The sequence below is a fragment of the Chelonia mydas genome, chromosome 21 (assembly GCF_015237465.2).
Source record: "Chelonia mydas isolate rCheMyd1 chromosome 21, rCheMyd1.pri.v2, whole genome shotgun sequence".
In the NCBI taxonomy this organism is placed as follows: Eukaryota; Metazoa; Chordata; order Testudines; family Cheloniidae; genus Chelonia; species Chelonia mydas.
Window position 1 is genome coordinate 14,412,864 of NC_051261.2, and position 105,663 is coordinate 14,518,526.

The 105,663-nt window shown below is 45.6% G+C and overlaps 3 protein-coding genes across 9 annotated transcripts; 1 reads left to right on the forward strand and 2 right to left on the reverse strand.

Moving 5' to 3' along the window:
* Window positions 1-610: 610 nt before the first annotated feature.
* LRIF1 (ligand dependent nuclear receptor interacting factor 1) lies at window positions 611-25,128 on the reverse strand. Of its 3 annotated transcripts, XM_043533617.1 has the most exons (5): window positions 24,896-25,128; window positions 24,704-24,860; window positions 12,688-14,179; window positions 7,477-7,755; window positions 611-1,570 (listed from the first exon to the last, which is right to left on the reverse strand). In XM_043533617.1, the coding sequence occupies exons 2-5, from the start codon at window positions 24,766-24,768 to the stop codon at window positions 1,103-1,105; spliced, it is 2,304 nt and encodes a 767-aa protein (XP_043389552.1). In that variant the 5' UTR covers window positions 24,769-24,860; window positions 24,896-25,128; the 3' UTR covers window positions 611-1,102. The 3 variants fall into 3 exon arrangements, with proteins under 3 accessions (XP_043389552.1, XP_037740890.1, XP_027688628.2); XM_037884962.2 differs by having other exon boundaries at window positions 24,704-25,128; XM_027832827.3 differs by lacking the exons at window positions 24,704-24,860; window positions 24,896-25,128 and adding an exon at window positions 24,361-24,576.
* A 14,725-nt stretch (window positions 25,129-39,853) lies between these two features.
* On the reverse strand, window positions 39,854-77,536 carry LOC102945380 (cryptochrome-1). 4 transcript variants are annotated; one of them, XM_043533665.1, is made up of 12 exons: window positions 77,384-77,536; window positions 74,662-74,816; window positions 70,304-70,736; window positions 68,698-68,814; window positions 62,463-62,613; window positions 59,116-59,256; window positions 57,859-58,029; window positions 55,760-55,900; window positions 54,792-54,943; window positions 53,815-53,912; window positions 48,822-48,932; window positions 39,854-42,888 (listed from the first exon to the last, which is right to left on the reverse strand). In XM_043533665.1, exons 3-12 carry the CDS (start codon window positions 70,723-70,725, stop codon window positions 42,791-42,793), a joined length of 1,602 nt encoding a protein of 533 aa, XP_043389600.1. In that variant the 5' UTR covers window positions 70,726-70,736; window positions 74,662-74,816; window positions 77,384-77,536; the 3' UTR covers window positions 39,854-42,790. The 4 variants fall into 4 exon arrangements, with proteins under 4 accessions (XP_043389600.1, XP_043389598.1, XP_043389599.1 ...); XM_043533663.1 differs by lacking the exons at window positions 74,662-74,816; window positions 77,384-77,536 and adding an exon at window positions 76,103-76,183; XM_043533664.1 differs by lacking the exon at window positions 77,384-77,536 and having other exon boundaries at window positions 74,662-74,913.
* A 6,947-nt stretch (window positions 77,537-84,483) lies between these two features.
* On the forward strand, window positions 84,484-104,908 carry UBE2T (ubiquitin conjugating enzyme E2 T). Of its 2 annotated transcripts, none has more exons than XM_037885214.2 (7): window positions 84,484-84,641; window positions 94,362-94,474; window positions 95,905-95,974; window positions 96,676-96,781; window positions 98,622-98,720; window positions 98,885-98,968; window positions 104,548-104,908. In XM_037885214.2, the coding sequence occupies exons 2-7, from the start codon at window positions 94,366-94,368 to the stop codon at window positions 104,674-104,676; spliced, it is 597 nt and encodes a 198-aa protein (XP_037741142.1). In that variant the 5' UTR covers window positions 84,484-84,641; window positions 94,362-94,365; the 3' UTR covers window positions 104,677-104,908. The 2 variants fall into 2 exon arrangements, with proteins under 2 accessions (XP_037741142.1, XP_037741143.1); XM_037885215.2 differs by lacking the exon at window positions 84,484-84,641 and adding an exon at window positions 85,653-85,675.
* Window positions 104,909-105,663: the final 755 nt, after the last annotated feature.

Consider the following 105,663-nt stretch of genomic DNA (forward strand, 5'->3'; position numbering starts at 1 on the left):
CCCGGCAAGGCCGATTTCAGTGCTAATCCCTTTGTCGGGGGTGGAGTAAGGACATCGATTTTAAGAGCCCTTTACATCGAAAAAAAGGGCTTCATCATGTGGACGGGTGCAGGGTTAAATCCATTTAACACTGCTAAATTCGACCTCAACTCCTAGTGTAGACCAGGGCTGTGACTGAGGTTAACCTGAGTCACATTTTCTCCCCTCCTTCCACATGCCCCAATGGAGAGGGGATTGGACGGCAGCAGGAAATTACAACAGTCCTGGTGCTAAATGATTTCCTGAATAATGGGCCAGATTGAAAACTGCAGGCAGTAAGAAAGCAAAGTGTATGCTCTCTCTCAATGTAATCTTGTAAAAGACACTCCGATACCAAGCTGACAAATGCCCTATATTTCTTATAACAATAACACTAAAAGATCTGCATATGCATTAGTCCCAACAGTAGCCAATGGCATAGTTTGCTATGCCATCTATATCTTGCTCTTTCTTCAGACATGTACAATGGTCTCCATAAATAAAATCACCCCCTTTTTTGTTGTACAATTTTTATTGTATAAAATCTAATGCCCAGATCAAATCATCTTTATTTAAACACTGACCACTAAAGTATTGAAACAATGTAATGTTATAGTTTATTTCCTGTAATTCACAAGTCAGCATGCACTAAAAATAATAATAAAAAAAAAATCTACAGTTGAGGTTTGCAATTCACATTTCATTTCCAAAAAACAGGTCTTGAAATTCCAAAGCACGAGAATTTTCTAGCACTAGTACAGAAAGCTCCCACTCTAAAGGCTAGAGAATACACCGCACTGAAAATTAAAGTAGCATATCTTCTGCACACTAAATTCTTTGACACACATGGGCTCCCCAAAAGTAGAATTCTGGACAACCCAGTTCTCACGTTCCTTACTCCTGGAATCTACTCTCCTCTATATACATGCATTTTAGCTCCCATTAATGTCCTGTGAATACCAGAAAATTAGATTATATGTTCATTTTAAACGTTCAGCGGCATTGAACCAAATTAATCTCTTGTTTGAGTCACCAATGTCAAGGGAGTCAGAATGAATACGGTCCAGATTACTAGTTAGATTTTTCAGGTCTGCTGCATCTTTTTACGAATTTCTTCCAGTGCTGCTTCTCGTTCTCTTAATAGCCGTTTCAGTCGTTTTATTTTTTCATCCCTGATTGTTTCATCCAAGTCCGGTGGAGTCAAAGGGAAAGCATCTTCTCGAAAGGAACTTTCACTAGTCGAAACATCATCTTCAGAAGAAACTAAAGCTGAACAGCATGTGTCTTGAACTTGGTTATCTTGAACACATGGGTCTTGCTCAGAGTTCCTCCCTAGAGAAGATCCGATAGAGCCTGTGGAATTTTTCTGCTGTGATAAGACTGGTGTGGATGAAATACGCTTGTTAAGTATTACAGAACCGGTGCTGTTGTTTTCCACGCTTGGATTTATGGCTGATTTGACCGTCATTTTCCTTCTCTTTCCATTTTCTGGCACTGGTGAGAGTTTTGATTTTCTTTTTTTAGTCAAATCCTGTTCCAGGTCCAAAATTATCTGTATATCAAAAAAAAAAAAAGTGTTTACATTAAATTGTATATCATTTCAATGTTTTATCATCAAGGTAAATTAAGCATATACTAACAACTGTTTGTTGTAGTTATCTAAGGTTACTGTGCTGAAATAATTTTAAAAACTATTTGATGCAATATGCTCCAAAGTTAAGATTACCCTTTAGCAAATAAATATTAAAAAGCATGTAAATCGGCAGTGACAAGGTCGGAGCAAATGGCTACAGGAGAGTGATAGAAGGCAGCTATATTAGCCCCAGATTAAGCAGGTCCCTTTTCCCTGGGTAAGGTAACAGGGGCAGTTCCAGAACAATCAGGAACTTGCTGGAAGCAATTAAGGCAAGCAGGCTAATTAGGACACCTAGAGCCAATTAATCAATTAAGACAGGCAGGCTAATCAGGGCACCTAGTTTAAAAAGGACCTCACTTCAGTCAGGGAGGGGTGCGCAAGGAGCTGAGAGTGAGAGGGCGTGCTGCTGGAGGACTGAGGAGTACAAATGTTATCTGGCATCAGGAGGAAGGTCCTGTGGTGAGGATAAAGAAGGTGTTGGAGGAGTCCATGGGGGAAGTAGCCCAGGGAGTTGTAGCTGTCATAGAGGTGTTACACGAAACACTGTAGACAGCTGTGATCCAGAGGGCCCTGGGCTGGGACCCGGAGTAGAGGGCGGGCCTGGGTTCCTCCCATAACCCCCACCCCCCACTGGATACAAGAGGAGTTGACCTGGACTGTGGTTCCCATCTGAGGGGAAAGTCTCTGGCCTGTCCCCCGACCCACTAGGTGGATCAGCAGAGACTACGGGGATTGTTCTCCTTCTTTTTCCCCAAGCTGGCCAGTGATGAGGTTAGCTGAGTGAACAGCGGGTTTGAGCCACAAGCAAAAGTGACCAAACTGAGGGCTGCCGTGAATCTCTGAGGCAAGCAAATCTGCCAACAAGCGCAGGACCCACCAAAGCAGAGGAAGAACTTTGTCACACTGCAATTAATTAAACGTTACCCCTGTGTATCATTCACTGCTCATCATCCAATATTCATACCTGAATGGGGCAGGGGTCCTGTGAAATTACTGGTTTGTAATCACGTCGTTGAAGACTGTATTATAAGGAAGACCCACAAGGGGACAGAGTTCAGGTTTCATGGGTAAACTCAGCTTTGGTGTTTCCCGGATTTCAAGTGCTTTACTGTGATACCTTAACACATTTTTAATGGGATTTCCTATATTTTTTGAAGAAAGAAAACCCTCCCCAAGTTTCTACTTCCACTGGAGTCAATGGCAAAACTTCCATGGTCCACAATTAAGGACCTCAATGCACATAGAATCATAGAATATCAGGGTTGGAAGGGACCTCAGGAGGTCATCTAGTCCAACCCCCTGCTCAAAGCAGGACCAAGCCCCAACTAAATCATCCCAGCCAGGGCTTTGTCAAGCCTGACCTTAAAAATACTTAAGGAAGGAGATTCCACCACCTCCCTAGGTAATGCATTCCAGTGTTTCACCACCCTCCTAGTGAAAAAGTTTTTCCTAATATCCAACTTAAACCTCCCCCACTGCAACTTGAGACCATTACTCCTCGTTCTGTCATGTGCTACCACTGAGAACAGTCTAGAGCCATCCTCTTTGGAACCCCCTTTCAGGTAGTTGAAAGCAGCTATCAAATCCCCCCTCATTCTTCTCTTCCCGCAGACTAAACAATTCCAGTTCCCTCAGCCTCTCCTCATAAGTCATGTGTTCCAGTCCCCTAATCATTTTTGTTGCCCTCCACGGGATGCTTTCCACATCTTAAGTTATCAATGGAGCTTCATCAAATGAGTGTGAATAGGCCCACTTATGGACATTTTAACATTTGGGATAAAGCTTTCAGTATCAATGAAAGAGGAAACCAGAGTAGTTCTCCCAAATCCAGGGAGAATATATTTTTGGATCATCCTATTGACCTATTTCCCTGTTAAACCATGATGTAAACATACCGACCAAGGTTTCAGCAACTAGATTAAATACATTATAACATGATATATATTACACACACACACACACACACACGACAGGCTTTCTCCAAGACAGGACATCTAACAACGTTGGATGTGTGCTGGGAGCTACCCACTCTGCCTAATCAAAGGAGAATTCTTGGCTATCACAGAGTTGCCAGACTTGCTCTGAGACTTTTAAAGATGTTTATGAAAAAAAACTGGGGACGTTGCTTGGACCTCTCTCTTCCCCCTCCCCTCCTCTCCTCTATGGCCACCAAGCAGGCTCAACCAATGCACTCTTGTGTTCCCCACTCCCAAACAAAAAGAAGGGGAGGATCGACCCTAGGAAAGCTGCCCTCCTATCCTGCCTAGGGTCCTTAATTATCTTGGCCAGTCCTGGGCCTAGACCTCCCTGGGCAATGGAGAAGAATGCCCCCTGTGGCTGCAGCACTAATTGCTGTGTTCAAACCTGAGTGGTAGTGAGTGAGTCTCTCTCTCTCTCTTTCACACACACACTTTATATATGTAAAATGTGCAGGCTTGCAAAATCAATAGATTGAAGCCTGAATTAGTAATTTAATAATTGCATTAAAATCCAGATAGTTACTGAAAATCAGGGAGAGCTGGCGTCTGATATTATTATTATATCATGAGAAAGCTTTTGATTGCGTAGAGTGGAAATATTTGGTGTCAGACTTTGAACAATATGGAGTTGGATACTGCCTTCTTAAATGCATAAAAGGACTCTTACTTCTATGCATCTTTATGATAATTCTACAAAACAATAAAAATTACTGTACTACTGCAATTATTTCTCAGAAGAAATAAGAGTGCCAGAACAACAGGGAAAAGCCAACAAAGCACTAGTCTTCAAAAGGCAAAGTAGTAGCAACTACTACTCCTTAGATCTAATTCCTATTCTTAATAAAATAATGGAACAAATACTGAAGGGAAGGGTAGTATTAATGAAAGATGACAGAAGCAAGAGCAACAAGCAGAATGGGTTTATAAAGAACAGATCTTTCCAGACAAATTTCATTGCTTTTTGTTCTTGTTTTTTAACTAGATGTACAAAATAAGTGAATGAAGGGACAAAGTAGATACATCACATCTGGATTTCAGTCAAACAGTTTCTGAAGAATTTAAGCTTTCATTTAAAATTAAGGTTTCAGAGTAACAGCCGTGTTAGTCTGTATTCGTAAAAAGAAAAGGAGTACTTGTGGCACCTTAGAGACTAACCAGTTTATTTGAGCATGAGCTTTCGTGAGTAGCTCACGAAAGCTCATGCTCAAATAAACTGGTTAGTCTCTAAGGTGCCACAAGTACTCCTTTTCTTTTTATTTAAAATTAAGTTTCTAGCTCTTGTGGTTGTGAAGATATTGTCCTGCACTTGAGGAACACAGCTTGATCTTCCCTAATCTGCAGATTGTGTGATGCTTTAGCAAAAAGGGCTAACATTTTAATTGGGGTACAGGCAGAGGAACATCAAGAAGGAGGAGGGAGATGTATATGGCATTGGTAAGGCAACTACTGGAATAGTGTGTCTAGTTCAGGGACTCACGCTTTAAAAAAAAGAAGTTGAAAACTGGAGAGGATTTACAGAAGAGCAGCAGAATAATGTGAGATGTGGAAAATAAGCCTTACAATGAGACTAAAATAAGCTCAACTATTTTTCTTATTGATGGAAAGTTTAAGAAGCAACTTGATCATGGTCTATAGTTACCCACGCAGGGAGAAAATATTTGATGTCAGAGGGCTCTTTAATCTAGCAATGGCTTAAAATGATCCAGTTGATGGACGCTGAAGTCAGCGAAGTTCAGACTGGAAACAAGATGCAAATTTTGAACAGTGAGTAACTGAACATTGAACAGGTTACCAACGAATATGGTAAATTCTCCATCACTTGACATGTTTACATCAAGACCAGAGATAAAATAGTCAAAAGCGCCTACAAGACTTAGAAGCCTAAATCCTGTTTATTTCAAGTGAAACTTAGGCTCCTTAGGAGCCTGATGTACAAAGAAAATGAAGTGCCTAGAGATACAGAAGGTGTCTAATGGGATTTGTAAAAGAGTCTATGGTTAGGTGTCTGACTCCTATCAAAATTAACCCTTGTCAGCTTATTGGCTGAGTTGTCAGAGGACACGTGACGTCTTGACTAACCTCAGTTCCACTCTGCCCAGTGGTAGAGCCTCTCAAGAGTCTGTGGCTCTTTATGCTCCTTTGTTTCAGAGCTGTAATACCACTCACGTGGCTTCAGACATGGTTTTTGTTTGAATGAGCCAACAACACAGGCCTGCTTTCCTTATAGCTTTGGCAATAAACAACAATCATCCTGGTAAAGGCACATGTATTTGGATGTCAGACCAAAAGGCAAGGATTTGCACTGGAGTGTAGTGAGCTTTCCTGGGAACAAACTCCCGATGCATGTGGGCAATGGACACATTGGGCAACCCTGAGATCAGCTAAGGCAAAGAAATCCTCTTCGTCCCTAGCTGCCAGAATAGAGTGGAGAGAGATACTCCATCTTGAACTTCTGGAAGTGGCTGAATTTTCACAAAATGTATCCAAGAGGGATCTGACTGCTCTGGATTTTGGGGAGGAAGGGAGACCATAATTTAAACTGAGTTGACTCTTTATAGCAACTGGCCTGATGGGAACAGAAAAAAGGCTCCAACACTGATTAGATGATGCAACCTGTTGATGATATGATTTCTTCGATGAGGGATCATGAATGTGAGAAAACAGTTGTCAGAGTAAAAAGGGTGGGAAGGAGGAGGGCTGGAATTCTGGGATATTTCCGTCTCCACAACACAAGAAACACTTGTCTAACAGGATTGTGGGCTAACCCTCAAGGAGAGAGACAATTCTCTCACTTTGCCCAACACCACTGACGCCTACCTCCTAAGGAGAGAAGACTCTTGATTCCAGCTGGATATTCCCTATCTCTGAAAGAAGCAGACTTCACTACTGGTCTGCAAGACACAATATGCTGGTATCTGGGTTTATTGTACTTAATGCGAGACTTCTGGATGTAAACATGTTGTTCTATTCTTTAAAAACAAGGATAATGAATGCATATGTCAAGAATCTGAAAGAATGATTTCTTCTCGAAGACCTAATTCAGGGTCAAGTCCATGAGGTCAAAGAACTTAAAAATATAACACTAGGTTCTTTGAAGGTCAGGGCCAGGATACTCAGTCTTGAAGAGAAGACTCTTCCTCAGAGGGATTACACAATCTGACAGCTGTTTGGCACGGCCTGTCAGTGCTGTAGGCCACTGTTGAAGGTCATCCTGTCCCATGCCACTAACTGCTGATTGCTAGGACAAAAACTTAGGTGGACCAACTTGAGGAGACAAGCAAATGTCTTGTCTGATTTAAGACTTCTGTTAGGTACTGAATGGCTGCTCTGGATCATAGGAGACACAGACCTCAGTAAGCACTCAAGTGGATGCTATGATGGTGGCTATTTGAGGGAGAGTTTTACAAGCAAATAATTTCCTCCCACCTCCAGATTTTCATAGATTTAAGTTAAAAAACGCCGTAAAATTTGTCAAGACAACAGCTCTGCCTGAAGTTCTAGCTGCTTCTCTGACGATGTTAGTAGCAAAAGAGGATCTGCAAGAACCACTGATGGAGGCTGTGAGAGGTGGTTTGAAGGAATCTGGGAGAAAAGAAGTGTTTTCAGCAAACTGAGTGCCATCTGCGTGCCAGATGAGTGGCAACCAACACTGCCTGTACTTGTGGCAGCTACAGTCTGGAACTAGTGCTGAACCGCTAAGTATGCTATTTCGTCTCCTCTTTCCCTCACATTAATTTCACTTGTGTTAAATTGTAATTTAATTAGCAGTGAAATTCTACTTCTTAAAGTGTAAGCATAGGCTTTTGTAGGGATACACATCAAAATACGTAAACACTGAGATACCTTTTCCTCTTCACCATGGTCCTGCTTCTTGGTTGTTATCACCGTTTCTTGTGGTGATGCACTCCAAGAATCATTATTCTTTTTAAAGTTATTACTGGAGCGCACACTTGCTTCTGATCCTGCAGGAGGAATTCCACAGGGAATTCTATTAAGGTATACTCTCTCCTCTTTAAAAAGACCGAATTTCTTTCTTAATTCAAGGTATTGTTTCCCATGGGGTTCTCTTTTGTGTTTGATTTCAGTGGCCTTTTCTGATGAGCACACCTTCTCATTTCGAATCTGAAATAATAAGAATACAGTATATAAACAGAGATACAGCCACTCATCAACACACCTGTGATCATTAAAAAATTGACATTCTGGTAAAAAAGTGTTCATTAAACTTTAGATATTGGCTTACTTGGAAAAATTATAATATTATAATATGATCATTTGTCTTTTCATTGCCATGTTCATTTATTTATTTATTTTAAAACAGCATATAAATTAAAGTTATCAAATCCTGCTACTATACTAACAAAATGCTATGAGAGGCAAGGTAGCCACTTAACCTAAGATCCCAGAATTACCAAGAAACAGATGACTAAATAGGAAATATTCACCACAACGACACTCTCCTGGATCACAGTGTGTTTGCAGGTGCCTATATTTCAAAGATGACTGATAATTCTAGACGTTTGGTATTAACAGTCCTCTGTACATAATTTTGTTGTAACCTGATGCCACTCTTAACCATCAGGCCCTGTCACACAACAAACACCTGTTTGAGCATGCACATGTGGGAGGAGAGAAGAAGCAACACATCGGAAACTATCTGGTCTCCACAAAGGCCTCAGGAACTGAGAAAGGTCTGACATAAGGGTACCATAAAGCAGATGACAGAAATAAATTCAGTCCCATTTTGGGTGCAGAGGTACATAATGAACTAAAAAACCCAAAACCAAACCCATAATTTGTAGCAGTGATTTAAAATACATATAAAATGACCATAAGTGTGCCTGGCTCATGTGAATGTTTAGGTTGGCAGAAGGGAGGCACATGCCAAGATGGGACTAGAGACAAAGAAATGAAATAATATTTTAAAATAATAAATTTCTCATCCAGAGGTTCTCAGCCTTTCTTAGTCTGCAAACACAAAATGGCCAAATAAACTGATTTGCCACTCACTGTATCCTACAATCCTTTGTGGGTACAGAAGATTGTGGGATTTGGGTCATGGTATTATTTTTTGGCTATTATGTGGGTTAGGGGTATAAAAAAGTATCTAGTGTAGGCTGGGAAGCGTTGTTGCCAGTAAAATTGCTACTCTGTCTCCCTCAAAGTTTCTCTCTGCCTCACCCCACCCCATAACCTAAAGGGAGTGGCTCTCTCTCCCTCAGAGCACTACATTTACATACCTGGATTGGGAAGGGGCTGGTGAGTGTCATCTCTCCCTCCCCAGCTTGGCATAGCCTGTGGGGGACCAAGCACCTCCTCTTTCCCCACAATGCATTTGGCAAGAAGGAAACAACTCTTGCCTCTAGTTCTCCCTGCCAGCTGAGCCTGGAACTGCTCCGTGCCGCTAAGCAGAGCTCTTATCTCCACTCAACAGCTAGTCAAGAGCCCTGCATGGCAGGAAAATGCTGAGGGCTGCAACACTCCCAGGCCTGGGAATAGCCTCATGTTCCCTCCTTTGCTTCTCCTGAAACTCCCTGTGAGTCACAATCCACAAGCTAGAAAACCCTGCAATAAATAGTTAAGAACAAAAAACAGGGCTGTACTACCCACTTGCCTGTCCCAAAGGGAACAGGTATGACTGGCGTCATATTGCATTGTTCTCTCCTCGTCCTCTGTTGCTGTTCTTTTGAATGAGGCACTTAGTGGGACGGTGATGACATAAATAACTTTGCCAATTATCATACAGCAAATATGACTTTAGTTTAGTATGGTAGCACGTCCCAGGATGACATGGTAATTGCTACTCTGCATCGTCCTGTTATCTTCTCTTCTGTCCTTGCTTCAAAACCCTTTCCTTCGCTCCCCATACCTAATACATTCTCCTGTCAACAGCTTGTTGCTATGTAGGAAGACTTTGACTTCCTCTACCAGAACATAGAGAGATAAGTATAATTTCACCACAGGTCTAGAGAATCAAAGGGTCCGCTACATTTTCATTTTCTACCCTCATGGATTGATTCCAGGAAAAACACTACCAACTCTCACCATGTGCATCTGCAGAACATACTCCTCCTGGAGAAGCTTAAAAAGGTGAAGTTTGCTACTGCACGCAGGGGCATGGGGGGCAGGGGGGTTTGCCCAGGAGCAGACGCTGCATCCTGGGTGCAATGAAAACGTGTACAAACCTCGCCCCAGCAACCCAAGCTACCCACATAGAGAGGGGTTGACCTCAGCGAGACATGGGGCCAACCTCAGATGAGGTATCACCTGAATAACCACCTGGTGAGGCAAAAAACTAAGCTGAAGCCCTTGACCTCAGACACAGGTCCCACTTATAGTTTAAACCCACTCCCCACGAGGAAGGAACCGCAGGGAAGAGCTCGATAACCTGCTGCTCCCAGGGACAACAGGGGAATATGAAGAAAGAACGCCCTTGGATGCAAAGAGACTACATAGAGGGATGGGCAGCAGAAGAGGGGGCCTGTAGGAGGATTCCCCCCAGTTAATGGTAGCAGGATGAGTCCAAGGGAAGGCGGTTGTGACAGTCTGTACCCTCAGGTTCACCCCTTTTACAAGACTATGAGAAATTTTGTACAAAGCATATTGTGTAAGGTATCATTTGAAAGCTCATGATTTGCTGATCATTATTGTCCTGGTAAATTATGTGTGGCAATGCTGTATGTAAAGATACAAGATTCCACCATATGATTTTGCCCAGGCCTTGTTCCAGCATGCTCTGGAGGGCAGTCACAAACAAGTTCCTGGCCACACAGACTTTCTGTCTCCTGAACATTAGTGGGAAAGGATTCTTGCGCAAGAGAAAGGGCTACAAGAGGACAGTGCCCCAAATTTTCTCTCCCTTGCTTGCTGCCCACACCATCATCAACCCCTGAAGAACAACGGAAGCAGCACTGGACTGGGAGAAGAAGGGAAGGGGAGATCCTGACTTAAAGAAGTTCAGCCAGTCCTTACAGGAAGCCGACCTGACAGCTAACCTGTCTAAGTGTAAGTTGGCTGTGACAGAAGTAACTTACTTTAGGGTATCAGATAAGAGGAGGCATTGTGAAACCTCTATTAGACAAAGTCCATGAATAAACTCATGCCCCACGCTCCAGACAAGGAGAGAGATATGGCGCTTTCTGGGCCTGATGGGATACTATCACTGGTTCATCCTCAACTCTGCATCAATCACAGCTCCCCTGACCGATCTGCTAAAAGGCAAAGACACTGACTGGTGTGATGAAACCTTGAATACGCTGAAGATGTGACCAAGCCAGGCGCTGGTCCTTGCCAACCCAGACTTCACCCGGGAGTTCATTTTCTATACAGATGCTTCCGATGTTTGTCTGGGAATGGCACTCTCCCAGAAACATACCCAATCTCATATTTAGGCAGGAAGTTGTTTCCCAGGGAGAGACTGAATTATTGAGAAGGAAGCTGTGGCTATCACATGGACTGCGTACTTCCTCAGGTATTACCTGCTGGGTAGTCCCTTTTCTCTAGTCACAGACCATGTGCCCTTGCAGTGGTTACCCTCCATGAAGGACTCAACCTCCCAGATTATGCATTGGTATCTGACACTCCAGCCCTATAGCTTCAGGGTGCAGCACCAAACAAGGAAAGAGCATGCAAATACTATTTCCACCCCCGCCCCCCATCCCATCCCCCCTCCCAGGGAGATGGGACTGTGGAAACACTTGAGCAAGAAACTTTTCTGGACTTGCAGAGGAGAGGTATGTGATGGGTTACGCCCCCATCCCACTGATGGAAAGGCAGAGCACCCCTGCACTCAGGCAGTGCCAATAAGGTGCACTTACAGAACATGCTCCATCAGGAAAAGGGGAGCTTAAAAAAGTGATGCTCACTACTGCGAGGGGGAGGAGGGAGTTTGCCCTGGAGGAAAGGCTGCTGGGGACTGGCAGTGAGCTCCAGTAGCAAGGGGAGCCCAGGCCTGGGTAGTGGCTGCCCTTTCCTTTACCCCACAACCCTCTTCTTTGGGGGAAGACTGACCCTGCAAGCCTCATATGGACAAGAGGCCCTTGAAGGCTGCTCCCAGCCAATAACTGGTGGCAAGACCTGGGGAAAGCCAGCATGGACTAGAGATATTTGGACTCAAAAGAGATCCTGGGAGTGAACTGAACTCCTGCCAGAAGGGGTGAGATTGCCCAGAGGGTTGGACTCCCGTAGGGAACCCAGGGGCAAGATACTACGGCAGAGCTCCGGCTGAGGGCAGCCAACTACACCCTATGAAAAAGGATATCAGACTATTTTTTGGTTTTATTTTTTGTGTGCATATTTTTTATATTAAAGTCCTCACTTCTACTTACGCACTGTGACTTTTTAACTTAACTTTTTACTAAGCTCTTACGGAACGAAACTATGAAAGTCAATCATTGGCCTTTCTACTTGTGTCTTCCTCCCCTCCAGTTGGATATCATCAGAGATAAGTCTATGGTTGCCTGGCATCCACTTTTGCACCTGCTAGCCCAGTCCCCTTGGACTTCCAAGGCTTCAGTTGGTTTGCACAAATACCTTTATCTCACACTGCAGTGACTCTGCTGGTTCAGTCTTTGTCTCTTGCAAAGTGAGCACAAAGCAGTTTCAAATAAGCATTCCCCTCTTTGCCAAATACCCAGAAGAGGCTGGGACTTGGCTGGTAGGAAAACAGACTGATGGGACCGGACTCACTCTTCCTTCCGGAAGGAGAGCTCCTCCTCAGTTCCACCGGAAAGGGAGCATAGCTTGGAATGAGGGGTATGGTTCAGTAGTTTTTAGTTAGTTTGTACCAGATTAAAAATGGCAATCATTGGCTAACAGAGACTGTAAGCTTCCCTTTCTTTCCTTTTCTCACGTTTGTTCATTTGCATAATGCACTCTTACTGATTAAAACCTTATTACTTTTCTTTTTGGTAAATTAAGAAACATTTGGGGGGCAGCATGCTTGTTTAGAGAAAAAATGTGATTTGAATGACACTGGCTTCAGTCACATTGAATCAGGATGTAGAAGTAATTTGGTATAGATAAACGTGGGCACATTTTGCTGTAGACAGTTACCTTTTGTTCTTCTTCACTGAAAGCATAATGTTGTTTTGATTGAGGTGTAACAGCAGTTGCTGCTTTGGGAGAGTGACTCTTCTCTTTGCTGTTAGAATGCATGTTTTCATCCATCACCATTTTTTTAACTGGGTTCACTTCATTTGAAATCGCCCCTGTTGCGAACAAAGGCCTGCACTGGTTTGTAGTAATAATATGCTGATTCACACTTGGTGTTGCAAGTAGAGTGGGTGCAGGTTTTAAGTTCTTTCTTAAATCAGGCTGTGGAACAAGCTCTGTATTTACACTTGGCTTTGGACCCTTTTTGGTAAGTGTCATACCTTTATTTTTTGACAACACTAGATTTACCACCTTATTGGTGATCAGCTGAGATGTGTCCTTTTTAAAAGAAGCATCAGTAGCTGGAGAGGCTTGTTGGTCAATTTGGGCTGACAGAACATCAGACCCTCTTTTAGTCAGTAAATACACTTTCCCATTGTACATCACCAGAGCATTATCTTTAATGGGAGTGATTGTCTGGCTTCCACTAGCACTGTTAGAACAGATTGGTAAAATATTTGCAGAATTTTTTTCTACGTTCTTCATATCTGCCAAGGTTTTCAAGATCTTTGAAGCCATGTTATTTGATGACTTCACAGGAACAAGGTAAGGTATTGATGCCTGGGAATTTTCTTGCACGACCCATTTCATCGGAGTCTGCTGGCGCTGTTGGCCATCAGAAGTTCCCACCGGTGGAACAGAACTCTTTACCGTTGTTTGGGTAGTTGTCATTATTGCTGGTTCTGAAACCTCTGTGACAGGTTTTGGGCAAATGGTTTGCAAGCGCTTGGGAACGACTGTTTTCACTGTATTTACTGGTGACACATAAATAACAGTTGGTGTTTTTGTGGCTTCGGCTGCTCCAGAGGCATTTGTAGCTGCAGCTGCAAGTATTTTCTGCTGTACTGTAGGTGGTAAAGAAGAAGCTGGGACAGATTTCACTTCTGCATGAGCTGGTATCTGTAGGTGATGCCCAGAAGGCAGCACAGGAGACTTCACAGTCACTGGAAGACTTTTTGTGTTGACTAACACATATGCTGTATTACTCTGGTTAGATGAAGTTGACACAGCAACATTTTGCAAAGACAATCTATCAACTGAAACAGAATTACTCTGAACATTAGAAACTGGTTTTGTAGTCAAGCTCTCTTTTTCAGGGATCACGCTAACATTTTCCTGTTTATCCAATGTCCTTGTAAGAATGATCTTTCCAGGATTAGTGGACTTAAAAACAGGTATCTTGACAGATGAAGATGTGGTGCTATTGGCAATCTGTGTCTTAAAAGTAAAATGAACTGGACTTGATACATTCCCTTTAGCAGTATCAGGCACAACTGATGACTGAACTAGTGGCATAAAATTTCCAGACGATTTAGAGATTGGAAGCAACTTCAGAAGGTTTTTTCCATCCGGCCCAGTCGTCTGAACTACTTGGTACATACAGCCTGCAATGCTTAAAAAACAAAAGAAGAGGAAGAAGAAAAGAGTAGTGTAAATGATCAGAACATAGATATTTTGATTAATATGCACCAACGATTGTACACATACCATAGTCTTATCTTGGAAGCTGGATAACTACAGAAAATAATAGATAGTCTTCAGTAATTTCAATGGTAAAACTTATGCTTCTCTAGTGATACACATCACTGCGTCAGCTGTTACAGAACATTGTCACTTAGTTTGTACTCACACCTAATACTAGAGAAGAATGTCATTCCCTGCTACTCAGCTAAAAATCAAAAACCCCAAAATATCTTCCTCCTCTGCCTATAAGACCCCTCGTTCTGAGGTATAACCTTTCGCTATTCCTGGGAGAAGACATCTCATGACCACTCTACTGCTCTTATATTTACCACTTCCCCTCCACATCCCCATCCACCAAAAAACTGGAGCACTGTGGGGGAAAGAGCATGACGCTGAATGTAAAAAGAGAAGATGAGATATCCACTCCTCTTTCTATGCTTCATACCTCCAGGACTCTGGAGAGAAGAGAAGCAAGAAGCAGGCTGTTAACATTCACGCAGGGAGGAGAGGTAACTGCTGGGTCCCTGCCTGCACATGCGTCCCTAAGTGGGGAAAGCTACAAAGAAAGACAGACTTGTCTATTTGATAACTTATTCTCTCATTTAGCCAGATCCACCAGTTCTCACTAGAGGGTATTTACTGCTCCTGCAGCCACGGGGCTCAGTTTCCCCGGAACACCTGCCTGACTGTAATAACCATCACACATACACAGGGGTCTACCAAATTCACAGCCATGAAAATTGTGTTACAGACCGTGAAGTCTGGTCTCCCCCATGAAATCTGGTCTCTGGCTGCTCAGCTGTAAAGGCAGAGCAGAGAGTGGCAGCTGCTGGAGGGTCACCCAGCTCTGAGGGCAGCACCAATGCCAGCGGCAGTGCAGAAATAAGGGTGGCATGGCATGGTATTGCCATCTGTATTTCTCTGCTGCTGCTGCTGCTGGCAGCAGCACTGCCTTCGGAGCTAGGCACCCAGCCAGCAGCCACTGCTCTCCAGCCACCCATCTCTTACTTCTGGGGGAATTCTGCGCCAAAATATTAAAAATTCTGCACCAAAAAATTAAAAATGCACACAATATTTGAAAATTCTGAAAAAATCTACATATTTTGTTTGTCGAAATTACACAATATAATCATGCCATAAATTATTTTGGTAATTTATTTCAAAATATCTGTCAGCAAGTATGTCTGTAACAATACAGACCCCTCCCCCCAAAAAAAAGATTCTGGTATTTTTTTTTAAACCAATAGATTCCTTACTAGACATATTAATACAGAACTTTGTGTAATTAATTTAAATTACAATAGAGAACTGTATTTCCTGCACCTGTCAGAAGCAGTGCAAAGGCTTGGTGAAGTCAGGGATAATGGAGGAGATGAGGGAGAGGGAAGGAGCCTAGGAGTGAACCTGGAGGATGTTGGGTGTGGATAGGAGGTTTTTCTTTTGGGAGAGGGGATTGTTAGGCTGTTGGGAAGCCTCCCCCATGCAGACCGTGGCTGACCCCAAGCCTCTCCCATTCAGTCAGGCATGTCTGCCCCTGTCCCCGCACCCCTCATCCCAATGGGTCTCTGCAGCCCCTCCTCTCCCATCCCCAGGCTCAGCAATGTCACCCCACTAGCTCCTGAGCCCATGCTCCAGTCTGTCCCCTCCACTAGCCATTCTGAACCCGTCTGTGACCCCAACAGCCCTATGTGCCCCACTTTGACCTAACCTGGTTCTGCAGGCAGGGTGCTGTGATAAACTTCTACTCCTAGGGGAATTCTGCAGCACTGGGCATGGATTTTTGTATTTTTCAGCATAAAAACATTTTGCCTAAGAAGTGCTGCAGTTCCACCTTTTGCCCACAAGAGGCCACTGTGGCACCACACCAGCCAGCTGTGTTCACGCTGGCTGTTCTAGCGCCACAGCAGCCCCTAATGAGCAAAGGGCAGAACTGCAGCACTTCTAAGGCAAAATGTTTTTTATGCGGGAAAATACAAAATTATGCGAGACATGAATTCTGCATGTCCGCAGATGCTCAGAATTTCCCCAGGAGTAACCTCTCAAGGAAGCACAGAAATAAAGGTGGAATACTACAACTCCCCCTACAAGAGGCTTGCAACCCCGTTTTGGGTTGCGACCCCCAGTATGAGAAACGCTGCAGACAAATCACTACAAAAACATAGTCTGCTCCATTTGGGCTGAGACATACTGACTCCTGGTCTCAACCCCTCAGATAGCACGAAAAGGCTGGGGGAACTTACAGATTAGTTTATGTAAATGTCGAGGAGGCCTTAAGTTATTTAAAAGCTTGACCTCCTTGTGTGTGAACAAGACCTGAGGAAACATCATGGCAGACTAAATGCTTGATGGAGTTAGAATCAGAGCCATTTTACGAATTTGGAGTGAGGATCCAGAAGCACCTTCACCTTACGGAACATGGTGTAGGGAGGGTCAGTCCTCAAGTCCGAATCTCAACTAACTCTCTGGGTTTATGTTATAGCTACGATTAATTCCACCTTCAGGGAGATGACACAGAAAATAACCTGATAAAGGTGCAAACAGAGGCCCCATGATCATTGTGAGAACAATATTTAAATCCAATGGTACAAGGGGCTCATAAACCAGAGGGAACACATGGAGCAACTGTTCTGTAACTTGGTTACTGAAGAGTGAATGTAGACTGTCAGCACACTGGAGGGCTGAAAGCCAAGATGGCAGCCATATGGAACCTGATTGATCTCAATGAGTTTTGACTGTTTCAATCATAGTTGATAGTCCAAGTCCACAACATGAGAGAATCAATGAACTGAGAAGTAGGTTTTATGGTTCTGATATCAGTTCTGGAAGTTTTGAGAACCAAAACTGCGAAGAAATCCAGGCTGGGGTTATCAACAGCATCTTGGTTCTGTTCCATTTGACTTTCTGCTTCAATAGCATCATGGGACATGCATAGAAGAACTACTGACCCCACTGAAGATGAAGGGCCTCCATCAGCAATGCTGAGTCCAGCTTGCTCTTAAGAACATCTGGAAGTATGTAGTATTCTGTCTCTGGTGAGTGAGCAATCTAGCCGGGCCTTCCAGCCCTTGTGGAAAAGGATGAGTCTTTGAGGGATCATTCATGCTTCCAACTGTAGTATCTGCTCAAGAAGTCTGCCAATATATCGTCCTTTCAGAGTGAATATAGAGCCACTGGGGTGATCCAATACTGGATGCTCCACTCTCAGAGTAGGACAATTTCCTGCCACAGCTAAAGAGGTCAGGCTCCCCACTGGTGGTTGGTGCAATACATCATCACCATGGTATTGTCTGGATGGTTTTACCCTGTAGAGCTTTCCTCGCTCTGAAATCTAGAAAGTTAAGCTCTCTGCTCCAGCACTTTGATATGAAACCTCATTTCCAAGCATATTTTATGTTCACTTTGCCAGAGTCTAAATGTTGCACTCCAGTACAGCAGGTAGAAATCTCTGCAGCACCTTCATTTAAATAAATAAATAAATAAATACATATTTAACATTTCCCCCATGTTTTCATTTTCAATATTCCACAAACTTTTGTATTGACAACCCATATTTGCAGTGTGGAAGTTGTGAGCGGAAAATGGAGGTTTTATGAGCTGAGTAGGACACAGATGGGAGTTTTGGCACCAGAAGATATGGGTAAGTACTTCAGCTAACTGTTTTTGCTTAAATGATCCCAGTGAAACAATTAATGTGGACACTTAAATAGCTGTCATGTTTCAGAATAAAACATCCTATTGAGATGAATGGGGTCACTTTACACCTCCCAAAGCTATTGTTCATGCAGACTCAGGAAGACAGCACCTGACTTGTGGGTCACACGCAGGCCTGTAACACATGGTTCATATTTTGAAGGTTTCTTTCATAACCACATGGTCTAGAAATTTTCTTCTTTTAGACGTAAAAGCTTAGATTCTGCAGCCAGGAGCAGAATTTGCAGAAAATTCCCTAGCCATGGAACTGCTAAATATCTGGGGCTCTGCACATCTCCTGTGGAGTCCACAGGCACCCCAACCCACTCCCAAAGTGACTATTAATGAAACTAGGAAAGGAATAAGAATGAACTCCATGATAGGCATGCTCCTCCTTCCTCCACCCCAGAAAGGAGTTACGGCTTTGTTTTTTTGTTTTTAATCACTCAAATGATCACGAACAAAGGAAGAAACAGATGATAGAGGCATTAAAGATAGCGAGTATGCTCTGGACTCTGCATATCTGCTGGACAGAAAGAAGTGAACAGGTGTTTGCGCCATACCCCTAATTATACCTGTGGAACTCTGTGTAAGAGGAAGGCAAAAGGTAAGCTTCACCAACAGATACTGTTTTCTAGACAATTCCAAGCTTGTGCTGTAGAGGTACACTTGTCTTATGGACAATTCGCTAAGGAGGACTAACAAGTTGTAGCATTACAAGACACTGAAAGCTGAACAATGGGGAAGGAAGGGAATTTTTAGTCAGACAGTTTAAAAGTTCTGTTTTGTTTACATCTGTTTAATTCAAACATACACTAAACAATTAGGAGAAAAGCAGTCTCTGTTAAGATGTGACACTTCTCTTGCTTCATTTAATGGTTGAGAAAGCTCATCATATACGCTGGAGATCACTGATGAGTCTTTTAGCAAAACTAGGAAAGACCCGGACTGACATTTCAAATGTTTTTTAAAAAATAATAATAATAATTTGAATTTTTTAAAGTCTCAACCTTTCTTTACACATCATAAAGTGGGTGGAGCAGAGAGAGTTAAAAGCCATTTTTCTCCACATTGCAGATCTCTTTTCTTTTACAGAATATGATTATGAATTATTTTGTATATTTAAATGGAACGATGAGTCACCAGTCAGTCCACTCACATGTGAGTAAATGGGATCTATTTTTTAAAATGAAGCTTAACTCCTTTAGTAAAGAATTATGGGTAAATTCCTCCTATCATTCAAGCAGAGCTTAACAGCTCTGGCACTGATAAAGGAACAGGGAAGAGGACCCACCTCCAGTTACTAATTTTAGTTTTACGCTCCTTGGTGACATTGTTGATAAAGAAATCCTTAAAATGAGTTTAACAGTTTCAGATTTTTGTGTTTTTCTACATTTCACTCCCCTCGCTTTTTAAAAATATAAAATAAAATGAAATTTTAATAGAAACTTTCCCTAGTTCTTCAATAAGCCATCCCAATCTCTCACTGCCATTTTACTGTAATTATAGGGTGTCTATTTTCCCCCTCGGGTCATGACTCTTGACAAAGCACTAAATCTTGAATATAAGCCAAACTCTCGAATAGAACTTGAAGGTGATGAACTTCCAGGAAGAGAAGCAGTGATAAGATGGTTGAAATCTCCTCTAGAATGATCCGTCCAATTTCTTCAGTATGAAACTTAGGAAGAGAGCCCAGGTGTAAGTGTCCTACCTTTTTTCAGCACGTGACAGATAAAGGAAACTGACATAGGGATGCTACCTTTGCTGAACTTAAGAGCCAGGCTTTTTTTTGTCCAGGTGTGACAATACGCATGACAATTTTTTTAAACTTCCTGTTCAGAAATTGGAGTGGTGGGAAGGCAGCAGAAAATGCTTGAACAGGGTCAAAAGTGAACTGCAAAAGCAGAAAAAAATCTGAGTTTGGGCCATTTTTTAATGCTTTTTGTTGTTTTTGATATAGAAAGGCAGTCTGAGGATCTCCATATCAAAATAAATAAATATTTTTTTTAAAAAATCCTGATTCTTTCTTACCTTAGAATAATCAGGAATGTCAAATCTGGTGTGCCCAAGAAGTCACATATTGTGAACTTTCTCAGCTATTAACTGAAGGGGAAGGGTGTTGAATCCTTAAGAACCTGTTCTCCCAAATGTTTATCCAAGCATGTATGTTAACAGGTGTTAGTTCAATAGTTATTTCCCTCTCCTATCCCCGTTTGAACAAAAGTAATATTCCCCTCTGTCAGGGTTAACTAGCATGGCATCTCCACTATAGTTTTACCAGCTCTCTATGCTATTACAAAAGGCAAGTCCTGAATTTCTAATGTGAAAGACATAAAGAAGAAAAAAAAAGTACATGCATCTCTCTCTGAAGAGGAAAAATTTCAAAACAAGCAAAAGCCAATACCGTTTCAGTCCTGCAGGATACCTTAAAGAAGCAAGAGGACACCGTCAGTTTTCCTCCTTATCTTTTAGCTACCTTTTACTGTGCCTTTAACCACAGTCATCAAATTGTTCATTTTGTGAACCTCAGTGTGAATAAATCCACTAGTGGACGGATGACTCTCTACAAATTTGTGACGACACCATGATTCAGGCCCCATTCTCTTAACAGGTTAACTCTGAAACCTAAAGATGACAATCTAATGCATATTGTAAATTGGAAGTGTGTGGACAGAGTAAAATAAATTGAATATAAAAAACAAACTCCACAAGGAAATTAATTGCATATTTTTGACAATTAAACCTAGAAAAACCTAAAAAAAAAACAACAGAAACTGCAGTGGAGGCTACAGGAGCTAGGGGTCTTTCTCCAGAATTTAGGTCCGGCTTGTTCTTGAAAACCTCCAGCTTTCTCTAGAGTACACAGGGCTTTGGCTTTACCAGATGGTTCTGGGAGAAGCATAACAAATCCTTTTCTTTTTCAGGATTGTGAGGACGAGAATGTCTTCTAACTTTGGGTACTCAAGGCTTGTAGAATTGGTGGCTTTTCAAGGAGTTGCAGACTGCCAGAACAAGAATAATTATGTTAACTTCTGAACCAGAGCTGCGCCAATCACAGGAATTTCCAGTGATCTTCTTAATCAAACATTAGATGTTAGAGATACACAGAAATTTAGTTTGATGACAGAACGAGGAGTAATGGTCTCAAGTTGCAGTGGGGGAGGTTTAGGTTGGATATTAGGAAAAACTTTTTCACTAGGAGGGTGGTGAAACATTGGAATGCGTTACCTAGGGAGGTGGTGGAATCTCCTTCCTTAGAAGTTTTTAAGGTCAGGCTTGACAAAGCCCTGGCTGGGATGATTTAGATGGGGATTGGTCCTGCTTTGAGCAGGGGGTTGGATTAGATGACCTCCTGAGGTCCCTTCCAACCCTGATATTCTATGAAATAAAAAAGCCTATGAAGCCATTGCTGCAATTCCATGTCCACTTTAAATCTTGATACTACACAGCAATCTAATTTCTAAATCTCAGAGGATGTGAAGAACTTCAGATTTCACAGTCATGATTAAGAACAAGTAGAGTCCAGGTATCATTCAGACTGTAGGGCGTTTTCAACAGACTCAAGATTCAATAAGTAAGCTCTGTTTTCACAGCTAGTTGCTTTTCTGGATATTTGGAGGTCTAGGACTAGACAAAGAATGTTTTTTGTGAATAGTTACAACTCTAAAGTGTATTCCAGCTTACCATTTTCCAAACTCATCTGTTTGATAGACTTCTCCTGTTCCATAAGAGTTCCATGGGAAACAACCTGTCCTGATTCACAGTCAGAACCTGATTCTGAGCAAGAGAGCTCCTCCTCACTGTTTTCACCAAGGGAAGGTCATGCCTGACTAATCTAATCGCCTTTTATGATGAGATTACTGGTTCTGTGGATGAAGGGAAAGCAGTGGATGTATTGTTTCTTGACTTTAGCAAAGCTTTTGACACGGTCTCCCACAGCATTCTTGTCAGCAAGTTAAGGAAGTATGGGCTGGATGAATGCACTATAAGGTGGGTAGAAAGCTGGCTAGATTGTCGGGCTCAACGGGTAGTGATCAATGGCTCCATGTCTAGTTGGCAGCCGGTGTCAAGTGGAGTGCCCCAGGGGTCGGTCCTGGGGCCGGTTTTGTTCAATATCTTCATAAATGATCTGGAGGATGGTGTGGATTGCACTCTCAGCAAATTTGCGGATGATACTAAACTGGGAGGAGTGGTAGATACGCTGGAGGGGAGGGATAGGATACAGAAGGACCTAGACAAATTGGAGGATTGGGCCAAAAGAAATCTGATGAGGTTCAATAAGGATAAGTGCAGGGTCCTGCACTTAGGACGGAAGAACCCAATGCACCGCTACAGACTAGGGACCGAATGGCTAGGCAGCAGTTCTGCGGAAAAGGACCTAGGGGTGACAGTGGACGAGAAGCTGGATATGAGTCAGCAGTGTGCCCTTGTTGCCAAGAAGGCCAATGGCATTTTGGGATGTATAAGTAGGGGCATAGCGAGCAGATCGAGGGACGTGATCGTTCCCCTCTATTCGACACTGGTGAGGCCTCATCTGGAGTACTGTGTCCAGTTTTGGGCCCCACACTACAAGAAGGATGTGGATAAATTGGAAAGAGTCCAGCGAAGGGCAACAAAAATGATTAGGGGTCTAGAGCACATGACTTATGAGGAGAGGCTGAGGGAGCTGGGATTGTTTAGTCTGCAGAAGAGAAGAATGAGGGGGGATTTGATAGCTGCTTTCAACTACCTGAAAGGGGGTTCCAAAGAGGATGGCTCTAGACTGTTCTCAATGGTAGCAGATGACAGAACGAGGAGTAATGGTCTCAAGTTGCAATGGGGGAGGTTTAGATTGGATATTAGGAAAAACTTTTTCACTAAGAGGGTGGTGAAACACTGGAATGCGTTACCTAGGGAGGTGGTAGAATCTCCTTCCTTAGAGGTTTTTAAGGTCAGGCTTGACAAAGCCCTGGCTGGGATGATTTAACTGGGACTTGGTCCTGCTTTGAGCAGGGGGTTGGACTAGATGACCTTCTGGGGTCCCTTCCAACCCTGATATTCTATGATTCTATGATTCTATGATTTGATGCAAGAACAGGACCTAATGTGTTTTCTCCATTTTTTTAAATGTATTTTAGACATCATGGAGTTTCCTCAGTTACCTCTTGGGAGAGAGAAAGAAACACAACAATGTTGAAGGCTAGAACTGCAATTAGCGGGAAGTAGGTAAACTTTCCTTACTGGAGAGATCAGTGCATCCCAGATCTTTCTGTAACCTGTAGGATAGGGATTCTGTGACTCAGAAGCTACATGTCACTCAGTCACAACAGCATTGCAGCTCTCCTCTCATAGAACTGAATCGTTAGGCACTCCTCTAACGAGGAGCTACCTAGAAGACAAACTAAGCACAATGGTCCTGGCTTAGTTATTGACAGTGATAAGCTATTTCTAATGACTGTTTAGATTACAATTATTATATTGCACTGATTAGATTTGGCTTGCTCCCTTTAAAAGGTTCTTAACCCATACCTGCAAAGATACTGACTGACAAAAAAGGCTCAAGTGGGAACCAGTAACTGCCCTTCTCTATATTAGTATCCAGTATGGAGTACAAGACCACTCCATCTCAGAGGTGTAAAAAGGGGAAGTCTTGCTCTGAATCATGCTCCTGGGAAAAACCATCTTTGGCCAACTGAGAGAGATTTATTGCACCTATAGATCCACTACCCGTACCCTTCCCTGGGAATAGCCCTGCAGCCAGTCCTGTCTGCATAAGAAGAGACCCTTCTATACCTTTTATTGGGAGAAACCTGAAAGTGGCACAGACCTATTCTGTGTGATGTTCATGGGAGAAGGAGTGAAAGCAGTGCTTGCCCTCCTCCTCATGGACGGCTGCCCCCTTAAGACTTTGGGACAGCCTTTATCCAGTTTGACACTATTGGCTTAGATCCCACTCAGTCTTTCAGGAAAATCGTTGCCTATATACAGAGCTGGTCTTCTGAGACTGATGCACCATGCCCACGATGTCTTTAAGGGACTGACCTAGAGCAGGGAACCATAAACTGGCTCCCAAAATTAAAGAAGTTTTCCTTTGATAAAGCAACTCTGGCCACTAGAAAAAGTTGCCAAATCAAAAGCAAAATACAGGTTTACAAGGGAATAATGTGCTCTCTTCAACCATGGAGGCAGGACCAGGTCTTGTCCATATGTGTGTAACACAAGTGGGCGCACACGCTCTCTGCTGTTCCTAGGTAGCGGAACGGACAGAAAACATACCACGCGCCAATCCAGCATTGGGGCAGAGCAGGGAAAGTCGGCTACACCCCCTCTGCCCCATCCTTCCCGACCCGAATCCGATTCCCATTCCCTTTCAGGATCCAGCGCAAATGTCTCCCCCTGTCCTCGAAACCCTCCATGAGCCTAACGATGCCTGCTACTTACCCGGCTTCACACTGTGCTTGGAGGGTGCCTGGGAGCCCCGAAGCCGGGTTCGCCCCAGTGACAGACCACAGCCCCCCAGGGCCTCGGGGTCCCGCTCCCCCTGCGGGGCGGCCCCAGCTCGGCGGCAGGCCAGACCAGCTCGCTGGTGCCCTCCCCTGCCGTGGCTGCCGCCTCCAGGCCCGGGGCTCCCGCCGACGGGGGGCAGGCTCCGAGGCCCCTCCCCAGCCCGGGAAGCGGCCCGGCCCGGGGGCAGCGGCGGGGCCGCCCCGCCGAGAGGATCCAGCCCGCGGGCCCTTCCCCGGGCACAGCCCCGGCCGGGACCCCCTCGGGGGCGGATACTCACCACTGCGCGGCGCTGCCGGGCCCTTCCTCGGGGCTCTGCGGCGCCCCCAGCGGCGGCCCGGACATGGCGCGCGGGGCGGGCCCGGGAGGCGCCCGGCCGCCCGCGTCGCAGGGGGGCGCTGTCCAGGGCACTCCCCGGGCGCGGCGGCTGCTCCGGAGCGGCCCCGGCCCCGGCGCCAGGCGGGTCCGGCGACTCCCCCTGCCGGGCGCGGGCGGCTCCCTCCAGCGGGGCCCGGCGCTGCCCGCGGCCCACGTCACTGCCCCGCTCGGCGGGACGGACCCCGAAGGAGCCCGTTGAAACGCACTTCCGGCGGCCGGAGCCTCCCGCCGATCCTACTGGTCGCCGCGCAGCGGGGCCCCGGGCGTGCCAGCCAGTAGGAAGCAGCCTCCCTCCAATCTCCAGCCACTTCCGGAGGGAAAAAAGAGGAAGAAGCGGAATTTGCCGCTCGCCGCCTTTCTGCGCAGGCGCGATTCAAGATCACTTCCGGGTGCTTGGGGAAACACTTCCGGGACGTAGGAACTACTTCCTGTTACGGAAATGAGAATTAAACAGGTTTATGAACACTGTCCAACATGTGCAGATCAGATCGTGGCTCCCCAACTGCCCCCTGACTCCCCATCACCCCACCTGACCCCCCTTGTACCCACTAGCCCCCATTGGCACTCCTCATCCCATCCTCCTCAAGTAACCCCCAAAGCAGCTGCACTAACCTCCCTGTGGATCCCCCATCTCCCCAGCTGACCCCTTCATTCTCCAACCTCACACTGGCCCCTTCTTTCTCCAGTCAACCCAACAGACCCCCAGTTACTTCTCACTGACTCTCCACCAGGGTTGCCAACCCTTCCGGTTTCGCCGGGAGTCTCCCGGAATCGGGCTCTATCTCCGGGAGGCTACTGAAGCCAAACTGGGAGATTTTAGGCCGTTGAAAGCCTGGCGCCACAGCGGGGCTAAGGCAGGCTCCCTGCCTGCCCTGGCCCTGCACCTCTCCCAGAAGCGGCTGGCACGTCCCTGCAGCCACTGGGGGGAGGGGCAGGGGAATCTCCGTCTCAAGCACAGACTTCTCAACTCCCATTGGCCAGGAACCGTGGCCAATGGGAGCTGTGGGGTCGGTGCCTGCAGGCAGGGGCAGAGCACGGCATCCCCTATTCCCCCATCCCCGGGGCCCCAGAGACATGCCAGCTGCTTCCGGGAGTGGTGCAGGGCCAGGGCAGGCAGGGCACCCTCCTTAGCCCTGCTGCGCCACCGACCGGGAGCCACCAGAGATAAGCGCCGCCCGGATGGAGCCCACCCCCCACTCCCTTCCACACTCCAACCCCCTGTCCCAGCCCTGAGCCCCCTCCCGCACCCAAACTCCCTCCCAGAGCCTGCACCCCCTCCTACACCCCAACCCCCAGCCTCAGCCCTGAGCGCCCTCCCAGAGCCAGCACTCCAAACCCACTCTCGAACACAAACTCCTTCTCAGAGCCCGCACCCCCTCTTGCACCCAAACTCCCTCCCAGAGCTTGCACCCCACACTCCCTCCTATGCCCCAAACCCCAGCCTCAGGTTCAGCCTGGAGCCCCCTGCCACATTCCAAACCCCTTGGCCCTAGCCCAGAGCCAGCACCCCCGCCTCTGCCCCAGCCTGGTGAAAGTGAGTGAGGGTGGGGGAGAGCAAGTGATGGAGGGAGGGGGGCAGAGCTTTGGGGAAGGGGTGGGGCTGGGGTGTTTGGGTTTGTATGATTAGACAGTTGACAACCCTATCATTACCCCAAGTACTGACCCTCAGTTACCCCTCACTAACTTCCACATTGACATCCCATTCCACATTCACCTCCAACTGACCCCCAGTTAACCGTCACTAACCCCACATTAGGCCCTTCATTCTACAGTCACCTCAGCTGACCCCCCCAGTTACCCTTCGCTGACCTCTCCATTGACCCCCCACTCCCCATCCACGTTGACCCCCAGTTGATCCCCAGTTACGTCTTAACTTCTCCACTGACCCCTCTACTCTTCATCATCCCCAACTGACCCCCCAATTACCTCTTCCTGTCCTCTTTCTAGCCCCCCACACCAATCACCCCAGCTGACCCCCAGTCACACCCAACTGACCCCCCAATTACCCCTCATGGACTCCCCACTTCCCAATAATCCCTAACTGACCACCTAATTCAGGATTATGAATAAAGACAAAAGATTGCTATGGTATATTTTGGGACGCAAGGAAACAGATGGAGTCCTTCACCTGGGAGGCAAACGACAGCATTCTTGTCTCATGAAAAGAGGGTCACAGCCAACCTGGCTGTAAAGTGATGCAAGAATTTCTGGTGAGCAATACTTGGTTAGACTTAAGAGTATCTTGTTAATTAAGTCTTAGGCTTTAACATGAATGTTATGATTTTATTTTATATGTAATCATTTGTTTCCAATACTTCTACTTGCTACTGCTTGAATCTCTATGCTTTGTTAAATAAACTTATACTGATTTCACTATAAACATACCTCAGTGCTGTGTGGTAAGCACAGCAGTGATCTGAGGTGGAACTGGTAAGCTGGGATGTACTGTTTCTTTGGAAGCAGCAAATCTGTGACTACCAAAGAGAAGCTCAAAGGACTCAAGGGTTGGGGTGCACCAATCTGTAACCTGTAGGCTGATGTCAGGGCCTGTGAGGCCTAAAAGGGAGTACTTAGATGCCATGGCTGGTGGGGTTGGGAAGCTGATCCACAGCAGACACAGATGAGGCTTTCTCATGCTAAGGTAGCGAGGTGCCTCACAACCCAGGGAAGCATCACCCCTTCACCCCTCACTGGGCCCCACATTCCCCAGTCAACCCTCACTGACCCTCCCCACTAGCCCCTTCACCTCCCACTGTCCCTGCTACTTCACAGTTATCCCCACAATTGCCACCCAATGATTTCCTTCACTGATCCTTCCACACCCACGCTGTAAAATGTAATTGTAAATGGTGAATCATCATTGGGTGGATATATTTCTAGTGTGATTCCACAGCGATCAGTTCTTGGCCCTACACTTTTGTCAATGACTTTGAAGAAAATATAAAATCATCACTGATAAAGTTTGCACAGGACAAAGTTTGGGAGAGGTAAATAATGATACAGAGTGATTTGGATCACTTGGTAACCTGGGTACAAGCAAATATCCTGTGTCTCAATATGTAAAGTTATACACCTAGGAACAAAGAATGTAGGCCATACTTACAGGGTGTGGAACTCTATCCTGGGAAGCAGTGACTCAGAAAAAGACTTGAGCATCATGACAGATAATTGGTTACACATGAGCTTCCAAAAGCTGTGGCCAAAAGGGCTAATGCAATCCTTGGATGTATAAACAGGAATCTTGAGTAGGGGTAGAAAGGTTATATTATCACCTTGCACCCCCACAGGCTCATTTGCTGGGTCAAGGCTTAGCAGAATAAACTATTTCAGAATAGTTCCTCACGGGAGCACTCTGATTCCGGAATAGCGATAGCACTTTAAATCCACACCCACCATATTCCAGAATAACTTCCTTATGTAGACAAGCCCTGACAATCTGGCCCTTAGTGAGTACAATTTTGTTTTCAGGTTTGAGGCCACTTAAGGCTCGATTTTGCATTACATATGCCTGACCAATGGCAAAATGCTTTAGCAAACATTATCCCAGATCAGAGGGGTAGCCGTGTTAGTTTGGATCTGTAAAAGAGGCAAAGAGTCTTGCCGCTTTTACATTATCCCAGATGTATTTGTTTATAAAAGCTTTTGCAGAAGAGCTAGTTTTGTGGCAAGGTGATGAATAAACTTGGAGCAGTATCATGCAACCTCAGAAGGTGCATGACTGCTGCTTATCATCTAGGACAATTGCATCAAGAGTGGCTTTCAGTGAAATAGGTTGTGTTGTAATGTCCCCTAAGCAGTTGACAGGTTATTCCGTATACAAATATGGCATCCCTTGAAAATGTTGCGTTATTCTTTGTAACACAGAAGTTAAGCACATCTAGGGTGACCAGATGTCCCATTTTATAGGGACAGTCCCGTTTTTGGGGGCTTTTTCTTATATAGGCGCCTATAACCCCCCACCCCCGTCCCGTTTTTTCACAGTTGCTATCTGGTCACCCTAAGCACATCCAAAGAGTACATGCACATATCTGAATAATCCTTCAATCACTACAAATTCTAAGTGATTTCAACATTCTTCTACCGAAGGTATCTGCTGACATGCAGTCCAATGTAGTAAATACTAGAATTAGACAGAACATTTAAAATGAAATAAAAAATGCTGATAACAATAAAAATAATATAAAAAAGAAAAAAAATGGAAAACATTTTCATGACATTTCTCCTTGACTATTAACCAGCTCTTGTAAACACAGGATGGGTAAAATTGGAAAGGAATGATGGTCCAGTGGCTAGGTTACTATTTAGTACTTTGGAGACTTAGGTTCCTGTCTCTGCTCCACTACTGATTCCCTATAAGACCTTGGGCAAGTCACTTAAGCCCAGAAATTCAAAGATATTTAGATGCTTAATGCCCATTGATTTCAATGGGAGTTAGGCTCCTAAATTTTGGGTTCTGGGCCTGGCTCCCACATCTATAAAATTGCCCTGCCTCACAGGGGTGTGTGAAGATAAATACATGAATGATTTTGAGATGCTCAGATACTATGGTGATGGTGGCCAGATAATTACCTTGGTCCATAACAAAAAAAAATTTCATTTATTTTGGTCACTAGCCATTTCATAGAATATCAGGGTTGGAAGGGACCTCAGGAGGTCATCTAGTCCGACCCCCTGCTCAAAGCAGGACCAATCCCCAACTAAATCATCCCAGCCAGGACTTTGTCAAGCCTGACCTTAAAAACCTCAAAGGAAGGAGATTCCACCACCTCCCTAGGTAATGCATTCCAGTGCTTCACCACCCTCCTAATGAAAAAGTTTTTCCAAATATCCAACCTAAACCTCACACACTGCAACTTGAGACTATTATTTGTATTTGTCCTCATGAACTTTGAACTTTTATGAATGGATTTACCGTCTCTAATGAACCAATTGATCCAGTTATGGCACGGATTCTGTATTTCCATATGTTAGGACTCTCTTAGTGGAACTTTTTTAGTTTGTGTTAGAAGGAGGTTGTAGTTAAAAAAAAAAATAAAAAAAACCAGTATCTCAAATCTCCTTGCATAATCCAGAAAACTCACAAAAACTTCTTGGAACGCATTCACCATAGGTGCTCAGATAGCATAGTGATGAGATAAACATAGATAGATTTAAAGGCTCTGTCTACATTGGCGTACATACTGGGGTACTTACCCATGTTTATGTGCCCACATGTACCCCATTCTCATGCTGAGTGTTCACATATGCTGTGCTTGACATGGGTACAAGCTGTACACCCACATATACCCATATACACACTTCCACTTTTGGGTATGTATGTTTGGCGTTAGCATTTCAGGAGTGGTACTCCAGCATTCTGTGAATTACAGGAGACACTCTAGGCACCTCCTTGCAGTGTGTTATTGGTACTGTCCGCTACTTTCACACATTTGTCAGTGGGTGTTTCTGCTGACCCCTATCTCCTGCTAAACTTGGTGGAAGACATAGCAAGTGACTGAATATGTGTTTCTGCTCCTGATCTTTCTTGCAGGACAAATGTGCATGCACTGCATACACAACTGGGGAGCGTCTTGGGGGAATGAACTTGGACCTTCCTTACAAATCAAAGATGGGTAACTGTGATGGTGACTGATCCACTGGCATCCCATGACACAGAGATGATGTCCCTTTGCTTAGGATGATGACCCGTTGCTGCAGAACTTCAGAAGGAGGAAACAGACATTCCTGGAGCTCCATGAGGAGCTGGCCCCAACACTACAGTGGCAGAACACTCAGTTCTGTAGACCCATATTGGAGCAAAAGAGGGTGGCGATTGCCCTCTGGAAGCTGGCAATGCTGGACAGCTATTGGTCAGTCACAAACCACTTGATTGTAGGGAACTCCACTTTCGGGCTCATGGTGATGCAGGTTTGCAAAGCTATCGACACTCTCATCTACCCATAATGTAGATGGGTGCCATCACCAAAGTTCCAGAAATTAGAGCTGGGTTCCAGAGAATGGGGTTTCCAAACTACATGGGGGCCATCACTAGCACTCACATCCCCATATTTTGCCCACCGAAAGGAGTGAGTGAATATGTCCGTCGAAAAGATTACTATTCACTCGTTCTTCGAGACTTAATGAATCATAAAGGCAGGTTCATGAATGCTGAGGTTTGGATACACAGGAAAGGTTCGTGATGGAAGGGTGCTGAGGAGATTGAGACTATATTTACAAGGGGAAGAAGGGACTTTATTCCCCAAACAACATGGTTTTGTATGGTGTTTCTGTGCCCACGGTTACTCTGGGAGATCCCACATACCTGCTATGGCTAATGAAACCCTACCCAGACATCAATGGCCCTGAAAAACGTGAAATCAACTTCAAACTACAGTTTCAGGATGGTAGTGGTGTGTGCCTTTGGATGGCTGAAGGCTTGTTGGTGATGCATGCACATTTGCATGCCAATATGGATAATTCCATCCACATTATTGTGGCATGCTGTGTGCTTCATAATGTTTGTGAGACTAAAGGTGGCTACTTAAGGACAGAGTTGTCACAGGACAGGGCTGGCTTGCAAAGCCTTTACTGGCAGCCTGATCCGGTATACTTTCGTACTGGTGCTGGATCACAGCAGACCAGGGAAATCCTAGATGTAATTTGTGCCTACATCTTGGAACAGCAAGGAGGCAGGGGGTGACCTCAGCCTGGTCCCAAACAAAGCACCACATCCTTTCCATCATCATCATCATCATCATCACTCCCATAACTGCATTGACGATTGTGTATCAGTGCTTGAGTCTCCACAAAGTCCATTCCTGTCCACTCTTTCATGTTGTCAATCCATCTCCTCTTCCATCTACCTCTTCTTCTCTTCCCCTGTACTGTCCCTTACAGGATGATCTTCGATAGGCCAGATGATCTTGTTTCATGGCTATACCACTTCAGCTTGTGCTTCTTCACAGTCGTCAGGAGGTCTTCATATGACCCAGTGCATTGGGTGATGATGTTATGGACCTCTTCAATAGTGATGCAGTCAAAGTAGGAGATGCCCAGGATTTTATGGAAGTATCTCATCTCCACTACCTGTATTTTCCATTCATTTCTGCCGTAAGGGTCCATGTCTCGTACGCATACAGAAAAATGGAGATGACCAGTGCATGCAGCAGTTTCAGTTTGGATTCCAGGGAGATGTTCTTGTTCCTCCAAATTTGCCACTGTTGCTGTTGTCTGCACAGTTCTTGCCCGAATTTCTGCCTTGGATCCTTCATCAGTGACGATTGCCCTCAAATACTTGAACTGTTTCATGGTCTCCAGCTTTTGATCACTTACAGTGATATGTGAGCTGATCCCATCACGTTTGTTTGTCATCAGCTTGGTTTTCTCTGCACTGGTTTTCCATACCGTATTTTGCGGAGGTTTCATCCGATCATTTCACAAGGTTGGCAAGTTCATCTTCGCTACCTGCCAGGCCGTCAATGTCATCAGGAAACCGAAGATTTGAGACTGTTCGCCCCCACCCCCACCCCCCAGTGCTGACTGTGCATATGTGATCTTTTAGGGCATCAGTCATTATGCGCTCCAAGTAGATGTTGAACACTGTGGGCAAAAGAAGGCAACCTTGCTGGATTCCAACAGTGGTACGAAACCACTGTCCTGTTGTGCCATTGCCTTGCCATACAGTTGTTTAATGGTAAGAATAAGCCTTCAACCAACATTGTACTTCTTCATGGTTGCCCAGAGAGCTTCGTGCCATACTCTGTCAAATGCCTTCTTGAAGTCAACAACGACATGGTAGATGTCCTGCTGGTGTTGGAAGTACTTCTCACATAGAACACGAAGATTGAAAATCTGTTCTGTTGTAGGTTTCAGAGTAACAGCCGTGTTAGTCTGTATTCGCAAAAAGAAAAGGAGTACTTGTGGCACCTTAGAGACTAACCAATTTATCTGAGCATTAGTCTCTAAGGTGCCACAAGTACTCCTTTTCTTTTTGTTCTGTTGTACTTCTTCCAGCATGAAAGCCAGCCTGTTCTTCAGTGATGATATTCTCTGCTTGTGGTTTCAATCTGTTCAATATGACTTTCAACATCACTTTGCTGGGATAGCTAATTAAGTTTATGGTCCGGTAATTCTGACAGAATTGCAGGTTGCCTTTCTTTGGCAGAGTGATGATTAGTGACTGTGTCCACGTGGAGGGCCACTCATTGGTCTGCCAGATGTTGTTGCAGATCTTGGTGAGTACATCTATTACTTTATCCACCCTTTTCTTTTTCTTCCCCAGTTAATAAAGTTATCTGTTATTTCCATGCACATTGCACTTTCCACATGTCTCCAGTTTACTATGTTCTATTCACATATATCTGGACAGGAGGAGGGAGTTGGGGTAAGTTGGGAGGGACAAAAAGGACCTTCATTTTTCTACTCAGGGGAGTTATGTGACTTAAGGTACTGACTGGTGGGGCCTAAAGCTGGAGGGGGGGACACGACAAAACAATTTACCCTTTCATCACAGCCAGAATGAAGGGTCTACACATAAGTAAACAAAAATAACATTTACTGAAACTAGTGAATGTAGAAATGGGGGGAGGGATAGTTCAGTGGTTTGAGCACTGGCCTGCTAAACCTAGGGTTGTGAGTTCAATCCTTGAGGGGGCCATTTAGGGATCTGGGGTAAAAATTGGGGATTGGTCCTGCTTTGAGCAGGGGATTGGACTAGATGACCTCCTGAGGTCTCTTCCAACCCTGATATTCTATGAACTCTGAACATATTTTTAAAAGCAACTGTGCAAGAAAGCAAAACAGATTAGACTCCCTAACAACATTCAAACTATAATGACTATGACCTTGTTTTTCTTGGCCTTGAATTCCCTTTCCCCCAGACAAGGGGGGAACGGCTGAAGAAAACAGTCCAGGGGAGACAAACAGGGGCATCTCCTGCATGGGGTTTAGGGGCGGGACACATGATAGCCTTCAGGCACAGTCTCTGTCAAGCTCATTCTTCCCCTCCTACATGGTAACAGAGCTTCCCCTAGGAGGGGCTTTGGGTGCCAGTGCAGGGTGCTGTGCCTGGAGTCCTGCATCTCCCGTCTTGTCACTGGGGGTGGGGTTTGAATCCTCCATCTCAGCAGCACCCTGGGCTGTAGATCATAGAATCATAGAATCTCAGGGTTGGAAGGGACCTCAGGAGGTCATCTAGTCCAACCCCCTGCTCAAAGCAGGACCAATCCCCAACTAAATCATCCCAGCCAGGGCTTTGTCAAGCCTGACCTTAAAAACCTCAAAGGATGGAGATTCCACCACCTCCCTAGGGAACCCATTCCAGTGCTTCACCACCCTCCTAGTGAAAAAGCTTTTCCTAATATCCAACCTAAACCTCTCCCACTGCAACTTGAGACCATTACTCCTTGTTCTGTCATCAGAACAGAAGTTGGAGGAGGAGTAGATGGCAGATGAGGAGAAGGTGCCAGTTCCCAGACATTGGCAGTGGCTATTGTGGCAGGCAGGACTGAATCTTTTCCACCACCACTTGTACCTGGGAGTGCAACAGGACATGCTTCCGGTCCCTTTGGGCAAGCTCCTGTTCCCTTTACCAAGTGTCCTGCTCCAGTAACCAGATCATTATTGATTCCTGCCTCTGGCAAAAATGTTCCTCCCACTCAGCAGCCCATTCCTCCCTTCCTCTCATAAAGTCAAATTGATTCTGGCTCCTTCTGTTAGTGCCAATGAGCAGGTCCTCAAGCGTCCTCCCTCTTCTCCTGCTGTCCTCGGCTGCTGCTCCTGGCTCCCAGGCAGGATGGGTTCACCCCTCTCAGCCAAAAGGTCCTGCCAAGCCAATCACAAGAGCAGCATTATATTTTTCCTTTCCCTTCAAAGCGGGTAAAAAAATCCTCTTACGTAACATAATTTTGCTGTTGAAGGCCACAATACAGACACTTTTCAGCATTTCAGGAATGCAATTGTTTCACTACCCTTATTTCTCAGATAACTTTTGCAGTCCCTCAGAAAGGAGTACCTGCTTAAAATTTTAGGTAGCATGAAATAATAGTTATAAAACAATGTAATGTCTTTAAGTGTGTGACTGGGTGGGTGGGCTGGGGGGTGCATTTATTTTAGGGGCAATGTTAATGGTTCCCACTGTCTTTCTTTAAGTCTGGCCATCAACTAGACAGAGAATATAGCAGTTCTGAAAGTACCTGACTGGAAAAGGGAGGTGGCTTCCGAGTCCTGTGGTGGGGATCCAACAATCTATGCCAGAGAGATGTTGGTGTTGCTGCTCACCCCGAGAATGGAGAGGTTTTGGTGAGCTATGAGAACATGGACCCAGAACGTTTGTACTACCATTGGAACTTAAGAACCAGCTAGAGTTTCTGGTGTGCCCCAAATTTGTGGACATATACCTACAGGACTGGGAGGCAATCCAATCAGAAATAAATTATATACTAAGATAGAAGATTGTGCCTGCATGGAGAGGGAGAAGTAAACCACTGCAAATGCTTACCCTTCCCAAGCCAGCCCACACAGTGTCAGGAAATCCAGCCCCTTCATCTAGTGAAGTGCGGAGAAAGGAACAGGGAAAGAAAGAATCACAAAGCAACTGTACTTTTCCCCCATGAACTTTCCAATCAAGACTGCAAGCCACACACCTTCCCACTGCAAGGGACACCCCCCACACATAAATATCTTGTGATGCCGGCTACAATAGTGCCACACGAATGCCTGTTCTCACTTTCTGGTGACATCGTAAACAAGAAGCGGGCAGCATTATCTCCTGCAAATGTAAACAAACTTGTTTTCAAGCAATTGGCTGAACAAGTAGGACTGAGTGGACTTGTAGGCTCTTAAGTTTAATATTATTTTATTTTTGAATGCAGTTTTTTTTTTGTACATAATTCTACATTTGTAAGTTCAACTTTCATGATAAAGAGATTGCACTACAGTATTTGTATTAGGTGAATTGAAAAATACTATTTCTTTTGTTTTTACAGTGCAAATATTTGTAATAAAAATAATATAAAGAGAGCACTGTACACTTTGTATTGTATTGTAATTGAAATCAATATATTTGAAAATGTAGAAAACATCCAAAAATATTTAAATAAATGGTAATCTATTGTTTAAAGGGGCGATTAATTGGAGGGTGATTAATTGTGCAATTAATAATGATTTTTTTAATCGTGCGATTAATTGCAATTAATTTTAATTGCTTGATAGCCCTAGAACTTTTTACGTGCACTGTTTTAACTTATATGTATCCTGTTATAATGTAATAGCAAACATATATATTGCATATAGTCCTGCAACTAAATAACCCATCAAATGAAAAAGAAGCTTTGTGGAATGGAAATGAAAAACTTTAACTGAAAAGTGCTAATTTCAAAGCAAGTGGCCACTGTGTGTTATGACCGGTGGTCAAAGACCCTAAGTGCATTTCTCACTCATCACCATCAAAGGAAAAGTCCACGTGGGTAGTGACCCTGTCAGCTTGTTTTCTGTGACAATAAACAATAAGAATGGATTCAAGGAAAGATCTTTCATCTCTGGACTCTTACAGGGAAGTTTACCAGATGCAAACTGGAGATCCCCAGCGACAATCTGGGTACCCTGAAAAGGCTTTTGGGAAACTGGCAGTTTATTACATCATTGCCACCATTTGGAATTACAAATGGTGACTTACCTATGCATATATTTTATCTGCTTTAACTTCTCAGTAATTCTCATTTCCTTTTCTTAGCTAATAAACCTTTAGTTAGTTTACTATAGAATCGGCTGCCAGCATTGTCTTTGATGTAAAGATTGAGTACCAATGGATCTGGGGTAAGTGACTGGTCCCTTGGGACTGGTGTAGTGTGAGTTTTGGTTTAAGTACCTTTTATCACAAAGTCCAGTTTGTCTGGGTGGCAAGATAGACTGGAGAGTCTAAGGGGACTGTCTGTGACTTGATAGTAAGACTGGTATAAGATCCAGGAGTTTACATTTGTCACTGGCTAGGTGAAATCTAATTATAGAACACACCACCAGTTTGGGGTATCTGCCTGTTTTCTGACAGTCTGCCCGGAGGCAGGCACTTCACAGTTGTGAGCCACTCCAGACAGTGTGACAGGGGCAACTTTCCCAAGCCTGACTCCCTTTGTTCTTTAATGGATATATTCTAATCCAGCACGCATAGAAATTCAAGGAAAGGCCAAAGTGAGTAGAGGAAGATGGACATCTCTGCCCCTCGGTGCAATCTAAATGGGGGTGGGGATGGGGGGGTGGGTGGTTAGCCTCATTAATAACCAAAGCTGCTTGATGTGATTTATACATGACTGTCTGTCAATACAGAAGGGTTTCTTGAAAATCTGTTTTTTAAAATGAGCCAAAACAAATATTGCCACTCTACCCGGTCAAAGGCCTTCTTTGCATCCAGAGATAACAGTAAATAAGGTTTGTATTCTAATTGGGTTGAAAGTACTAGATTTACTACACACTGAACATTATCTACTCCATGATGTCCAACTATAAGCTCCACTCAAACTCTGTGGATAAGTCTTCTCCATGACAATATAGACTGCAGACAATCTACTGGAGTGCTGAAATTGTGTCTAACTAAATTCTTTAGTAGTGCTACAGCTGATTATGCAACTTCTAACAGTGACACTTTGTATTATACATGCCAGAACCCTATTTTCAATGACTTAGAACTATTTTTTCCCCAAAATTCTGCATTTTGAACTCTAGCGGCAAACAATATGAAGTTTGAAGTTTTAAAGTGTAGCCAAATTTGAGTTAACTCCATGCAAACAAACCCACGAAAGACCAAACTCAGGCCTTATCTAACAGATTACAATGTCAATGGAAAGATTTAGGGCCTGCTTCAATGGTGATGAAACAGTGGTTATCTGCTTGGTTTACTAACAGCTGAATGAATTTTCATGTAACTTTAAAAAAATCTTTTTGCTGACACCAAGTATAGAAATTTCCAAGCCTAAAGAAATATTTCTGAGTGAGTGAGAAGAGATGTTTGTAACTGGGCAAAAGTTGCAACTTCATCTGTAGGATTGACAACCACAAAATCTATTACACAGTGAAAAAACTGAAAAAGAGTGGTGGTTCTGTAATCCAAATTAGAATTTGCAGTCCTTTGTTTCCTTCTAGCGGCTGGTCCACATGAGACATTTATAAGTCTGCTAATGTGTCCAGCTAATGGATTACATATAAAATTTTCAAAATGGCTAAGTGACTAGGCTCCTAAGTCCTATTTTCAAAAGTGACTTAGGTACTTAGGAGGGTAAGTTTTATTGAAAGTCTCTGGGGCTTAGACTCCTAACTCACTCAGTTATTTTTGAAAATTTTATGCTTCATGCTTTAGCTCAAGCTGTGAAGTTTCTACCATTGAAGGTTTTGGGTCTGAACCTTATTATCAATCCAAGCAGGGTTAGTGTGATGAAGTGGGACTGTTCTTAATGTTTCCTCTGAATAATGTGAGGGTGCCTCAGTTTCCCCTATGCAGTTCTTAAGTATCTAGGTGGTGGGGTAAGAGTGTATGATCATTGCAGAGCCCTAGAGGGCAGGTGTGTGCAGGGGTCTGGACACAGAGAATGGCCAATACCCTGTTTCCTGGCAACTGATGGCCTGGCCCTTCCCCCCTGCGAGGTGAGAGCTAAAGGGTTGGAGAACAAAGGAATCAGGTGATCTCCTGGCCCGGGAAAGGGACAAAGCCTAGAGGAGGAGGGGCTGGAGGGAGTTTCAGTTTGGGGCTGGCTGGAGACATGGAGTGAAGGGCAGATGTGGTCTGGCTCACTGCCCCCCAAAATGGACCCAGCTGAGGGATCCGGTTCTCTGCACCTACAAGCTCTGTTGTAGACCATGTTCCTGTCATCTAATAAACCTCTGTTTTACTGGCTGGCTGAGAGTCACGTCTGACTGCGAAGTTGGGGTGCAGGACCCTCTGGCATTCCCAGGAGCCCCGCCTGAGCGGACTCGCTGTGGGAAGCGCACGGAGGGGCAGAGGATGCTGAATGCTCCGAGGTCAGACCCACGAAGGTGGAAGCTGTGTGAGCTTTGTGTCCTGAAGACAGGCTGCTCACAGAAAGGAGACTTCCCCAGAGTCCTGACTGGCTTCATGGGGAGCAGTTCCAGAGCATCGCCCAGGGACTCCGTGACAGTTAGTTACAAAAATGTTGCCCTATGCAGGGCTTCAACTCCAGTAGACCCCATATGCTCAGGATGAGCTTCACCAGATGGAGGAAGCATGTAACTCACCCTAGGAAAGAAACTGCCTTTGTCTCCCTCCAGGGGCTGGTCCACAAATACAGGTTTATGAATCTGCTACTGTTTAACAGCTAGTGAATTTATTCTGTTAGCTCAAGCAGTGATGCTTATGCTTTTAGCAGTGAAGGGCCCAGGTTCAAACCTGTGGTCAGCCTAAAGGGAGTCAGTACAATCTCTTATTAACATTCCTGGGTCACCCTTTATTACATGATGTCGTTTAGAATTTAAGAGTGAGATCTTCACTCTTGCTCTGGCCAATTTACACCACGTAAAAGGAGCAGAGCAGAGTAAAAGGGCCCTAAAAGCTTGGATACAGTTCGGGAAGGAACTGCAGAAGACAATAAGTAAGACGGCAAGTGTCCAATATAGGCAACTTTGGCCCCAATGTAAACACAGACCTTCGCAAAGATAAGCTGCATAGAAAAAAAATAGCAGGGGCTATAATAAATGTTATTCAGCCTGAAAGCACAAGGTTGGCTTTCTTTGTGTATAAAACAAACATAACATCAGACAATATGGTGAATTATTTTGTATTTAAGGCACTCATCACTTTGGTAGCTGAGTGCGCTTTGCATAGCTTAAATCCAGTCACTACCATTGCCAATATGAACAGTCAAACATCACACTCAAGAGAACAGAGAAAGGCTGATCAGTTGGCTATGTGCTCAGGATATCATAACTCTCAATAAGTGGGAAGCCTGCACAGCGGGATGTGTGGCCAAGTTTACATTTAATTATTGTTGGCCTTTTCCTGAGCAGTAGCAGATTTCAGGGTCTTTTAGGTCAGGTTCCCCCGGAAAAGAAATTGGTGATATGGATTTTGTTTATTTACAACCTGTTCCCAAGTCCTGTTCCCTTGAACAAGTGGTCACAAACTCTACAAGGGTAACTGCCTCCTGCAGAAACTTCAGCTAAAACACCACTGCTTTGTGACCAGGAAGCACATGTCTCGGGTCTCCATTTCTTTTGGAATCTTTGTGCTCAATACATTGTTCCTTGCTCCTGCTTCAGCTTCTGGGCTTTACCTGGGAACCTCCATGTCTAAACCTGCTCACCTAGCACTACATAGCCTCAAAAGGTGAGTGTGGGCATCAACCCTCCTTCTGTGCAACTGCTTTACAATACAAAGGAACTTCAGAAAGTGTTAAACTGCCCACAAGAGAGTGTTTTAACCCACACAATCCCCTTACTAGCTGCTCGGGTACAATGACTAGATGGTTAATTTTAACGCTTTCTTTGGAGAGTTTCATCCTGGGTGCCTATACAGACGCCCCCTGACTTATGCAATCGTTCCGTTCCGGAAAGCCTTGCGTAAGTTGGAAACATATACCCATACGTTACGCAAAAATTTCCACAACTCAAAAATCCTATTTCTGGTTTAGGGAACTTTTTCCGTAAGTGCGTATTTGCTTAAGTCGGGTCTTGCGTAACCCAGGGAGCATCTGTACGTCAATGATTTAATGTGTATGAGATCAGCACCTGTTGGCATAACAATACATTGTCTGGTGGTAATGAATTTCAGAGGTATTGAACTGCTACTAAAGGTCCTACCTCTGGCCATCCCAAGTGTCACCTTTAAGACAGTTAGTTACAGTGCTCTTGATAAACATAGGTCAGAGAGGGAAAGGTGCTCTTTTAGATAGTGAGATTTTAGGTCCAGACCATATGGGGCTTGTGAGTAATGACTGACACCTTGTGTAGTGGGGTGACTACCCCACTCCTGCCCTGATGGGGTTAAAGCAGCCCAGGAGAGGGCTGTGAATGGGAAAAGCAGGCTGATTGGGAAAGCAGCTCTGTGGCCAGCTTAATCAGCGTCCACCTGGCCCTTATAAGAGGGCTGTGGGCCAAAGGTGAAGACAGACACTCTCTCTAGCTTCCTAGAGAGAGAAGGACCTGGCTGCCTGGGAAGCTAAGAAGGGTACCTAGGGTGGAGCAGTGCTGGGGAAAGGCAGAGGGAGCTGGGGAGCTCCAGCCTAGCAAAGCCCCAGGCTGAAGGCCTAGTGAAAGGCCTATGAAAGGGTCCTGGGGCTGCAGAGGGGCAGCCCAGAGATAGGCAGAGGCAGCTGGTCCAACCCCCCTTGCCGATGATGAGTGGTTCATAGACTGCAGTCTGCCCCAGGGAGTGGGGGCTAGATGGTGACTGGCAGTGGCCACTGAGGCAAGGTGGGGGTAGAGGGTTGGGGGATCCCCTGGGTGGGAAGACTCGGATTGTGGGTTACTGCTGGGGTGGAACCCGGATGAGGAGGGCACCGGGGTCCTGGAGGGACACGGGGGCCAGCGGCAGGCAAGACACTGGCTGCAGAGGGCACTCCTGGCCGGAAGGGCTGATTCCCAGGACGACCAACAGGAGGCGCTGCACCAGTGAGTCGTCGCCCCACGACACCTTGACTATGATGAGGCAAGATCCACATCCAAGCCCCCATTTCCACCTGCAGTTGGCAAAGGTTTTCTGGACACTAATGCAGTTTGTACGGCTAGGAGCAGTGAGGAGTCTAAACCCCAAGACTGTGGGTGTTGACCACATCTGAGCAGATGGAGCAGTAACAAATTGCACCAGTGCTTCCTCTCAAAAATACTTTCCCTTGCTAATGAGCAGCACCTCCATCTTCTCCCACATAAGCTTTAGAGAACTGGCTTTCATCCAGGTCCCCTGGCAACTACTGTGTCTGATGAAGAACCATAGAGCTGAATACCATCCGCATGCCATCTCTTCTCCCAGCAGCTTCATGTAGACTTTGTACAGCACAGGTGACAGGACTGATCCCCTTCAGGCCTGTGTAGCTATGGGATTTTATTCATTCCTGCCAGGTCCTGCAGATGTGCCAGCAACGTCTTGTCATGAGCATTGTCAAAGGCCACTGGATGATCCAGCATTATCACCAGAAATGTCTGACCTCTCTCCATGGCCCACTGATTGTCATGGTTCATGCCATTTCCATACAAGGTTCATGGGCTCTTTGGGGTGAAGGAACTTGGAGATGCCAGATTGCCGCTGGAGTTGCCCTTCCCACCAGTCCCTCAAGGAGCTGTCCCAGAGACACAGGAGGACACCGCGCATGATGGTGGATTGTTCTGTGGACTCCACTTTGCGTAAGTCAGAAAATTCAACAACAACAACAAAAATCTATTTAAAACAAAAAACTACCAACCTCCTCCCCAAATAAAACCCCCAACAAGACAATGGGCTACTCTATTTCTCTTCGAAATGTCACAAACGTAATATTTCAATTTAAAGTGACTTTTTGCTTGCATTCAGTTTAAAAAAAATCACTATCCCATATTTTTGCAGGAACTTACTGTGACGGCACATAGTGCTGCTATACGAAACTGGGTGGCAGCCCCCGTTTCACAAGGTATTTAGCACATGTCTCACTTTAAGTGCACGGGTAGTCGTATTGAAACCAATGGGACTGCATGCGTGCTTAACATTTCCACTTGCACATTAGTACACATTGCTGAATCAAGCACTGTGAGCCGACAGGTAGGGTTGGCACACGCAACCAAGTGCAGTTTTAGGGCTGGTCTACACAGAGCAGTAATGTAAACGCTGGGGTGGGAGTGGGATTTTTAAAGTGCACTGCATTACGCATTAGTTGGTCCGTGTAGAACGTGCCGGTGCACACTAAATGTTCCGAACTGTGCTTCAATGTAGTACAAGCCATTCATCCAGTACAATCACTAACTATTTACATGATTCCCCCAACAAAAGTCTGGATCTTCTCTTTGCCATTCTGCAGATCTTGGTAAGTCCTTACAGAATCTATGTCTGTTCTGTATTCCGGGCACGTTTTCCTTTCTTTGGATTTTCTTCAGAGAGTTCATGCTTTAGCCCCATTTCCATTGGATCATCCATGTCATCTAGGGAGGGGGAGAAAAAGGAAAAGCATAAAACCACTGCACAAAAGCAGCTTTGTGGGTAGAGCACTGGACTGGGACTCAAGAGACCTGGGTTTTATTTCCAGCTCTGCCACTGACTTGCAGGGGGACCTTGGGCAAGTCACTTCCCCACACCGCCGCAAATTTCAAGTGGCTAAAGCAGGACATAGCACCACTCAGGTTTGGCCCGTCTGCCCCTCTGTAGATGGAGACAGAGGGACAGCTGGACCAAACGTGAGTGGCGCTGCAACCCTATGTGCCAGGTCACAATGCCACTTAATTTGGGGTCCTAAGGCAAACTGTCATTCCCGCCGGCAGCCTTGAATTGGGGAAATGTTCACTTCAGCTGGGATGGAGAATTTTGGGGGTCAAAGCAGGAAAGACCTGGGACTGTTGGAAGGTCTGCTTCCCCTGCTCTGTGCCTCAGTTTCCCCATCTGTAAAATGGGGATAATGATACTGTTCTCCTTTGCAAAGTGCTTTGAAATTTACTTAAAGTGCTATATAAGAGCTAGGTGTTATTATTAATCCTATGGCTCTATCAGATGTGACGTTCAGTGATGATTGCTCGTCGGTGAAATCACAGAGCTCAGGTACAAACGTCTTTGCAGGCAATATGAATGATCTGGAAGCCAGGAACTCTGCAGTTTCACTGCTGGCTCTGACACTGACAAGCCATTTCTATCTGTGTAATAGGGATAATAATACTTGCCTACATCACAGGGTTGGTGGGGGGATTAACTGGTGAATGTATAATTCTGACTGTGAGGAGCTTACAGCTAATATGCATTCATCTTGGCATGGTAATGCGCAGGAATGGGAATGATTTGTTCCGTCTGAACATACAAATCAATAAGTAGATGCTTAGTCTCTAAGGTGCCACAAGTACTCCTTTTCTTTTTTAGAAATATCAATCACTGTATATTTGATTATGGAATATCTACACTGATCACTGGAGGACACTTAGATCTAATGATACTGTTGTAGCTGTATTTCTGGGTGGGATTCCCCTTGTGCAGAGGGGCCAGCACAAGACCTGGTCCCATCACTTAAATTGTATTTCAAGGGCTTACGTGGGCCTTGAGTGGTGCCTTGGGTGGCACAGTGGATAATAAAACTTTCTGTGAGTTCAGGCTAATCCAGACTAGTTGGGTTTTCATCCATATTCTCCAGAGAAGCAGCAGAATCAAGGAAGCTGTAATTTCAGGCTGTCATTCATAGCCCTTTCTCTCCCTACTTTGTCAGCAATGGAATCAAAGAGACACCTCCTTTCCTTGTATTTTATAACTCTGCCACCCTTAGTTGGAATGAATACTATTCACTGCCACTGAGCTTAACGGGACAAGTCTTCTGAGTAAGTACTACTTAACATGACCAAGGAATGTGGAATTTGGCCCAGGTGAAATAATATGAAAGAAGCCACCTATTTCACACCACTGTATTTAGCCAATGACTTCTAGAGGGTTTTTTTGTTTGTGTGTATGGCAGGAGGGATAGGGGAGAGAGAGGGCTTTTTAAAAGATCTTGTTTCACAGCCTATAAACCAGTTCTCTGTGAAATTTCTCAAATATATTCAGGTACCGACAGAACCTTTCAGATTTCCATTACCATGGGATACATACAATTACCAAAGAAAAAAGAATATGGAGAAACTTCTGTGTGGAATCATCTTCAGAAAAGATGACCCAGGAGAGATACCTTTGATCAAAAACTTTTATTTCCCTGTTCCAATTGTTCATTCACTAGCTATTTATACTTTATCAGCTGTCTTACAGCTTTACACATCTCCATACGATGTGCAGTCTCAGGTTTATTGTGTAAGATCTCCAACAACATTTGATTCCCTTTGATATACATTTGTTTCTAGAGTCATGATATTTTTTATCAGACCTTAAAAGAAATTGAGCAAATGTTGTTCTTTAAAGGTCCTGATCCTGCACCTGGATCTGCACAAGCAGACCCCCATGCCCATATACAGCTCAACTGAAAGGAGTACCCAGAGAAGTTTCCCAGATAATTTTTGTGGTTCAGATTTCTTTATCCAATATATCACATTTGGAGCACAAGCACCACGTTTACTTACATCAGGTGCATTTCTCAAAATATTTTAGGTCAGATCCTTAGCAGACGTCAATCAAGGGAGCTCCATTTCAAAGGAGCTATGCAGATTTACATCAGCTGAACATCTTTCACTGCGTCTCATTAGTTAAGTGTGGTATATGCTGATCTATGAACATAAATCCCGTAGTTACAGTATTAAGAAAAAAATTATTAGGAAGAAAAAATTGAGGCTTGAGTTGCAGGAAGGAATTAGACTAATTTGGTTGAAAACGTTCACCTATTTCTTGAATCTGAATGGTGTGGGGCACAAGGGGTTTCAGAAGATCTCTCAGACATGCCTATACAATGTCTGCTCCGACTCCTTGATTCGTTATATATGGAGTTAATCCATTTTAGCAAAGAAGAGAAAAGATTAATATATTTAGTGTTGTAAGACAGCAATTCCACTCGACTCTGTCAAAGGCTTTTCTGTAACCATCTTTTTCATAACTTTCTCAAAAGTTTTCTCTAGGCTAAAATCTTCATGTGTGGTTAGCTCAAAGGTGATTTACCACACTGGATCAGATCAATGCTATATACAGTCCTGTATCCCACCTGCTGTCATACTGGATCAATTCAATGGAACATCTAATCTAGTACAATGTCTGACAGGTTTCTGGGGGATGCCCAATATTTGTGGGGCACAGAGCTCAGCTCTGAGGGGGCACACTAGAAGGCAAATGGCAGATCTTCAGTCCTCCTCACTTGTTGAGGTTGCATAAACGGTTGCCAAGCCCCCTCTAGCCATTAGCTTGGAATAACCTACTCAGAGGCACTGATATACACAAAAAGCTGATCAGCTGAGTAAGAGGAGGCCATTTTTGAAGTGAATTTTCAGACCAGAGCCACAATTTAAGATACCTAAGATAAAACTGTTTTTCTGATGGCTCAGATGGAATATCTCTGAGCTAAGAGAAATTCTTTTACCTCTTGGCTTCAAATTGACAAATTCAGACTTCCTAATTTACCATTCAGCAAGATGGGACAAATTTCTACTTTGGTAAAATCTCACTTTGTATTAAGGGAAGAGTAGGCCTATGGCACAAATTATATGCCAAACATAAATTTAAACAAGGAAGTTTATAGATTTCCACAGAAATAGGAAATTAATTCCCTAGTAAACCTGGCATGGGAGGGAAAAGTTTAATCTACCTAGAATAAATATGATATTTTAATGATCTGAAACAAAAACACTGAACAGAGTTTTATAACTGTACAGTCTTCATGTTCAGCATCTTTCAATAAAGGCTCCTTAGTTTCACTGCAGCCCCTTGAAACACATGTCTTTAAAAGCAGTTGTACTTAGCAATTCTATTAGGTTTAACACTAACAACTAACAATAAGACCTTGACATCAATATGACACACACTCAGGAATAGGCACGGGTTCTAGAAAGAGCCCAGTAAGTTATGATTTCAAACAAACTCAGGCTGATATTTGACAGAAGCATTTCATTCTGACATCATCTAGCATTTTTCACAAGATTACAATAAATTTATGCAAGAAATGTAAAATGTGAGCCCTGTACCTTTTTCATTCTATATCCATGTCTATATCGATCTATATCATCCTAAATCCATGACCTTTGGGAAGGAATCTGCTCAGTCATACTCCAGATGTTTCAGTCCACAATTTTTTATGAACTCAAGGTCTCTTTAGAGTGTAATAAGCCAAGGAGTCTAACTAAATCCCATATTAAAAGTACACCATGCTCCTTTGTTCTTCCCAAAACAAAATGGGTGCTTAATATACCACCTCTGGAAATCTGGATGGTTCTGATTAACCCTTGTGAACACTCAGTTTCTGCGAGCTAACCATTTCGTTTTTACATTCCTCAGCAAACGTAACCCTTTCAATGCCTGTGCACATACAGAACTTTCTTCTGTTTCCATTCACTCCCACAAAGTTGTAATCCTTTCAATGACAGCATAAATGAACCCATTCCCCCCATCCCCCCATTTCTTTGGGCACAATTTTTTTGTGCATTTGTGTGACTGTGTATATGTGCAATGGATAGAGAAGAAATGAGAACTCCGCATTCCTCATTGTTAAAAGACATTTTATACAGAGGTGATCATTTGGTCCACTGGTGACCAGATTTGTAGATCAGTATTTACAGTAGGTAACTGGTGGTATGTAATCTATATTGGCTGTACAGATGAAGTATACTGGCTGGTGAGATTGTAGTTCGGTGTAAGGGGCATATGGGTGGATACATACAGGATTATTTTATGTGTATCACCTGTGTGACAGATATAGCAATTTCCTATAATATCTTTGGGAGATCTTACTATATTAAGTTTATGTATCAGTGTGGGCTAGGGATTGTATGTGATTCCATGGGGGATGGTATGCACAGCCTGGACAGGAATTCAGAACAGTGGGAGGTGATTAGGAAAATTCACTCAGGTTGTAAAACCTCTAGAGAGGTACCACCTGATCAAGAAGCTGCACATACTGGTTCAAACTGGATTTTCTAGAGACCAGCAGACAAAGAAAGGACTTTTGGATAAATAGCCTGAGTTTAAACTGACTCAGGGGCTGTTTTCTGACCTAGCAAATGGACAGGACCATCTTTTCCAAAGGAGGCCCCAGTTCTTCTGTGGAAGGGTTGGAAGGACTGGACCTACTCATGAAGGTTCTTGTTCTGAGCCAAGATGGTTACTAACTTGTGACTGCAGAAAACCCCTTGCTGGGGTTTGAAGGACTGATCACCTGCCAGAGCCCTTGTTGGCGTGATCTCTGGTAAGCTTGTTAGCATGGGTGTGGGTTCTTTTTTGTTTTTAATATGTTTTCTCTATAATGCTTTAGCAGAAAGAGCTGTGCTGTAAGTTAACTGTGGATAATTACACTGTTTACAGTCTCTGAGGAGAGAAGTAAAGCAGGCCTGCTTAGGCAGTCTGACTTTGCTGGGGAATTCACAGTGTAGGCTGGGAGCTGTGCAGCCTGGAAATACCCAGGTCAGAAGGAGAGCGGTACGTGTCTCCGCCCAAGAGAGGTATTGGCTGGGGATCCAGAAGCCTAAGAGTGGGTGACCTGGCTGGACCACAGAGTGGGAATACAGGTGCGTTTGCCCTGAACTATGACAATCTATAATTCATTGTGTCCTTCTGAGCAGGTGTGGAAGGGCATTAAGTGCACCTTGCTGAATCGAGTACTGAAAGCACAAAGGTAGCTTTAGAGTACACGGCCAGGTGCAGATTTATAAACCCATTTGCAAATCTCTCTGAAATGTCTTACAAATCGAGAGATGAGGTAAAATCCATAATATTACTATATGCATATTATAATGTTCACATTATTAAAAACAACTGGTACACATCTGGCATTTCAAAGAAAGAGTAACTTATTATAATAATAATTATTAAAACTCTTTCTTTAGATGAGTTAACACCAGCTGGGATTGAACAATACCACTGTGGCTAAGAGCGCGTTTTATTATCAGTAGAGCCCTGCAAATCTGCATATATCTGCAGATATCTGCATCTGCGGATGTGGTTGTATTGTTTACCCTCTTTGCGGATTGTGCATCGGATGCAGATCCAAATTTTTGTATCTGCGCAGGGCTCTAACAGTGAGATAGGGTGCTGGTGCCGATATGGATATGTATAAAATGTGGAGTGCAGATCATGGTCTGATACAAGTTAATTATTGCAGCTGCAGATCCAGATCCACTTTTTTTAATCTGTGCAGAGCTCTAATGATCAGTTATCTGCACAATTCCAATCACACTGAAAGAGCACACTTTAATTCACAGCCACGGCTAGTACTTGTATTGCAATCACACTGAATGTGCAGTCTCTTAGCTTATCTTACCTCTTGTGAGCTGTGCTGTTCCATACTGTTCTTCTCTGACCTGTTTCATGAGCTGCAGATTACGGTCACTGGCTTCCTTGTGGTTTACCATAGGAAGTGGGTAATCTTGACCTGACAGAAAATATCGGCAGCCATTTCTACAAATGTGATTTATTTAAACACTATCTTTTCAAAAGGATTTGCATCAGAAATTAAAGTATTCAGGCCTTTTTATTTTTTACTTTTCAACTGAATACCAAATGGTAAGCCCGGGAAAGCTGGGAATTAAATACCCCCCTGTACCGAGGATGTATGCACCACTTCAGTCTGCGTTTTCTGCTAGTCTCTGCCCAAGGGTGAGATAATAAGATAACCAGAAATAAGAAGACCTCAGTGGGACCCAAGAGCTTCTGATGCCAAGTGGCAAGGGGGGTTACAGAAATATCCTGATTCTCAGTATGTACATTCTAGTTCACCAATGAATGTTGTGTGAGGTCTTAAATGAAAGCCGGGGTAAAGATGAGGATACTACATAAGGATACTCTATCAGGAGTCTCTCTCTCTCTCTCTCTCTCTCTATACATATACTGAAAATATGTTTTAGGCAGAGTTGACAAACAGGTTTTCTGTCAGACAAGGGATGTTTATTCACTGGTTTCTCTGTTGAAATGTACACGAAGTATTGTCTCACTCACAATGGGTCTCCCACTACTTGTTTAAGCTGAACGCAGATGAAGGATTGTAAGAATTTCAGAAAGGAACTAACAGGTCGAGAAACACAGCAGAGGATTATCTTGAGATACATATCAAAGCTGCACTGGACTATCTGGGAAACAAAAAAGACACCTCATTATCCTACACCTAGGAAGTAAATGGGCAGAATGTTTGCATTAGTGAAAATGGGATCACAACTAACCTCCATTGAAATGCTGCCCCCGTGACGTTAGTTTTTTGGGGGGGAGGTAAACATTTTTAGACAGGTTAGCCTGGTAAGTTTAGTCTCTAGAAAGCATGTGATGATTTTGTTTTATACATAACTTTTTGTTTCCATTATCCTTACTCACTATCTCTTGAATCTTGAGTCTTTGGTAATACATGTATCCTTGTTTTCACTATCAGTGTATCTCAGTGCTGTGATATTGAGCCAGGTGCTGATCCTGCATTGAATCGCACAAGCTGGCGTGTGCACTGTCCCCTGGGGGACAGCAGACCTGGTGATTCTCTGAGTGTTCTGTGGATAAGGGGCAAGACGCTATAGGGGATCGTGTCAAAGGGGCCTGAAGACTGGGGGGCACCGGCTGTTAACCTGCAAGGCAAAGTCAGGGCTGGCATTGCCCAGAAGAGCGTGGTTAGCTGGCGAACAGGCTGGTGATGTCAGGGAGCTGACACCCAGTTAAGCTCCAGCAAGTCTCCTTTGCGCTGGAGGCAGAGGTGTAACGAGGTGACTCACCGTCCTGTGCACCACAAGAACCGTCACACCTAGATCTTAGTTCCCCCCGTGTCTCTGACGCATCGGGAAGTCCAGTTCCTCCACTGACTACGGTTGCTTGCTAGTTGTAGTACTTCCTCCCAGGTGACGCCAGCACATTCAATATCCCCCGTCACTGTCTTCTGCCAGCTCTTTCTTGGCTTACTTTGCTTTTTTCTCCCGTGGGTACCTAATTCAGTGCTTGCTTAGTACGCCTCCCGTCTTCCATATGGTGCATATGTCCTAACCACCTGAACCTTCTTTCTGTGAGGGTATTTTCTAATATGTCCTGTTCTGTCCACACCTTTGCTCTTATATTTGTTATTCTGTCTTTCTATGAAATGTGTAATATCATGCTCAGCCATCTGTAATGGGCAGCCTCCAATCTCTTTTTGTTAGCCACTGTCATTGTCCAATTCTCTACTCCATACAGCAGCATGCTTAGTACAACTGCATGGTATAATCTAATCTTTACTTTGGCATAGAAACCTCTGTTTGACCAGATGTTCATTCTTCCAGAAGTGGTGTTTGCTTTTCCTAGGCTCATATGAATATCTGTATCACAGCCACCTTCAAATGTCATCACACTCCCCAGATAGCAGAACTCTTCTACCTGTTCAATTTATTTTCCATCCACCTACAGCCTTGCATCTGTTGTCCAGCTTACTTCCTTCATAATCTTGGTTTTCTCTGCATCTACTTTCAATCCAACTTTTGCTGCTTCCTGTTCTAACTCTGATGTAAGGGCAAGCATTCTGGTCCACGTCATGCTTAGTAAAGCAATGTCATCGGCAAAGTCAAGGTTGTGTCACTCATCTCTGCTAACCATCTTACACCATCCATAATGCCTTTTGTTGCCTGTTTCATCACCCAGTCTATTGCGAATGGAGTAGTGATAACACACTCTTGTCTAACTCCTGTCACAATACTGAACCACTCACCCAGGGCTGTATCCAATCTTACCATGAATCGACTTCATATAAACTCCTTATTATGTGGATCAGCTTTGTCTGGTATCCCATAGCTTCTAGCAATATTCCACAGGGTCTGTCTGTGGTCACCATTGAATGCTCTCGTTAAGTCAGTAAAGTTGATCAAGATGGCCTTTTGCCAAGCAGTAGCTTTTTTGATGCTCTATCAAAGACTGAGTATCACTTCACAGAATGATCTCCCTGGATGGAAACCAGCCAAGAAGTTGAGTTAATTAGAATAGTTATTTTAAAATATATTTTGAATTTTTAGCCTGGCAAAACCTGCCTAATGGAAACACTATTGGTATTTGGGCACCTTTTGTGCAGAGACCATCTTTTTCTTCTGTTTTTGTACAGCGCCTAGCACACTGGCACAGTTGCAGCCGCTACTTGAATATTGTGTCCAGTTCTGGGTCCCACGCTGCAAGAAGGATGTTGATAAATTGGAGAAGAGTCAACAAAGAGCCATGAGAGCTATGAGAGAGATTAAAGGATAAGTGATTGAGCTTCTGGAATCTAGGTATTTAGCTTAACAAAAAGAAGAGTATGGGTTGACTTGATTTCAGTCTATAGGTACTTACACAGGGAACAAATATTTAATAATGGACTCCTCAGTCTAGCGGAGAAAGGTCTAACACAATCCGATGGCTGGAAGTTGAAGCTAGACAAATTCAGACTGGAAATAAGGCGTACATTTTAACAGGGAGAGTAATTAACAATCGGAAGAAGGGTTGTGGTGGATTCTCCGTCATTCACAATTTAAAATCAAGATTGGATATTTCTTTGAAAGATCGGCTCTAGGGATTATTTGGGGGGCAGGTCTCTGGCCTGTGCTATGCCGGGAGTCAGACCAGATGATCCCAATGGTCCCTTCTGGCCTTGGAATCTATGAACTGGGGTCCTGATCAATAATTGGGTCTCTAGGTACTACCTCAGTGCAATTACTACTAATTCCCTTACACTCTTTGAAATCCCAGCCAAGGTATCGTGCTGCTATTAGGCACATGTATAGAGAGGGACAAATTACAGCTGCTCCAGTGCATGTCTGCTAGGGATGGGAGAGAGGGTGCAGATAAACCCTTCCCTCTTGCCGCAGGTCCATGTCGGAGGTGTTGGTATTTTAGGCTGCAGACAACTAGGCCACTGGTGCTGCTGGTTATGCTAGTGGCCCTGGAAGAACTATGTCTGGGCAGGACGTTACTGGGATTAAGATAGCAGCCGTGATCTCTCCATAGGTCTCATGCTGTATTGAATGGCCCCTCTGCTGGAGGAGCAACCAAGAAAGGCCCTTGAGGCAGAAGTGAGATTTGGAAGCTTGATCCTCTGAGTTTCTTTGTTCTCAGCATCAGTTTCAGCATTCTTTGGCCCGGTGGCTTGCTTAGGAAAGCTCCGAGTGTTGTGCCTGGCATTATAGCCACGTCTATCAATAGGAGAGGGGACACTTAAAATCAGAGAGAGAGAGAGAGAGTGGACAAGTAACAGCTGTTCCTTGGTGAAATTTGACATAGCTGAACTGTTCAGTGATAGAAATCAGTTATGCTTTTGTCTGTGGCTTTCTTACTCAAGCACTCAGAGAGGATGCTGCTGGCATAACCACAGCAGGCTTGCTTGTCATGTATCTGTCTTAGGTACTTATATGGCCCCTGTTTCTATAGTATCTCAGTGCAGATTCATACGTTACAGAGTGTGAAGCACAACACCCCTGTGAAGCAGGGAATTCTGTTTTCCCCATTGTTCAGATACAGAACGCACAGAAAGGCTAAATGAGTTCCCTAAGGTCACAGAGGAAACCTGTAGAAGAGCAGGGACTTAAACCCAGGTCTCCCATGTCGTAGGCACCTGCCCTAACCACGGGCTACCCTTCCTCTCCCCGGTTCATGCCTCAAATACAGAGACACAGCAAAATCCTGGCTCCATTGAATAGGAGTTTTGCCATTGACTTTCCGGTTTGCAGCCACAATCTCAGCAAGTTTTCACTGTGCAAAAACCATTACAAATCCCCACAACCCTCCAGCCCCATCCCTCTTTATCCCAGTGTGAAGACACCACAGAGTGATGTATAGCGGCATATTGAGAGGCAGGATGGCTTAGTGGTTAGGGTGTTAGCCTGGGACTTGGGAGCAGTAGATTCAGTGCCCAGCTCCACCACAGACCTCCTGGGTGAGCCTGAGTCCTTTGTTTCTCTGGGCCTCAACTCCCCATCTGTAATACAGGGATGACAACACAACTATACCTCACAGCAGCAGAGGAGGATATGTTGAACATTGCGAGGCATTCAGATACTATAGCAATGGGGACCATGTGAGTACATCTGACAGACAACAGCCTGAGGGACTGCATTAAGTTTGGCACACGAGACAATATTAAGGCACAGCAGACCCTGAAGGCATATTGCAGTTTGTAATAACAAGTCATCTTTATCGGAGAGCTGAAACAATCGAAAATGTTAGGCTAATCCATTTCAGAATGTAAGGGCCAAATCCTTGCTGAAAATGTTACGTTTTCATCTCTAGCAAATACTTATTTCACACAACCCGTATCAGTAGCAAAATCCTTAACACGGCCTCAGAATTACCTATAATACATCCTGCCTGCTTCTGGGCCTCTTCGGGTGCTGTCCAAGGCTCGTAGATGTACTTGGAAGGAAAATTCGTTAGCACGGGCAGGTACTTTCTACAAAAAAAAATACACACACACACACACACTATATATATATATATATAAATTCTGTAGGCAAATACTTGAGTATTTCAGTGCAGGGCACACAAGAGTGCTAAGCAACCATGTTGATATTTCGGCATGTCTCTCTCAACTGTATGAGTTTGGGACAGATCTAAACGAATCAGACAGCAGGAGGTGGCAAGGGAAAAAGGAGAATGCATGCTTAGACACAAATATCTAGTTAGCGCCTGATCCTGTTCTTACTGAAGTCTATTGTAAAATTGCCAATTACTTAAACACGAACCTGCTCAATATTTTTATCAGCAATGATGGGAAACTAATGATCTACAATGTTTTTCATCAGTAACTCTCAAAATGTATTACAAAGATGGTCAGGAGCGGGATCCCCATTTTACAGATGGGGAAACTGAGGCACAGAGCGGGGAAAGTGACTTGCCCAAGGTCACCCAGCGGGTCAGTGGCACAGGCAGGAATAGAACCCAGCTTTCCTGAGTCCCAGTGCAGGCTTCTGCTAAAACGCACAAGGACAGGACCAGAAAGCGTGGTAGGGATTGATAAACTATTGCACTAGAGAAGAAGGATGGCCCAGTGGTGAGGGCACTGGCCTGGGACTTGGGAGACACACGCTCAATATCCTGTTCTGCCACAGGCTTCCTGTGTGACCTTGGGCAAGTCCCTTAGTCACTCTGTGCCCCATCTGTAAAACATGGATAATAGCTCTGCCCTACCCCACTGGACTACAGGATAATGACAGTTAAGACTGCAAGGTACTCAGATACTACAGTAGCAGGGGCCAAATAAGTACCTAGAATAGTAAAAAAAAAAAAAAAAAAAAAAAAAAAAGGGTTGTTACATTGTGTGTCTTCTTACCGGATATATTGCCCTTCTGGATCTGTGCGTTTGCCAAAGCGGACCGGGCAGAAAATGCGTGTGTACTGATGGAAGAAAGCGCTGGCTGACAGCCACATCCAGTTTCCTGCATTGATGCTGTAGTCTGCATCTAACAGCATCTCTTCAAACACCTGTATTTCATGAGAAATTAAAGAGAGAGAAAACAACACATCTTGGGGGTGGGGAACACTTATGTGGCAAGGAAGTAAAGAATGCAGGTCTGTGAAATAAAGGGCAAAGGCTGGTAAAAAGACACTGGAATAGGGTGCTATCCCTTTAAGAGCAGCTGAGGCTGGGAACTATCGGGATATATTACTAGAAGGAAGTCAGCCTGGGCAGGCTATGGTGAAGGAAAGACCTGCAGGCACCTCGGGGATCTAGGAGCTGGTTAGGAGGCATCAGTAGAGACTATGCTGATTTGTGTATATGTATTTGTTTTTCTCTCTTGTGGCTAGTAAGCTGGAATTAGGCTTTTTATACCTGGAGTCAGGATTCAGGAGACCTGGATTCTACTCCTGGATTTGCTACGGGTCTGCTGTGCGACGCTCAGCCCGTCACTTCTCTTTGTGCTTCTATTTCCCCTCCCAGTCTTGGTCTGGTTTATTTAGATTATTAGCTCTGCAGGGCAGGAACTGCCTCTTATGGCGCATTTATCTGTTCAACGTCCAGCACAACAGAGCCCATATCTCAACTGGGGCTTCTGAGCACTATTGTATTAAAAATAATATAATACTTCTAATGTAACCTTACCACAGGTGCACAGTATAATAAAACATTGCCATGGGTGCAGGGGACTGGACTAGAGGACCTTTCGAGGTCCCTTCCAGTCCTACAATTCTATGATTGCTCGACAATTCAAATCCTCCAGAAGATTTGCATTTCACAGGGGCTTCTTCAAAGCACCTTTAGGAACAGGCCAATGAACAATGAAAGAAAAGATTGCGAACCTTCATGCCCTCTTCCCAGCTGATCCAGAGGTCTCCTCGAGTCAGGAAGCAGGCAACAGCATGTCGAGCAAGGTGGTGAATCCAACCTTCCTGATGAAGCTGAGTCATGATAGCATCAATCCACGGAAACCCTGTCTGAGCCTAAAACACACAGAAGATTTCAGTCCTCCTGCTCAATACACACAGTACTCCATTTCCTCCTTCACCCCCGGAATTGCTTCTTCTCTCTTGCCCTTTCCTTAAACACACAGGCCAGTCACTTTGTCAGAGGATCAGGCATTAGGGGCCCAAACTGGAACCCTTGTTCACACTGAAGAGTGACTTCGCCACTGAGGTATGGGATATTCTGGCACAATGGGCCAGGGAGCAAGAATGAGAATGATTTTAGAACAGTGGTTCTCAACCTATTTTGTATTACCTGGGACGCAGGTTGAGAACCACAGCGCACCCCTCCCACCCTCCAGTAGAGTGGGGCGAGGAGTGGAACCCTGGGCCGGGGGCCGGGCAGCAGGGACCCTGGACCCTGCTTTGCGGGGCTGGGCAGCAGCCCCAACCCTGGATCCCGCCGCGTGGGGCCGGATGGCAGGGCAGCCAGGTGGCAGCCCAGACCCCGGCCCTATAGGGCCAGCTGGTAGCCCTGACGCTGACCCCAGACCCCTGCGGAGCTGGGCGGCAGCCCCAGACCCTGGACACCCGCTGTGTGGGGCTGGGTGGAAACCCCGGACTCCCGCCACACAGGACTGGCTGCCAACCCGCAAACCCACTGCGCCGGGCCAGGCAGCCCGGACCCCGCTGTGCCGGGCAGCCGGGAACCCGGACCCCACTGTGCAGCTCGGCAGCCTTTAATTGGGCCGTGGGTTTAGAACTGCTGCTTTAAAGCCTAGTGCTTAGGGCACTCACCTAGGATGTGGGAAATCCAAGTTCATGTACCTACTCCAATGACTATTTATATACACAAACTGGAACAGCACCAGCAGGAGAGATTGAGAGACCAGTGGCTTGGGCACTCACCTGCGTTGTAGAAGACCCATGCTCAAATCCCTTCTCCACATCAGGAAGAGGGGGGAATTGAACCGGGGTCTCTCACATCCCAGAAGAATACTATAACAACTGCACCAGAAGTTACAGGGAGCAGGCCTCCTCCTCCCCAAAAAGTTTTTTGGGCCCAAACTATTCAGCAAATTTGTTTTGAGTCAACCAAAAACTGCATGTTTCAGCAAATAAACTATTTGTCCAAATTTTTTCCCCCAGCTCTGTGATTCTCCCCTGGCTAGCAACTTGCATCATCATAGACACCTATGCTAAACAGGTGTCAAGCATTACCAAATCGGAATGACAGCACTTTGTAGAGACAACATAGGATGCAAGGTTGTGAAGGTTAAACCTGTAGCAGTAGGTCATCAGGGCCATAAGAATATGCAAATGATAAAAATATTGATGATGGTTATATGGACACACTGCACTGAGGGGCCTGGAGCGGGCTCTTTGTTTGTGTATGAGAGCTAGGTATTAATAATTATCATTGTGTACCTCTTATACAGGTTAGGCTCCCTGGGTTTTATTTGGTTGGTTGGAAAACTCTCCAAAGAGTCAGCAGGAAATAAAAAATACCCAGGGGCCATGACGGGTGAAACATTACTGCAAGATCCTGGGGCAGGAATGACAGCAGAGTCCTTCATTCCCATCTCTTTTAGAGGCAGATATTGAAGACACTGTTAGATCTCCTCCTCTTTCAACCCTTCTGAATTTTCTCACTGGGGTATTACAGACCGTCAGGAGAACAAGCGGGAATAGGACTCAGAGTGCCCTGGCTTACAGCCCTGTGCTCAGGTGTCTAGAAGGTGGATGGGCTATATTAAATTCTCTGGTCAATATAAATCTTGATGAAGTCAATCTCTTCTTAAGTATTTAACTCTCTATCATACTTTGGGATACCTTTTGCATGAAAGATGCTCTATAAAATGTATGTTGTACCCAGTGGCTTGATTTTATTTAAAATGCTATTCACAGTCCTATGGCATACAGTGTGGTGCACTAGAAACAGCCAACAAGAGAAATGAATGTATCGGTTCTCCTCAAATGGGAATACAGCCCTTTACCATTCTCCACTTGTAGAGTCTCTCTGCATCCTGGTACCAGTTGATCTGAAGGCAGATGGGGTTCCCCGCCATTCTGGTAAAGTTTGGTGTTGCTGATGCCACAGTATAGAAGAATTCTCGCCATAGAAGCTGTCCTTGAAGTGATACAGGTGGCAGAGAGTGGTTCTTTGACTGCAACAAAGACACAGTGCCAGAGCCTTAACTTGTGGAAGTCATCGTAATTCCCTTGACTGCAGCTGAGCTGCAAGAGGTTAACCAGCACATGAGCTGGCCCAGACAGCACAGCAGAAAACGTCGGCGAGCTTTATAGCCTTTCCCTTTTGAATCCAAGGAGCCAAGGTCTGAAACAAAGTTTGCAGCACCGAAACAGAGTGAGCTGGAAACCTCTAAAACTCAATATTCCCTGGCCAGCTGGGATAATTTTCTGCAACACCCTGACCTTCTAGGATAGATTCATACCAGGATTTCTTCCCGAAGCAAAAATAAAACCCCTATGATTCCTTAAAGCAGACACGCACGGACTGGTCTCTAGTTGCTCGGATTCACGCACTGAAGAAGAGTAGCCGTTTTTAAACAGTTCATGAGGGAACCCTGGTTTATGTTAATGAAACAGTGAAGTCTCATTCCCACAGATGGACCCCATAAATGGACCCCTGCGCCCGTGCAGACTGTGACACAGTCTCCATGTAGGGTGGCATTTTCCAGGCTTGTTCTCAATGGTAATTTCTTCTCAAAGAAATTGTGCAAATTCTGTACATCTGTTTTTGAGTTATGCACTGATGGAAACCGACATGTTTGCATATACAAGATTTAAGATTTGCAAAGGAGGACAAACTTGATGTTGTTTAGCTTGACCTGCAGCCAAAACACCCATAGGTCTTGTCAACAGAGAACCTCTGGGACGTCACTCTGGGACGACACCTTTAGCTCAATTTTAGCTGGTTGAGCTACACCCTAGGCTTCTCCTCCTCCCACCAACTCAATCACTTTAAAGCCTGTACTAAAGGACAATTGCTTTGTCTGGGCTACAGTTTTAGCAAGTGTTCGTTAGATGGAGTTTGGTAACACGTGCTAACATCACATCTTGAAATCCTAGTCAGGGCAAGGCTTTAATCTGTTTAAGGATAATATTTCAAACAATATCGAAAGCCACTTTGCACTGTTAATACGACTGTTGCTGAGGAGGAGACTAGTCTGCTCTAGGAAACTGTTAGATAACCATTGCGTTGGCTTGATTTGCACACAGTATTTTCTTACCTGAGCATAAATGTTTGATAATCTATAAAAAAACCTCCGAACTGACAAACAGCCCAAGCTGAAATAGGGACTCAGTCCAGTAGTACTTGGAAGCAGAGAATTTGGAATTGTTCTTGGTTTAGTAAAATTTGCTATCCAGCCCTAAAAACACAAACAAACAAACCAATTTTAGGCAGAACACCACAAAGTATTTCCTGTTAATGAAACAGAAAAGAGCTGCGGGCAGTTGGCTTCCCCACTATACTCCAAACACAGGCCACACAAGTTGTGCCCCTTCCTGGAGTTGGGCATTATATGTGAAAAGAACTCAAATCAAAATGAAATACAAAATGTAACCCAAGTCTTTTCCTTAGACTTGGATGACCCGGGGTTCCTCCTTGAGGAGAGCTCAGCCCACACTCTAAATCTCCCAGGGAAAGCCACTCCCACTTTTCTTATGGCTAGTAGGGAAATTTCCCCACTGCAATAGTGAATCAGCAAAAGCCACTTTCCAGCAGGATCATCACCTGCCTAGAGGATGAGGCTTTAAAGCCTGTTACAAGAACCCATTTGATACCTATGAGACAAGCCTATCTAACCAAACACAATGGTGTTTGCACTAGTAGGTGACATGTGAGGTCTCTACTGAGAGCCTGTAGCCCACTGGTCATCAGAATCATTTCAAAATGAAAGTATTGATAATTGTTTGCAGTTTTGTTGTAGCCATGCTGGTCCCAGGATATTAGAGAGACACAGTGGTTGAGGGAATATCTTTTATTGGACTAACTTCTGTTGGTGAGAGACACAAGTTTTCAGGCTCCACAGAGCTCTTCTTCAGATCTAGAAAGGCAATCTGAGTGTCACAGCTAACTGCAAGGCGGGACATATTGTTAAGCATAAGGACTTAACACAAGTTACAAGAGCCTATTCAAGATATAGCGGGAAATTAACATCTCTGTACGCATAAGACAAAGGAGGGCTAGTGGGTTACAGAGTGTTGTTATGAGACATAAAACCAGTATCTCTACCGAGTCCATGATTTTTAGTGTCTAGCACAGTTAGGAATTTAAGCTCCCAGGCTCATCTTTATGAGTTAAGGCAAGTCACCAGAAGGTGATAAACATGCTTCTGTTAGGCAGGAGGAAACCTCTCTCTCTGGGAGGTCATGTGTGTTTTGTATACGTTCTGCTACACAATGGAGGCCCATCTACAGTCTGAGCTGAATGCTAATCAAGAGACTGTAAGGTCAACAAGAAAGGAGCACATAGGAAAAAACAACTGGGGGGGTGGGAAGGGGAAGGAATCCTGTTTATAAATAAAGACAATGGGTTGTTGGGGGTTTAGAGACATGCTTCCCCCTTCCCCAAGGAGATGAACTCTCAGTGTGTTCTGTCCTATGAAAGGAGGGTCACAGCCAACCTGGCTGGAAAACGACAAAGGGACTTTGAGTGAGCTAAACTTTGTTGGACAGGAAAGCATCTTGTTAATTTAAGTCTAGGCTCTAGGATATGTGTTATGATCGTATTTTACATGTAACCATTTGTTTCCAATACTTTTACTTGCTACTTCTCAAATCTCTATTTTGGGTTAAATATAGTTTTGCTTGTTCTCACTGTAAACCTGTCTAAGGGCTGTGTGTTAAGGGGAGCTGTGATCTGAGGCATTTTTGGTAAGCAGGAGGATACTGTTCCTTTGGGAGGAGTGAATCTGTGAATACAGTGTGTGTTCAATGGAAAGGGGGCTGAACCCTCCAGGGAGATGCTCAGAGGGCTTGGGGGTTGGAGTGTGCCTACCGCTAACCTATAGAGTACAGAGAGACAGCGGGGCCTGCATAGGCCTAGAGAGGAGTGCTTGTGCTGGCTAGTGGAGTTGGGGAGCTGACCCCCGGCAGGCACAGACAAGATGTCTTCATGGTAAGGGCAGGTGGTAGCAAGGTGCCTCACAACCCGGGGTACCCCCGGGAAGCGTCATACTTGTGGCTATGGAACTGGCTGCGGACTGTGCTCTAGACTCTAAACTTTCATTTATATATGACCTGGCCCTTAAAGTTGCAAAGCAAACCTTCAGAATATGAACTGAAAACAAACTAAGGCAGAGATGTCTTCCAGGAACAGTGGGATAAGTGGAATAATTCCACAGTCTAGGGTAATTGCTCTAAGAGAGGGGTGAACTATGCCATTTGTTAATTGGGTGTTAACTCTGAAACCTAATTTTGATCATTAATGACATTATCAACTATTTTGCTGATGATTTATTTGAGCAAAAATGGCCAGCTAATGAGCTTTTCCTACCATCCTAAAGAGCCCAGCTGGCTCCTCAAGGACCAAAAACCCCTACTGCCTCCTACCCAGCTACCAACAATCTCCAGTTTTCCCCATGACAACTGCTGCAATGCAATCATGTGTTCTCAACACACAATCCCATGGCACCTTAAAGTGACAGTCTGGAGGTGGTATGAAATAAGCTGAATTTAATATAACAATAAATAACTCAAGGGAGACCTGGTTGCTTGCACTGTATATTTTCTCATTTCTTTCAGTAACAACACCTCCAGTTTTGAATTTCCCTGAAGCTGTGGCAGAATTTCCTGTTTGTCACACTGCAGTATTACGGAGCCCCGCGGTCATTCTCACGGAACACGGGGCTAGCTTGCAGCAGGCCCCATGAAGCCTTGCTTAGAGTTCATGGCATATGAAGAGCCATACCACCCTGGTTTATAAATGCATCTCCTAAACTGACCTGCATCAAAAGGGACCGGGATAAAGACACTGCATTCCAGCTGCTGCCCCAGCTCATTCCTCCCAAGCTTCTCTGTGCACTACAATCCAAAGGCAACAATGACATCCGAGGTAGAGTAGCCATTGTTAAGTCAAGTACCAAAGGCAAAGGAAGCCCCATCTGGAATACTTAGTTCTCCAAATACATCAACCTTCTGTGTGAGGCCAGAGACCAGGCTGCTTCTACTCTATGGGCCCTCCAAACCTCAGGTTCCCCAAAAAAGCTGACAGGTCTTGTCAGAGGAGTATTCTGAATTTATAAGAGGCTCCACTTGGGTGTGACTGTACCAAACTACACATCTTTTCCACTTAGCCTGGTGGGTGGCTTCTGAAATGCCAGGAGGACGTGAGTTGTTTGCTTGGAGACCCCTATGCCAATGGATGTCAGCCCTTCCAGGAGCCAAGAGTTGGGATGAAGCAAGGTGCTTTGGTCCTGAGTGATCCTTAATGGCCAGCCTCTCCGCCTGCTGGGCTCAGACCCAGCCGTCTGCAGCAGGGCTAAGGGCCATAATCACCTGGGTCTGTTTGGAGCTATTAGCCAGCATCCAGAGCACAAGGAGAAGGAACGGGCACGTAGAAAGCAAGACTCACCTGATTTTTCAAGTGTTGTTCTAGTCGCTGTAGCCCTTCAGTTTCTCCCCCTCTCCAGGGGGACTGGCTCTCTCGGGGGATGTCCAAATCCTCGGGGAGGGGCACCCTGTCATCTTCAGCCAGGCACAGCTCAGGAGGAGGCTTACATCTCCTAATTTAAAAGAGAGGCTTCTTTCAAAGAGAGGCCATGACGAAGAGGAGGGAGGAAGAGCACTTCCCATCCGGCGCGCCAAGGAGATCACGCCTGTCTCCTCTTCAGTCATGGTACAGGGCAATGCCACCAGAGCAAGAAGCAGAGCAAGAGGTGTAATGTAGTCAGGAGACCCCGTCGGCAGCCTCCTTGAAAAACGTCAGCGGGGAGTTGTGATCAGGAGATGGAATGAGCTACTCCTGCAGCCACTAAAAGAGACAGCAGCAGCATAGTGAAAAGTCGGGGGACATGCCTCCCTCACCTCCCATGGCTGTACCTGTAAGCAGACCCTTCCATGATGAATGAGTCCAAACAAGGACACAGGGAGACCCACCGTGGCGTGACACTGGATCTGGGAAAGCCAGAGTGAGCAATAGGATGTGTCTGAGCAGGGGATGTGCTCACCCCAACCTGTAGTGGTGGCAAGGGTGGGGACATGGACAGATCATTGCCACTGGGACGGGAGTGCAGAGAGGCAGTTCTCAGCCCTGTAGGATGCAGACAGAGGGAGACAGGAGAGCAGCGCTCAGGTCTGGGTCCAGCAACTGGCCTGCTGAGCTCCCTGCCGCACAGCCCTTGCACGGCACACCGTTTCACTCCCAGTCTGCTGTGTTTGTGGCAGAGAGGCCCAAGGTGCTTTCCTTCCAGCCCCTCTTCCCCAGCCGTCTTCTCCTAGTCTTGGAGACGGGGAGGGAGAGCCTCCTCCCCTCCATCCTCAGGCTTGTAGCTTCTTAGGACAGGTTCCAAGCCCCCTGTTCCTGCCCTACCCTGTTGTTGTCTCTCCCACCTCTGGAGATGGGCCTCCCTAGGCTGTAATAGGTTTTATCAGGGGCAGGAGGCAAAGTCGCTCCTTTCAACTGTCCTCCACATCTGTCCCTTGATAATCCATCAGGAGGTTCCCCTCTGCGCCTGCCCTTAAGGGTCCTCCTGGTCTCCCAGGGCAGTGGCCCCTTGAGCAACCCCACATTTCTGCTGCTGGGGCTGGCCCCACCCCCTGCGATGATGGATGCGCAGTGGGGTGGGGTGTCTCCCTTCAAATAGGAAGGAAAAGAAGAGGGTCAGTCAGGGGCCCTGAGTCATCCAGCACCCACATCAAAAAGAGAGTTAGGTTACTGTCAAGGTTCCTCCCCCACTCTGAACTCTAGGGTACAGATGTGGGGACCTGCATGAAAAACCTCCTAAGCTTCTCTTTACCAGCTTAGGTCAAAACTTCCCCAAGGTACAAAATATTCCACCCTTTGTCCTTGGATTGGCCGCTACCACCACCAAACAAATACTGGTTACTGGGAAAGAGCTGTTTGGACACGTCTTTCCCCCCAAAATACTTCCCAAAACCTTGCACCCCACTTCCTGGACAAGGTTCGGTAAAAAGCCTCACCAATTTGCCTAGGTGACTACAGACCCAGACCCTTGGATCTTAAGAACAATGAACAATCCTCCCAACACTTGCACCCCCCCTTTCCAGGGAAATGTTGGATAAAAAGCCTCACCAATTTGCATAGGTGACCACAGACCCAAACCCTTGGATCTGAGAACAATGAAAAAGCATTCAGTTTTCTTACAAAAAGACTTTTAATAGAAATAGAAGTAAATAGAAATAAAAAAAAAAATCCCCCCTGTAAAATCAGGATGGTAGATACCTTACAGGGTAATTAGATTCAAAACATAGAGAACCCCTCTAGGCAAAAACCTTAAGTTACAAAAAAGATACACAGACAGAAATAGTTATTCTATTCAGCACAATTCTTTTCTCAGCCATTTAAAGAAATCATAATCTAACACGTACCTAGCTAGATTACTTACTAAAAGTTCTAAGGCTTCATTCCTGGTCTATCCCCGGCAAAGACAGACTATAGACAGACACACATACCCTTTGTTTCTCTCCCTCCTCCCAGCTTTTGAAAGTATCTTGTCTCCTCATTGGTCATTTTGATCAGGTGCCAGCGAGGTTACCTTTAGCTTCTTAACCCTTTACAGGTGAGAGGAGATTTCCTCTGGCCAGGAGGGATTTTAAAGGGGTTTACCCTTCCCTTTATATTTATGACAGTTACAAAACGCCTTTTTACTCACCCTGAAACATGGGCACAGCCACGTTTCAGTGGCACCTGGGAAGGAACTGGAAGGCAGTGCAGAGCTCGGAGCACTGGTGTAATGTGAGCCCTTCAAGGAACACAGCACTAAGCAAGCATGAGCCTCTTTAGCTTTCATCATGTGTTTAAAAAGATAACCAGGAATTAAAACAATAAGGAAAAGTAAACAGAGTGTAAGCAAACCCATAAGTCAGTCTATCTATCCACTCACACAGCTCTCACCACTGTAATCACAGAATCATAGGACTGGAAGGGACCTCGAAAAGTCATCTAGTCCAGTCCCCTGCACTCATGGCAGGACTAAGTGGGAGTCTCGCCATAATCAATCAATTCTATCCTTGCTACACCCCTTGCCACACCCACACAGGCCATGTTACAGATGGGAGCTCAAGCACAGGGTAGATTAAGTGACTGGCTTGTGGTTACACAGGAAGTCTGTGGCTGAGAAATTCCAGCCCAATGCTCTATCTACTACACCATCTTTCCTGCCCTGGTGCAACTCCCCTCTGGATCACTAACTTCACTGCTTTCAGACCAAAATAAAAAAATGTATCTCTTTGACTCACCTTCCCTCGGTAATATCTGTGTGCATGAGAGAAAACACACACACGCACATAATGTACTCTCGTCTGCTACATCAGCAAGGTCTGATGAAGTAAATGCCCATGTAACCTTAATCCTGGCCCCTTGTGCATTAAATGAATAGAGTTTAGATCCCAAAGGGGCCACTGTGACCATGTAGTAGAACCCCTGGCAAAACCCAGGCCTCAGATTTTCACCAAGTGATTCCTGCATTAACCCTGTGATTTCCGGGTTAGCTACAGCGTATCTTTTAGAAAGAGACAGCCAAAGATTCCAGGTGATGGAGATTCCACCACATCCCTTAGTCAGCCATTCCCTTCCTCCTTCAAACGCACAACAGACCCACCAACGCTCAAGAAACCCACGCTAGTTACATCAGGTGGCGCCAACTACTACCCAGGGCCAAACTTCCCATTCCTAAGCAAGCTCACAGAAAAGTTAGCTAAATGCAAACTACAAGCCCATCTAACTGAATCCAATAATCTAGACCTGGCAGCATTTGGATTCAGGCCCAGAGAGGGGACTGAAACTGCTTTTGTGGCACAGATGGATGATCTCCTTATGTCAATCGATGAAGGACAAACATCCATTTTCATCCTCCTGGACCTCTCTGCAGCATTCAACACTGTCAACCACTGGGCACCACTGTCTCACCTGAGAGAGGTGGCAGGGAAACAGGGCAGTACACTAAAATGGTTTCAGTACTTCCTGGAGGGATGCACCCAACAAGAAGTGATGGGAAACTAAACCTCCACTATTAGACCTCTCACCTGTGGAATGCCACAGATATCAATTCTCTCTCCAGGACTTTACCACACTGACATGCAGCCACTAGGTGAACTGGTCAGAAAACAGGGACCCAGCTGCCAGCAATATGATGGTGACACGCAGCTCTATCCATCCTTCACTACATATGACCACACCACTACCACCAAGATGGCCCAGTGCTTGGATGAGATCAGCTCACAGATGAAGTGTAGCTGGCGGAAGCTGAACCCGAGCAAGACAGAGGTGATGCTGGTGGGCAGAGCATTTTGAAGAATCTGGTTGAAGGTTCACACCCACAGTTGGTCAGTTCAGTTCACAGTCAGGAATACTCTTGGACTCCTTGGTGACGCTAGGCTCTCAGACAGCAGCACTCACAAGTAATGCTTTCTGTACTGTCCGATTGGTTAGGAGACTCCGTCCCATCCTGGTGGATGATAACCTGGCTTGTATTCAAGACTTAGTCACTTCTCAGTTGGACTACAGCAATGCAACACACCTGGGCATGAGCTTCAGCACTTGAAAAACAGAACTAGTCCAGAACACTGCTAAGTGTCTCCTTAGCATCACAGGCTACCTGGAATATATGACACCCATCCTCTGTTCCCTACACTAGCTTGCCATAGAATGTTGAATCCAGTTCAAGGTCTCAGTCCTTATCTTCGAGGCACTCCATGGATTGGCCCACAGTATCAAAAAGAGCCTAAAGCTCCAGGATGTAGACTGTGGTCAACAAATCCACTCCTCTGGTCCAATGGAACTATCTACTGTAAGGGTAAGGCTTGTCTGAGCAGGAGACAGAACTTCCTTGGAGGTCAGACTGAGACAGTGGAATGAACTCCCCCAGGAACTAAGGCCCATCACAAACCATATCACCTACCACTCCAAGAGACCTTGCCTTCTCTAACAAGCACATAGTAACATGTATTTTTTTAAAAAATATCTATTAAACAAGATATTCTACTGCATATGCTTTTCCCTGGGGGAGAGAATGAGAGACCAAGCAACACCCGATGGATGTTTGTCACTGCTTAATGCACTGTGGGATGGTGCTGAGATATTATGATGAGACGCATGACATAAGACTTATATAGAATAGAGTTGTTCCAGTGGTTAATTACCTTCACTTGTAAAAATCTATCTGATTATGTCTAGCTTCAACTTCCAGCCATTGACTCATGACATGACTCTGTCTGCTAGATGAAAGAGTGTTCTGCTAATAGAAGACACCTCCTGAAGTAGGTCTTTATAGACCATGACCAAGTCACTGTCTTCTCTTGGATGAACGAAATAGCTTGTGCTTCATTACCGTCTCACTGCAGTGCAGGTTTTCCAGACCTCAAATTAAGCTTGTAGCTCTTCCCTGAACCCCTTCAATTATTTCAACATCCTTTTTAAAGTATGGACACCAGAAGTGGGCACAGTATCCCAATAATGGTCTCACCAATGTCACATACAGAGGTAATGCCACCGATATTCCCTTGCTTACACATCCAAGTATCACGGTCTTTTTGTTCTGTGTTTGCCCAGTGCCTAGCACAATGGGGACCCGGACCATAACTTGGTCTCTTAGGTGCTATAAAATAAATAATAAATAAAAATAATAATGCAGTATTAATTATTATTATTATTATTTTAGCCCTCTTAGCCACAGCTGCACATTCTTTATACATACAACCCATTATTTAATTACATGTTCAAATAATGCAATATATCATCTAATAGCGCAGAGGTGGGCAAACTACGGCCTGCGGGCCACATCCGGCCCGCGGGACCCTCGTGTCCGGCCCCTGAGCCCCTGGCCCAGGAGGCTCACCTCCAGCCCCTCCCCCGCTGTTCCCCCTTCCCTGTAGCCTCAGCTCACTGTGCCGCCGGCACAATGCTCTGGGCGGGGGGGCTGCGAGCTCCTGGGGCAGTGCAGCTGCAGAGCCTGGCCTGACCTGGCGCGGTAAGGGGGCAGGGAGCAGGGCGGGTTGGATAGAGGGAAGGGGAGTTTGGGGTGGTGGTCAGGGGGTGGATAGGGGTCGGGGCGGTCAGAGGGCAGGGAACAGGGGAGTTGAATGGGGGCAGGGGACCTGGGGGGGGCAGTCAGGAAGGGGGGGGGTTGGATGGGGCGGCAGGGGGCAGTCAGGGGCAGGGGTTCCAGGGGCAGTCAGGGGACAGGGAGAAGGGGTGGTTGGATGGAACAGGGGTCCAGGGGCAGCAGTAAGGAAGGAAAGGGGGAGGTTGGATGGGACAGCGGGGGGGCAGTCAGGGGCGGGGGTTCCAGGAGTAGTCAGGGGACAGAGAGAAGGGGTGGTTGGATGGGGCAGGGGTCCTGGGGGGGTCATCAGGGAATGGGGGAGGCGGGTTTGAATGGGGCAGGAGTCCTGGAGGGGGGGCTGTCAGGGGGCGAGAAGGGGGGGCGGATGGGGGTGGCGGGCCATGCCCCCATCCCCTAACCAGCTCTCCATATAATTTTCGAAACCCGATTGTGGCCCTCAGGCCAAAATGTTTGCCCACCCCTGCGATAGTGTCATTTAAACTGGCCAAATCCTTCCCTCGTGATGACAAGAGAGAAAGAGCTCTTTACTGGGTTGTCTATTTTTGCTGTATGAAAATTACTTACTGGAAATCCTCAGCTGTAAGGTTTCGTACAGGCATGTCAGGGTCCCCGAGTACAGAGAGAATATGAAGAAATCTTTTGTATGTCAAGGGGGGAGTCCCACCATTCATGTCCAAAATCCTGAACAAGACAAGACAAGAGCACTTGTAGTATGAATATAAACCAAGTAGAAAATGGCAGTGGCAGGTGTCAGTCATGCAGGCAGAGCTGATGAATAAACTGGCTACAGCATAGAGATGGAACATCCCTGTAATGAGGTTACCGGTACAGATGTCACAGTCCAGTGGGTTCATGCAAAACCCCACTGACTTCAGTGGAATTCTGTGCAAGTGTCCAGGTCCACTTGGACCAATCCACTTGTAGGGTTGCAAGTTTTACAATTTTTAAAACACAATATGAATAGAACTGGAAAGACTTGGTTACCCATGTTGGTTTCCAAAATGTTTTTTATTTTTAAATCCACTTAAAATCTTTGCACTAGCAAGAAATTTAAAAGAAAATGGAATTCTCCTGGTCACAGATGACACCTGCAAGAACGAAAGGCCACACAACCCTTTTTGTGGGATGTGGTATGTAGAGGAGTGGAGGAGAAATCAGCCTCACGATGGAAGATAGTGACCACTCAAGGCCTCAATCATGCAATTTGCTTTGTGGGGGCAGAGCCCAGCACCAGATGGAGTGCCAGTGACTAAAATGGGCCTCTCTACTGCCACAGGGAATTCTCCCCATGGAGAACAAGATGTAGTTTCAGAACATGAGAGATTTCCATCTCTCCATAGCAACCACAAGCAATCATAAATTTAATCCTCTAGCCCAAAACAATTGAATTAACCTATCTACTAGCAATCCTCAAAACATGCAGACAGGGGAAGTTAAAATGCTGATGGTACCCTCCTTTGCTGTCACTTCTGTCCAGCAATCAATTACTGAGGCCCCAATCCTGTCAAGGCTTATCCACGCAAATATGTTTATACATGCAAATATCCCTTTGAATTCAACAGGGCGCTTCACATATACAGATTTGCTCACATGCGCAAGTGTCTACAGGATCAGGGGTTTATTAATTAATAATGCAAAACACGATTTGATCTCCAAAATTCGTAATGAATCTCTAGTGTCTGCAGCCATTCAGTTTTGAATAAACCGCAAACAGTATCTGACTGGTTGTGTTCGCATTTTCATTTCTTTTGTGGGCAAAAAGTTAAGCTGATTAGAAAACCCCTCATGCTTGAAAATAAACACTGATATAATCAGATGAAATGGGTAAAAAAACCATAATTGCACCCTTCCCTGCCGATTTAGATTTTGTTTTTTAAAGAGTAGATTATATAAAGGATTGAACTAAACCCAATAGCCAAAGAGTGCATATTAATAAAACATTTACATTATAACTAGCAAACCAAGTCACAGCCCCAATTCCAATTCATGTGCATTCCCTCCTCTGCTCTTTATTGACGGGCACACAATGTTACATTCACCCCAGGAAGCTCAACCCTCTAAAAGCTCAAACATTAGAATCTACAAGAATCAGAATCACTAGGCATTTCCCACCGATATTTATTAAAGCTAAACATAAACAAAAGATCGTTGCCCTGTGGCAGTTACGTACCGTCTGATGTCATACAGAGTGTGGCCCATCAAAGAAAGCACATCAAATCCCATCTCTCCCCCCAGAGCTTGTATGGTCCTCTCCATCTCTTTGTAAAATGGTTCAATCTCAGCATCTAGAGTCACCTGGGTAATGTTCCACTTTTTAACACGGTCTCGAAGAACCGACTCATACTCTCCTTGAATAACCAGTAAGCAAGAGCCCAGTTTAGTTAGGTTCCTCTGCAGATCCTCGAGAGACTGCAGCAGGAAATGCCAGCGCAGAGTTCCCATATTCATTGCAGACATCAGGAACTTTCTATCCAGAATGTAGACTGGATACACAACCTCCGAGGACTCCAGTGCGGCCAGCAGAGTTGGGTTGTCATGGAGCCGAAGTCCCTTCCGGAAGAGATGAATGGTCCGGTGAGGCATGTTGGCCATTTACTGGAGATCTGTAAAAGAGGGAATTCCTGAAGTGGAGGGATTTCCAAATCCCCATTAAAGAGGGAAGCCCATTAACAGCTAAAACCGAACTTTGAACAGTTGACAGAACTGTAAGAGAACTGATCGATACACGCAGCACATTAGCACTGCCAGAAGCTTTCCGCAATTAGACCGGGCAGGCTCTAGATTAATATATGACACCTTGCAACACGGGCACAGCAGAGACAGTGAGGTTCTTGGGGAAGTGTTACAACAAAAGTAATATCAAATAGCTGGAACAGAGCATCAGATAGGCACATTTGTTCTTACAGATGTAATGAACCCCCCCCCACCACCAAAACACACATTCCTCCCCTCCTATTTCCCATTACACACTTCCCCACATAAAATGCACCAGTCTCCCACAAAGCAACGTATCTCCCTTCATTACAAATCAGCAGAGAATCAAAATCAGACGAAACTCTTTCCCGTCTTCCCCCTCCACTCTGGTATAGTGCCCAGCCTTCAGCAATAGTAATAACTAGATCTGGTGCAAACTTTTTGATAGGACAGTTTCCCTTCGAAAAATACAGTTTTGTTGAAATGGAAACATTTCGTGGGCACATGTCAACTTGGATGAAATTATTCTATGGGGTAAAGTCAAAATGTTTCCTTTGGATTCATTTCCTTTAGACTTTTAATATAATATAAAACATTAAACAAAATTATATATAATTAATATTAGGCACATATATTATATTTAGTGTTTTAATATAAACATCTAAACAAAACAAATCACAATGAAATGGCTTGATACTGTAGGAACTGATGTTTTGACACTATCAAAACATGTTTTGCCAGAATCATTATTTCATGGAAATTTTCAGCTTTTCATTCCAAAACTAATAGCTAGTTTTTATCTATCACTATCACTTTATATCATTATCCCCATTTTACAGAAGGGAAAACGAGGTACAGAGAGGGAAAGTGATTTGCCCAAGGTCACCCAGCAAACCAGTTGCAGGTCCAGAAATGCACATTCAGGGCACATTCAGGAGGATGCCACTCTGGGAGTGGGACTGTCACTTCTAAGAGAGGAGGGGCTGCCCCACCCTCACTGGGGGGAGCAGAAGCAGAGGATTTCAGTATTGGGATAGGGGTTAGTAGGATCCTCATATCACAGCTGGGGGAGGGGAGGCCTGGAGGACCCCTCTGTAACTACCACTTAAGGGAGGCTCCTGCTCCACTATCCATGGAGGGGCAAAGGGCCAGGGGATCCTGGTGTTTGTGTTTGTGCGTGCGTGTGATAGAAGGGGAGGAGGGATTGTGTGTCTTTCTCTGTATGGGCAGTGCCCAGCACCATTGGTCCTGTGCCGGGAGCCATCTCACTGCTTGGGGGGGGACAGGGCAGGAGACCCCCTTGCCACCGCTGGGGGAGCTCACTGCTGGGGGGGACAGGGCAGGGGGGACAGGGCAGGAGGCCCCATTGCCACTGCTGGGGGGATCTCACTGCTTGGGGGGGGGACAGGGCAGGAGGCCCCACTGCCACCCCTGGGGAGATCTCGCTGCTGGGGGGGGGACAGGGCAGGAGGCCCCCTTGCCACCCCTGGGGGGATCTCGCTGCTGGGGGGGGACAGGGCAGGAGGCCCCCTTGCCACCCCTGGGGGGATCTCGCTGCTGGGGGGGGGACAGGGCAGGAGGCCCCCTTGCCACCGCTGCGGGAGCTCACTGCTGGGGGGGACAGGGCAGGGGGGACAGGGCAGGAGGCCCCATTGCCACCCCTGGGGGGATCTCGCTGCTGGGGGGGGGACAGGGCAGGAGGCCCCCTTGCCACCCCTGGGGGGATCTCGCTGCTGGGGGGGGACAGGGCAGGAGGCCCCATTGCCACCCCTGGGGGGGATCTCGCTGCTGGGGGGGGGACAGGGCAGGAGGCCCCCTTGCCACCCCTGGGGGGTGAGGACCCCACCGCTGGGGGCAGGAGGAACTCCCCACGGCCACTGAGCGGAGGGTCCCAGCTGTTCGTGGCGGAGCGGCGGCGACCACGTGGTCCCCCTGGAGGCGGGGGGGTTCGGAATGTCCCACTCTCACTGGGAGGGGGGGTAGGGAGAGCCCATTGTTCTCCGGGGCGAGGGGGGGCTGGTTACCTGCCTCGCTCCGCGGCCCCGGCGTCTCCAGCAGAGCCGGTATTGCTTCCTGCTTCCGCCGGCGGCGCCGCCCCTGGGAGGCCGCCACGGTCCGTGCTGCCCGGCGAGCCTGGGCGTGACAGGGGCGATGGGGGGCCCCCGGGGGAACTCCTGGGGTGGGGGGAGCTGGGGGAGCTATGGGGGAATCCCGGGGGAGGGACTGGGGGGAGCTATGGGGGACTCCTGGGGTGGAGGGAGCTATGGGGGAATCCCAGGGGAGGGACTGGGGGGAGCTATGGGGGAATCCCAGGGGAGGGGGGAGCTATGGGGGACCCCTGGTGGGGGGAGGGACTGGGGGGAGCGATGGGGGGACCCCTGGGGTGGGGGACCTATGGGGGAATCCCAGGGGAGGGACTGGGGGGAGCTATGGGGGACTCCTGGGGGGGGGGGGTTGGGGGAGCTATGGGGGAATCCCGGGGGAGGGACTGGGGGGAGCTATGGGGGACTCCTGGGGTGGAGGGAGCTATGGGGGAATCCCAGGGGAGGGACTGGGGGGAGCTATGGGGGGACTCCTGGGGTGGGGGGAGCTATGGGGGACCCCTGGTGGGGGGAGGGATGGACTGAGGGGAGCTATGGGGGGACCCCTGTGGTGGAGGACCTATGGGGGAATCCCAGGGGAGGGACTGGGGGGAGCTATGGGGGGACTCCTGGGGTGGGGGGGATGCAGGGAATGACACTGCTGGAGTCTGTCAGGACTGTTTCATGGTGGATGATGATCCTGGGGCTGGGGGAGGTAAGAGAACTGGGGTGGGGCCATGGAGTCTGAGAGTGGGAATCAGCTCCTGGATGTTTGATTGTTGAGGGGGAATCGTTGCGGGCAGGGAGTGACACTGAGATCAGCACACGCTTTTTCCACTTTTAAAGACAGATGGAAAATAAGAGGAGAAAAGTCGACATGGGCCATGCAGACCTTTACACAATGCTTACAATTGTATATTGTCAGTGGGTTTCATTTCGATGAGTCCTAACCTTTCTTTATCAAGATTTAGATTTCAGAAGATAAGCTGCCTGACCCATAGCCCAGTTCCAAAATTGGAAGGTTACTAGAATTCCTTGTTTGCAAGAGGAATAAGACCATTCCTAGGTTCAGATTTACAGTGAAGATGACGAAATCTGTAATAAGTTCTGTATTTATTTTTATTTTGCTGATGAATGAATGTTGGAGCCATTGGCTTTGTTGTCCCCTCCCTCGTGGGGTCTCAGGGACCAGGCTCCAACCCAAGCCCGAACATCAACACTGCAATTTTCAGCCCCATAGTCTGAGCCTCGTGAGCCTGAGTCAGCTGACCCAAGCCAACCACGGGTGTTTTACTGCAGTGTGGACATATCCTTAGGGTTTTTCCCATTAGTTATTTTTATAGGGGTTTTATACTGAATTTTCCATGAACTGGTGACATGTTTCTCTAAGACATTTTACCCAGCTAAGATCAAGTCGGTTTCCTCAAAAGTATCTGGATTATATAAATAGTTTTTTGCAGGTGAGGGGGTCACAGACCAATAGCCTCAAAGATATGGCAAATACTGAATATTTTAAAAATTGCTTGACTGGTTGACACTTGCTAACGATGATGTAATTCAAACTCAGTTGAACTCAACTCTGTGGCTCGACGGTAAGCCTTGCACCTGACTTATGCAAAGACCTTGGAGGGAATTGCTGCAAGGTGGAGCAAGCAAATTGGCAAATCAAGAGTAAGGCCGAGAAGCCTCTCCTCTCAGGTCAACAAGTCATCTGAGGGCAGAGTGACGTTCCAGAATCTCCAAGACTGATCACCTTGTGGAGAGGAAGTCACTAAATCAGCAAACGGGCCATTCCAAACTTTGATCCAGTCTCCCTGCATCTGAAGGTCCTCTAGAAAGAAGTGCTGAACCATCACTGTCTGGCTCCTTGTCTGTAGTTCCAACTCCTATCCTACAAGGTCCAGAAGGCTGCAAGAGATGAATAGTGTGCAAATCCACTGTCAGTTTAAATTAGCTGTTACCACTCAAGAAAGATTTGGGAGTCATCGTGGATAGTTCTCTGAAAACATCTGCTCAATTTGCAGCAGTAGTCAAAAAAAGCTAACAATGTTAGGAACCATTAGCAAAAGGATAGATAATAAGACAGTAAATGCCCCTCTATAAATCCAGGGTATGTCCACACCTTGAATACTGTGTGCAATTCTGGTCGCCCCATCTCAAAAAAGATGTATTAGAATTGGAAAAAGTACAGAAAAGGGCAACATAAATGATTAGCGGTATGGAACAGCTTCTGTATGAGGACAGATTAATAAGAATAGAACTGTTCATCTTGAAAAAGAGATGACTAAGGTGGGATATGATAGACGTCTATAAAATCATGAATGGTTTGGAGAAAGGGAATAGGGAAGTATTGTTTACCCCTTCACATAACACAAGAACTAGGGGGTCACCCAACGAAATTAACAGGCAGCAGGTTTGAAGCAAACAGAAGGAAGTACTTCACACCATGCACAGTCAACCTGTGGAACTCGTTGCCAGGGGATGTCCTGAAGGCCAAAAGTATAAGTGAGTTCAAAAAAAGAATTAGATATGTTCTTGGAGGATAGGTCCATCAGTGGCTATTAGCCAAGATGGGCAGGGATGCAACCCCATACTCTGGGTATCCCTAAACCTCTGACTGCCAGAAGCTGGGACTGGACGACGGGTGGATCACTAAAAAAAATTGCCCTGATCCATTCATTCTCTCTGAAGCATCTGGCCAAAGCCATTGTCGGAAGATAGGATACTGGGCTAGATTGGGCCATTTGTCTGACCCAGTCTGGCCGTTCTTATGTTTAAATTTCTGTTAGCTGTGAGACATCCCAGTCTTTTAATTTCTTTCTTGTCCGGCTCTGAAAGCGTGGCCGTCGGCGTGCATGGAGAGTTTTGCCTGGACTTGCTTTAAGCCATGAGAACACATTTTCAACCTCATAACGATATACATGAAATTACAACCTGTAACATTACTGTAACAACAATGCTCAGTGCATCGTGAGCCTTCCAAAGACACCCGACATGACAAACCTTGCACTGGATACCACACAATCATATTATAAGGATGAACATGGGGGTGCAGGGTGTTCCCCTGAGATAGAGAGTGTCACAGGGACCCTCTGAGTTACCCTCCCTGGGTCACTTTCTACCACTGCTTCTCTCTGCTTCTGGTCCCAGATAGGGGAAAAGAAAACCAAACCATCATCCCCGAGCAAGCTCACAGTTCAGTCCTGCTACTTCAGGGAGGCGTCTCTAGCCTCTTGGCAGAAGCCTTCAGGGTAGCTCTGTACTCTTTTCCAGCCTTCTGAGCTGGGGTTGCTCCCTTTTCAATCTTTTCTCCAATTGGCGCATGCTCTGCAGGTTTAACGGGCTAGCTGGGCCCAGTATTGTCCTAACCCCTTCCATCCCAGTATGGGGTTTGTATACACCGTTACAAAAGGGTTAGGGTTTGCCTACATGGGTAAGTTATACCAGTATAAGGTAAGGTGTGAATTCAACATGCTGTAGTTATATCATTAGAGCTCCCCATGTGGAAACTTACTCCGGTTTAAGAATGACTATTTTGGTTTAGCTTTAACCTCTGCCAAAATAACTAGCTAAATAGAAAAAAGCACTCTTATACTGGAGTAAGTGTCCACATGTGGAGCTCTATTGGTGTAACTACAGCACTTTAAATTCACACCTTGTCTTACACCAGTGTAATTTCCCTCTGTAGACAAACAATAAGAAGGATGCTTTATTATTGGCTCTGAGGATCATCTGATGACCTGGTTTCAGTATTGGGCTACTTGATTCAAATTATAGATTTGATTGACTTTGGTCAAATTCTTTAGTAACAATCGATAACCAAACACAGCTACCTACTTAGGAACTTACTTTTGGTACTAATCTGTTGATACAAGTCCAATCCAATATTGAGGCATGACTTGTTGATTTGATGGAGTTATTTGTTTAGTACTAATAATGATAGTTTAGCTTCAGTGATAATTTTTTGCTTGTTTTTTAAATCTTAATTTAAGAGTTTTAATACAATTTATAAAAAAGAAGCTGGTACTGATTGCTTTCAATAAGCAACATGGGTCCAGAACCTTTAAGGCCTAAACTGGATACCAGCCTGTTAGATTAAAAGCCAGACCAGAACCCCCTAATAAGTTTATGGTTCTCACAAAATGTATTGGATGGCTGGGGTATATGGGGGTAGCAGGTCTGGGGACATGGCCAGGGATCTGTAGTGCTGTCCCACAGGACTTGGTGGTGGGTGGAGCAGAGATTGGCTCACATGGGGTTCACTCCGGAGGGAGATTGGGCAGGGACGGGGAGGGTGAGTAAGGATCACAGTAACATCATTATTGCTATATTGGATATAGAAGCAGACTGGATGGGAGCACGGTTCCCCCTAAAAACACTGCAAATACCCCATGGCCATGAGTCTGGCCCAGTGAGAGACAGTGTCATTTCCTGGTTTGCCTGCAGCCTTGTTAAGCATGTTTCATGTTATTTACCTCCTTCCTGGTGATCCTTGGGCCCTTCCCAGAATCAGCTGCTATCTCCTTTCTGGGGATCTTCAAGTGATTTGCGAGGATCAGCCCTGGCTCCTTCCTGAGGATCTCTCCTATGTGGCACCAGCTTCCTTATATAACAAGAAGTTGAAGAACAGGGTCATCAGACAGAATTTAGGTCACTCCAGCTCTGCTGGCAAAGGCTGCAATTGAGATTATACAATTTCATGTGACTAATACAAGCAGAGGGAGGAACCTTTAGTAAGCTTTAAACAGTCAGGTTACAATAGGTCGGCTTAGGATCTCAGGGCAGAATCCACAAGCAAAAAGAAATGCAGCCTCATTTCCTCTATATCAGCTGGTATACTTATGTATTTTGGCGAATTTTAAAATGTTTGTCCCGAATCCATTAAAGAGCTGAGTTGATACTGGGGCTGGCAGCATCAGCAGTAAAGACGTCAGATTTTCTTACCATGAAGTGCTCACATCCTCTAGTGAGTGGGTTTGGGTTAGTTATCTACTTTGCCGTGATGTCATGATAGTGCTTTCTTTTTGGTCTCATTTTTTTTCAGAGAGAAATTACTGAAAAATTGATAGGAAATGTATTATAAACTAGATCTAATAGCCCCACACTGCACTGTTGTTTTTAAATGCTGCTATTCTATACTCGGATTTGATCAGCACGTTCAAAGCTCATACGGGACACACAAGACTGAAAGGCGGTTGAGCAGTTATTGGCTAGGGAGCTCCATGCCTTCTGACACAACCAAAGAAACCTCTCTCCAGTCAGTGGTTCTCAACCTGCGGCCTGCAGACCACTTGTGGCCCAATCAGCACAGAGCTGCAGCCCATGTGACATCATGCTCAGGACCATTCAGGTAGTATTGGATGCGGCCCACAATGGTAAATAGGTTGAGAACCAATGATAGTAGGACAGTGTTCGGAGCAGTACTAATCTATGAGAAAAGACGTCATTTGGGTCTCGACACCAGGAAAATGATCTGTAGCTGCCAGCTTCTTATTACACGGTCTCAGCCCATTACAGAAAGTGTATTTTAGAGAGAACAAAACCTATCAGACATTTTCAGCATCACTTTATGGCTGTGGAAAAGCTGTGGCTGAAGAAGTGAGGCGTAAGATTAGCTTTGTAAGTGGTAAGACCCATAGTCGCTGTTTTGTTACACCCTCTTGGGTCATTTGCTGAGAAAGCTTTGCCCTTTAGCTTGACAGTTTCATAGTTCATGGAGAGAGGGAGGCTTGGGCCAGTTCCTTAAGCATTAAAGATGAGTGCTGAGATTTAATAAAAATCACCAGAAACAGCAAGTCCTGGGAAGTGTAAAGATACTCACTCTGTAATGTTAACCCTCTGTTAAATAGAGATATGAGGATGACATTACTGTATAATGTTTCTCTAAAAGCTCATTGTTGTAATAATTATTGTTTTGTCTCTGATATTTACGTAGCAAAGATTTGTAAACCTGTTCAAACTTCCTAAATAAAATTAGTGCAGAGGTGGAATCTGAACCGCTGTGTTATGGGGAGCCAGCATAGTGAGCAGAGTGCTAGGGTGATGTACTCTCAACCAATGACAGTGTGGAGGTGGGCTGTTGCATTCTGGACCAATTAAAGTTTTTTATAATGTTGAGGTGCTCATTCCTAGAGTGAATGGCAGTAATCCAACCTGGAGATCATGAAAACATAAAATATGGCCAGGTCAGCGCTTTACAGGATGGGTTGCAGTCTTCTAGCCAGCAGCAGATTGAAGATGGCATTTTTAAAAGCCTTTAAAGACTTTCCCTTTCCTCTTGCATCTGAATGGGATCTTTTTGAGGTGGTGTCTGTTGTGTACAAATGATAGGATGTGCTGTTTGTAACTTAATGGCTTTTCTCCATCGGCTGCCATGGCACCTTATGCTGCTGTGATCTTGTTGGCTATTGCAAGCTAAAGAAGTTTGGGTACATGGATGGGATACCACCTACAAATACCTAAATTAATTATAGAAGATGGAGAGACACTAGACCAGACCTACTTCCAGTGCAGGATTGAACCATACACTTCAATATCTAGTGTTTTGCCTCAAGATTTAGTCCTAAATTTAATTTGAATGTGGTGGTAGAATGGATTCACTTCAGCCTGACTCTTGTGAGTTTGAAATGCACAGTTCACCTTTTTGCAAATAATTCACCTTCAGATAAACATTGGTCCTCCACACATATGTATAGATATCCCTTTGCAAATGCTTTGATCCTTGAATTTCATACAGTGGAACCAGTTTATCATCATCACACTTGTTTCCTGGACACCATATTGCCTCATAAAGCAACACCATTGCCTGAAACATAGACCAAGGCCACGGTGCACCACACTTATTGAAGGGCTCTGGGCTGGGTTGAATAAATGCTGCACTTATGTAATTTTTAACCAGTCATTTGAACTGGATTTCTTTTTTGTTTATATATTACCGGGGAAAGTATTAGCGTGGCTAGTTTTAATAGTAAGGGCACCTTCAAATCAATTGGAGTATGTCTACCCAGCAGGAAGGAGGTGGAATTCCCAGCTTGGGTAGATGTAGCACCTTGGACTAGCACCTAAATACAGCAGCGTGGGCCAGCTGCCTGAGTCCACACCTAGAGTGGCAGGTGAGATTGCACATGGGCAGCCAGCCTGAACCTCTGCAACTACGCGGCTATTTTTAGGTGCTAGTTGAACAGAACTAGCGCAGGTACCTTACACCTCCCACCTGCTGTGTAGACAAACCCTCATATGTAATATAAAAATAAACAAGGGGATACTGTATTCATAGTCTTTTTTCATGTTTAATGCAGTAAAGAAAACAATTTGTGAATTTGTCTGAATCAGCTACAGAATTCCCACCTTCCTGCACTAGAGAAAGCACGGATAGCAGGCACCATTGCATGTGGATTGCTTCAGAATACAAAGGAATTATGTACAGGGCCCTGTCTACCTCAGGATGCACTAGGACCAGATTCTGTGGCTAGGCCCCCTGAATTCAATTGCAAGGACTCCCTAATGCTGCAGCAAACCTACCAAACAATGTGTTATATGCCCTTATCTATGCCCAAGCCACAGAGGGTATGTTATAGAGTTTAGGTACCTATCCTGTTCTCTAGCTTGTTACAATGCATACTTTGTGCTCTGGAGGTCCCCAATTCATTCCTTGGAATCACATAAGGTAGCAGCTGTTATATTAATTCACTGTATACCCAGGAAATACCCCATCCCCAGTCATCCAACAGCAGCAGCTCGAGCTGGAAATAGTCTCTGAATTACAATTCTTACATGTTTAGTTTCAATGATAGATTGGTTTTGTTGTGTTCTTCATTCGACGCTGCTCAGTGGAATCCAGCAGTTACAGTGTTGTCTGAGTGGCTTGGCTTAGAATTTCCTTCCTTTCACAGCATGGGAGCTAGGAAACAGTGGCGGGGGGGACCTTGTCGTCAGCGTCAGCAATTCATCTTCTCGGCCCCCCCGTGCCTTGGCTGCTGCTCCGGTCTCTAGGCTGCCTAGCAGCCCAGCCTGTGTTTTAGACTCCCCACGCTTCCCTAGCTGAACTCTAGCTCTTGTTCCCTGTCCCATTCCTGCCCCTGCTCACTGAGGATACGTAATCCAATTTTCTCCCTTTTGTGAGGAAAGTTGCGGAGCGAGAGGCAGCTGCAGGCAGGTCCCAGTAGGGCAGGGAGGCAGAAAGCGAAAAGCTCAGTGTCTGGCAGCAGGAAAAGGATAAATTCAGCAGGAAAATGTGGATTTCTGCGGTATCTTGGAAAAATGCAAGATTCCACAACTGCAGAGTCCAGGACTCCACGGGCACCAAGTGAGACAGCTGGGGCAGTTTACATCTCATAGAGCCATTGTTAGAGCTTCTCTGCAGATTCAAATAGGCGTCAGGTAAACCAGGGTTTGTCTACACATGAAAATTAATCTGGAATAAAATAGGGTATGAATTTAAAGAGGATTATCTATTCCCAATTAACTCACATATGGACACACTTATTCTGGAATAAACATGCTTTATTCCAAATTATTTCTTAATCAATCTAATTGAGAACAAGGCACTCTTAGTTCAGAGTGAACGTCCACACATGGAACTATTTAGGAATAGTTATTTGGGAATAGCTATTATGGCATAACTCCAATGTAGACAAGCCCGTACACACAGGTCATGTTTTGAGATTATTTTCCCAAATGTAAGAGCTAGAAATTTAATTTTGTAAACAAAAGCTGATATTCTGGAGCATGGTTCTATAGCAACGACTGAAGCTGATATCGCAGAATCACACAATACGTGGGGCCTTGTTTATTAAAATACCATGCACATATGGTGCTGTCTAAATAATAAGGCAATGGGTTAAATAAATGTTTGTTTGTCTGTATTAGGGCTGTTTTGTAGGCTGCAGCCTGTCTTTGTCCAGAGACATTTGAGGAATTCAATCATTAATTGAAATTTTATCTGAATTTTTAGGGAATCAGTTTACAAAGAATCACAAAGCCCAGGCTGAGGCGTCTGGAGACTGGTACAAACATTTACTAGGCTGAGACTTACAAATATCCAACCGGCCCTGCTTCCTAACTGCCCCGACCCCTATCCACACCCCTTCTCCCTGACAGGCCCCCCTGGGACTCCCACACCTATCCAACCCTTCCTGTTCCCCGTCCCCTGACCGCCCCCACCAGACCCCCGACCCATCCAACCCCCCCTGCTCCTTGTCCCCTGACCACCCCCTCCTACGACCTCCGCCCCTAACCGCCCCCCAGGACCCCATCCCCTATCCAACCTCCCCTGCTCCCTGACTGCCCTGACCCCTATCCACACCCCCGCCCCCTGACAGGCCCCCCGGGAGTCTCATGCCTATCCAACCGTTCCCTGCCCCCTTACCATGCCGCTCAGAGCAGCAGGAGCTCGCAGCCCTGCCGCCCGGCCAGAGCCAGCCACACCGTGCTGCCCGGCAGGAGCAGCGGCCCAGAGAGCTGAGGCTGCGGGGCAGGGCGGACAGGAGGGGAGGGGCTGGGGACTACCCTCCCCGGCTGGGAGCTCAAGGGCCAGGCAGGACGGTCCCACGGGCTGTAGTTTGCCCACCTCTGCTTTAATGGATATCTTTGGTGTCTGATAAGCAAGGGAGCCATATAGCTGAACTTGGTCTGTTGTTGCCATCATGTAAAGAGAGACTAAAGCCCCATCTTCCTCTAGTTATAACTCAGTCAGGGGACTCATTTCAGCATAGCAGCCGTGTTAGTCTGTATTTGCAAAAAGAAAAGGAGGACTTGTGGCACCTTAGAGACTAACCAATTTATTTGAGCATAAGCTTTCGTGAGCTACAGCTCACTTCATCGGATGCATAAAGTGGAAAATGCAGTGAGGATGTTTTGTACACACAGACCATGAAAAAATGGGTGTTTATCACTTCAAAAGGTTTTCTCTTCCCCCACCCCACTCTCCTGCTGGTAATAGCTTGTCTAAAGTGATCACTCTCCTTACAATGTGTACGATAATCAAGGTGGGCCATTTCCAGCACAAATCCAGGGTTTAACAAGAACGTCTGAGGAACAGTGGGGGGCGGGGGGTAGGAAAAAACAAGGGGAAATAGGTTACCTTGCATAATGACTTAATCACTCCCAGTCTCTATTCAAGCCTAAGTTTTTGGTTTTTTTTCTCAACCCCCCCCCTTCCTCAGACGTTCTTGTTAAATCCTGGATTTGTGCTGGAAATGGCCCACCTTGATTATCATACACATTGTAAGGAGAGTGATCACTTTAGACAAGCTATTACCAGCAGGAGAGTGGGGTGGGGGGAGAGAAAACCTTTTGAAGTGATAAACACCCATTTTTTCATGGTCTGTGTGTATAAAACATCCTCACTGCATTTTCCACCTTATGCATCCGATGAAGTGAGCTGTAGCTCACGAAAGCTTATGCTCAAATATATTGGTTAGTCTCTAAGGTGCCACAAGTACTGCTTTTCTTTTCAGGGGACTCAGTTACCACATATTTATGGGATGACCAGGTTACAACAGGTTGTAAATCTGTAGCCCAGATGCTGCTTTGAGAGAGTGATATATTAATTACAGGTATTTGTATTGCAGTAGGGCCTAGGAGCCCCAATTAGGGACCAGGACCCCATGGTATAAACACAGAACAAAAAGACAGTCCCTGTCCTTTGTGGGGAGGATAGGGGAAGCAAGGATTCACCTCAATCAGTTCTTAAAGTGGTCTGAATAAAGTGTGTGGGGATCTATCAGAATTGAGGAGCAGCAGCTTTGGAAAGACAATGCTTAAAGTGCACCCCTCAGTGAGCCAGACTGATTTAAAACCTTATTTTTGCTGGGTCTGCGGCCCCTGGCAACCCTCCCCATGGCACAAACTGACCTTACACACTGATCACAGCCAGCTGCAGCGTGACTAACCCTGAGCATGCAAAAATTCATGAGTCAGGCCCCCCCAAATCACAAGATTTAAATATATATAGATATATATAGATATATATAAAATCCCAGGTCTCTTTCCCTTCCCCTTCTCACGTACAAGCTTTTGGGGGTGACGCGACTCTTGCTTCACGACGGGAGCCAGGCGTTTCTCCACCCTCCTGAGAGTGGCTGCAAACCGGGCTGGAGATCCTCAGGCAATCCCCTGACCGTAGCAGCTGGGGTGAAACTGCCCCCCCTTCCATGAGTTCATGCTAGTGCTAGCATGGGGGAAATTCTCACACAATCCCCTGACTCCAGCAGCTGGGTCCAACCCCCCCATATATTGATGTGTGCGTGCATGCACTCGCATGTGTCCATGTTAAAGTGTGCAAACCCAGCCCGCCCCACGCACCCCGGGGGCTGAACCCCCCGCTCCCAGTGTGGACGGGGCTCGAGCCCCACCCGGCCCTGGCAGGGAGGCCAGTGACCTCTCTCGCCCCGCCCTCTACCCCTCTGTGGGGAGGGTGCCCGCGAGGAGGGGTGGGCGGGGCCCCGGGACGGCTCCTCCAATCCCACACCGCGTCGCCTCCCCGCTCCCAAGGTTTGAAGCCCCGGGGCGGGGCCTCCGGGTCCTTGTCCGGCCAATCAGCCCCGCTCTCCCCGCAGATGGGCACCTCCGCTCAGCGACTCAGAGTGGGCCTGGCTGGTTGCTAGGCGCCGCGGGAAATCCCGCCCCTGGGTTGCGCCCGGCGGGGCCGTCACTCGCGTCTCACGTTTCCCCTCGCGCCCCTCCCCCCCGTTCGTTTGTCTGTGGCGCCGCCGCGAGGCCGAGGCTGCGCGGGTGAGTGGGGGGGCGGGGCGACCTCGCGCCGAACCGCACAGTCACCCCTCCCCCACACAGGGGTCATGGCGGAGGGGGGCAGTTAGCCCCAATAGGGACTGACCCTGACCCTGACCCTGGGAGTGGGGTGGTCCTAGGGGGAGGTTAGGGGGGCAGGGAGGAATGGGGGGCAGTTTCCCTGAAGGGGGGGTGACCCCGACTGTGAGGGTGGGGGGCAGGTGGCCCCCATGGGGGAGTGACCCTGGGAATGGGGTGGTCCGAGGGGGCGGTTAGCCCTCACGGGGGAGTGACCCTGACTCTGGGGGCAGGGAGGAATGGGGGGCAGTTTCCCTGAAGGGGGGGTGACCCCAACTGTGAGGGTGGGGGGCAGGTGGCCCCCATGGGGGAGTGACCCTGGGAGTGGGGTGGTCACAGATGGGCAGGTGGCCTCCCTGCGGGGGGTGACCCTGACTCTTGGGGTGGGCTGGTCATGTGGGCGTGGGGGGCAGTCAGCCCCATGGGGAGTGACCCTGATCCTTGGGGCAGGTTGGTCGTGGTGGGGGGATGGGAACAGTTACTCCCCATGGGGAATGTCCCTGAACAGGGATTTCCCTACCTTCCCCTTCCCCTGGCCAGCGTTGCTAATTTAGTCACTTTCCAGCTAGATCAGGGGTGGGCAAACTACGGCCCGTGGGCTGGATCTGGTCCCTCAGGGATTTGGATCCGGCCCGTGGGATTGCCACCGCCTTGGGCTCCGGGAAGCGGCCACACCATGTCCCTGGAGCCCATGGGCCGGGGGGTGGGGGGAGAGCTCCGCACGCTGCTCTTGCCTGTGGGTACTTCCCCCAAAGTTCCCATTGGCCAGGAACGGGGTACCGCGGCCAATGGGAGCTTCAGGGGAGGTACCCACAGGAGAGGGAAACACGCGGAGCTCTGTGCCTCCCTCTCCCTCAGCGGCCACGCAGGGACGTGGTGCCGGCTGCTTCCCGGAGTGGCGCGGCAGGGAGCCTGCCCTGGCCTCAGTGCGTGCAGCTGCCACCCCGGAGCCACTCTAGGTAAGCGGCGCCGGGCCAGAGCCTGAACCCACCCTGTACCCCAACTCCATGCCCTGAGCCCCCTGCTGCATCCCGCACCCCTCCTGCACCCCAACCCCCCTGCCTGAGCCCCCTCCTGCACCTGCATCCCTTCTGCACCTCAATCCCCTGACCTGAGCCCCCTCCTGCATTCCGCACACTTCCTGCACCCTAACCCCCTTCCGTGAGCCCCCTCATACACCCCGCACCCCTCCTCTGCCCCAACCCCTTGCCCTGAGCCCCTTCCTGCACACTGCACCCCCTCCCACACTCCGTCCCTGCACCCCAACCCCCTGCCCCAGCCCTGCAAGTAATCTCCGCACCCAGATGTGGCCCTCGGGCCAAAAAGTTTGCCCACCCCTGAGCTAAATCTAGTTTTTTAAAATTTCTAGTTGGAAAAAAAATTCATTTTGATGTTTGGAAATTTGAATTGAAGTTGAAACATTAATACATGCTTTAAAAGCATATATACGATAAAATCTTTGTTCTTGGAAATGCTTAATAGGTTTGAAACTATGAGCAAAGAATAGCTGCCTCCCACAGCTGTTTGTTATGACAGTGCTGGCTCGTTCATTTCAGAGAGGTTGGCTGACCTAATAATTTCAAATTATGATTTATAAACAACAGTAAATCATCATAAATTCAAATGCTGATGTTTATTGGTGTTTCATGATGTTTAAAATGTGAGGCCAAGAGTTAGCTCCGAATTGCCTTGCCGACAGATGAAAACTTGAAACTTATGAAAACTTGCTTACAGTAACTGGGCAGCCACAGTACGCTTAACTCCTTTATTGAAACTTCATGAAAGTTTATGCATATATATAGAAGGAATTAATATAATTTCTTCTTGGGATGACTAGATTAGTGTGTTTAGGGACTTTGCTCTAGTATGCTAGATTTGTGACTGGGAAACTTATAGAAATATATGTTTCCTATTAGGCAAGGTATTTAAAATGCCTTATTTGCCAAGGTCATCTCGCATTGTCGCTATCTAGAGAGGTCACTGTCTCTGGGAGTTTCTGTACTAAACACTTTTATTATAATTTTTCAGAAGTCAATTGAAATTAAATACATTAAAATTTTTTGATATATTTTGCTTTAGAAAGCTAAAACTGTAATTTGCATTGTCCTAACAAAAATTTAATTTATTAATTATGACAGTCTGTACTCTTATATTCACCCTTTTTACAAGTCTATGATAAATTCTGTACAAAGTATTCCTTGTGAGGTATCACTTGAAAACTCATAATCTGTTGAACTTTATTGTCCTGGTAAAATGTGTGGCAACATTATATGCAAAGTTATAAAATTCTATTTTATAAGTCATGTTCCAAGTCTGGGGAACCAGCTTCAAACCGGTTCCCCAGAGACAAAAGACTAGCCAACACTTCAGCCAGGTGTCAACAAAATCAGATGGACTATCACCTGGTTAATTGGCCATTCTTTGGCAGGAAGAAAGGACTGAGTGAGAACTTTACATATTGACAGCAAAACAGATGGAAGTTTCTATCCTCTAGACTCCTGTCACCTGAACCCCAGCTGGAGATGATCTTCAAAGGGAAAAGAGAACTGTAAGAAGTGAGGAGAGAAACCCCAAAACACTCCTCCCTTTCTCTTTGCTCACAGCATCAGAAACACCTGAAGGAGCACTGAACTGGGGAGGCGGAGGGAGCTTTGCTGAAAGGATTCTAGCCAGCGAGACTGCAAAAGTAGGGGGAAAGCAGTGGACGTGTTATTCCTTGACTTTAGCAAAGCTTTTGATACGGTCTCCCACAGTATTCTTGCCAGCAAGTTAAAGAAGTATGGGTTGGATGAATGGACTACAAGGTGGATAGAAAGCTGGCTAGATTGTCGGGCTCAATGGGTAGTGATCATGGCTCCATGTCTAGTTGACAGCTGGTATCAAGCAGAGTGCCCCAAAGGTCGGTCCTGGGGCGGTTTTGTTCAATATCTTCATTTATGATCTGGAGGATGACGTGGACTGCACCCTCAGCGAGTTTGCAGATGACACTAAACTGGAAGGAGAGGTAGATATGCTGGAGGGTAGGGATATGATACAGAGGGACCTAGACAAGTTAGAGGATTCAGCCAAAAGAAATCTGATGAGGTTCAACAAGGACAAGTGCAGAGTCCTGCACTTAGGATGGAAGAATCCCATGCATTGCTACAGACTAGGGACCGAATGGGACAGAGCTAGGCAGTAGTTCTGCAGAAAAGGACCTAGGGGTTACAGTGGACGAGAAGCTGGATATGAGTCAACAGTGTGCCCTTGTTGCCAAGAAGGCTAACGGCATTTTGGGCTGTATAAGTAGGGGCATTGCCAGCAGATCGAGGGACGTGATCGTTCCCCTCTATTTGACATTAGTGAGGCCTCATCTGGAGTACTGTGTCCAGTTTTGGGCCCCACACTACAAGAAGGATGTGGAAAAACTGGAAAGCGACCAGCGGAGGGCAACAAAAATGATTAGGGGGCTGGAACACATGACTTATGAGGAGAGACTGAGGGAACTGGGATTGTTTAGTCTGCGGAAGAGAAGAATGAGCGGGGATTTGATAGCTGCTTTCAACTACCTGAAAGGGGATTCCAAAGAGGATGGATCTAGACTGTTCTCAGTGGTAGCTGATGACAGAACAAGGAGCAATGGTCTCAAGTTGCAGTGGGGGAAGTTTAGGTTGGGTATTAGGAAAAACTTTTTCAGTAGGAGGGTGGTGAAGTACTGGAATGCGTTACCTAGGGAGGTGGTGGAATTTCTTTCCTTTGAGGTTTTTAAGGTCAGGTTTGGTAAAGCCCTGGGTGGAATGACTTAGTTGGGGATTGGTCCTGCTTTGAGCCGGGGGTTGGACTAGATGACCTCCTGAGGTCCCTTCCAACCCTGATATTCTATGAAAAGCATGTGGTGAGAAAGACATTGTACTTTGAATTCACTTAGCCTGTTAAGTAAGTTATTAGTTGCATATTGCCTTTTATTTTTTGTAACCAATTTTGACTTTTATGCCTCATTACTTGTAATCACTTATACTCTTTCTTTCTGTGGTTAATAAAAACTTGTTTTGTTTTTGTCTAAACCAATGTGTTTGGATTAAAGTGTTTGGGAATCTCCACCTGAGATAACACGGTTTGTGCATATCACTTTCTGTTTATGATATGAGCTTGCATTGACCAGTAGAGTGCTGGATAGTACAAGGTGCATATTTCTGGGGGGAAGTCTGGGACTGGAGAGTTTGCTGGTGTTCTGCAGTGTAATTCATGAGTGACTGACTATAGCACTCATACTGTGTGGTTGGGAGCAAGTTATATGCTGGAGGCTGTGTGTGAACAGACCAGGAGTGGTGGTTCTCATAGTGAAGCAGTGTAAAAGACACCCCAGGTTCAAAAACTGAGGGGAGACAGCTGTTCTACAGTCCAGATTGTACCCTGGGTAATGGTCACATTCTTATCTGTTTTATAAGTTGCCGGTCAAAGTGAAAATGAAAGATAAAACAATTCAACATTTTTTCCATTCAAAGGCCTCAAAAACCAACCAAGATGAAGAACATACCAAGAATCAGGGCTATATCAACATGTCATCTGAAGGTTCAAGTGGCGTATCTACATCTGAACTGTCCGAAGCACAAATAAAACTACCTATTGAAGAAACCGTGTCTCCACAACCTGAAGGCAGTTCCCGATGTTTGTCGGTCAAACTCTTTCCATTTATTGAAGTTACAAAAGATGGCTACTGGTGCATTTCTTGCAAAAAACCTTACGAAGAAGGAAAGCTTCCCACTGCTACAATTGGAAATACTGGAGGAGCTTGGTTTGCCAGACCGATCAGCAAAGTCAATGCTGATAAACTACATGAAAAGGCTGCAAAACACCAAGCCTCTGTACTGCATCAAGTTTAGAAGTACTTAATGAGTTGTGACATTATTGATATAATCTGGGACCATTTAGATCATTGTTGCAACCAAGGTCCTGTAGTGGCACCAAATCTTGAATAAAGGGGGTCAAATGAAGTGTCTAAGACAAGGTTATGGTTTGCTGGTTATGATTATGCTGTCTATATGTGTATATCATTTTGTAGTTAAAGTTAGAATATTGGCTCTATACTGTCTGTATTTCAAACTTGTGCTATGCTTCTGGGGAACACTCCAGACAAGTTGGTGTCAGCTCTGCCTAGCCTGCTGGATGGCCCATTAAGGATGATCAGCTATACAAGTGACCCATTGAGAGAAGGCAGACACACTTTGTGACTCAGCAAGGTATGCAGGGACATGCCTATGGACAGAACTCTGAGGTTTTTCCATGCCATGTGATGGACAGCTTGTCCTTGGGACAAAGAAAGAGAGACCACATGGCAAGAGACTATAAAAAGCTGCTGCAGCTCCTCCATCTTGTCTTCAATCCTGCTTCTTATCTCTGGAGGAACTTTGCTATACTGAAGCATTGAACAAAGGACTGATGACCCATCCCAGCTGCGGATGTACTCCAGAGACTTGATTTGAACCTCCAGTTTATTCCATCACTGCTGCAAGCCTGAACCAAGAACTTTGCCATTACTGTATGTAATTGATTCCATTTAACCAATTCTAGCTCTCATCTATATCTTTTTCCTTTTATGAATAAACCTTTAGATTTTAGATTCTAAAGGATTGGCAATAGCATGATTTGTGGGTAAGATTTGATTTGTATATTGACCTGGGTCTGGGGCTTGGTCCTTTGGAATCGAGAGAACCTTTTTTTGGTTTTGGGTATTGGTTTTCATAACCATTTGTCCCCATAACAAGTGGCACTGGTGGTGATACTGGGAAACTGGGGTGTCTAAGGGAATTGCTTGTGTGACTTGTGGTTAGCCAGTGGGGTAAAACCGAAGTCCTCTGTGTCTGGCTGGTTTGGTTTGCCTTGGTGTGCATAGAAACCCCAACCTTGGGCTGTAACTGCCCTGCTTTAAGCAATTTGTCCTGAATTGGCACTCTCAGTTGGGTCCCGCCAGAACCAGCATCGTTACAGTGAGGCCATTAAGAATGCTGAATACACAACACAGTTTGTGGGAATAAACATGGCGGTCGCATCATACTTTCTATTTAAGCAAGAAATACCGCACACTACAAACTGTAGGTCAGTGTTAAGTGCATTGTCACTTGTTAACCCTGAAGTTAGACACTGGTTCTGAACAAGACCGGCAAATGCTCACTATTTTTCTGCAAGAAACTCAACTAAGTGGTTAGAAGCATGTGATGCAACTGTGAAAGACTCAGCAGTTGAAAAAGTGAAGAATTCTCTTGCCACATCAAAAAAATGTGCATACATGGCTGATGCAAGTGGGTGTCAAGTATTAAGTCATTGTATACGTTATCTTGATGTCAGTGGTTGGCCAGTAGATGCATTTCTAGATGTTCAGGTTATAGAAGACACATCGGCTGCATCTGTGACAGCCCACATCTTAGAAGAGTTAAATGCTTGTAAATTGGACCCCAACAGATGGCTGCTTGTGCATTTGATGGAGCAGCAAACTTCTCTGGAAGACATGGTGGAGCACAAGCTTTGCTCAGAGAGAAGTGTAACCCTAATCTCTCCTATACACACTGCAAAGGCCATCTACTCCAGCTAGCGCTAGTACGAGCTGCAGAATCTTCAAAAGACATTCAGAAAGCCATAATTGTAATGTCTTTGTTATACTCTTTTTTTTTTTTTCTCTCCAGCAAGAGTCCAAAAAAAGTGAACGTCTTGGAAGAAACAGAAGATGCTCTGGGACTGAAGTTCAAATTAGTCCAAGAGCAAACCCACTGGCTTTCTCATGAGTGATCCTTGGCTGTTGTTTTAAAATTACTGCAACCCTTATTACTGGCTTTGGAAAGTATCTACCAAGAGGGGACAGATCTAAGTAGTGAGGCTGGTGGACTACTTTTGCTACTACATTCAGAGAAGACAATCGCTATTCTCTCTCTTGTAAGGCTACTGTTGAAACCACTTGGGTCATCGACATCTGCTACAACAGTAGTAGATCTTTGTCCAGCAATAGAAGCTACAGTTGGATCAATCAGAGAAATATCCAGTGAAAACGTACTGGAAGAAGCAAAGACTTCAATCCAGAAGTTGACTAATGACTCTTCCTTAAGTGAAGAGGACAAGAAGTGTTTGTTAAGCTAGCTGAAAAAGTACATTGACTTGATTCTTACAAATCTACAACAGCGACGTCTGGATTCTACTCAACCTCTGTGTAGATTTTACAGATCCCTGTCTTATAAAACACCGACAATTGAGTGGAGTGAGGCACTGCCAGCAATGGGGCTGCCATGTGCTCAGGACAGAATAGAGAATTTAAAGGCAGAGTGGAATGTCATGCAACGAATGAATGAAGATTTGACTTCAGCTTCTTTTTTATCATCAGTAGTGGCTCTACCCGATCTTTGTGCTATGTTTCCTGGGATGAAAGAAGTAGGAATTTGTTTCTTGCTACTCCCAGTCACAACAGCTACAGTTGAGCGTTCTTTTTCATCATTTAATAGGATTTGGTGTTATGAAAGAAGTTGCCTTCTGCCTGATCATGTGAATGAACTAATGAGCATATCAGTTGAAGGACTGGAAGTACTGAACACATGAGAAGCCACCAAAGATGAACGCACTGCATTTGAGAAGCTCATTAACAGAGTTGTGCAAAATTACAAAAAGAAATCAAGAAGGATGTAGATGTAGTGCTTCACAGAAGGCTTGAATAGCCAATTTCATTTGTGTGATGATTTTAAAAAGAGTTAAATCTAATAAAATGCTTGTGGAACATTTTTCAGTTTTTACTGTGGTGCCATACAGCCCACCTTTGTCCTCGTGGTCTCGCCCCTTGGCTCTCACCCCTCTGTAAATTCAATCACGCCCTCTAATTTCAATTCCTGGGGAAAACACAATGTGGGGTGATCATCGGGAGAAGGGAGACAGTTAGCCCTCATGGGGGGGAAGGGGGGAGGGAATGCTTAATTCTTCCCCAGAGCTGGGTGGGGGCAGAGGGATACATAGTTATCCTGGTGGGGAGTGACCCCCTACCACCTCCCCCCGCCACACACACAGGGGTAGATTGTCCAAGCTTTGAAGTAGCCACTGACATGGAGTGCGGGGAGGCTATAATTTCTGACAGGTGAGACACCCCCCCCACCCCCATATTAGGAAGATCCTGATTACTAGCCATCTATCTTGCTGCAGGCAGGGTTGGACCCGTTTTAATTCCCACTTGCCAAAATCTGTTCCCCATTGCCAGTAACTATTTTTTGGCAAATTAGTGACATTTTCGTGGTTCTCTGTCTTGTCCTGGTGGGTGAGGATGTTTTTGTGTTTGACTGGGAATATTCACGGAGATTGCTCAGGACAGTTTTAACCACATAGATTTGTACTGTATTGCAGCCACAACATGCTTTGGTCCCAACAGTCCTGATGGTCTCATAATTGGTTACTCAGCATGGTTGATTATTTTGAACCTGTGTTGTACATGAGCTGGCTTATAAGATGGTTTGGTCAGTTTTTAGTTATATAATCATAGAAATGTAGGTCTGGAAGGAACCTCAAGAGGTTATCTAGCCCAGTGGTTCTCAATGTTTTTGGGCTCAGGACCCATTTGTAAATGTTTATGGTCCATTGTAACCCAGTAAATAGTCTGGGGATGGAGGCCTTGGGGTGGTTTGGGTCGGATCCTACATGGCACTCATCCCACAGTGCTGACTCCTGCAGCTCCTGTGCTGTGGGGCTGGCTGGGCTTGGCTCTCTGGTCTGGGTGTTGCAACCACAATTTGTCTGAGTGGAGTTGTGACCTGGCTCAGGGGGTTACAGTGCCACTCGCTCAAATTTGGCCTACCCAGACTCCCGTCGTCATGATGCCTGGGCCAAACCTGAGTGGCGCTGGGACCCCTGGGGCTGCAGTGCCAGGAGCAGGGAGGCAAGCCCAGCCAGCCCCGTGGGACAGGAGCTGTCACGTGACCATTTGAAACGCTCTGATGACCCAATTTTGGGTACTGACCCATGGGTTGAGAAACCCTGATCTAGCCCATCTTCCTGCCCACCCTGCCCTGCTGAGGAAGGATTAATAAAAAAAGGTCAAAATTCCATGCTTTAGCCAAGATCTATACCTGGGTTAAAGCATATTTTTGTTTTAAGCTGGTTAGTACAGTTTAATAATATTACCTAGCTTTTATCTAGCACTCTTCATCACTAGATCTCAAAGTGCTCTACGAAAGAGGTCAGTGTCGTTACTGCCATTTTTGCAGAGGAGAAAACTGAGGCACAGAGGTGTGAAGTGACGTGCCCAAGGTCATGCAGCAGACCAGTGGCAGAACTGGGACAAGAATTCAGGTCTCTGGAGTCCCAGCCCATTGCTGTATCCATTCTGGTGGACCAAGTCATCTTACTACCTGGTTGGGCTACATGAGTGTGTATAAAATTTGGTTCTTGCTGCCATAGAGACGAGATGTTTTTAAAGAATTCCAAGGATCGTTGTTGTTTTTCCTAGCTCTGCGTCACCCTCAACAGAATAGCTTTTAATATTAAAGGCTAAGTGCTGGCTGTTGATGAGTATTTAATGGCTGCTTCAAATGACTGTCCTCCTTGCGCAACTGATGTTTGACTTCTTATTGTGAAAGGCAGTACCATATCTACAGTATGAAAGGTGCTAGCTATAAGGTGCTAATTCTTCTTACAATATTTCAGCACGATGCAAAGAACTTCACGACTGAAGAGAGAGCTGCATCTGTTGACCACAGAGCCTCCCCCAGGCATTATGTTCTGGCAAAACAAAAACCGGATGGATGATCTACGAGCCCGTATGTATTATCATCATGGTTTGGGTTTTTTTTGTTTTTGGTAGGTGTTTCACCAAAATTCTCTCTGCTATGGTAATGTTTACTGGGCAGTGTCTTGGCAAAGCCTCCTGGTGACACATTCACAGGAGCATCCGATGAAGTGGGCTGTAGCTCACGAAAGCTTATGCTCAGATAAATTGGTTAGTCTCTAAGGTGCCACAAGTACTCCTTTTCTATTCACAGGAGTGAATATTTTGTCTGTACTTAGCAATTTGGGGATGAAATTAACCCCAGTCCATGAAATTTTTGTTTGATTCTTGTCCGCTCTTCTTTTTTTTTTCTTTGGAATTCCCCTTCTTTATGTTCCCTATTGATTGGATTCCTGGTCATGTGGCTAGGAAGTGTGGACCGGGGGGAGTAGTTAAGGAAACAGCCACACAGTGGTATGCTCCCTTTTAAGTTCTTAGGGACTTATGGTTCTTCAAGTGACATGAGTTACTGTTGCTAGAAGTAGCCGTAACCCCCCTCTCCTGGCTTTTCAACACCGCTGAAGGAATCTGTTCATGTAGGGGGTTGGATGTGCTTTGCTAACAAGGTTTTATAGATGGCTTGGAGACTCTGGTTTCCTGCTACGAGGAAGGCCAGGCACCCACAGAGCTTTTCCTCCATAACTCGGCCTTTGGCCCTTTAGATTAACTCCATTTCAGGCACTGACTTCCAGAAGAAACAATACAGGGGAGCACTATTGAAGATTATGGCCCTGTAATCCTAAACATTAGCTTTGCCACCTTAATCGAAGAGACTGCTTGGGTCTCTAGGCCAATTCTCAGTCCTGGTTCTAGGGCTGAACATTAATTCAACGGCTTTTTCAACTAGTGGCTGAAGTTCACCATAGTTATTGTATCATGCTCACAGTCTGAACTTGAGAAATTTTCTCTCCTTCAGAAGTTGAAATGGGCCATGACTCCTGAAGTATGAGAAGGGAGCAAGTATCCAGGCTTTGCTTGGGTGTAAAGATAGAAAGGTCAGCCACACGAAAGGAATTAGTGAGACAACATAATGTACTCTTTCTTCACTGTGCAGAGCGCTTGCTCAGCCGAGCTCCAGCAATATGATTTTTGTCAGTGAAGCGGTTCCAGGCTGTAACAGTCCCACGCTTTTTTTTTTTTGCTTCCAGAATTAGATATCTAATGATTGTTTAGCCCCTCCCTAGTTCCCACTTAAAACATAGGGGTTATTGACCTTATTGCACAGCAAGGTAGAACAAAATGTTTAGTGACGAGGTGGCAATGGTCACTTCTGTTGGCAGATCCAGACATTGCTACAGTTAGAAACGGTGTGATGGGAATGCACGACTGTAGCAGAAGCATGATGGGAGTGTGTGTGTGTGTGTCTTGGGGGGGACACTTACTCCTTTTGAATGTAATAGTTGTCTAATTTTTTTCTTTAAGAAATTTTGGGTGGTGCAAACACGCCATATGATAAAGGAGTTTTCAACTTGGAAGTAGTTGTTCCTGAAAGGTAACTAAATCACAACATCTAGGAAGGTGGGCAGAGGGGGGAACACACCTAGTAAGAAGGATGTTTATTTTTACCTTCCTGTCAAACATGTCAGTTTGTGTGAGATACGAAGAAGTGGTATCCTGTATATTAGGAGGATTGGAGCAGTGGGCATAAAGTATAATAGTTTGGTTCTTTGCCTTCAGCCTCCCTTTTTGTGATATTATCCATCAGTTTTTAGGTAAGAGATTTTATTAATGTACTTATTTATTTGTAATAGGAAGATTTCACTTTCAAACTCCCAAGGTGTGTAACAATGCACAAAAAAAATCTAGAAATACTTTGTCAGGATCCTTAAATTATTTTGATGCCTTTAAATATTTTTGAAAGGAAAAAAAAGGACCTGTATGGTGCATAAGTAATCTGAGGCAATGAGAAGTTAGCTTCCCAGCGAAAGGGAATTTAATGCTGTGCAAAGGACAGAAACCAAATTGAAAACAGTCAAGGCCATTGTGTTAGAGGGCATGGCCAGAGATGGGGTTGTTTTCTCCAAAAACTTGCTGAGGAGAAGATGGTTGGAATTTGCAGGTAGCTGGGGAGAGGACACTGTAGTGTTGTTTGTGGTAATGTGGCAAATGGAATGCTAATGGAACTGAAAATTCAATTTACCGGTAGATTATATTTTAAATGAAATCTGTTCCTTTAAAACCTTTTCTTTAAAGATATCCATTTGAACCCCCGAAGATTCGCTTTCTGACACCAATCTACCATCCCAACATTGACTCTGCTGGAAGGATTTGCCTGGATGTTCTCCGATTACCACCCAAAGTAAGGCAGTGCTACTGTAGTGGGGATCAACGAGGTTACAGATGATGCTAAACTCCCCTATTGTCCCGGCTGTAAAAAGCGTCACTGATATTTAATATTGGCTCTTGTTTACATGGATACTCATGATACAGGCGACTATATAATGCATGCCATTGGTTACTCACTAAGACCTATTTTTCTTTGCTTTTTTTAATGCTTTAAGGGCTGGGATTTTCAAAGGGACCTGTGAGTCAGGTGCCCCTCTGAAAATCATAGACTCATAGAATATCAGGGTTGGAAGGGACCTCAGGAGGTCATCTAGTCCAACCCCCTGCTCAAAGCAGGACCAATCCCCAACTAAATCATCCCAGCCAGGGCTTTGTCAAGCCTGACCTTAAAAATATCCAAGGAAGGAAATTCCACCACCTCCCTAGGTAACGCATTCCAGTGTTTCAGCACCCTCCTAGTGAAAAAGTTTTTCCTAATATCCAGCCTAAACCTCCCCCACTGCAACTTGAGACCATTACTCCTTGTTCTGTCATCAGCTACCACTGAGAACAGTCCAGATCCATCCTCTTTGGAACCCCCTTTCAGGTAGTTGAAAGCAGCTATCAAATCCCCCCTCATTCTTCTCTTCCGCAGACTAAACAATCCCAGTTCCCTCAGCCTCTCCTCATAAGTCATGTGTTCCAGTCCCCTCATCATTTTTGTTGCCCTCCGCTGGACTCTTTCCAATTTTTCCACATCCTTCTTGTAGTGTGGGGCCCAAAACTGGACACAGTACTCCAGATGAGGCCTCACCAATGTCGAATAGAGGGGAATGATCACGTCCCTCGATCTGCTGGCAATGCCCCTACATATACATCCCAAAATGTCACTGGCCTTCTTGGCAACAAGGGCACACTATTGACTCATATCCAGCTTCTCGTCCACTGTAACCCCTAGGTCCTTCTCTGCAGAACTGCTGCCGAGCCATTCGGTCCCTAATCTGTAGCGGTGCATGGGATTCTTCCGTCCTAAGTGCAGGACTCTGCACTTGTCCTTGTTGAACCTCATCAGATTTCTTTTGGCCCAATCCTCTAATTTGTCTAGGGCCCTCTGTATCCTATCCCTACCCTCCAGCGTATCTACCTCTCCTCCCAGTTTAGTGTCATCTGCAAACTTGCTGCGGGTGCAATCCACACCATCCTCCAGATCATTTATGAAGATATTGAACAAAACCGGCCCCAGGACCGACCCTTGGGGCACTCCATTTGATACCGGCTGCCAACTAGACATGGAGCCATTGATCACTACCCATTGAGCCCGACAGTCTAGCCAACTTTCTATCCACCTTATAGTCCATTCATCCAGCCCATACTACTTTAACTTGCTGGCAAGAATACTGTGGGAGACCGTGTCAAAAATCACAGCCTGGATCCTGATACAATACAGATGTAGATGACACTGCGGGTCAGTGTCAATTAAGTTGGAGTGAGATCTCCTCTGTGTCACTAGAATTGCTCTCTTGAAATGGCCCAAATAGAAGCTCCAGGGCTAATTGGTCTGAGCTCTGTGCCTCTGTCTGTCTGTGATAAAGGAAGTTAGCACTGTAGCTGTGGTGAATCAAAAGAGTGAGAGCCAGTTTGGTCCTGGAATGTTTTTCTCCTTTGTAGGAGAGGCCATAACCTTATTTGTTTGAGATCCACTAACCTGGCATCAGATGTCTTCTCTGCTTTATAAACTGACCAACTGGTGGTAACCACGTTATGTACTGCATTGAGGTCTGGAAACTGCAGAGGAAAACTTGTTTTCTGTATGTCAGCTAATGATCAGACTTCTCCCTGTTAAGCTCTGTTTTTATTGTTCTGTTTCTGTGAAGGGTGCATGGAGGCCGTCCCTGAATATCTCCACATTGCTGACCTCCATACAGCTTCTGATGAGCGAGCCTAACCCCGATGACCCCCTTATGGCAGACATAGTATGTACTCTTCTTTTGTTCCCTTGGTACAAATGCGGGAGCATGCAAGTTAGCGCAGAGACTATATGGTACTTGTGCTCACTCTTCTATATAGGGAACTAAGAGTGTTTGCAGGTGCTTGATTAAGTGTCTACCCTCCTTGTCTCTTGCTTTATTATTTCTAGTCCTCGGAGTATAAATACAACAAGGAAGTGTTCATCAGAAATGCCAAACAATGGACTGAGAAGTACGCAAGCCAGCAAAATAGGGTAAGAAATGTACCATGCTTTGACTCTGCTACAAAGGAATTGGGTGTAGGCTAATCTTCACATGTATAATCTTGCTAGTCCTCAGGGAGTAATGTGAGTGACGCAGTTATAGGCATGACTTTCAATGCTGTTCTTTTTTTCTTGCCTCTAACCCACTGACCCCAGTGCATTTTTGGATGTCTATTTCAGGTTCCAATTCCAGTATTTTTTTATTGGGAGTGGATTGCCTGTCTTCATAGAATTGAGTCCCTGGGTTGCCAGGGCTGTGATTGTGCCATAATGTGAACTCTCTGAATTTAACTTCGCTCTTTTAGAAATTTTTGTTAATTCTGTTTAGGTAAACTTTACTTTGTTTCCCTACCCACGTTGTCATAGCGAGATTCCTGTGTAAGTGGCCTCGTATACGCTTAAAGTTTTGCCAGTATAACTAGTGTAGACACAGCTTATACCAGCAAAAGGACTTTTTTGCTGATACAACTGCAGCTAGGTGTACGCTATAGACTGCTACTCGGATAACTATGTCAGTTGGGGTGTGAAGAGGTGTGTGTGATCCCTGAGTGACGGAGCTGTGCTGGCAGAAGCCCTACTGTAGATGCAGGTATTCCAGCAAAGCTGCTCTTCTACCAGTATAGTTTTTGTCATTTGTGATGGCGTTGGAGTGGTGGTTTTACCATATATGTAGACCATATTCGCTGGTGTAGCTGTGTCCACACTAAGTGTGCTTTCCTGGTATGGTATATCGATATTCTTGTACCAGTAAAGTGCTCCTAGTGTAGGCATAGCTTGTGTCTACACTAGGGCTCTTTGCTGGTTATAAAAGCGTTCATTTAAAAATCACACCCATAACTGACATTATTATGCTGGCAACATTTCTAGCGTTTACCTGACCTGTGTCTCAGGTGTGTCCTTCCACTTCCTGTGTCTGCTCTGCATGGACTTACGAAAAGTGTCCTGGGATATTTTTAAGAGTTGGGATCTGCCCCAATGTCCTTGGTCAAAATGTCCCTTCCTATTGTACTTGGTGCTGGCTTTCTGTTTGTGTAATATAAATATACAGTTATATTTGGGAAATGTGAGGTCATATGCAGATTATAGAAGGGGATTATGTCCTTTTAACATGGGGATTGCTCATGACATCTGTCACAGAGTGGCTAGCCCCTGTAACTGAGTAGGTCCAGCTCCCCTATGCCAGAGCAGGTGCTCCCAGCTGAGCCCGGTAAGGGGGCAGGGTTGCACCTGACGCTATAGAGGGAGTTCCACTGAAGGACTGGCTATGAGAAGGAACTGGCTGATGGAGAGCGAGACAGGAAATTGCAGGAGGCAGGACTGCCAGAATCCCTGTCGAGGGAAGGTATTGAAAGCCTGAGATTCAAAGGATGAGCTGAGAAAATGTTTTTGTTGGTTTGTTTAAGTTTGGGTGTGGCACAGTGTTTTGGCAAGCTGGGGAGAAGCTAGGCACTATGTGTGTACACACGCTGAACTGAGGGTCCCTGCCGCAAAGATTTTGCAGTCTGAGTATATATAATGAGAGACAGTGGCTGGATACAACAAATACATGGGGGAGCACAACAAAGTAGTGCCATGATTCTGATTAGAGTAGAAAGCAGAGGACAGACACACCAGCTGCCTAGCCAATGTTACGTGTTTTGTAAGCATTACAAATGTTCTAACCCTATATACACAGGCGTGGAAGGTGCTGGTCACTCCTCTCTGTGGTTTTAGCATGTGGGTAGAACATATAGGGCCTGCTATTCAACCCCTTTCCTTATGTGTAGCTCCTGAAGATGGAGCTAGACATTTTAGATCTCCAACAAATTTATACCAGTCATAATGGACTGTGCCTCTAGCTGCCCCAGTGCTGTGGTGACCCTCAATGGGGGCAAGGGAGTGGGCTGTCAATCCACTGAAGACTTTCTGGAAGGTGGGTTTCCTTAGTATCGTGTTTGTTTGGGAGAGATCTCTTGTGCTGAAGCGTATTAGTGAAAGGATGAGATGATATAACTAGCCATCTTTCTGCACCCTCACCTGATGGAATGTCATGGTCAGGAGACTTCCCAGAACTCCTTTGGCAACATTAAAAACGTTTTCAGATAAAGTATTTACCTGAAGTCCTGTTAGCCACCGTAAACGTAGGCTCAGCAGGAGTTCCCTGGGATTTTACTCTTTGAGCAAGCTCCTGTATGTGTACAAGGTTGAGGCCCTACTAGACCTAGAGTGAAAGGAGTGAGGGTAACAGGTCTGTCATAGGGCGATGGAGGAGAGATTGCCTTTTGCACAACATGAGACAAATGGTTGTAGGCGCAGAGTGCTAGGGCAAGTTTATAGAGATGAGGTCTCTTGAGGCAGAACAACATGCAGCCAGCCACTGCCCGTTTCCACATGCTCAGCAAAGAGACTGTTTTAGCATTCTCCCCTGGACACAGTGGGAGCTTGTGGTGGAAGAGATGCTCTAATTTCTCACCATATCAACTACAGAGAGATCGAAGAGGGCTCCTCAGGGTCTGATTTTTCCATTGTCCTGTACCTTGTGCTGTCACGTAGGCCAGTGTAAAGTGCTCAGATGGCAGTGTTACTCACTTTGCGCTGCTGTGAATGACTGCACCAGGTGCTGGGCGGTGGAGAATCAGGTCCTAGATGTGTAGAGGAGAGGGAAAAGCAGGGACCCTGTTACTACCCCCCACAACTAGCTGCGAGGACAGATCGTGACTCAGAACTCTTCATAGTGCTTGATCAGAGAAGTGCAGCAACTGTGGAATAGCTTCTGTTTATTGACCCTTCAACTAAAATGGTTTTAACAGAGTCAAAGGCAGCCTGCAGCCTCAGTTGCTTAGTGTTTCCTTTTTCCACTCAAATATCCAGCAAGCTGTAGAGGAAACAACTAGAATTGTTTTGCAGTTGTAACAGTAGGAGGCACCTGCACCCATGACAATTGTCTGACTTCTGGAAAATAGCTGGGCAGTCTCGTTCCCCAGACTAATGAAAGTTGTTGCTGCTTGTTGTCCAACTTCCCTTCCTCCTGGAGAACGCACTTGCCTTGTTCCTCCAGTAGGTGGGGTATTTGGTTTTGTATTCGGTTTTGTATTCTCTCGGCTTCTTGTGGCAAAGGGGAGACAAATGGGGCCTGATGTCTGACAAAGTCCTTGCCTCCCAGCTCGGCAGGGCTCTGTGCCTGCCCCTGGGATCACTGCTTCCACCAGCCCCTATTCTATCTGGGCCCTGTGCTCGGCTAATCCTGCCTTTCCGTCACATTCCCTTTTTGTCTTTCTCCCCCAAGCACCTCTGTGGGCACCCTGTACACCCCAAACATGCTCCCTGATTCTGCGTGCCATGGAGCCATTCTGCTATCCCAACACCCCATTTCTTCTGATGATCTCCCCTAACCTGACCACTCTCCTCCCTTAAATTAGTAATTTACATCACATTTTAAAACTATGGGGAACTAACCCTATATAAACAATCGGCCTTGTGACGTTATTTTGTGTAAGCCTTGTCCTCCCCAGCTGCATCCTTGAGCATTGTCTGTCCCAAAGTCCTGTCTGACTTAAACTGTAAGCTCTTTATGCAGGTCTTGCTTTTGTGCCTGGCAGGTCCATTGCAATGTAACTGTCACAGGAGACCGTGAATGGTGCAGGGTGAGGAGATCCCTTGGGTAACAGTCTCTCAGCCCCATAGATAAGAGCAGTTAACGTATTACTAGAGCACACTTGAAGACTGCCTCAACCCCTATCTCAAGGCAAAGGCAAGCAACCAGTTGGGAGGGGGATTGGGAGGAAGGTATAAAACACTAAAAGGCCAAAGAAATGACTTTCCCTGACCATAGCACCTCCTCACTCCTTACCCCTTCCATGGGGTACAAAAGAGATGGGATGAAGATCCCCAACCCCCCAAAACAGAACATGACCATAAATTGTAAGGGGTGGGACTATGGGCGTGCATCTCAGGTCTAATTATGCCTGCTGAGGAGGGCTGGGACAGGACAGTGGGAAACAAGGCTCTGCGACGTTAGAGTTATGGGACACATGCTTGCTGAAAACTAACCCCAATAAACATTGCATTGCCTGCACTTTGGATTTCTGATTGTCTGCTTTCTGTCTGCGAGACAAGAATCAGGGGAGAGGGTGAAGGGAAAGCCCTCTAACGCCGTAGACAACGGCTTCTTTCACTATGCAAACCTGATTTGTTCCCTGAACACTGTCCATCTTGTGCACTGAATGAGATGGGAGTCCTCAGGAAAAATAGTATGTTATCATGTAAAAGCAGTAAAGAGTCCTGTGGCACCTTATAGACTAACAGACCTGTTGGAGCATAAGCTTTCGTGGGTGAATACCCACTTCGTCAGATGCATGTACTGGAAATTTCCATGTGTATGTGATCATGTAATTAAAGGGGAGGAGGGGAACTTAGGGTAGGTCTACACTAGAAAGTTAGGTTGACCCAGCTATGTCACTCAGGGATGTGAAAAATTCACACCTCTGAGAGACGTAGTTAAGGTGGCATAATCCCCAGTATAGACAGTGCTAGGTTGACAAAATAATTCTTCTATCCACCTAGCTACAGCCTCCCAGACAGGTGAATTTACTACAGTGACAGAAGAACCCCTTCCATCACTGTAGCAAGTCTCTACACTACAGCTACGCCACTGTAGCATTTCTAGTGTAGACGTAACCTTGTTATGGCTGTGGGGGGGAAACAACCTTGAAAATGTGACCCAAGGGTCGCCATCTGCCTGAGTGAGAAACAAATAGGTCTCAAATGTGAGCTGCCCCATTTGTCTCATGGGTGATGACCCAGATGCCAGTGATAGTACTTTAAATGAAGACCTAGTTAACTAGGGCTGGTTGACATTTTCATAGGAATATGGTTTTTGGCACATTTCTTGGTTATTTTTTTTAATGAAAATTTCAAAACTAATTGAAATTTTTCATTTTGGTTTTTGAAAACCAATTTTTTGAAATTTTTTGATATTTTTCTTTTCTATCTTTTGTTTGCAATTAAATGTAGTAGAATGAATGTCTAGGGTTTGATTTCTCCCTCCCTTAACCCACGCCCCCCAAACTTTTTCCATTTTTTCCTTCACTCTAACTCTTCAGACTTCCTGAATTTTGGGAAAGTTCCAGAGTGGCAGAAGGAAACGTAAGAGTGGATGGGACATCCTGGCTCATCAAGTCCAGTCCCTGTATCACAGGCAACCCCATCAAATAACCTGGGTCATAAATTTATCAGACTCTGTCTTAACACTAGCTAGGAGCAATGGGGGTGAAGAACCTTTTGGGAGGCTGTTCCAGAACTCACTTCTCTGATGGCTAGAAACCTTCTAATTTCTAGCCTAAATTGATCAATTTATACACTTTTAGGGTTGGATTTGCATACAGTAGTCTGAAGTGCTTTGGGATATTTCTCCCCACACACTGTGTTATAAATGTGTAAGTCTGGCAGTAATTTTCTAAGAGGAAGTGCTAGTGTGTCTCCAGGAAGTGCACACACCTTCTAGGGCAGACTTGATCTTCCAAACTGACTGTGAATGTTACAGAAAATAAAGGTAACTTTTGTTTGAATCATTTGTGTCTCTTATGTACCAGGCTTCCAAAACTCCAGATGAGGAAGTGACCCAATGTGAAGCTAGCACTCCCAAAGAATCTGCCATCTCCCAGAAAAGGAAAGGAAATGATATGAGCAGGAAGGGGAAAAAACCCTGCCTCGATTCATAGAGGTTTTCTGTGTAAATAAACATTTTTATGAATGCGTAACAATGGCAGGTTTCACTTGTCTCCTGCTTGACCTAATACTTGCGATGGCAGGGGGTTTGTTTTCAAATTAAAGTTTTTTTAATTTTATTTCAGTAGCATTAGATGTTTTGTATTCTTGTTCGTCTTGCATTGTTTGTGCCTAAGTATTGTGAAGGAAGGCAGAATTGGGAATAATAAATCAGTCTTATATGTATTAGAGTTCTCTTGTGATGATGGTTATTGTGTGAATGAGAAATGGCTTAACATTGCCCATGGACAGTATATGGCCAGTCTGGCTTTTTTGTTTTTGTGGTTGATGACAGAGTAGAAATTGGAGCACATAATTAAAAGGTGTATTTGAATTTGTAAGTAATATTTTGGTGTTTCCCGCCACAATTGAGACATCAGCACACCTGCCTGTAGCAGACACTTCAGTTTCCTTGTTGGAATAATAATAGTCAATGATACATGAGTGTGGACATATTGTATACTCTGTATCTCACCCTTTCCCCAGCCATCTTCCCACCTGTGCAATCAGTAACCAGCTCATAAATCAGAGTTCCACAAGCTGAGCAGACGGCTTAATGTTTTGCAGCCCAAACTGGAGCGGAGTCTAGGGGGAGACTTCAACTGGTGTAATTTATACCTTCCAGTGCCTTAATGCAGATTTGCATCCACTTACCAACTTGTACCTTACACCTCAAGTCTGCATTTGGCCATTGAATGTAAAGGAATCTAAATTTTGGTAATCTTGAAACCCGAGGGGCTGAAAAAGGGTGAGAGCATAGCAAGAAACACAACTACCTGGGCTACGTGAGAAATTGTAATTTAAAGCAGCCACTGCTATTCCTCACTTCCTTCTGACTTCCCAACATGTGTAAGTTTCACCAGCTTCAGTTCCCTTATGCACTAGTGTGTGGGTGCAAAGGAGTCTGTTCGTGGAAGAAGTCTGACTTTCAGAGGTACTGC

Excerpts from the sequence above, each read along its gene's own strand:
- LRIF1 (XM_043533617.1), bottom strand. The coding sequence starts at position 24,768 with ATGTCCGGGCCGCCGCTGGGGGCGCCGCAGAGCCCCGAGGAAGGGCCC. Across the intron at positions 14,180-24,703 it reads CCCGGCAGCGCCGCGCAGTG|CATTGCAGGCTGTATGTACC; the intron begins GTGAGTATCCGC and ends TTGTTTTTTAAG. Across the intron at positions 7,756-12,687 it reads TCAGTGAAGAAGAACAAAAG|ATTCGAAATGAGAAGGTGTG; the intron begins GTAACTGTCTAC and ends TTATTATTTCAG.
- LOC102945380 (XM_043533665.1), bottom strand. The coding sequence starts at position 70,725 with ATGGCCAACATGCCTCACCGGACCATTCATCTCTTCCGGAAGGGACTT. Across the intron at positions 58,030-59,115 it reads TATCAAACATTTATGCTCAG|TCAAAGAACCACTCTCTGCC; the intron begins GTAAGAAAATAC and ends TCTTTGTTGCAG. Across the intron at positions 53,913-54,791 it reads CCAGAAGGGCAATATATCCG|AAAGTACCTGCCCGTGCTAA; the intron begins GTAAGAAGACAC and ends TTTTTTTTGTAG.
- UBE2T (XM_037885214.2), top strand. The coding sequence starts at position 94,366 with ATGCAAAGAACTTCACGACTGAAGAGAGAGCTGCATCTGTTGACCACA. Across the intron at positions 94,475-95,904 it reads GATGGATGATCTACGAGCCC|AAATTTTGGGTGGTGCAAAC; the intron begins GTATGTATTATC and ends TTTTTCTTTAAG. Across the intron at positions 98,969-104,547 it reads ACGCAAGCCAGCAAAATAGG|GCTTCCAAAACTCCAGATGA; the intron begins GTAAGAAATGTA and ends CTTATGTACCAG.